The sequence below is a fragment of the Cololabis saira genome, chromosome 9 (assembly GCF_033807715.1).
Source record: "Cololabis saira isolate AMF1-May2022 chromosome 9, fColSai1.1, whole genome shotgun sequence".
In the NCBI taxonomy this organism is placed as follows: Eukaryota; Metazoa; Chordata; class Actinopteri; order Beloniformes; family Belonidae; genus Cololabis; species Cololabis saira.
Window position 1 is genome coordinate 16,282,586 of NC_084595.1, and position 142,179 is coordinate 16,424,764.

Sequence of the window (142,179 nt, forward strand, 5' to 3'; positions counted from 1 at the left end):
CTAAAAGCAATATCATTTAATCATTGTTTCAGTAGGACAGGACTGAAGCGGGAGTAAACAGTAACGCCTTTGTGTGCTCATCGGACCGGGCGTGAGTGTAAACAGTGGCGTTATAATGCAAAACAAGGGAGCACAATAGGGGTGAGTGGGGTCACACCCTGGGACAGACACCAGCGTCAGGGGGGGGTTGTCGCTGTGTTTACATACACCTCCATCCCACTGCACATATCACTCCTTACCCACAGTTCACTGGGGGGTTTATGTGGGCTGGAGGCTTCCTGTAGCTATCCGGGCCAGCCGTCCTGGTTCTGGTTCCTCTGGATTCAGCTTTGGTTTCCATTCTAATGGGGGAGAAATGGCGCCGCGGCACTACTCAAGCGTGTGATGCGGCCCAGACTAGAGCCACGAAGGAAACCCAAACTGGCGTGCAGTGAAGCAGGAATTCCAGTGAACATCGGTTGTTGGGTTTTCAGTAGAAACTAGGGGTGGAACGGTTCATGAAAATAATCCGAACCGTTCGGTACAACTGCTTCGGTTCGGAGCGTGTGTGTGCCGTTCGGTTCATATGCATGCGCAACTTTATCAGTTTTTCATAATGGAAGTAATGGAGTGTAGCAGCAGGGACACTCCTGCGGGTGGCGGAATGCAGTTGTAGCGGTTGCTTGTCTCAGCCGGCAATAATCACACGAAGAAGAAGTTTAGCAGCTCAGTTGTGGAGATGGCTAGTGGCGGCGTTAAAAGAGAAATAGAAGATGCACCGGCAGCACAATATCGCTCTGCAGTGTGGAGGCACTTTGGGTTTGGGGTGACATACGAGGCCGGCAAGAAAGTTGTGGACAAAAGTACCACCGTGTGCAAGCATTGTTCGACTCGCGTTATTTACGCTGCCGGCAACACGTCCAACATGTTGACTCACATGAAGAGACATCACCCCACAAAAGAACATGAAAATATGAGCAAAGCAGTGTTGAATAGTGCAGTGTATGTTAGTGTTGGTGTATGCTGCACTTAAATTTCAAGTGGCAAACTGATTATTTTATTTTAGATGGCACAGTGACACTTTAAGTTTTTATAAGAAATCCAGCGTTATTTATTTGTATTTCAAACACTGCAGTGCACTTTCATTTCAAGTGGAAAAATGATTATTTATTTTGTTATTTTAGATGGCGCAGTGATAAGTTTTTATAAGAAATCCAGCATTATTTCTTTGTATTTCAAACACTGTACTTTTATTTTTAAGACTGAAGAAAACTCATCTTTCAATTAAAAATTTCAGAGTTGAAATATGTTGACATTGTTTTTGTGTTGATTTTAAACAAAGGAAACTAAACCGAACCGAACCGAAAACCGTGACCACAAAACCGTGATGTGAACCGAACCGTGGATTTTGTGTGGGCCGGGGTAGCTCCTGGGAACTGTACGAGTCATTGTATACAGCCCAATCACAACCCTCTGCGATTAGGTCAGTACCTTCTGCACCTGCGGAAACCGGTGTGAGTGGGACAGGTAGTATCGCGAGGATGTCCTTTACCCACCGTTACTGTTCTGTCCTTTGTCTTTTGTATGTTTCTGCTTTCATTTTGCATTCATGACATTTGAAAACGCCCCAGCTCACTCTGCACCTGACCCGTATGGACCCATGAGCTGGTGAGCTCATGCGATGGTGGATTGGGTGCAGGCCCAGTAACGAGACCCTCACCATCGAGCCCCGCCTCCAGGCCTGGTCCCAGTGGGGGGGCCTGGTGGCCCAAGTCCAGGGAAGGGTAAAGGGGGAACAATGTTTTCTCTCAATATAGGTTTTTTTTTAGCCACACTTTGCCTGGCTCTTGTCCGAGGACCCGTTTGCCTCAGGTGGGCCTACCAAGGGGCATGGAGGCCTGGACAGCTGAGCTCCTAGGATCATTGAAACCATGAGAAGGACTCGTATGAAGGGATCTGATCCTGCCCCAAGTAGATGAGTTATGTACCTTGCGGTCTTGTTCACGAGGGATTGAAGGATGAAGCAGGCGATTGAAAGGTGGATCAATGAGAATCAGTCTGCATCCCTGTGGACGCTGCATCCGTCTGTTGTGGTGAAGAAGGAGCTGAGACAAAAAGCAATGTTGTCAATTTACCAGTGAATCTATATTCCTACCCTCACCTAAGTAGTGGCCAAAAGAATGAGCTCACAGGTACAAGTGGGCAAAATGAGTTTCCTCAGAATCCTCCAGGAGGAGCTCAGAGTAGACAGAGCCACTGCTCCTCTCCATCCACAGGGGTTCACTCAGGACGCCTCCTGGCTCCTCCCTGGTGAGGTTTTCAGGCCATGTCCCACTGGGAGGAGATCCTGGACACACCGGAGGGACCATGTTTTTCTACCGGCCTTGGAATGCCATGGGATCCCCACAGAGGAGCTTAATGAAGTTACCATGGAGAGGGCTGCCTGGGTTACCCTGCTGAGGCTGCTGCCCCCCCCTGATCCGACTCCTGATAAGCGATAGAAAATGAATAGATATTTGAAAATCTATTATTTCTTCTTACATTTCGCTGTGCATTAACCATTCCCACCTTCACATCTCCCCCGAATGCCTTCGCACCCTTCCAAAGCTGTGCTGCCGACATGCTGCAGTATTACTGCATCTTCATGCTGGACCATAGCACTGCGCTGCTGACAACCCATTCAGCTGTTTGATATATCTGGCAGCAGTTGGCTCCATATCGGAGCGTGTGTACATGCATCTACGACTGAGCTGGCAGGTCCAGTGATAAAGTGGCCACCACTTTGCATTTACAAACGATAAAGATGAACGTAATACTACCAGCGGTGTCACAGAAGCGCCCAGTACCCATCAACCCAACAGGTGCCGCAGTGCACCTCTGTAACGGTCTTGGAGTCTCTGCAAGCGTTTTCTCTGCACAGGTGAGGCTTGCTTTGTTGGTGCAGCGCTGGTGCCGCTCTTTTCTTTGTGTGATGGACAACATTTGCCGCGCTCGCCGATGAACCACAACAACAACTGCAATGGCAGCACTGTAACATTCAGGAGAGCAAGGTTGTGCAGTTGTGCAGCGTGCACATACAGTTGTCTGTTAAATGAGCCAATCCAGTTACTGACGCATAAGACTACTGCAAACCAGCATTTCATCGGGCTGACTGTTGCCAGCTACAATAATGTGTCTGTTCAAACAGGCATTTTAAAGAACAAGGCATGCTGAGACAGATGAACACCAGCATGGCCAGTGTGGTCCATGCTGAGACAGATCTCGTTGGCTTCAGCATGATGCAACTTCAGTCTGCTGCAACTCTGAGGCAAGAAGGAAATTGTCAAGCCACGAAAATGATGCAACCTGCCTTAATCTTGCACTCATCATAACCCATCTCTTTAGTCACGACTTCCTCTTCCTTTAGAAGTGTCAGAGAAAGACATGAGTGTTAAAAAGCACAACGAACCGCAGAAAGTATGTTGTAAAACGTTTAGTCTCACACTGACTCTGTTGTCTGACGACAGACCGCCCTGCAGAAGCGTGTGTTGTTCTGCCATCTGCTGGACAGAAGAACACATTACAACCCCTTTTTTTGTTGCATGTTTTTTACTGGGAAAATATACTATTTGTTCCTTTATATTTTATCTTTAATTCAATTTTCTCCACAAAATGTACAGTGATAAAAGCTAATGAATCCATATAGCTTATTTCTTTCTGAGTGTAGGGAGCTGAAAAACATTCAACAAGCTGCTCCTGTGGCTCACCGCTGCTTTAATATTAGTTTGGTGGCAAGAAATGGCAAGAATATTAGTTTTTTAATAAAATGCATGATCTGATATAGGACGATTAGATACTTCTGCATCCTTCTGCAGGTGTTTTTCTCCTAAAAGTGAGATGGTATGCACCCACTTACGTACACTGCAAAACTGATTAAACACAGAGCTTTATGTTCATCATATGTACTTATCTATTTGTAACGGTAATTAAAAGATTGCTGACCGACTGTGCCGTCCTGGTGGTTGGAGCTCAGTTAGGCCTCATTCTAGCCCGTCCATGACTCTTCAACCTTCTATAACGCTTACATCCTGTTAGATTTGTATACCTTTACTGTGTGGTTCAGCTCAATGTTGACCCAAAATGTCCTAATAGGGACTGTTTACAAAACATTTCTAACTTTATATTATATTTTGATCTATTTTATATCTATTTAGATTATCTAAGTGCATATCTCATAATAATAAATGTAAGAGAAATCTACAATAAATGTTTTAGAAAGTTAAAAGAATGTGGTTTTTCATATAAAATGATATAAAAAGATAAAAGTCATAATGATTAGAATACATTATTGTATTTTATAGCGTAAATGTCAAATTTGACCAGAAACAGTCCCAGTGTACAAAGAATTGCAGCACCTGAATGAAAGTGTGAACATTTAAAATAATTTAGGCTTCTAGAGAAAAGGTCAAAGGAAAACATTTGAGTCTAAAGGAATGTTGTTTATGGTTGTTTTACTGCTCCCACATCCCAAAATCTGACCCTGACAGCAGTAAAGGGTTAACTAACACATAAGTTCAGCCAAGCTGCTGACGGGTGAAGCTGCTGACGGGAGAAGCTGCTGACCACGCCGTCTCAACATTCTCCCTCCGCAGCAGCACATATATTATACAGCAACGAGAAGCTAATGATGCAACTGACGCTTACGGCCCGGGACTTCCTGATTCAGCATCACAGAGATACAGATTTCAGTTTAAAGTGCTGTTGATAAAGCTCACATCAGAAATGCACACAGCACCCATCAACAGGAAGGGGTTCAGTTTTAATCAGGGTCTGTGATGCCAACAGGAATCTTTAAAGGGTTTCAGTTTCTGAAAACTTTGGAGACAAATGCAGCATTTTTTTCTGTGCTCACGTGCAAATAAACAGACAGAAAACATATTAGGAATCAAATCATGAGCCGATTCAGTGAGTCCTTCTAGCCCCCCCTCTGGTTAAACTGGTCTTTGACAGGACAGTTCCTGTCAGTCTTGTTCCAGCAAGTTACATCTGTTTTAAGATCTTTCTTTTCTTAATTAACATGGTTTTACACTAAGTTGTTGCCCTGAGCTGCTCATCAGAACAACGCCCCCTGGGAACCTCCCTCGTAACAGCTACTTTCCTCAGGCCGGAGACCCAGAAGCTGACCCAGAACCAATCAAAGAATGATTTCATAGAAGTGAATATGAAAAACTGGACTTTGCTGAGCAGTTCTGCTGAAATCTGAACTCTTTTGTTTTTATAAACAGAAAAAACACCCTCAGTTACTTAAGCACCTGCAAAGCACCTGGTCTTTCGGAGCAGAGGCTTACAAATCACAGCTGAAATAAATGAGTGTTCTTATGTACATTAAGCTGACAGATCTCAGGTTTTCTTCAAGAATCTGAATTTCTTACTGTATTTCACCTATAAACCAACAAAAAAAGATACTTTAAAGGTCTGACTCACACGTGACATTAATAAAAACGATCCACTGCAGTGGTTTCAGTCCTTGGTGATATGAATTAAATCCTTCATTTAAAAAAAAGGTTTGATTTTCAAAGACAACTAGTTTTGGTGACTACTCAACAGTTCTTTAAGTAAACACCACTCTGAGTTCTCCTCCAGCATGAACCCGACATGGATGCTCCAGTGCGTGACCGTTTGTGTGTACACACCAATTACTGAAAGATCAGCAGGAAAAATACGTCTCGCAGACATGAAAGAGGCCCAGAATGAAGAATAATGTTCTCTCAGCTGTGGTGAACCACATCTCTCTCTCTCTCTGACCGATTCTGCAGTCATCCCCTCACCCCAACCACCGTCTTTCCATCTCCACTACCACCCGACCACTGGATGGCACATGTGGCCAAACTGTAGTACTATGTCAGCATGTTATCTCACGCAAATTCCTTCTTTCAGACCAGCATGACTGATGTGCAAGACGGCTTTTCATTTGGGGATTTGGATGTTTGGGATCTGGCTCTCTGACGCATTGTTTTCCCCCTCCGAGTAGGAATCTGTTGCAGTCAAAGGCAGAACCAGAGCGATGGAGTAGAAAGCTTGGGATGTGAGAGAGAGGGGGAAAAGAGCAAGGAGGGATGGTGGAGATGCTGGTTTCAGAGGAGACACAGTGACTGAAAGTTGGGAGTTTGTGATGTGTAATGTTACGATAATGTTTGCAGTTCTGTCACTTGCTGATTAGAGGACTTGCATATTTTTTTGTCCACAAAATACGAGAGAAAAACAGAGCAGATTTCAAATGAACGAGTAGCTTTTTCTGAGCCATTACTACAGGGGAAGAAGAAATGAACCCATAGTTAACCCATCAGAGGAATTCAGCTCTGCAGGCCCATTCATCTCCAGAGCTTCACTGCTAAGCCTGAGAAATCTTGGTGTGAAAGAAATGTCATTACAAGATCACTCCAAGCAGCTGATGAGGAACTATTTTTACCAACTGTGGAATATTTCCAAAATGAGAGCAGTTGTTTCTAAAGATCTTGAGCTAATTATTCATGTACTTGTGTCGTCTCATTTGGACGACTGCAACAGTTTGTTTTCTTGCTTGAACAAGAAAGAACCGTCTCGTCTTCAGCAAGTCCAAAATTCTGCAGCAAGGCTGCTGACTTGCTCTAGTGGGCTCACATTACACCAATCCTAAAATCTCTTCACTGGCTCCCGGTCCCTTTTCGTTTTTTAACTTTTAATATCTGAAATTTAGAGCTCTGCACAGTCGGGGCTACCTCCTATATTAGGGACCTATTATGCCCTACACATCTCGGAGGCTGAGGTCTTGCTCATGGTTCCTCGTACCCATTTTAAGACGGAAGGAGATCGCTCTTTCCAGGTCGTCTCAGCGAGGCTCTGGAACGATCTCCTACTGTCTCTACATTTGCTGGACTTCGCTGGACAACGCTTTTAAGAGCAAACTTAAATATAATAAATATAGTAATAATGCACATATATATGCCTTAGGTTTTTACCGGCATGGTAATATGTGTGCAGACAGACAAGGAAAAAAAAAGGTATTTATTGCATCGTCCTGTTTTTATTGTATTTTACATTTATTGTATTGTGTTTATTCTTTTGTGAAGCACCTTGTGACATTCTCCTGTCTGTGAAAGGTGCTGTAGAGATCATTTTTACTTACTTACCTACTCACCTACTTACTGACTTTGCTGTTGATGCATTAGCTCGGGCCCTAAAGTGACATGCGTCTATCTGACCAACCTTAATAATCAATATAGTTCAATATAAGTCGTCCTTCCTCTTCTTCCTGTCCAGGGTCGCAGGGGTCTATTCAGTGGCAGGGGTGTGGCTGCGGTCCATCCTAGCTTTCCTCACGTGAATGGCAGCAGTGCTCCTTGGGCAGGTCACCAGTCCTTCACACGTGTGGATGAATAACCATAAATGCTCACACTCACCCCTCAGATCAATTTAGACTCATCAAGCTGCCTAAAAGCCGTGTTTTTGGCATGAAACTGGAGAATCTGGAGAAGACCCATGCAAGGATGGAGACAGTCAACTCCAATGTGGAGTCAAAACAGGAACCCATTCTGTCCGATTCGAGGTTCCATGAATTTCACAAAAAGATGCATATTTTCTTCCCTCAAAGATCGAATTTATAAGCAAATATCTATCGATATCGTTCTTTATCATATTTTAATTTTTCAAACCCTTTCGATGAAAATGTAAAAAAAACATGTAACAACTGTTTTTGACCAAGGATTTAACTGAAACTGGGGTGGCTGATTTCACTTACCTGTCATCTGAACTCCAGCCTAAATACTGTTATATTTCTCATCATTTTCTCCAGAAATGTTTGCATTTCTCCCGTTCTCATTCAGGTGTGTATTCCCTGTAGTACCTCTGTTTTGAACGAGTTGAGCTTTTGCTTGCGATTAACACTAACCTGAACATATCTGTTGCCTATAAAGGTTTTGTTTACATTCCCCCGGCATGAATTCAACTTTAAAAAGAGGGGATGCTTTTACTTCATATCTTTTCCAGGTATTTTCTTATCACCTGCTAATAGGATCGAGGGAATGGGCACCCCCAGAAGAAGTTTCCTCTGCAGCTGTGTTTTGTCCTTCCTCACCACAGATTCCTAAACGGCCTCTGCAAACCCTTCAAATCATAAAGCTTCCCTCTTTCAGTTCCTTCCCAACATGGATTTTGCTGAGCAGATGAAGACAGAGTGGCAAGATCCTCCGACAAGAGCAGCGCTGCAGAAAGCACACAACAAACAAAACCTGGACAGATATAAACACTATCAACACACTGAAACCAGCTTGACTAAATGTCAGGTCTTTGGCAGGACTTTTTTCCTTCTTTTATTAATTTGCTAATGACAGAAACATGGTTGAACATACCCTCCCACCTCCATCTTTATGAGTAAACCTGGACAGAATCAGACAGGGGGAGGAGCTGCTGTGTTTGTATGTATGACGTCTTTGCCTCATTTGAATATGTGGTTCTTCAGTGGACGTCCTCCTCCCGTGTGTTGGTTCTGAACGTCTACAGACCACCTCAGTACCACAAACCTCCATTGATGATGTTGCTGGACTGATGTCTGTCATCTGTGTTGATGGTGATTGTGTTGTTGGGGATCTTAACATCCAGGTTGACGACCCTCAGGACATCCAGGCAAAGGAACTGTGATCTTGATCATTTTGGACTGACTCAACATGTGATGGAAAAAACACCCAACAAAGGACATTGTCCCAACTCAATAACGTCCAAACGTCTGAACATCTGTGAGGTTATGGGGACAGATGTTAGTCTGTCCGAACAGTCTGATGTTTTCCTTGAGTTTTATTAACGTCAGCAGAAGCTTCCAGGCAGAAACAGTACGTAGGTAAACGACGATCACTGCTAAAAAGAAACCTCTGCGGAGAAACGCTGCACAGGTCAGAGTTGAACAAAGGGCCGAAAATCTGAACGCGGGTGCTGGAAAACTATTAGAATCACTATGACGTCTATAAAGAGAGACGGAGCAGATATGATACGGAGCTGAGGGATGCAAGACCATCATTTCTCTGATATCTTTTCCAAAAACAACAATTATTCACTTTGTTCACTACTATTGACAGGATAACAACCCCCCTGAGTCAGTGGACCCTGAACTTCTATCCAACCCTGCCTGCAATGAGTTTACCTCAAAATTCAGAAAATCAAGATTTATAAATCAACTTTGACTTGTCTCGTAGATGAAACGTCCTATAAAAATAAACGTAACCTTTTTCCAGTTATGTTCTCTTCAAAATATCGCACATGTTGTCCTCCATTGTTGCTAAATGTTCTTCTTTTCTTTACTTTTATACTGAGCATCGTTTCCTTTTAAGTTTTCTACTTTCTCCCGGATGCGGTTTTGAAATAAATCTTTTCTGAAACATAGACTGTTTGCTAAGGTAAATATTCTACCTATCCCTAATTCTATACCGTTTAAATCCCCTTATTTCTTTGCTCTACGTGGGGTACTGATGGAAACCTTGGTCAGTTAGATGATTTTGATCATTAAGTTCCTTAAAACATTTAATTTCCTTCGTCGATAACAGCTCCCGATGCATCCTCGGGCCTGATTCCCACGATCTGAACCAGTGTTTTGTTTGGAGGGACGTCCAGGTCTTAGCATCCCCTTCCAAGACCTCGGAGGGATGATTCAGATTGTTTCTTAGTTTTATGTCAGACCAAATATTAAGAAAAACCCTGAACCGTGGACTGATGTCGTCCTTGAAGACGTGTTCTTAATCTAATATTACCCATGATCCCTTGAAAGTCCCGTCAGCTGTTAGACGGTGATGGGTTACTCGGGATTACCAGCGTTTTTATCTCAGGCCTCCCTCGCCAAACCCAAACCCTCCTTTTCTCCCCACCTCCACTCTCAAACGGAGAATCAAGCTCCACCTTCCAACCTCATATTTCAGTTTTGAGAACACAGAGTAATAAACGACTTTGAGCATTTTCCAACATCGACATCTTATTGCAATTTTCCCATCATGCCATCATCAAGTAAGCCATTGTACTTTTATTGTTTTGGATTATTCTTTTATGTTCTTTCCATTTTTTGACAACAAATATGGATTAATTATTTTAGTACCCCCCCCCCCCCCCCCCCCTCCCACCTCAGGATCAGGTTTATAGCATTCTTTCTGCTTTTCCATTTCGGTGTGTGTGTGTGTGTAGATTCCATCCATCCAGTCCTTTCAGAACATGTTGACGCCTGCGTGAGTGTATCAACATCACCCCACCCCCCCACACGTCTCAGAGCAGATTATGAGCGTTGGGGCCGACTGAAGTGACTTTGAATTCTCCAAAGCCCCTAACCCCTGGGAACATACCTGTTCTTGCAAGCCTCAAAATGTGCAGGTGCCTCATTTCAAAAGACTGCAGCCCCCCCCCCCCCCCTCTCTTTTTTTACTCCATAACTCCTTATTTTCTCCCTCCTGCTCACGGCTGCAACTTTACCCCGCGACTGAACCACAAGCCCATTGAAATACCTCCTCGAGTCTAGTCTGCACTTCAAAGCCGACTTTCACCCTCCAGCCGAATCCCGGGGGGCGGGGGGGGGGTCCGGCCAGTTGCAGGCCAACCCCCTGAATAGTTAAGACTTCAAAGTCTGTGGTGTTCAGATATGAGCTTGTTGGAAGTCGGAGAACACATCTAAAACTGCAGGAAACTGATGCTACTGTAGAGCCGCTGTGAAGACGCGAACACCGGCGCTCTGCTACTTCCTGCCACAGTTAGAAAGCACATGAGGTCACTGGGTGATGTTGCAGGTCATATCTGTGTGATGGACTGGTGACTCGTCCAGTATGAACCCGCCACCCTCAACTCTCACGGACATCTCACCTGACCGCGAGGGAAGTAAACACCACGGTCGCGATGAGAATGTGACCTGAGAACAGCGATTTACCCCACCCACTTTACTGACGATGCGTCAGTGCATTGGAGACTTAGTTTTAAGATGTTTAAGTATCCCAGAATGCAACAGCAGCAGTAGTAGGGGTTTCTCCTTGCAGTACTACTGATGTTGTCACGTGTCCGAGCAAGAATGCTTGTTGTTCTGACTTCAGAACTGGGGTTTGATTTATCAGCCTCTTTCAAACTTTCCTTCAAATGCTTCCAGACAGAGATGTGTGCAGGCGAGCAGGGAGAAGGACTGCCAACGAGTCCCACGAGTCCAGATTTAACGTGCTTGATAGTCAGAAACAGCCCCGGTGGTGCAACACGCAGGTTCTAGAGATGAGAACTGGATCAGTTGGAGTTCAGGAGGAAGGAAATTAGAGGGCATCGCTTCTTAAATAGACCTTCAGAACACATACAAAGTTAAACTGACCACGGTACGTCTCCAGGGACCCTGTCCTCACTATTACTTAGGAGATGTTTGAGGCTCAAGAGAGGCTTAAAATAGTTGTTTATTCTGACGTCGTTGCTCGCCTAAGCACATCTACTGCCCTAACACAACGTTTCAGGTAACTTTAGTCTCCTAACAAAAATTACACTCATCACCACTTAGACCTCGGGTGGATTTAACTCGGGTGGAAATATTATCTTAACTCCGAGAGATTAGTGTTGTTTTTATTTCTCTTGTTTGTGTCCTGGTTGTCAGCGATGTCCTGTTCCTCACCTTGTGCTTTCATCTTTAAAGCAAACATCTAGTAACCAAATCAATCATTCATAATAGCGCAGTCTGTAAATCTGTCCATAAGGTCCCTATAAAGGTCCGATTTATGGTTTTTGTGAAGTTTTAAAGGTTCAAAATGTACTCACAATTGTCATTTTAAGCGGTGCAATAAAAGCAGGCATACCACTACTTTCATAATTGTTTTTTCAAAGCGACTCTTGATTCAGTCAGGCAGGATTTGCACAGGCAGCTTGTTCCTCTGAGCACCGAGCTGATAGAAACCCGCCCGTGCATCTGCCCTCGAGGTCAGCTTCGAACCTGAAATGGAACATCCTCCAACTGTTTGGCAGAAACGGCAGATTGGTTTGGGACAGTAACCAATAACAGCAGGGGGGGGGGAGTAGAAGATTCATTTAACGGACCCAGAAAGTCCTGTGGCGCTCGGTCAACCTGAACATGGATCCCAGCTGCAGTGTGGGATTATTCTTCTACGTCTGTTGGAGCTGAATAAAACACGGCGGTGAACATGTCATGTGTTTAAAAACAGTCAGCGTTTTCTCGTCCAATCACGGACGACGAAAACTTGGCGGTTGTCTCGTTTGTTGTTGGGCCGGACGCACTGCATTCGCTTCAATTTAAAGATATTTTATGGAAAAGAATTGTCCGGTCAGACAGCAAGCCTGCACAACGCCTGCAGCAACTAACTGTTGAAACATAATCTCAAGCAGTTTAAAAGTCTTAATGTTTAGTTTTTTTTCTAATACATTAAGTTTAAAGATTAGGTTTAGGACCCTGGAGCAGGAAAGGCCATGGATTCATCTTCACATCCTCATTAGTAATGTTTGTAGAGTCATGGTTATGAAAGGAATCTTTAATCACCCCGCCCCTCCACGCTGGAACCCCCCTCATCAGTCCCCTCAACATATAATTCACTGCAGATCATGTCATGAGAGCTTCCCACTGTGGTTTGAGCAGTGACATCATCGCACACATGCGACATGCCCCGTACAGGCTGAAGTCAGCATCCATCTGCAGACTGTGTTATCGTGGGTAGAGACTCCCCCACAGTCCGGCGGCCGCGGGGCCCCTTAATTGCTTTATGTAATAACATGCTGAAGTGATGCGTTCTTCTGTGGGCCCCCCCTCCCCTCCTACTCATCGTTTCCTCTCTTCATTAAAACATAACGTCAGCAATGTGCCAACAAATTCACCGAGGCTGCTAGCTGCTGGCTGAGGAGGGTTCAAATGCTCCCGTTGGGTATTTTTAGTAGCCGTGATCTTCTGTTTGCTTTATATTTGTTTATTTAGTCTGCTAAATGTTTGTTGTTGTTGTTTTTACCTTAATTATACAACAGGTGTTGAGTGCAAGCAAGTAACTGTACCTCCCCACCCCCCAAGGTAGAGCCACACTCTCATATGTGCAGAGTATTAAATTACATTGTCTTGCCGAAATAAGCTTGATCTTATATTTAGATGGGCTAGATAAAAAAAAAAAAAAAGAACTTTACATTTACATTGAACATGTATTTGTGAGATGGGCAGCAGAGCTCATCCAGTCCCTGCCAATCAAAGTGGTATGTGTTATGTGTAGCCAGGTATGGGTTGCTCCACACCTACAGCTGTAGGTGTGTGTGTTAAGGCTGCTGTCTTCTCCCCCTCTCCTTCCTCTTGGTTCCTTCCTCCACAGGCTGGCAGTCAGTTAGCAATCAGGAGGTTGGGGATAAAGCGGAGGAGGAGGAGGAAGTCCTCCCTCTCTCACTCTGGGGGCAGCAGTAGCAGAGGAAGGTTTGTTTTGTTTCCCTTTTTGGGGAACAGGTAACCCTTATTTTTCCTCTGTCCATAATGGCAGGGTTTTCTTATTTTAGTTTGAGTTGGAGATTGCCGGTAGTCCTGTTTTGTCGGTTTGTTTTAGGTTACAGGTTTACCTGGGTTTTCTTTTTTTTATTTCTTATTTAGTGGGAAAAGTTCATGGTTCAACGGCCCATCGCGCCGCTGGCCCTCTGCTTACCCCTCTTTTGTTCTTTTTGGCTGGGATCTGCATCTCCTTTTTGGTTCATTATTTTTGGGTTAACCTTTTTCCTTTATCCATACATTTTTACCCCAGCAAATTAAAAACAACGAATTGATTACATTTGTTTTTCACCCTTGAAATCTTTGTGTGGCGTCCTAAATATGCTGTGGTCTCATTGAGCCTAATTGTTTACTTTTATGAGGCTGTAACAGTTTGATACCCCTTTTCCACCAAACCGGTTCCAGAGCTGGTGCTGGTTCACAACTCGTTCAACTTGCGAACCAGCTGAGAACCAGTTTGCTTTTCCACAGCTCAGGTGCTAAGGGGAGCCATGTCATTACGTCGGTGCAAACGTCAGTTACGTCACACCTTTTGCGTTGGGGTGAAAGTTGAAGCAACAAGAACGTATTGGCTCTAATAGGACTTGGTCAGCGTAGCACCTGCGTGGACACATCTCTAAAAGACAGGTTGTCTCCTCCTCAGACCACTGCTGCTTTGCTGCATTCATATTAATTCCTTGCTTATTTGAAAATGTCGCCGTCTCCCAGTCTTGCTATTGCCATTGGTCTTAATAACTCCTCCGCCTACGTAGTGGTTCTTTCCTCTAGCCCAGCAAAGAGTTGGTGCTACCTTGGAACCAGGTTTTCTGGCCCGCAGCCAGTTCTTTGTCCGTGGAAACAGAAAACCCGGACCGAACTCGGCACTGGCCTAGAAACAGCCCTGGAACCGCTTTGGTGGAAAAAGCAATCTCTCTCATTCTCTCTCTCATTCTCTCTCTCACTCACTCCTTGCATTTTGGCAAAGATGTGTTATCTGAAATCTTATTCTGTTGGATTCCACTATGATTTGTGTAGTGCTACACACTTTGTTTTCCATCTTCATTTTGGCGTAAAGAGTGTATGTTGGGGTTAAAGGGCAAGGTTTTTCTCCTCTCCAATGAAGTTTACGTTTACTTCCTCATTCCTTTAGTCCTATGAGGGGAGCGGTCCCATACCTAGCTTCACATTGGACCCCCAATTTGCTAAATCCACCACTGGGCCTGAGAAGAACACGTCCTTGCCCCGTCACCACTCGGGTACCGTAGGCCTTCTACAGGTTTGGAGTCGGGGTCTGCAGGATGAGCCAGTGTCCGGTCTCATTGGGCTGAGGCCTCCGTGACCGCCCCTCGCCATCAGGCCCATTGGAACTGGTGTCAGCAAAGTGTGCACGGGAACCTGAACATGTGGTGGAACGTTATGTAACGTTAGGTAATCTCAATGCAGAGAGATATGGAGATAAATAAGATTCTGCAGCCGGTGGTGATCCCACATCTCCACAGACAGTCGCCCCCACAGAGCAGGTTTAACAGAGACCCCCTGAAGAATCTGGATGGAGACCTGCCAGTAGTCCTGACCTCAACCCCACTTGTGGGGTCAGCTTGGGCGAGCTGTTCGTGCCAGAGAGACCAACACAACCGCGCTGGCTGGATGAAGGATGGGATCCATCAACACCGCGGTGTGTGACCAGGCTGGTGCGGCTTCGTTTGGTTCATCCACACGAGGCTACTGAGGTTCCTGTTTATTAAATGGATCATTAAGATGGATAATTGTTGTTCAATCATTCAATCCACCAAACAGGAGTCAATGACAAAATAAGTTGTGTGTGTGTGTGTGTATGTATGTATGTATATATATATATATATGTATATGTATGTATTTTTTGTTAAGAAAAAAAAGATTGACCTGCCAGTGAAGTCTGATCTAACACACAGAAGTGCGTTCGTCAGCTTTCTCTTGGTCCAAACAACCAGACAGCTGAGTCCTGTCAGGCCCAGATCGAGGCGGCGTGCTGAGACACCGGAGCGCAGAGAGAAGATTCACAGCTGCTGCTGACTGAATTCTGGCCGTGCCTCGGGAGAAACGCAAGAAAATTAGGTTTATTTTTCTCTTTCAGTTCTGTAACAGCTTTGATATTGGCGTTAAGTGGAAATCACGCTGAGTGTAGCCAAAAAGATGCAAGTGTGGTCGCAATGTTCAAAAGCAGGCATGCACTGAAAACTGGCACCAGACAGCAGATGGCAGAGTTGCAGTGAAAGAGGACTGTGTTCTGTGGTGAGCATCCGGATCACTCGGCGTCCTGATCCCTCCTGTGGTCCGTAATGAGCTGATAATGTAAATGTAATTCAGATTTGTCGCCCAGCCCGGAGGCGTTGCGCCTCCAAAACTCCCATCAGTTATGTGTTTATCCATCTGGAGTCATGTTCCTGCAGTTCATGAGTGTGTGTGGGAGGCTGAGAGTCACACAAGAGTGTCACAAGGCATCTGTGGGACATGTGGTGTGGATCACGATTCATAAAACCAAGTGACGTCTGATGCGATCTGTAAATTATGCTCCTTTTTTTTTTTTTTTTTTTTTGGAGTCCAAACACATGGTGACCATCGGGTTCTTGCTGAGGTGGCGGCGTTCTTGACCTAAGACGCTCTGACAGTTGGTTTCCATGATCCCACGTCCACACAGCCGAGAGCAGGATGAGATGTCTCCTCGGCTTTGCTGTCCTCCGTTTTGGTTGTTTGTTTTAGGTTTTAGGCTTTTAATCACCACGCAGAGCTTGATTTGGGGAGTTTTGTCCCCCAGAGGCCGAAAGGAAAAAGAAAAACAAATAAAATCAGAGCCCTCAAGAGTGGATTCAATCAACTGCATGCAGTATTGATCCATAATATTCAAAAAAGGCCGTCCTTGTGGTTAAAATAAAAGAATGCACTTTAATCCCGAAGCCTGAATACAAACAATGCATTTGCAGTATCATCATCCCCTGAACGGTACCATAAGCTCCTTTCATTATTGGTTCAGTTGCACAAGCGTGTTATAAATAGGCCTGAAAAGATGCATGTTTATCTATTCTTCCAGCGGTCCGACGAGGCAACACAGGGCTTACTTTCAGAGGCACAACGACGTCTCACACGCTGTAGGAGAGGCAGAAGACTCTCTGCAGGAACTGGTCCGCAAAGACGTCTACAATGGAGCCGTTACGACCGGCCGTGGGCCACAGCGGGCGTTTGTTTACAGAACAGCGAGATACGTGAAGATAGACTGATCTCTGTGCGTAAATGCACGATGGAACCTTCTTGCAGCTTTTGCATCAAGGCGCTGCATCCACTTTCTGCAGAAAGTGATTATGTGAAATGACATTAAACAATTAGAGGTTTGTGCAACGCCTCAAATGATCTGCTGGTAGGTTGTTAGGCTTGCCTTGATAAGGGAAGCGGCTTTGAAGCTCAAAGGCAACAGTTAATGGGATGTTCATTTGTGTAAATACTTTAGGTTTCTCGTCAGCACAAGTGAGCTGCTGTCAGTTCAGGAGAAGTGAAAAGGTCCACGACACAAGCAAAACCTCCATTCAAGTATCTCAGAGAAGACAAAGTGGGTCTTTTGTTTTGCTTCTTTCAATCATCAACTCAATCTATTGAGGTCTTAAATAAATATTTTGATCCAAATACCAAAGACAGGGAACAAAGTCTCCCTTCACAAGCATTGCTGGAGGCATTTAAAGATAAATAAAATCACATATCTTCATCTATAGTTAGCCGTTTAAATCCTGCCTTAAACCTTCACCGCATGTGTTGTGATTCAGAAAGGCATTATTGCTAATTTTAACATTTCTAAAGTCAGAATTTCTTTTTTTTATTTCTAACCGTTGGGGTTTATAAAGTCACTCCTTCTGGGGGTTTTTTTCCTGCAAATGTGTGAGTTTAATTGTTAATTGTTCTTTTTCGTTTGGTGACTTAGAGTTTACAGTCACAGATTGTGAGTTTTCTTTCGTAAATTTGCAAGTTTATAAAGTCAGATTTTCTGGTTATCTATATATTTTTTTTCCATTTAAAAAGGTTATAGTCACAATGTCAGAGTTTTTCCCCACAATTTGCATGAATTTACAGGTCTATAACACATTCAGAGATTTTTTTCCTGCATATCTATGATTTTAGTTCGACACATCTGCTTAAATCTATACTAAATTTCACTTTGTAATTGACATTCAGCTTCACAAACCTCACCAGTGTAGTAGAGTCCTTTGCCAGAGATCATCTGAAACAATTCAAACTCCTCCATTGGACGGTAGATTTCAAAAACTGGTGCTTTCTTGCCAACCCTCCTAATTTGAGGGACTCAAATATTTCACTATCCTCTCTCAGTTCTTTCCTCTCCAGATTTTCTGAACCACTTCACCATTTTCATCGGGGCAGCTGAACGACTGCACCAGCCGTGGAAAGGCTGCAGTTCGTCATCTGACCACTGGGGTGGCAGATTCCAAAAGCGAGTTAATCTCCACCGACCTTCTTGTTGAAATGTCCAACTTTGTAGCAGAACTAAGAATATTAATGGCCTGATACAACCAACAGTTCTGATCTCTATCGCTAGTTTTGACGGGGGGCGAGAAGTAGCAAAGCAACAAGTTTAGATAAATATATACATAATATACATCTATAAGAGTGTGCTACCAATATTTACCCTGTTGGCCTTCACATACTCACCCAACGTGTGTTCTCACATACATGAAAGCAGCATCCTGGAAAGAAAGTGCGACTCGACTCAACAGTTTGATAACTTTCTACATATTCATGTCCCTTTAATAAAAGTGCACGGTACGCACAAATGCTTTTAACGGTTTTACCACGGACATATGCCGTAATCTGACGTACACAAGCGGTCTCTTTTTTTTTTTGTTTATGCTTTCCCCAGAAGGGACTGGAATCAGCAGTATATTGACTTCTGAGCTGTGAAAAAGGCTCTAACGGAGCAAAGCCACTCGTATCTTAATGAGACTAGGGCCACGTTTACACATAGGGTATTTACAAAAATGGATATTTCCCCCTCTACGTTTTGAAAAATACCATAATTTACATGAACCCGCATGAATACGCTGTTAAGGTGCTATGAGCATGCCAAACCTACAGTGTAATGAGAAGCATAATCCTGGGAAAAAAACATCAACAAATGACACATGACCAAACAAATTGTGAACACAGGTCGCACACATGACGCTGGTGACGTTTCTGTCGCATAATGTTACGTTCTGAAGCCTAAATGTCCGTTTCCCTCTGTTTACAAGCAAACGTGAAAACTGAGTTTTTGCAAATCTCCACTTTGTCCGGAGTTTTCAGGAATGATCGTTTTTGGTGACTTTGAGCTTCGTTTTCGTGTAAACGAACGACCAAAACACATGAAAACACCACCGTTTTTGCTACGTGTAAACGGGGCCTGGAGCTCCTCCAGCAACCCCCCCCAGGGGAAGTCTGCTGGGACCTGGAGTCCCTCGGCCCCAGAGCCTTGCCCAGACATCCACGGGTCCTTCATTTCTGCCCTGCAGAAGTTGTTTTGGATGTGATTTCAGTAGCAACTCTGTGTTTTGACAGATTTGCTGAAAATGAATAAAGGCTGGATTATGGTCCTGTGTTAAATCGACGCCGAGCGTGCGCCGCAAGTTGCGCCGCAATGAGCACCCCACGGCGCACGCCACGCCTGACGCGCACCTCCCAAAAATTGTAACTACGCGTCGAGAGGTCGCAGACCCAACGCAGACCGAGAGCGCTCTTTTCTTCGTGTGTGTGTGATTTTTTTTCGTTTTGGTTTTTTGCACAATAGTTTTCCTTATCTCTTTGATTCACTGTGACTGGAAAAGTCGGATAAACCATTCAGGAAAAGAACGCACCCCCCTAGCGCTCGCAGGTTGGATTGCACCGCGGCGAAACGGAGTGACGCGACGGCGTCACGGCAGCGCCGTGTGCTCTGCGTTGGTGTAACGCAGAACCATAATCCAGGCTTAAAACATAACATATTATTTCAGCATAATTTAAATCAGTCAAGTTGAGATGGTGGGATTGACATGAGGTGTTCAGGGTCTGCTCATCCCGCCCACTTTCAACAGGGTGCAGCAGGACGAAACAAAAGCTTCAAGCACTGCTCAGAGAGCTGAGGGGGACCTCGCGGGGGGTTTGGGGGGGTGTTTGAGTCTTATAGAGTCAATGGTTCAAGTACAAAACACTCTGAATGTGAAGACATGGATTCATTATAACGAATATAAAATAACTATGATTTTGTGTTGGAATCATTGTTTATTATCTTCTTACCAGATAAATCCTCCCCTCATTTAGAAATTGTGAGTATTAAACAGAGCAGCCCCCCCCCCCAGTGGTGTCAATTCAGTGGAAGCTAAGGTATGGCAAGGTTACGAGTCACATTAACTAGAGTATCAATCAACACGCCCAACAAATATTCATCACAGAAGTCTGCTATGTAGCTTATCTGTGTGGTTAAGAAAATTGGAATTTTTTCAAATGCAGTCTCCCTCACTGCAAAAACTCAAAATCTTACAAGGAATATTTGTCTTATTTCTAGTTAAAATGTCTCATTTTTAGTCAAAAAATCTCATTACACTTAAAACAAGATTAATCACCAGAAAAATAACTTGTTATTTGACAATTTTCACCTGATTCAAGTAAATTTTCACTTGAAATAAGTAGAAAAATCTGCCAGTGGGACAAGATTTATCTTCTTATTACAAGCAAAAAAATGTTGTTCCACTGGCAGATTTTTCCACTTATTTTAAGTGAAAATCTACTTGAAATAGGTGAAAATGGTTGTTTTTTGAGTCTTGTCTTAAATGTAATGTAGTGAGATTTTTTTTTACTAAAAATTAGACATTTTAACTAGAAACCTAAGACAAATATTCTTGTTAAGATTTTGAGTTTTTGAAGTGTGTAATAACTAGTGAAATCGATCATGTTGTTCTGATTTGCATTTGTAGTTATTCTATATGTATTAAGTAATAGAATAATCAATACAAATAGACACAGAGTAATTCCATAAATGTATTTAAAAAAACAAACATTTACATTTCCCCCTGAAGCCAAAGTGTGGCGGCTGCCATACCTTGCCATACCCAATTGGTATTGACGCCCCCCCCCCAAAAAAAACCGGCCCTGTCTGAGCCAGTAGGTGAGCAAACATGAACGCGATTGAACAAATTAGCCCGGGTAAATCATGAAGAGTCCTGAAGAGGGTACTGTTTGTTTTAAGGTGGTATGGCGACTAAGCAAACCTGGTTGAAGCCCATGCGGGAGTCGGGGCGTCGAGACGCGGGCGCGGACGCGCGGCGGAAACTTCATCGTCCAGCTCAAGAAACTCAATTAACTCGGAAGTTCGAGCGTAATTTGGAAGTTTTTCCCCCAAAAACAAGAGCGCAGCATTTCAGCGCGCACGGGAGTCCCGCGGTGCCTCCTTAACTGAGTGCTGGCACTTCAGAGAGGGGAGTGCAAAGGAGAGGGTCAGAAAGAGTAGTGGGTGGGGATAGAACCCTTTTGGGAGAGGAAGAAAAGAAAACTAGAAAAAAAAAGAAAAAATCACGTGTTTGGAGATCAAAGGAGACCCGCTTTGTAGAGGAGGAGGAGGAGGAGGAGGGTGAGAAAGAGAGAGAGGGAACAGAGAGAGAGAGAGAGGGATCGAGGGAGGGTTTGAGCCAGTGTAATTGACAAGACTCGCAGTGGTGAAATAAACACGCTTCGGTCCAGGCTCCGCGCTCATTGCACAACCCTGACTCCGTCTGAGGAGACCCGCTCCGGCCCCCCCTCCTCCCCTCCCTCGCCTCCCTCGCCCGCTCGCTTCCATCAATCCGTGAGAAATTATGCCCCGATCGGAGCACGTCCAGCCGGCAAGATGATGGTTTCCCCGCGGGGAGGCTGGGACGGCGCGCCCGCCTCGGTGGTCTCGGCCATCCTGCTGGCGGCCGCGTCTCTCGGGGCCGTGTGCGCCAAGGATACCGCCTTCGTGGAGGTGGTGCTGTTCGAGTCCAGTCCCAACGGAGATTACACCACCTACACCACCGGCTTGCAGGGGCGCTTCTCCAAGGCTGGAGCCACGATCAGCGCGGAGGGGGAGATCGTTCAAGTACGTGCAAAGTGTCTTTTTTTTTTTCTCCCCCGGGTCGCGGGTTGCGGGTCCCCGGTCCCGGAGCCGGAGCCGCCGCCTCCGGCGGCTCCGGGACCGGGGACCGGGGACCCGCGACCCGCGCTGGAATTTCTCCACGTTGCGCTCCTTAAAACTTTGTCCTTTTTCCTTTTTTTCCGTGCGTGTGAGCGAGCGAGAAAGCGAGCGAGAGAGGATGGTACTAAGGCTTGCAAGCGTATGCGGTCACAAGATGGCTCCTATCTTGTGGAATTCATTCACAAGGAAAACATGCTCTTGCAAGTCGTCTGTCTGCAGCGCAGCCCGTGCGCAACTTTCCACGCTGTTGCGCAGAAATGCGCGCTTTTGCACTTGGAACTGCTTTCCTGCATGTATATAAGGTTACCCACCCACCCCTCTCCCCCAGCCTCCCAAAACTTGGTAAACTTTTACTGAGCATGCTTGCAAGTATTTCGCAACAGAGCCACAGGGTTGTTATTTATTTATTTTATTTATTTATTTATCTATTTTTACTCTGTGTTTATCCAGTTTCGGGGAAGAGTTTCAGATATATGATCCCTAATAAGTTGATTCACAAAGGCATGTTTTGGAGATGTTGCACGCCTGCAGCAGACGCAGGGTTTCAGGTCCACATGTTGCTGTTTTACAGCTTTAAACATCAGAAATAAGCTGATTAAAGCCAAATACCCCCGTCCCATCCTTTCCTCAGCCCCCAGCGTGTCAAGTGCATGTGGCTGCAGCTGCCCATGCTTGGATCAATCACCCAGCCCTGAGTCAAAATGTGCAATGTATAATATATGAAGCTTTGCTTCGGTGCCAAGTGTTTATTTTGAAGTTTTATTGGCTAAATCTTTGCTAATCTGCTTGGCGGGGCAGTGGAGAGTTTGTTCTAGTCATGTGCCAATACTTTTAATGATGTCTTTCCCGACCTTTTAACATGTCCTTCCAGGGCCCTGGGATGCAGAGCTATTTTCTTTTTCTTTCATTCATTTTTTTTGTGACTTCAAGCTACTTGTGTAATTCAATTTTTTCATGGCATCTATTCAGGCTTTGAAGTTTGATCTATTTATTTGGAGTCATCTGTGAACCCTAAAGTGCATCTAATGAAATTAATACGGGCAAAGGTTGGCTCTTGGTCAGGGCGGCACATCCGAGGCCTTGTGACATTTCACTTTGAAGTAGTTTAGTTTAAATATTTCATCATAAGCATATGACATCTAAACTTTAACAGCATTAAGGGGCGATGGCGGAGATGCTGTTATTATTTGACCTATAAGCCCCGGAGATGGAAGAGTTGAAGGTGGATGCACATCTGAGGGTCACGGTGCACAGGAGCCTCCCTCCTGATGGTGCACGATTTTAAATGTTACACATCATTTGCACGTTTCTCTCTCAGCTAAGTTTTTCTGATACCTAAAGAAGTACGAGCACCTCCGACCGTCCACCACCGGCCTCGCTGCAGCATCTTCTCACCGGCATGTCTGCTACTTCGCTGTCCTGCAAACAAAGATTCTTAAAACAAAGATGATATGTGGTCACCAAAGGTGGGGGGGCGGTACTCTAATTGAACCCCGCCGTGGTCATTTGGCGCCACTCGGAAACCGCGCAGCTATGTCGTACCTCAGCTTTACATTGAAAAGCCACATCTATTTAGGTCTGCTTTCTGTACAAACATAGCTTCTGACCACTCAGAGGCGGCTCGTGTTTGGGCCGGGCCGTAATGAGGGACGGCTCGTCCAGCGCGGAGCCGGTTCTGAGATGTCCTTCTCCACATAGTCTCCCTAAGAAAGCTAGACCTGACACAGAGGGCTAGGTCTGGGTATCCCTGCTGGGTGTTGCGCCAGAGTTGGGTTTAATACAAGTATTAGAGGTTTTGAGCCTCTGTGACTGTTGCGCTCGTGCACGTTTTCAACCCTGACGTGCACGTTGAGGGAATATGGAGCCGGCCTGAGGTTTGTGGAGCCCTGCAGTCCTCTTCGTGCTGTTTGATCAGAGCCCTGAAGGGTTCGCCTCGTGTGTGTTTAGTAAGTGGCCAGACCTCAGCAGGTATGGGTTCAAATGCAGGGGAAAGGGAGGGGTGGGGGTGTGGGCTTGGCACCATTCCTGAGTAAAGACTCGACCACCATCGCCACTTTGTGTGCTCCCACTTCGCCTTTTTCTAATTCCCTGAAGTTCACACTGCTCCAGTCCGGCCTGAAGAGTGCAGACAGCGGCGCTCGGCGCCGGGGCCAAGAGTAATACATTTAGTTAGTCTACCTCTTGCTCTCTTGTAGAGGGGGGTGGGGGGGGGTGTGAGCATGGGGAAACGGATCAGGCTGCAGCGCCAAACTTCAGGCTTCTGAAGTCGGTCCCCTGATTGGATGCAGCTGAACTCAAAGTGATGGAGGTGGAGGAAGTAAGTCGCTTTGGATAAAGGCGTCTGCTAAATGACAGTAGTAGTAGTAGGAAGTCCTCCTACCTGGACCCGTGACCTGCTGTGTGGACCGACAGGAGAAGCCAGCTCCTTACTCGCAGCCTTTTGGCCAAACTCTTTCCAACCAATGAAAACGCCCCGGCCTAATGAAAGAGAATCAAATTGCTTTCAGTGTCATCATGAGGTGGAGAAAATCCAGTTTTTGAGTCTCATGAGTTTGGAATCAGTTTAATTTAATCTCTCACACACCTCTGGAGCTTTAAGAGTGTTTTCCCGATAGCAGCAGCTGTTCATGCCTGACTTTCCGCAAAGATGGCACAACAACGTTTCTCTGTAAAACATGCCTGCTCTGCTCTGGCCTGGCCAAGGCAGCAGATGCAGGCCGAGTACCGATGACTGCTCGGTGCACTGGTGCACGTTTGTCTTCCACGTCATGGAAGGCGCTGGATCCTTATTTCGAACGGGCTCGATGCGAGGAGATGCGGCATCTGTCACTCATCATCTCCGTCATCGTCCCTCAAATGCCACAAGTCATCCCTCCTGCAGGCGGGATGAGCTGCAGAGCTCTGCGCAGGTTCACATCTGCCTCTGATTTCCAGCGGGCCTGTTGCTGTCGGCATGTGAGCGGGGGGGCGAGGCAGGGACGGGGACGAAGCAGGGACGAGACAGGGACAGGGTAGGGGCGAGACGGGGGTGAGGTAGGGACGAGACAGGGGCGGAGACGGGGCAGGGACAGGGTAGGGGCGAAACGGGGACGAGGTAGGGGTGAGGCATGGACGAGGACGAGGCAGGGATGTGGCGGGAGCGGGTTAGGGACGGGGCAGGGGTGGAGCATGGGGGAGGCCGGGACGAGGCAAGGACGGGGCAGGGATGGGGGTGGGACGGGGCGGGGAAGAGTCGGGGGCAAGGCAGGGACGGGGACGAGGCTGGGACGGGTCAGGGGCACGAGGAGCATCAGATGGAAGTCATAGTGTCGTCGGCCGGAACCGGGGGGGAATAAAGCGTCTTTAGCCTGCTTCCTGTCAGAGGGAGACGCAGAGCATCCTCGAGACCAGCATCACAAAGAGGACGCTGAGGTTTCCCCAACACCCACCTAGGAATGTCTGGTCCGTGCCTGTGAAGTGCAGGGAGACGTTGTGGTGTGGACGCCCCCCCTCCCCGAGTGGATGTGCGGGGGGAAAGTGGTGGTTTCCAGCTAAGACAATAATGTGCTTAAATACTGGAGCTCCTACCTTGCAGTTGGCAGAAGTTGTGTCGCGCTGCATTTAGACTATAATGAGAGCTTTAGTGGTCGAAGGCATCCAGCGCACTTTCTCACCGCAGCCTGGAAACCCCAAGAGGCCATAATGGGCCGGTCCAGACGGTAGGTGCCAGGGACCGGGCCCCTCCCTGCGCCGGAGCAACAGTAGCAGTATACAAACGCTGGTTTAAAAAGGTTAGAAGCTGCTCCCTGCTTTTTTTCCCCCTTTATTGGCTTGGCGGTGGCAGTTGTATTTTAAGTGCTATCGTCTCTCCGACCGCCACCCTGCTCCCCTTTCATGTCCCAGCCAAAGTCATTTCAGGCTGCGTTTCTCCATCTTTTTTGGAGTAAAACAGACTAAACTGTTTTTCCTCTTTCTGTTGCCCAACAACACCCCCCACCCTGCACACAAGCCCCCCCATCCCCACCACCACTTTCACTGTGCTTTTTTTGATGCAGCCCAAATATGTGACGCATCCCAGAGTGTGAAAGTCGGCGTGCACAAACCTCGGTTGTGATTGTCATGGTCTGAGTATGTTGGGTTGTTGTCGTCCTACTCATGATCCGAGGGGGGGGTCAGCTGGAGCCTAACCCAGCTCTCATCGGGTGATGGTCCGGGTTACATCCTGGAGAAGACCCTGGGCTATCGCAGCGCCACATCGTTTAGAAGGAGATGCATGTTTTCTGGAGCGCGGGAGGAAGCTGGAGGATCGAGGCACCAGGAGGACAACTCCACAACGAAGGATACCTGCTGGTATCTAGACCCTAGTCGGGACTTTTGAGGCAAATACTTTTCTTGTGCCACCCCTGCCCATGTCGGGGCTGCAGTGCTGGCCGGTGCACAGGTTCCCCTCTCCGGGTCGCTGCATCACACTCAGGAACCTTTGTTTTAACCTTCTAAAGTGATAAAGAAACCAGATAAATGAAGCAGCCACCACCTTCGCCTGGTGCTTTGCACCACTTTTACTAAAACCTCCCAATCAGCCTCTTTGGATTCGCTGCCTTTTGCAGTTTCTTTCCTGATAATCGGAAGCGTACTTTAATCAGGGGCGCCGCTAGGGATTTTGGGCCCCGTGAAGAGAATCTTCACAGGGCCCCCAACACAGCGGTGACATTTTTTGATGCTATTTTACTTACAATCATGCATTTTAATGGTATTTTTGTCTCATTACTATTTGTGAAAGAACATGTACAGTCGTGGAAGAACTGACAGACCCGGTTGGACTGACCAAAACTAATTAATTAATTAAGTTATTGTTACCAGGACATTGAAAATAAAACACTTGTGATTAATGTTGGTTAATAACTTAGTGACAGTATTTTTTCTGTCTTATCATTTCATGGTCATTAGGGGCCTCTCTGGGCCCCCTCAATCATGGGTCTCCTTCACCTCCTTTTTTGGCGCTCCAGACTGTAACGATAGCAGAGGCTGCAGGCTGTCGCTCTGCTATCTTCAGTTTGAGCTTCTTTGTCTCTGCCAGCTCGAAGCATAGGACATTTTCAGCAGTGTGAGGTTGTTTTAAATATCTGATTAAGCTTTTCATCCCGAGGCTTGTTTGTTTGACCTGAAACGCTTTCTTTTCATTCTGATCTCAGTACCAGTGAACGCATCGTCATGATGCTTTCACGGTGCTCTGTTACTCTGGTGCTCTGTTCTCGCTGTACTTCGATGGGTCTCCTGTACTCGTCTCCTTCAACTTCACACCAGCGCCACTGCAACAAAGTGCAGACTTCCAGTGCTGGCCGAGCTTGGATGCTCCGCACCGTCCTCCCGCCCCGGCCACCCCCAGGGGAACCCCGATTCCCGCCGCCACTCCCTCGATCCCCTATCGGTCCACGTGTCTAAGTTTGTGTACATAACCGTCCTGTGTCTGTCATGTGTGTGAGGCGTCAGATGAGGAAATGTTTACTCAGATTTGCCCTGAGGTTATGAATCCCCCCCCCCCTTTCTTTTCTGATGGCTGTTGGGAATTGCACCATAAGAGATCAGCAGCCTCATCCTTCTTCTCCCTGACCGTCTTCACCCGAGTCACTTTGAAGCTCTTAGAACAAACATCTCTGACAAGTCAAAGATGGGGGGTAAAAGAGCCCTTTGGTGGGTTTTTCAGTGTGTGAATAGCCGCTGGTGTGTCTGGCTGCATTTGATGAAATGGTGCTGAAAGGCCCAGTCCATCCACACGTCCCACATTTTTATGCACTGACACATAGGTCCTGCAAAACAAAGGCTAAGGGGTCGAGGGTTATGAAACGACAATGCTCCCAGTAGCTCATCCAGGCATAGGCATCCTTTGTTGTTGATCAGGAATGTGCTGACTAACTGTGGAGGGCCACAACGCCAGCCTCCCCTTTTGTTGTACTTTTTTTTTTTTTTCCTTTTCTCTTTTTTTTTTTTTTAACCAGAAGACTAGCAAGGTAGCTGCGCGTAGAGTTGATTTCACTCGAGCTTTAGAAGTCTGCGGTTCTCTTCCCCCTTCTCCGCCGCTCTGTAATCTGGCATCTTTCCTCCTGTCAGCCCCTTGCGCGACTGGCGTTTGTTTTCATCAAAGACGAGCTCTTATCAAAGATCTTCCTCGATCGCTCCAAGTTCAAGAACACTGGGTTCAAAGTTCCGTCTTTTGTGCACATCATTACATAATGATCAGCCGTATGTATCTAAAAGAACACAAAAAACAATGTTGCTGTTGATGCAGGAAGATCCTACCCTCTCCAGATTTAGTGCACATGATCGTCCTCGGCCCCAGGATATGAATGTCAAAAATCCTGGACTTTTTTTTTGTTTCCTTTCATGGATCCCGACGGCGAGGATCCTTTTTTTTTTTTATTTTTTATTTTATGGGGGTTTCAGACCGGGATAAATTGATTTCCGGTGCAGGCTCCTAAGCACTACGCTTCCTGCCAAACTGGGGCCAAACTGCTCTTACCTGCTTCTGGAGCCTCCATTTGTGCACGCAGGACGGAGTAGTAAGGACGATCCCAGCTGTGGCACAATGGGGCCAGAGTTATGGTGAATTATCTCTGCTTGGTCAGATGAGAATAAGCTGGATGGTCTCTGCATGCACCTCTTTTCTCTCCTTGTTTTTGTTTGTTTCTTCCTTCCAGAGTTGAGGCACACAGTGTCATTGCATTTTGATTCCTCCTGCTCCTGCTGGAGATGTGCCCCAGTACCAGGGGTGTGCTGAGCGTACTGGGTAGACAGGCTTTTCTGGCTTCTGTGTCTAAGAATATCTTTGCTAAATGTATTTGTTTATGTATTTGTTTTGATGCATCTGAGCTGCTGTACTTGCAGCCAAGCAAACCCGTCCCGTCCCCACCTCTGCAGCTGGAAGTTAAATCTTTTCCTGCAAGTTCAGTTTCTGCAAATACTCGTATGCCCTCCGTAGGGCTTTGATAGATCCTCCACAGTTCCACCTCTTCTTCCCCCCCGATCCCTGTCGGCAGCCCCGGCCGCGCCGCCACTCTCTCCGGCCCCTGGACCCTGAACGGGGAGGGGCCTGGGGGGCCGGGCGAATAGCTGCCGGGAGGCATGCTGCGGGTGTAAAGCACATGAATGTGCCGCCTGAGCAGATAGGATCAGGCGAGGCGGGGAGGCATGGGAGGCCACGGCGCTCGCTGCAACTTTCCGCGTGCTCACATCAAAGGCAGAGCTGAAGGGGGTGGCGGAGGATGGGGGAGGGAGCTCGGAGGCCGGGCCAAACTCTTCAAAGGACTCTATGACTAATGCCGGCCCTTATACGCGGCGCTGCAAAGCTGAGCGATGATGTAATTGCAGGCCTCGGAGCTAAACCCGCTCCCATAAAAATAAAGGTGGAGGTGTTCCCTCGCTCAAGCGTGATGAGAAAAATACCTCGAGTGTTAAATCAAAGTCGGAGAGGTAAAAAGCTTGCAGGCCAAGGTGTGAATCCACGATGCTACTATAACTATACGCCGTGACTTTTTTAATGCAGAAGCTGCAGAAGGATTTACTCCGACTGCTGTCGCTGGTTTGATCCGCTCGGCGTTCCCAAAGTACACAACAGGTGGAGTCGACTGTGCTCTCTGTAAAGTTTATACAGACCACGTGGTATTATCTGTGTGTGTCTGTGGCAGTGTGTGTCCATGTACTCCCCTCGTAATGTGTGCCAAACCAAGCATGGCCACAGATCCTTTCAAAATGCCCACATGATCATCAGCCTGATAACTCATTGACAGCTCCCGTGACGGCGGAGGCTCTGCAGAGCTGTTGAAGCACACAGCAGTAACTCACCCGCTGATTTACTGTGTCAACGGCTGTTTGTGCGCCTCTGAAGTCCCTTTCCTCGCCTTTGTTTGGTGATTAGACAGCGTTTTTGTGATGCACTTTTATTTAAGCTAAAGCTGAAGCGGCTCTTTTAGCTCTGCGTCCCGTTGGTGTCGGTTCGGAGGTTGCAGCACGAAGCCCGGTTGTTGGAGACCAGAGAAACCGATCTACATGTTTCACTGTATACAGAAAAAAAAAACAAGGTTCTTACCAAAGCACACCAAAAGGTTATGACAAACACCCGAATTAAAACACCAATTTCTACAAATGGCCTTAAATTCAGAAGCCAGCCAAACGTTTTATTCTGACCTGATGTGCAGAAGCTTTCTCAAACCGAGACCTATTCATGGTATTAGAACAAGCCAAATATTTGAGGGGTTTAATGTACTTTTTCAACGTAAACGTGGCCTGTATTTCAGTTTGCAGGCGTGTTGCACCTTTTTGAGTTAAATGAGATCTGCAACTGAAATGAATGTTGAAGAGGTGATAAAAGAATTGCCTCTGGTGTTTCGTTTAGGGTCATTAGCTACCTTTTTTACAACGATAACAAAACTTGCTGATGGAGGGCTCCTTTCCAAAAGCCTGTATGCTGATGGCTAACACAGACATCCGAGGATTGTGGGTAGAAGAAACAGATGCTGTAGAAGTTTTTGACAGTTGATCAGAATGGATCAGATCGAATCTATGTCCTAAATTAATACGGTGCTCAGTTTATCCGGTTGAACCGGACACTGCTCCTGTAACCGTTCTTTCCCACCTTTCCGAACTCACCTGGTTGCTCCTGAAAAGGTCAAGACAGTCACTGCCCACTGGCTGCATCCATCCTCGCGGCCCATCTGTTCTCTCTGCATGTGGCTGTCAACGTTTTGTATTTTAGCGTTAGACTCCCAAGTTTCTACATTGGGGAAAAATCATTACATTTTCACGTTTTATGTATTAAAACATCATTGTTTTTAGTTCAGGAACAGATTATTTAGATACCTGGATATTTGCTCCTCAACCTTTTATCGCAGTACTGACAAGTGGAAGCAGACAGTTCTGGCCATGAACACAGTAAGACTTCAGCCTTTTGACTGTTAAGAGGAAGACAAAGACGCTGAGGAGCTCGGCTGTGAGGCAACACTTCAAACTGAGTGTTGATGAGACAAAGCAAGCTGCAAAGTAGCTGACAGCAGTCGAACAACTGCATGACAAATCCCCTTGGTCCGTCATCTGTTCATTAAAATTTAAGTGCAACAGTGTAAATGAGCAGCTAGCTGGTAGCACGGTCATGCTCGGGCTCCGCCTCCTATCCACCCACATCCAAACCTCTGCTGTTTGCCAAAAGGGGAAAAAAACAGCATTTCCTTTTTAAAGTTCTGAAAATGATAAAGTAAGCATTGTTATTTTTGGTGGCTCTGGTCAGTTTGTCCAAACACACTTGGCTCCAGACCGAGAAGTTGTCCTTGGACGTGTCAGGGAAGTTTCTGGGTTCTTTGAGTGAAAGGAGAGATGGAGTGGGCGAGGACAGGAATGACAGAAAAAGACTGGGACGTTTCAGCCTGTATCCCACAGGCATGTGACACAGCCGAGCTGTCACCTCAGGGTGACGTGCATCCAAGTAAACATCTCGGGGAATGTGGCTCTGAGATTTGGATCCTGGTCGCGCCGTACGATACGAAGCATTGTGTTCTTTCTTTGACTGGATGCAGGAGAGTCTGACGTTAAAAAGAAGCTGCAAAAAAGGACTTTTGTGTGATGGTTTTTCATGTTGTTTCACCTTCAGAAAGTGTTTTCTTCACAGCCGGTTTCTATGGTTACATCACCCCAGGATACTTTACACTGGTCTTCTGCCTATCTCTGTTTGAGATTCTTTCAAACAAACCTCTACTATTTAATGTTACCTGGGATGTTTGTTTTTATTTCTAATATCACTGGTTGTATTTCAGATTTGCTTTATTCAGTTTTGGGACACTTGTGGCACAAAAGGAACAAAACAAATCCACCAACTGTCAATTCTAGAAATCCAAAAGTCATGATGCGGTGTTCCAGTTTGGTGGAGGTTTTCCCTTACTGTCCCATTGTTGACGTATTTACCGCGATTTATATGAGGAAAAACAAATCTTAAGCAGATGCATTGATTTAGTTATCTTTGCATCTTTATGTGAAGCTGTTTCATCATCCCTGCAGGAAGCACATTAACTGCTGTGGCTGCTGTAGTGGCTGCTGTGTCGTCTTAGCGGGCCGGATTGTAACTGCTCATCTGGCAGGTTGCCTTTGTCTTATCATTTTTTAATTTAAGGTGAGGTCTTAGGTCTGTTGTTTTCTGTTTAGCAGTGAAAACGAACGCAAGCATCGACTGGTTGTTTGCAGAAGGTCTACCTAATGATGTGATATCAAGGTATCTGAATATTTGGGTCCAGCCCTCAATGGATGCCAATTACACAAAACATAATCTGTGAAATTCTAGCGAATAAGCAAATCTATTCAATTCAGCTTCATTTACAAACAAAAAATCCAGATATTTATGCTTATATTTAAGTTGACATGAGGTTAGAAAAATGGCTGAAATCGTAGGTTTAAAAAAGTATCTTTTGGGACAGTTTGTCGACATTGGTCGGTAAATCAGCTCCACTCACGGGAACGCACATTCGGACAAAGAAAGGAGTTCAGTTTAATGGCCACAGCTCGACTAAACTGGGCATGTAAACGTACTGACTTTCCTTTCTTTGCCCGTCGTAAACCTGTAATCTGGTTCGGGAGTGATACATTACTAGTAATGATGATATCAGGTAAAGAGTCTGAGAAAAAAAATGTAAAGCATCATCCTGATGTGTCAATGAAGACAACTTTGCAGGATATTAATCAGCAGCCCGGCACGTTTAGGGGGATCTCTTCAAACTGCAGTAACATCTTTCCATCTGTCACACTTGGTACTTCCCAACTGTTAGAAAAATTAGTTGTGAGTTTGTGTATTCTCAATTTATGGTAAAAATACTCTACAGTTTCCCTTTTGGCAAAAAGTTTCATTCAGTTTCACAACGGAGAGGCTTCAGTGAAATGTTTTGAGGGATTTCTGGACTGCAGCTCTTGAGCGCTGACGCACGTGGAGACGCCGCGCTCGTGTAGCTACGACCTATCCTCTGTCATCTCAGCGCCATCTGCAAAGCCAAGAGTGAAATCTCAAAGGATATTGTGCAATTTCAGAAATTCTTTATCCAGTTAGCGCTAATCAAAACCCTACTGTGAAACTGAAAATGTCGTACTTCCTACCAGATGAATCAGTCCATTGGTCGTAATGCCTTTGAGTAGAAATCTGGATCGGATCTGCTGAGGAAAGCTTTTATGTGAATTCTCTCTTATGTTTTTTTTTTTGTTTTTATGGCATTATGACCAAATGATAAACATTTGGATCGTGTTGTGTTAAGTCATCTGGTCTGTTCCCACCCTTTCTACGTGTCGATGATTAGATTTCGCACCGACCGGCCCCCGAGCCCCCGGGCCCCAGCTTTCTCTGTAGTTCAGTCAGCTTTTCTGCAGCTTTGCTTCAAGCTGAGCTCAAGGACAGAGGATTCTGGTGAGGTACTGATGCATACATTCATTATAATTATTGTTTTGCAGGAGCTGGAGTTTGCATCGCCCCGGCAACGAGAAAGCTTCAGAATTTAAATTAGAGTGTGCAGAGTTGTGGAGAGTCTGTTTTTAGTTTTTGCATCCAGAAAAGATTTTTTTTTTTGTTTCACCCCATCTTGATTGATCTTGGCTGTTTATGAATTAAAAGCTTGCGCTGTGCATTAATTCTTAGGAGTTGAGGCACCATATGATCACGATGACCTCAAAGTATACTGGTTCAGAGACCTTGAAACTTATAGCACCTTCACGTATAATCTTAATAATTAAGCCCAAAAACGGTGAATATGAACTCAAACTTTCTTTTCCTTCTTTTTTTTAAGTTGTTACTCTTCTTTTTTTTCTCCCCTCCTGTCTCTGTTCAGCATGCGAATGGAAGGGGGAGGGTGTATAAATGTGAGACCACACATGCTGTGTCAATGTTTGCTGGAATAATTAGAGACAATGTGGGCCAATAACGGGAGGAGTGCAGTAACCTGAACTCACTTTGTTCTGCCCCGACAGCGACACAAAAGCCATTCACAGATGCACAGATTCGCAGGCTCGGAACAGGAACGACAGCACTTTTCGCCGGGGCGGCACGAAATGGATCGGCAGGGAAAAATGCGCTGGTTTCTACGGGAGATCCTCTCAAAGTGACACTGATGTCACTCTGAAGGCCTGTTTAGCACGGCCTGTACATCCTCGCCACCAACCCATTCCAAAAACAAAAAAAACCCAGCTCTATATCCTCTGTCACCCTCTCCAGTCACCCAACACATGTCCCCGGCTTAGAAGACCCTCTTTAACTAGAGGATATCCGGCCGCTTGGTATGTGGATTCCTGACACGACTGCTGGAGCTGGAATCAGAGGTGACTTTCAGCGCAGCCAGACAACTGTTGGATTAACAGGACGCTTCGCTCTCTGAATCTGCACCAACAGCAGGCCGCCTGGTGCGCTGCGTAAACCTGAGACAAATGAGCGTTTTCAAGCACATTCATGCAATGTGCTACAGGTATACCAGGACTACCTGTAGCCTGCATAACTTAACACTTAACCTAAATGAAGAGCTTGGTTTTAAAATATCTCAAGGAAAAAGAAAGGGATTTTATACTTCAGGATCAGAAAAAAACCTCTTAAATACCTAAAACATGGCCAGTAATACGATATTTATTCCTAAAGATGTCCAGACTGCCAAGGGGTTGATCCAGATCTTGCCTAAGCTGTGGGTGTTTCCTAGCTTTAGGGACGCGACCCACTGCTGTGCTAACACCCTGAAGTGGACCAACTGGTTCGTCCCACCGGTGTCCATCTTGAAAGGGGACACCGCTATGGGATGCATACATCTCCTGGAGGTCACTGGTGTCATTGTGGCACCTGTCCTCTCCACTCATGGCCCTTGTCAGCGGCTCAGATTATTTATATTCACTGTTTTCTGTTTTTCTCAAAGCAATGGTCCAGAAACGGCAGATTATGGAAGTAATTGTGGTTTTTAATATTATTTAAGGGATGTCTTGCATTAAATGGGAATGTGTTCAGTCTCTCTTGGACTGTGCTGCAGAAAACTTGCACCCCTTAAAGAAAACAAGGCTGTGTGGGCATGGGGCCATGGATTTATGGATGCAGCTACTTTTTGTTGGTTTTTCCTCAAACTGCGTGCGTTTCAGTTTCCTTTGCTGGAGCATCCTTATCTCTGACTTCTACTCACCAACTTTCATTATACCTACAGTGTGCTCCTGTGATCGTTTTCAGAATCCATCTTTACCCTCAGGCCATTCCCTTTTCCCACCCTTTGCTCTCTGTTTTTCTACCCCTCCCTCCTCTCGTTCTCTAGCTATCTCCTGCTCTTTCCATTTCAGTTGGCAGTGTGTTCCTCATTGCAGCTTGTGTTTCCTCTTATCTGCAGTTCTTTTATCAGTGGCCACCACACATGCCCAAGAGAGTGGGGGTGGGATGTGGGGGGGGCAGCAGACTGGAGGGGCTGATGCTATCAGCAGGTGGAGATTTCAGCATGAGAGTTCGGGGGGCCCAGTGTGGCTGAAGGAAAGCCAGGCCGGAAAGGGTCTGACACGAGAGCCTGCGGTGTCACTCCTAAACAGGCGCAGCGAGCTCTTCTTAGTCCCGTACGCCTGCGTTTCATGACATTTGCATAAGGGTATAGTAATATTGATCCGTTAGGGTTGGCTGTTTACAGTTTTTGTTCAAGGAACGGACCCACTATTCTTTATTCCAGCTCCTAAAGCCGATACTGATTCCAATATTCAATAATACCATAATCATTATTGTTATTGTTGTTCCTGTTTTGATATGTGAGGTTACTGATATCCTGAGTTTGGGCCCCGGACTGATTGGACTGATCCTATCTCTCACTTGTATGTGATCAAAACGCACATTAAAGTCACGGAACATCAAAGTGCATATTGTTAAATATAAATATGAATTTAATCCTGAAACAAGACTCCGGTGCTATCATTTGGGAATCTACAGAACCAGTAAAGGTTTCCACTGTGAGGGTACCTGTCTTTAGATGAGATTCTTGTCCCACAACATGGACAGATCCTTGGACTCGGAGGGGAGGAAAGCGGGGTTGACGGGTCAACTAAAGCATCGTCTCTGAAAAGGCAAAACCGATATCACTGGAGGAGATCTGGATGCTTGGGATGCTTTGGATGGCTGCTGTACACTTTTGGCTTTGTCTTTGTGGGGATGAATAGAGGCCTCTGTGGTAGCGATGACAGGTTCCTCTGGGCTGGGCCCTTGCTGACTGCAGACTAGGTGCTGGGGGTCTGAAGGCTTCGGCGATCCCATAGGGGCAGACGCCCGACAGGAGATGCTGGTCGTCATGGTTCTCCCCACAAAAGACGCTGTGTTCTCCGCCAAGACCGGCACTTGTTATTGTGACATGGTGGCTACACTTGTACACCCAGGTTAGTTTGGAGCGAAGGGCCCGCAGCAGCCGACCGTGTTCTCACCTGTGTTTGGATGTTTCACCCTCGTTAGGTACTTGGATTCGTAATATTACTTGATGCTGGTTTGACACCAAGTTGGCGGTGAAGTAATTCTTATGAAATGCCTTTTTAGTTCTCCCCTGTTTCGCAGGGATCACCAATATGGATCATCCTGTTCTGCTTATTGATTTGGCATCTTTTCTTTTGTTTGTTTGTTTGTTTCTTTTAATGCCAGCTGCCCTCCCTGACACAGCGCGCCCCCCCCCATTTTTCTGGGCTCGAGAGCAGCACTAAAAGTGGCCGGGGCAATGTGGGGTTCAGTGTTTAGCCCAGGGACAGTTTGGCATGCGTGGGGGCTGGGGATTGATCCAGCAACCTTCCGTTTGGAGGGCAACCGATTATACCAATGACACCGGTCCTGCTGAAATGAGCATTGATCTGAGAATCAACATGTACACGTTGGTCTTTGCTAGTCGCATCCTTCGGGAGCAGCACAACCACTGCTCCTTAATCCCTCTCCTGCACCAGGTTTTGTCCCTTCATTGATCAACAGCAGTTCTCTGATAGCTAATGTTTTTTTGATGCAGCACTCAACAACTTGCTTCATATTTGGATTCAAAAAGAGAAATAAAAATCCAAAGATTTTCTTTGGAATCGAATTAGAAGTAGCCACAGAATTTAATTGATTAGTACTTTGTATTCATTTGGTTTGAGCTTGTTTACCTTTGCAGCTCATCAACGTTTAGATCCGCTATTAGTTTAAAGCTGAGGTACACGTTTGCTGCCTTTAGGTGTCTTTTGCCCTCACGTTTAAGTAGACGGGGCGTTTCAGGGGAAAAGGACCTGCCGTGGCTGCAGCGCAGGAGGTTTTTTTTATTCTTATTTTTTTTTTAACAAGTCTTCAGTTTTCCTTTTACATGCAACACTGCATCATTCAGATGGCAGAGACGAACGTGAAGCAAACGCGCTGCTCTGACTGCTCATGTTTTAGGATGCAAGCAGCACACACATGGAGGTCCTAATGGCTGTGGTCTAATTATGTTATAAGCTGTAAACGGTCCAAGAAGGACATGGAGGTTCCATATGTGACTCATGAAGAGTGAGAGGTTTCTCAAACTCTTCAACTGTCCCCATCGCCCATCTTGAAGATTCACAGCAACACTTTGATCTAAATGCTGTCCTCCCAGCTGGGAAGCCATGGGGATGCAAGCAGCCCTTATGTTCTCCCGTTTCAAGTCACACATTCTTTCCTAAGGACCCAGAGGTCTTGACCCATAGCTGCAATGGAATTTCATATGCAAAAATAGGCCAGACTTGCCAGTATGTTTTTGAAAGTCCATACAACCTATTTTAGCATCCATTATGCTTGGATCTACAAAATTAGGTGTAATCCCGAGGTGTAACAATGAGACACTTGTTAATTTAGACGAACAAATCCTTCCTGCTCCTTCGTCTTTATCTGCCATTTTTATATTTTCATCCGGCATGGATGGATGGATGGATACTTTACTGATCCCAAAGGAAATAGGAATTCACACAACTAGTAGCTTATAAACACAAAACATCAAGCAAGAAAAAAATTAAGTACGGACACAAGAAGGAATAGAAATAGTATATGCAGTCCATCCATCCATCCTAGACCCTTTTCCGTGGTTGGGCCGCGGCCCGGAGTCTTCCCTCCCAGGCAGGCGAGACGGTGGTTACCATGCGGGCCAACACAGAAAGATGACAATGCCAAAGATATAGCTATGGTATGAGTTCAAAGGGAAGTGAAATTGGCATAAAACAGTACAAAACTAGACTAAAAAGAAAGATTTAATATGCGTGGCTACGGGGCTAATGTAGCCAGCGCCAAAAGTCTTGGACTTAGTTTGCATGGAGTCATTCTGAGAAGTCAATTGGTGCTTTTAGATGAGGCGCCGTTATTATCCCCGGATGAAGAACGTGTGTTTAATGCGCGCTTGCAGGATAAATGTTAGGTTAGTGTTGTTGCCTCTCTGGGGTCTGAAGCCGGGTTAATCGGAGGGAAGATGATTCAGGAGGCGTTATCGAGTGGTACTACGTAACATGACAGCCTGGCATCTGTCAGTTGGGCTGGATGATGCAGGAGATGGAGCAGATGAATCAACCAATTCCTCCTATGACCCGCCACCCTGCGTCACTTACATTTACATCAGTCCTGATCCATGTTTTAGTGCACTCTCCGAGGCGAGTTATTGGCAGGGCCAGCTTGACACGACCCCCAATGTCAGTTAATATAAAAACGACAGGCGACACACTCGATGCGAGTGTTAAACACAGGATATCTGCCAATGTAAATCAGAATCATCTTTATTGGCCAAGTTTGAACATGCCAGACAGGGAATTTGACTCCGGTTATTTCACTCACTGTACCCAGATTTAAATAGTTGCAAACAGAAAATACACAAATGCCTCTTATTAACATAAGACAAACAGGGGCAGCACTCGTCTCTTCTTCCCGTCTCTTTTCTGTTCTGAAAAGCTGAAAGATCCTGGAGATGAGGAACTTTCTTAGTCTCCATCAGTAGTGATGTAGAACGACGGCATTCTATCGCACAACCGTCTCCCCTACCACAAGAACTCCCCGAGCAGATGGTGCCAGTGTTTGTCTAAGATGGACTGCGTTCTTTTGAGTTCTTGCACCTCGTACCTCGGTTTCAACTTTTGCAAACAACAGTTTATACATTTTCCTATAATAATGAAAATAAAAAATATGTAAAAATAAGAATAAAAAATAAAATACTGCTTAATTCTATTACCAAGTCCTCCAATAAGAAAAATATTCTCAAATTAAACAAAATATAAAACCCATGTTCTCAACAACTCGCAGATCCACAGTTATAGAAACACCAACAGCGTTAGTTATAGCTTCAGCCTGATCTGAATTACTGGCAAAAGCCTGTTTAGATGCCATAGGTTGCTGCGTGGACACACACAGTGCTGGTTTCTTTTTACTTGCAGCAGCGATATTCACATTTGCGAGATTTCAAAGGCGTTATGAGGCTTGGCGTGTTGTCTTTGTCTGTTGTTGTTTTTCACCGGGAAACCGAAGTGTTCCCGAACAGGAGCCCTTAAAGATAAAGGAGGGTCTTCAAACTCTGCCTTCTTGTTTGCATTAACCATGATGCTAGCAGGTGGGAGCCCAGTGCCGACTACAAACTTCCAGTCCGCCACTTAAGATGTCCATGTGGGAACTCGGATTTAAAGTTGCTCTGCACATAAAACATCCTGTACACTAGCTACTGTTAAACATTGTATTCGGATCGGTACACAGTTGCACCGTACCGATGGCCCTGTTCCAAAACGGTTCAGTATGAATGCCTGTACCGTAACACCCCTTACTTCCTAATGTTGCCTCCCCACTACTACACATGAGATGACATGTAGCAACTAGAGCAGGGGTGCTCAATACGTCGATCGCGATCTACCAGTCGATCGCAAAGGTATTATTGGTAGATCGCGTGACATTAAAAAAATTGACGTCAACCTATCATCCATCCCGTCTTTTGATTGATATACAGGGCAGCCAATCAGATGACATCTGAATTTTGTCTGAGGTCATAGGTCGCTGCGCATGAGCAAACAACTGCGCTAAGTGCTAACTAACTAACAAGCGAGTTACATCCAGTTTTCAGCCTTTGGTTTTTTCTAGGGCTGAAATGATTCCTCGAATAATTCGATTACAAAAAATGATAGAGGAATTTTCTCTGCCTCGAGGAATCTTTTAATTTCTTTTTTTTTTTCGTTAAATTTCACCAGCTCAAATCCTCGTATTACGCCCGGACTACATTTAATGCGACACAACGCGTTGACGCTGCGCCGTACATCCATGCGCTGCGCACGTTAAAGGGGGAAGAAAGAGGCGGCGGATATGTTTGTTTTGTAACATGCCGTGCTCAGGCAGTCTGCAATGGCTCAGACGGGAGACACATGTAGTTCAGTGCTTAACTTTTATTTTTAATCCACGCTATATTCTTCTGGTCCGTTCTCCTATGTTCCCCCTCTAAAGCCAAAATTATTGTTCCGCGTTAAATCGACGCAGAGTCTACGCCGCTCTCCGGCGAGGGCGGAGAGCGCCGGTCCGGCTGGCGTTGCCACGGCTACGCCGTAGCCTACGGCGTAGGGTACGCAGCGACGCGCACCATTCTGCGTTGTTGTAACGCAGAACCATAAATCAGCCTTTACCCGGTACATAAACCTCTGTTCCCGCTACAGTTTTAACTAAAAGAAAAGGCAGAAAATGTCAGGAAAATAAAAACGTAATAAAGCTAACTGGGTAGTTTTCAATTTTACGTCCGTAGTCATTCATGGATAAAACAAGCAGCACTGGTGTCTAATGTGCTCCAATACAGCAGGGCTCATCATTTTATTTTGAACACTGCCAAAACTCTAACTTAAAACTTAACTAGAACTTCAAATTTGCTTGACACAAATGAAAGTTCAATTGAAACACGTGGGAAAAACACCTAACCTTTTAAGTTATGTCTGATATCAGGTGTAATGGCATTTTTAGGTTAGAAATAAGAACATTTCTTGGTAAGATCCTTAGTTTTTTGAGTGAACATAGTTAATTGTGTTGTGTTGTGCAATATTGGCTCATGCAATATAAAGAATCCCCAATATATTTATAAATAAATATATGTTTTGCATTTTTTGTAGTAGGTGATAGATCATTTTGACTTGATCATTTTATAAGTAGCTCTCATGCTGGAAAAAGTGTGAGCACCCCTGAACTAGAGGGTGGTAAAACATCAGAAGGTCGAAGTTGGTAAAGTTGTTCCTTCTTTCCAATAAAATCAAAAAAACGCTGCTGTCCTGGATTCCGGGGGCAGATGAACCTCTTTCACAGATACATGGATGTGTTGAGCTCATTGGCTTCAGTTGTAATAAAAACAAAGTAGAGTCCAAAGAGGTGGTCGAGTTAGGGGGGAAAAAGAGGTCTGACCGCTGAGTGAAGGAACAGTCCTCTCAACTGTGAAACGTCCCGATCTTTAGATGTTGGCTATTACCTATTCAAAGCCCCCTGTGAACATTGCTGAGAGGAAAAGCTTTTGGTTTGATGTTTAACTCCTGAGCGGTGGTTTTCCCTAAGGTCTGCTAACTCCCAACCCTCAACTCTTCCCCCTCCAAACTCTCTTTCCCCCCTCTCTCTTTCGGGCTTCGTCAGCTTGAACCACTGGTAGCGCGACCAGTGAGATGGGCTAGAACAATACTGTGTTTGTGCACCGTTCTGCACTTGGCCTGCTGCTAAACAAATGTTCAGAGGAATTCTGGTGGCTGGCCTTGCCCCTGGGCCCAGGCTGATCCCACAGTGACTTCATAAATACTCTCCAGAGTGATCAAAAGAACAAATCGCCCTTTATATACTAGCTATATGGTAATGGAATTATTTCCACACCAATTAAAACTTTCTTTTCCCTCCCTCTCACCCTATTGCAGATTATTTAGTTTGCTCCTGCTGGAGAAGGACAAACGTTCTGTTGCCTTGAGCACATGCATGCATTTTTGGGAAGATGCAGACTGTGCAAGGGGTGAAGTGATAAAAGGACTGTGGTCTAATTTAGTTTGTTTTTCTTTGCCCGTAATTACCATTAATGTCATGTTGCTGTTGACAGAGTGGGTTACATGTTTCCAGTCACAGATTAGCTCTTGAATAAATATTAAATGAAAAATGTGGAGAAAGTGTTCTTGGGTAAGATACTAAACCCTAAAACATTGCTCCACAATGTATCCTCACTTGCAAGGTGGTTTGAGTACGTGCCTGCTAAATGCACGGAAGGCATTATTTTTAATACATTTGTGATGGAAGTCACTTCGCAAATTCCTTTGAAGCCCTGAAAATCAATAATTACTCAAGTGACAGAATCTGAAGTGTTTCCTATTCCATCGTGGGATGTATGAAATCCTCAGACTTTGTCCCCAGGCAGTGTGTAGACTTGGATGATATAGATCCACACCCAGACCTCCTGTTTATGTGGCTCAAAGGTGACTAGTAAGACATACGATCCAAGAGCCTTAACGAGAAGATTTAGAGTAAAGAAGAAGAAAATAACCCTGTGTGTTTGAGAGGAATTTATTCAGGGCTTGTGTAATATCCCACCTGCTGAGAGCATACCAAGAATGAAATCAGATTTCCTGCTGGTGTTTCTTTTTCCCCTGAGAAATTGGTGGATGCCTCATCAGTAGTAGAGGCGAGCTATGACTCATCTACGACCCGCTGGCTTGCTGTTGCATTACTTCAGCTTTCATGTCTGCTGTGCTGTCTTTTAACAAACTGGGCCAGTTTATAACTAGCATCTGGACCGTCAGAAAGAGGGACCCGTACTTTTCAGTTTGATGTGTGTGGTACCAGGATAAAAGTGTCTGATATATCAGTGTACATGATTGCTGGGTTTGCACTAGCAGGGGTTTCAAGCAGGTTTTGTGAAGTTGGATTTTCTGATGCACGTCCACATTACCTGGAACGCCCCTGCAAAATAGGCCTTCAGGAACCTTGTGGGTTCCTCCGCGAGTTTGATTCTTTTGATCTAAATTACTACTGCTGTGGCGTATGCTAAGAAAGAGCAGACAAAAATGCAGGAAACATCACTCTCCCTGTCTACTTGTTTCTTCTTATCCCTCTTCTTTTTCTGCAGTCTTCTTTTTAGTCTCCTTTTATGCTGTTGGCTTCTTTAAAACAGCAAAAAAGATACAATACTGCCACAACGTGGTCTGCAATGTCATTTGCTTGGTCAACGGTTCTTCTGTGGCACCCAAAGACTGTATATAGCAATGGATGGAGCATTTGGTCAAGTGACCCATTGGTTTCTGAAGACCGATTTTGAAGCCTGTTTTCATTCATACAGAGCGCAGCCATGTTGGCTCAGCAAGCTGACGGAAACATGCCCAATGCATGTCAATCAGTTAGCTTTGCTCTGTTTCAGCCGAACCCCGCTTGAAATATTTGCAGAGCTGCCGTCAGACTTTTACCGCCGGATACAATTTTTTTTTTGGGGTTCGCACAAACGAATAGTTGCTTCGCGAAGGGCGGTAACATAACGATAATGAATAAGGAAGTGATAACAAGTGGGGATTGGCTGAGCTGACTGCCAATCAGTCATATTAGTACATTTATTGCTTATGATGTGGTATAACAACCATGAATGTCATGGATGTGAAATGAAACGATTGAGAACTAAACGTTTTTTTAACCAACTGCAAGGAACAGCAACGAATCTTAGTTCTGCGTGAGCCTCAACCTGGAAGTTAGATGGTTGGCACCTGGTGGAGCTAAAGTGTAATGGAAATAACGACCGTTGGGGGGGCTGAGGATCGGGGGTCGACCCCAGAACTCCCGCTAGCGGTGATGATAGCCAAGCAATTATTTCAGTATAAATTAAAACACTTCTACAAAATGAAAATGAAATTGCACAGCAGGGCGTACCTCTTTTCATTTCACACCTGGACTCCTTAGTGCTGCAAAAATATTAGCAATCCCGCCGCGACTATAGCAGTATTATTCGTGCTTGTTGTTTTTACCATTGCCAACTATTGTCCACACAGCTGATTATGTTGAATCGATGATGCTCCAAGGCTGTTCGGCCCCCGATTTCCAGCTCCAACTTCAAATGTTGCCACATAGCGAAGGTCTTTCATGCATGTTGCTTTTCTTTTAACGGAGAAGGTGAACTGAAATTTTATTGCAGGTGACTGCTGTGGCAGCCAATGCATGAGAGTCAATGCCTGCTTGAGACTGGGCAAAGGATGAATACCCAGATATCCAAATATGTGGTTTTGGCCCTAGATCATAACCAAATGAGTAAAATTAAAACAAAGAAGCAGATCTGGTTGACTTGTGGCAGCAGAAGCCTTATCTGTATGTATCCCCCAGCACATACCATGATGGCACCAAGAAGGAAGTAACATGGAAGGAATTAGGGGAGGAATTGTAGATCCCGGGTGAGTAGAAGACCACCGAAGATAACACCCCACACATACTGTATTTTCTTATTCACCTGCAGACACCTGCCGCTGTTCTTTCCACCAGTTTGACCAGGCCTCATGTTGGCACCTTTCTTTCTCTTTTTTTCTTTCTTTCTTCCTTTCTTTCCTTCCACCCGCCGATGAAACTTGCATTGAAGCAGCCTCAAGGCCGCCACCGCCCCTCCCCGACCCTTCTCTTTCGCTTTACTGCTCATCTGCACAATAGCCCCGCTCGGCAGAGGTCCAAAAAACACTGTTTGTCCGATGGCCACTGCGGCCCCACCCCCCATTTATTGGTGTGTGCGGAGGCACGGTGAGTGAGGGTGGAGGTTGTTTGTGTACATACCAGATTGTTCTAGCTCCCAGAAGGTGGTTGCGGCTGGATCGCTATGGGAACCTAACTTGTGGGGAATAAAGGCTTGAGGTGTATGTCCACTTTGTCAACGATTGTAAAAGTGAGGCGTAATAGATTTTATTGATGTTGACCTGCAGGTGATATTTTTTTTGTTTGTTTAAATGTAAAACAAATTCTGGAAGTCAAATGATCGGCGCTGAAAACTGAACTTTTTAGCTCACTTAAAGTGAAAGATGAGTCTTGTTTACAAAAATTAAGTTGGCTGCACCGAAACGAGCCATTTTCATAATAAACCATCCATTTGGATTAAAATGGGGTTTTACCGAAGGGAAATGCAACCAGTTGCACCTCATTGGGCCACCATTCAGGTGCTCCAGGTAACACAGTCGTGCTTCATCTCGAGCTCGTGCTCGCACACCGAGCTTCTCCAAGTTGAGTCCAGCTGCTCTTTGAGGTTGCGGCCATCCCTTTCACTGGCGTGCCACGCCGCCGCCGCCGCCGCCGCCGCCGCCCTCCAAGTGGACTGAAAGCGCACCTCTATGGGGCCCGGCCCACAGCCAGATAGTGATGTGGACATTACTGGAGGGATGGGTTCCCCTCTCCTGGGCAACCAGGCCCCTTTGAGCCCTTACCCCTCGCTGTTTGCCCCGCCACTCTTCCCTCCTCTGCCTACACTTCTTCTTCTTTTTCTCCCCCTCGCTGTGGAACAGAAAGAAAGCTTGCTGTTTTGTGCGCACAGCTTGGTTATTCTGCTGGTGGCCAGCTTCCTACGGTGCACCAAAGCTCCCGTTTACTTCTTCTCCCTCCCTCTCCTCGACCTCTTCCGGGGAACGAACCAGTGTTTGATCACCACAGGGGAGAAAGAGAGAGATCAGCAGCGCCTTTGACGTTCCCGCTAGCTTTTGACAGTCTGGCCGGTCAGTTTGCTCAGCACCAGCAAGTGGCCTCTTTTGATTTTGAATTTCTTCTTTTTTTATATTCTTCTTTCATTTTTTTTTTTTGGGGGGGGGGGGGGGCGCCGCCGCCATTGTGAAACCTTTTTGATTAGACTGTGTGGGTCGAGCTTAGCAGGACTGCGGCATCATTACTTATTTCACACTTCCCCCTCCAGTCTGCTCTTCTCGGCCCTGCAAGGCATTTTCGATGAAACTTGCGTGATTTCAGGCACGACCACTTTTACATGCCGTGGCTACGAAGCAGACGCCGTGAAGGCCTTGAAGGAACAGGTCCCTTTTTGATTCTTGCTTTATTTATGCTAGACATGCTCGGCCACAATTAACCAACCACAACCACTCTGAATGTCAATTTAGGTAATTTTCGACCCTCACAATAGCCCCGGACTTGGAGCCGTGAAGCAGAAAAAAGCTGATGTAATGGGTTTAAGAAAATCTCCGAGGGGAGTCAAACCTCACCCGAAAGCCACCCCCCATCCCCACCACCACTGTGTCTGTCCAGAATCCCACCTCTCATGGTCGAAACCCAGAGCTGCGTGCCTTGCTTTGATGCACGGAAAGTGCACGTCTGAAAGAGCACAAAGGGATCGTTTTGTTTTTTTGGACGGCAGAAAAAGTTTTACGACGGCGATTTCGGAAACGGAGGATTCACTCATGTTGTGTTTGGGATGGGGGAAGGGAAGCAGAAGATGAAGCTGGAGGGACGAGGGAGAGAAGTAAAGGAGGAGGGGAAGGAGGGAGGGAGGGAGGGAGGGAGGGAGGGGTGGGTGAAGAAAAGAAATCCCAGCCTTGGCGTACACAGTGCAAAGCACAAAAGAAACCTGTTACGCCTCCAGATTCCTTCTTAGTGGAGTATCAAAGACATGCTTTGGTTTAGAAAAGGAGACTAAGGTAAGATAGGACTGAGTGAGCCAGTGAACCCAGCTCCGGCTCGGTTGGGTGCTGCGAGTTAATCTCTCAGATGGGATTTTTTCGCCCCCCCCCCCCTCCTTCTTCTTCTCCACCTCCTCCCTCTCCTCGGGGATATCAGTATTGCTGTGTAGCTCTGAATAGAGGGACTTGTCTAACCCGATCACTGGTCAGAGTGAGCACGGGGAGAGGCAGAAAATACATGCGGGGACGACTGCTGCTTTCAAGTTCAGAGGTGGGATGGATCTACCCACTGATCCATCCCGGTGCCCTCGGCACGGCTCTCGCTTCGCAGCTCCCCGTGTTCTCAAGGCTCCTCTCATGTGCCCGAAATGAAGACTTTAGATGAAATATTATTAAATAGAAATGTCTCTTCTTTTTTTTGTTTATGTAACAGCATGAGTTTGTTTTACAGCAAAGATTAATTGACTTTGAAGTCGACGTAAAGCCTGGAAAGGGTTGCTCTCCTCCTCCTTGGCACATCATCAAAGTGAGATCCGTATAGGGACAGAAACCTACGATCCCTGTTATTAGCCAATTAATTTAAGATGTCACTAACTCAGTATTTTGTTGCCACTGAAAACGCATTTGTGATATGGAAATGTTCCTGTGTTATTCATCCTATAGGCCTCAAACCTTAAACGCTTTGAATTGAATATTTGGGATGTGAAAACAAGAATGTCTGTTTCTTTTGAGGTAGCAAGACGAATTATTTAGTGCTCACCTCAAGGGGAAGGTGAAGTGAGCGCTTATTTGGTTGCAATCAGCACTTTTGTCACTAGATTTAACTGGAAGTTCTTATCGATCCACAATTATACTTCAGTTTTTAAAATCCGGGACCACCTGTCCTCTGAGGTTTAAGGCTGAAAGCTCCACTTTGATATCACTGCACTGCTGCAGTGTGTAGCTCAGAGGGGCCCCCTAGAGGCGTGGAGGCTCAGGTGCTTTTACCACATTGTCTGTGATTGACTCTTGTTTGGTTTCTGGCTCGGTTACTGTCTTGTTTTCTTTTCCTTCTCTTCCTTCGTTCATTACTGTCTTGTGTCCTGGTTGCTTCTGCAGCACCGTGAGACGGCTTCATCTCATAGCTGTTGCTGATGATGGTTTTTGGTAACTGACTAGGGCTGGGCAAAGATATCGATAGGGCAATATATTGAGGTACTTTGCCGGCCGATTATATATCGATATTTTATCTTTTTCAAATAATAAACCCTGTTCCAGATGGGTTGTAAATCCAGTCCGACTTTATTGTATACATGGGCTTAAATAATATTGTTAATGTTGATTTTATATTGTGTAAATAATATGAAAAATATATGCCAATATGTTGTAACTTTAGCTTGTATAGTTACAATAAAACAGCATGGATCATTTGAACGACATTGTACTGAAGTGCAAACACCGGGTTACGTGCAACTCGGATTTTAAGATGTATAATGACTTTTACAATTTTCATCCAACTTTGTATAACATCGCAATATATCGAAAGATTTGGATATCACAATATTTTATCATATCGTGATGTGTATCCTGAGGTCCGTGGCAATACCCGCCCCTGGAACTGACTTGGTCCCAAACGTCCTGTTTCTTTCCAGTTGGTTTAGAAGGTTCACATCACGAGATTTAGATGATTCCTAAAAGTGAATAAATATTCCTTCAAATTTATTTGAAACTTATATTTCAACATGAAAAAAAATACTCTGTGTCTCTAAAAGCTCTTCGGTTTGACAGGTTCTTAAATAAATCACTGTGTGCACCAATTAAGTATCTGTCTAAACTGTACCTTCATCATGTGAACTAATCGCATCCGTAGATCTGCAATGAAATGATAATAATTGTCAGTTGAGAGAGTTTCTGTTTTTAGGAACAGAAAACTGCCTATTTATTGTGTAAAAAGTCCTTTTTTTTTAATCTATTTTTGCATTTCCCGTAACGCTCAGAGATGGCGCCAGCTTTATTTAGTCACGTTTTCTTTTCATTCTGGAATATGGTTACCTTCTCGGAGGGCCTTGAGCTTCTGGCTCGCGCTCTCCTCCTGTTTCCTCCTCCTCTCGGCTGTCGTGAAAGGTGATCACGCAGCCATTCACAGAAACAAGAGCGGCACAAGAAAGACGGGAGAACGGAACAAAAAGCAAACGCAAGCGAGCCAAGAAATGACTTGGGAAGCTGTCAAAGACTGATTCTATTTGAGCCAGTTTTGACGAGGAAAGCCCCCCCCCCCCCACTCTGCCCCGAGTCCTCCCTGTTTTCTTTAAAGATTAGAGCATTTTGAAACAAAATCGTGAAGTTAATTACCGGTGACACTTAAAGGCTTCCACATGGGCTTTAATACCTCCCCGGCTCCTCACCTCCTTCCTCCTAGCACAGCGTGACCTTAGCCGTCCGACCCGGAAGTGATGCAGGTGAGCACTTCCTCTGGTTTGGTTGGAGCCCCCGGTAAGTGTTTCCTAAAGAAAACAAGTCAAAGGCGGCTGAAATCTGAAACCGGCACTTGTGTTGCCTTCTGCTCCACCTTGCCTCCCTCCCTCCCACAACCCTGTGTCCACAAGAGGAGAGGAGGAGGCGGAGGGTTGGGGCTGGTGGGGGATGGGGGGGGGGGGGGTACACATTCATTTAAGTGTGTGAACATGTGTATGTACAGTAAGTCAAGAACACATTCCTCCCAGCTCTTGCTGGCAGGAAGCTGCAATCCTCAGCAAACACGTTGTGCGGTGCACGCCAGCACCCAGGTTGGCTAGGCCGGGCCGGGCCCTGACGGACGAGGGCATGCCCGGCCAAAACGGCTTGTTTATGCAGTTGTCGTGGGGAAGGTCATTCACTACATTAAGTGTCTGTGAGGACAAAATGAACCTGACCTTTTGCAGAAAGCCCCGTCTGTCTCTCCTTTGAGAGTGTCAGGATTACAACAGTCATCTCCCACGGAAGCTCTCTCTCGCTCTCTCTCTCACACACACACACACACACACACACACACACACACACACACACACACACACACACACACACACACACACACACACACACACATTAACACACACGCCCCATGAGCCCTCACTCTGATTTCAATTCCGGCTCTCCTCTTTGATACGCCGGGGCTGGTGTGCATGGTTGGCAGCTGGTCATCTTGAAGTGTTTCCATCCCTCTCAGTAATATCTGGGAGCAGGGTTTAGGTGCAGCATTTGATTGGGTGCCAGCACGCCAGATCATTACAGGCCACCTGCACATGCGCTCCAAGTCCAGTTGGGATTAAAGGTTGGACTCGAGAATGAAACTTTTACACGGAGACTGCTGAAGTCAGAACTTCCTACTTACTCTTGCAGCCGGAGTCGTTCCCCATTCAGGAGATATGATGATTTAACTCGCAGTAAAGAGGGGAAAGAAGATCAAATTGAAATATTTTGAATTAAACTTTGCATAAATTTGTTGTACACATATTAAGCCTATTTTCTTTACATAAAGAAAATTGCTGCGGTGTTGTGCTTCGTTGCCTGGAAACAACTGAGCCGATGGCATCACATGTAATGTCACTCAGGTGAATTCTCTCAGTAGACGACGATGACAGAAACTCTGTGTTAAGAGATCAACATCTGGGTGTAGAGGCGCCCCTTCACGGTAGAATGATGGATAAAACATCTGCGGTCCCTCCTGCCCCAGTCGTCTGCCCAGATGTACGTAGATTCACACCCACCAAGGCTTAAGCCTGACATAAGCAACACCTTCACGATATTCGGTTGTACTTGATTACATTCAGGATGACCCCTGACTGAGGGCTGGTTTGGGCTTCCTCCATGTGCTCCTGCCTCCATCTACAATCCCAAAACATGCAGGTTTCACCCCACCTCTAGCCTGATGACAGATGGGTTTGGCTCCACCCACTGTAGGACCCTGAAGAGGATTGGAGATTAAAGAAATGAACAAATGAATGACACTAGCACCCTACAAATGGATGATTCAGGCTCCTGTGTAGCAACAAGCCTCCCTATAGGACAAGCGCCGCTGGAATATACGACTATCAGAGATGTGAAATGATGCAACTGGACTCGAGGAAGTTTCACCTTTTTATCCTGAGAAAACCGACTTCAGGAAGCTTTAAACTCATTTAGCAACTTCACCTGACAAATGAATCAATCCAGATTCATACCCAGATTAAAAATTATCAATGGAAACGGGAGCATGTCATTGTAAGGCGTGGCGGTCGGTCCGACGCTGAAGCAGAGGTCAGGCCTGATAAAGTTGTATGAAACAACCCAACAACTTAGAAACTATTGGGGCTTTTATGCAACTCATCAATTAACCGATGCAGACCTCCAGCTCGACCATGTGGATGTGCCGAATGAAGCAGTTGCTCCAAGCTTTCAGGAAGGCGCTGGCTCATGGTCGTCCTTTTAGGAGGGATGAGGGAGGGGTGGAGGAGAGGAAGGGGCGGTATGGGCCTATGGCCTAATCCCATTCCAGCGGGCCGAGCAACAGCAGCTTGCACCGCATTCCTCAGCTTTGGGGGCTTTCGAGGTGGAAGGAGGGGGGAGCAGCATTCCTCCGTGGCAGGGGCCATCAAAGACGCCGCGCAGCATCAAAGGCCGCTCAGAGCGTAGGTGTTGATTACTGCGATCCTCCCCTCGGTCCACTTTTAGCAACCTCAACCCCTCAGCCCTCCGACACTTGCGCCAGGTATGCGCGCCCGGCCTCCCGGCCGTGCTCCGGCGGCATTAATCACAGCTCATTATGAAGTGACATTGACTTTTGTTTGAAAGGATGAGCGGGTCATGCGACTGACGTTGGAGCGGCGCTGACGCTGGACCCAGGCCGAACCTTTAAAACGCCTGATTTAGCACTTCAACAGCGACTGAAAACCTGCAGTCCTGAATTATTAATCGGTCGTACAAAGATGCAGATGCTCCGTCTTTGTCATTTCTCTTTGACGTGAAGCGAGCGTGGCGGAGTTGTTGTGGATTATTTGCAACGTAAAGATGCCTCATAGTTGTGTGGGGGGGGGGTGATGAAGCATGAGCCTGCAGTTCGAGCCCCGTTTCCTGCTGCTTGTGTCTCTGTTGGTTGTGTTAATTAATTCCCGGTGGCACCTTGATGCTGACTGGCACGAGTGCGCATGCTGTTAGTACTTCATCTTTGTGATGCTGCAGCGTGTTCGGAGGCCGATGCAGTTGTTTCCACTCCCACCCACCCCAAAAAAAACAACAAAAAACCGGTGGCACCCAGCCCAGCGTTGACCCCTGAACTCTGTCGGCCCGTCCTTTGTTCCTGCCACTCTGGGTTTTAAGGACTGGAGAGCGGAAAGTGACACCAGAGAAACGTTTTTGTTTTGTTTTGGAGTGCGCGTCCGTGCACACAACACGCGCCATTGACAGTTTCAGGATGCACTCGCAGAGAGTTAATAGAGTCACAAGCTCGGCGTCCTGCTCTGTGTTAAAGCTGTCAGCCCCGGTGACTTGTTCTGCATGTCAGGACATTTACATGGTATAAGGTGTCCCCCGCTCACACCCGGACTGCCACACTGGTTTGCTCTGCTGCTGCTAAGAAGATGGCGTGGAGGTGATTTTCAGGGAAGGTTAAGGAGGGGGCAGGGAGGAAGAGGCGTCTGGGAGAGCGATGATGACGAGCCAGGTTTGCTTGCTTAGGGGATACCCTGGACTGCATTTCTGTGACGACGGCCAGTTAAAGTGGCGCTCCGAGACATTTACACCCGTCTTTGTTTCGCACACCGACCTTCAGTTGGTCTGTTTTTCTCCAAACTAAAAGTTGGATGCCCAGCTGGCTTTGGTGATTGTTCCTTTCAGTCCCAGGGGAGGGGACAAAAGAGAGGAAGTCTTCATTATTTGAGAAGTGAAGCAGAGGGATCCCTGATAGTGTTACCGGAGGAGTGGAGCGCCGGCCCCACCTGTAGGGCCCTCCCAGCTGCTGCTCTGTAACCGGATCCAGCTTCCTCTCTCCTCAAGGCTACCAGCCCTCTTTGAAGTTATTTCCAGTGCTGGGAAAAAGGGCCAGAGAGCCATCAAGAAAGTGAGCTTCGGCAGTTTGCACGTATACGCCCCGTATAAAAAGCTCACATTCCAATTTATGAAACTGTTTCTGGGGATTTTTGTGGTCTGAACCTCTGTTGGACGATGAAGCTCCCAAATGAACGGTTTTGTTTCGCGACCTCCTGCTATTCTGTGATATGAAAGGAATTAGTTTACAATGTCAATGACGCTGTAGAAGCTCCTACCAAGGTCTCGCCAGCATTCACAGCCAAACCGGCCCCAGAAGCTGAACCTCCCAAGGCCCAAGAGCGTCTTTGCTGGCTGCACATCCTTCTGTTCATTTATTTGCTCCGGGGTCACCTGTTGGATTAACGCTCACTTCTTCTGATGCCTTTAATACATTATGTTCGGAGAATTTGAGCTCATGAGCAAAGTTTGACTCAGAGGGCCCGGAGGAAGAACGAGAACTTGAAGAATCATTCCTTGAGAACAGAAAAGGAAAAATGAATCCTTCACTTGACCTTGCTGATTGCAAAGGTACAGAAATGCCAATGTTTGTGAGTGCTTGTGTGCAGCCATCACCAGGACTGGCCGGCTTTTGTCCTTGTATTTAAGTAAAAGTACATTTCTGGCTTTTTCCTTTTTTTAATTTCAATTATGATGCCAGTCTTACTCACAAGACCCCCTCGAGCACAAAACTGGTCGTAACACCATTTTATGGACTCTGGAACTGCTGTAGACGATGAATATTTCAAGCTTCCAAGTATTATAAATGTTTTAAGTTATGTTTATTGACTGATGATAAACATTTATCAACTGCAATTCCCGTAAAATATACTCTGTTTGCTCCTTTGCTATTTCTGAGCTACACGTAGGAACTAAACGAAAGGAAACTTGGCACTGGGAGCTACAGCGCTGCCACCGTAGCCCACGGTCGGTTGGTTGGGGTAATTACAGAACGATGCAAATGATAACGCAGGAATATATGCAAGTCACACAATAACGTCAAGTCCAGCAACAATGAATCTTCCACATGCTACACGCCGTGCACCTCTCGTCCTGCAGGATCTGGGCTGCGTGGCCCTGCAGGGGTATGGTTGCATTAGCTGAACGTTATCAATGATAAACCGGCGACTGCAGCAGCGTCAGACTGCCTGTGCTTACTACCGTCTTACTATAGTCTTGCTGTCCCACGATGACTTATCCTGTGAACCAACAGAACCACATGCACACCCAAACACCCATGACGCGACATCCCTTTCAGACAGATGGTGGGAGACATGGCGGTCAGGCCTGGCTCATGACCTGGTCGCTTCCCTGGCGTGATAAATCCTTCACGATGTGTTGAGTCTGGAACAAAGCGGCGTGTTTAGCGTGTTGGGACTGTGACGGTGATGTGAAGTACCGTCAGATGGTCTGGGATGGGTACTGCTCGCTAGGTTTAAAGTTTTATAGACCTAATGACGGATGGTATCATCACAGATGCGAGTGATTATTAGCTACGGTATAGATCTTGCGGCCAGTGGGATCATATCCTCTAATATCCATCTTCAGCGGGGTGATTGGGTTTGCTGGTGAGAGAGAGAAACCACCGGGTTACCCACCAGGTTATCCACCGGGTTACCCAGGTTCTTCTTCTTCTTCTTCTTTCAGATGTTGTGTGCATATGAAATAAGAACCAGCTTTGCTTCAGAAAGATATTAAAGAAGCGAACGTTGGGGTTAATCGCTCAGGGAGCTCAACAAAGACCATCTTGTGAAAAATTTCAGCAGCTGGCGTGAACTTAAGTCAACAAAACAGCTTTGATGGTGGAGACGAGGGCTCGACCTCGGTGCGTCTCACATGCCGCAGAGTCCTGGAAGTCAGTTTCCAGTCCAATACTGTTCAGAAATGGCGTCCAAGCCCACCGTTGCATCTTTTTTTTTTAGATTATTTTATTTTCAGCATTTTTTCAAGGTATATACATGAACACACAAACACAAAACTTCAAAACCCTCCCCAACCTGCCCCCCCCCAAAAAAAAAAAAAAAAAGAGAGAGAGAAAACATAAATAACAAATAAATGAGGTTGAGAGGCAAGATAGACAACAGTAAGCGCTGACAGCAAAAAAGCTTATAAATCTACAACCCGTCCATCATAGAGGGTGACAATGTGTCCATACTGTATATGCCAAATAGGGTTGCCACATCTCTGTAAACGTTTGATAGTCTTTCCTTGAGTGTATATGTAACCCACCGTTGCATCTTGTATAGATCAGATAAACTCGAGTAGAGTAATTCACCAAATTCCCACGTCCAGGTTGATAAGGCTTTCCTAAACGCACGAGTGGAACTTCAATTTGAAACTTCAGCTTCATCACAACCAAAGCAACCTTTGGCTGTGAGGGTTTTTCATGCACTAATAACAACGCTAAGACGCTTCGATTGAAGAGGCGCGGGGGGGTTGTCGGTTTTTATGTGAACCAATACGGCTTCTGTTGATTAAGTGCAAGATAAAGCAGATCTTTGAGGGAGGTACAGTACAAACACTCACAGTGCAGCACTATGAGTGTTTGTACTGTACGGGCGGGGGGGGGGGTGGGGGCGCTTTGGAGATCTCGTTGGGAAAGGGGGGGGGGTATGTATCCAGGGCCAGCAATGATTTCAGGGGAGCAAGGACAAGGGGGTGTGGCAGGAGGAGGGGAGGGAGATGGGGGGGCAGTAGAAGTGGTTGTTGTGTGATCAAAGGCTCAGCGAATTGTGTCACAGGCAGGCGGAGAAGAATTGCTTTGCATGGTGTGACTTGCATTTTGATTTCCTTTGAGAGCCGGGTCTGGGGGGAGTCGGGGTGGGGGGGTGGTTGTGGATTCACGGGTGGTGATAGGGAGAGGCTTTAGTGGTTCTGCAATCATCAGGGCACTTTATTGACCATAAAGGCCTTTTTTTGTCATTTTATCTGCTACTTCAAAATCTCACAGTTCCCGTCGGCTCCCTGGAAACACGTAGTACTTAAATTTAGGTTTATAGAATATATTTAAAGAAATGCTGTGCTGATGTATTGATAAAAAAAAAAAAAGAGAAAGGAAAGTCAACTCCAACTCAGCAACAACATGCTGCAGAGGCTGTTTTGGACCGTAAAGCATCAGACATCAACAACTACTTTCTCCACAGGTGGTTTTCCAGAAGGGGGTGTGAAGCCCACTGGGGGAGTGGCTAGCTTTGAGTGACAGGTGGCGTCCAAATCCCTGCCAGGAATTCATTGAGAGTGTGGTCTGTGTAACGGGATATTCATGTGAAAGGCGGCCTCTCCCAGGGGCCGGGCCGGCGGGGGCTGGCGGGGGCCGGCCGGAGCCGCCTCCTCATGGCACTTAGGGGGCGCCAGATGCCCTCCACCCAGAACTCTGGGCGCAGCGTGGAACCACCGGGTGTTTCCGTCTGGGCGGGTTGAGCCTGATTTGGGGCCTGTAGCGGGGAACGCTAGCCGTTGGAGCACAAGAGGGAACAGTCTGTTGTCTTGTGTGCGAGGGCACGTTTGCATATGCGCTCATCTCCCTGCAGCGCGTGATCAGAAGTGTTGACCTACTTCACCAGATCACCAACTCTCATCCACACTGGGCGCCTTTTTATGCTCCCCATCCATCAACGCCTACGCCAGCCTCTGACAGAGCAGAAAGATCCCCGCGGTGGACATAATGGCCGCAACGGCCAGCCTCTAAAATAACACCGCGGTCAACAACAACAACACTGTCCCATTTGGAGCGCGGGAGCTCGTGCACAATGGCCTTGTGTTTGTGTCGGGACCCAGGGGCGCAGGCGGGGCTCCCCACCGCCATCCAAGCTGTTAGGAAAGCCGGAGAGAGAGGTCACAATCACACAGCGAGCGGCGCTGCACTTCCTGGACCTCGTTTAGGCCCACAGAGACCCAGAGGCTTTCAGAGGCTGAAACACTGCTCTTCCGATCCTCCCACACAGGCTTTCCATCTTCTGCGGCCTTCATGGAGCGTCTCTCGTGGGCATCTGTGATGGGATGAGATGTGTGCAGGTTGAGTAGAAACCAGACGAAGTTGTGCTCTGTCTTTCGGTTCTGGCTTCCTTTGATGCTTTGAAGGCCTCCTTCTCTCTTAACGTATATTGAGAAGAAGCTGCTCTGAGTAAAGTCGGTATGAACTTGTGAAATGGTTAGACCATCAAGCTGCATCCTGTGGATTTGCGTAAAAGGCCCTTTCAGAGGGAGAAGCCCTGATTTGGGATGCCCGACTCTGTTATTCTTTGCTCTATTACAGCCAGTAGTCGAGTTGTAAAAAAAAAACAGGGGGGATGGTGGATTTTATCATATGGGGACAGATAATTTGTGCTGATTACAAATAATATAATATATTACAAATAATAGCACTGACCAAAACACCTTCAGAAATACTGCAGGAATGACATAGCAGCAGTTAAATGCAGCCTTCTGTAAGCTTTAAATATCCACTGGGCTTACATCAAAAACATCAAAACACAAAAATAAAAAACTGTTTTCTGAACTTATCAATATGACTCTGTCCTTCACAGGATAAGTAAAATGGATCACTGCAAAAACTGAAAATCTTAACAAGAATATTTGTCTTATTTCTAGTTAAAAGGTATAATTTTAGTAAAAAAATCTCATTGCACTTAAAACAAGACTCATCACTGGAAAAAACAACAATTTTCACCTGTTTCAAGTAGATTTTCACTTAAAATAAGTAGAAAAATCTCTCAGTGGAACAAGATTTTATTGCTCTTAATAAGAAGATAAATCTTGTCCCACTGGCAGATTTTTCCTACTTATTTCAAGTGGAAATTTACTTGAAACAGGTGAAAATTGTCAAATCAGTTATTTTTCTGGTGATGACTCTAAATGTTGAAATAGCAGTAAAACCACATTCATTGATGAAATGACATTAGGGATGGAAAGGAGGGATGACAGTTTTACAGGGGGGATGATTTGGACCGTTTTTATTTCAGGGGGGATGCCATCCCCCCTCATCCCCCCTCAACTCCAGTACTGATTACAGCACCGATCCATTTATTTCAAAGGCTTGTAATTGAGCGTTGGAACTTAATCTTTCATGTTTCATCAGACTCACTTCAGCCTCTGCGTGGGAGGTCTCCAGGGGATTATTTATGGATGATATATTTTTCTTAATCTTAATAGATGCAATCTGCAGAATTTGTATTCTTGCAGGTGCATCGGCGGCATCCCCTAACCCTCGATTATTTTAACTTTAATGCCCTAAAAGCATGTGCTGTTATTAGATTCCCCCTGTCAGAGCTGATGCATCTTCATCAGATTTCACCCTTGAGGCGGAAAGAAAAGATGCTACCTGCTGGAGCTCACAACACACGCCGCCTACATTCCTTCCCCCTGACTCCTCCAAAGGCCACCTGATCTGCATTTGACCCCCTCAGCCGCTAAGCTCCAGCAGAAAACCGCTTCAGGTCGGGGGCGTGACCCCCCTCAACCATGTGGCGCTGCAGTTATTAGGCGCTTTCTGACGATCCATTCAGCCGGCCTGCTGCATGGCTAACCTGCAGCCAACGTGATGAAGTGGGGATCAAAGGTGAGGGGTCAGCAGCGCTGATTGGGGTGCTGTGGTCATTGGGCTAATAGGATAAGTGGCCTGCAGGTCACTTGGGCCCGTTTCTAATGCTAATACAGACGCTTGTCTTTGCACCGTTGCCAGGGTGTGGGATTGATCCGGGATTTGGGGACTCCACACGGTTACAGTTTTAATCCAGACTTGTTTGAGCAGATCAGCGCTTCGTCCCGGCTCACCGGCACAGTTGCTTCTCCTGCTTCCTGATATTCTTTCTGCTTTATTCTTTAGTCTTTCTGCTTTGTGTTTCTCTTTGTCTGCTCTGCTATCTCCCATCCTGCCTCGCAGACACCTTCAGCACATCCGCCAGATCTGCGATCAGATCTGTGATCAAATCTCTGATTAGTTGTTTGTCTTGCTGAAGAAATTCAAAGCCTTTTCCTTTCATCCCCATTTCACGCCAACACTTCACGCTCAGCTGTCTTCCTCGCCATCTTCCCACAGTTAAGACAACTCATAACACGAGAACGCGTTCCGATAAATGCGTTCGTTAGTTTGAAAGGCCGCCCTGCCTCTCTCTAGTTGACGATCCGAGGACTGAGACAGCGTTTGTCATGTCTGCAACCCTTTTTTTCTCCCTTTAATCCTCTTCTAAGCCATCTTCTAGGCGCTGGCTCTGCAGAAATGTTTGGCAGGGAAGCGGCCCAATTTAATGGCATTAAGTGTAATAAGAGGACATCTGAGGAAAGCCTGTTCGGCTGTGTCAAGTGTCCTTCGGTGTGAGACATCATCGTCCAGCTTCTAACCAGATGAGACAAGACAGCATGACAGAAATGGCATCAACTTTTTTCACTCGGAGCAGGCGGGAGATTCAGTAAAAATCCACATCATCAGCAGATCCTTGAAGTCGCACTAATCTTACGTTCACTGAGCAGCTCCGGCTCTCCGAGGGCTCAGGTCGGGTCCTCTGTTAATACATATTTTATCCGCTTCAGCTGTTTTGTTTCAGGACGTGGACGAAGAAGGTGGCAAGTCGTTCATAAAATGCCAGAGTTAGTTTATTTTCTCAGAAGCTACGGGTTGTGAGCTCGGGGGAGAGGAGCTCAGTTCCCGGCAGGTGAAAAACCTCCTACTTACCACCTCACTGAAGTGCAAAGTCAAAGCTGTCAGACATGAGGCATCATGTCTGGGGAGCTGACGTACGAACACTAGAGGGTACGTGACTATGCTTCCCACAGTCGCACACCTTTGGAGATTAAGGGAGCCATATTAGACCCCCCACCCCAAAAAACACAGTTTAGTGTAGTTTTAACAAAACCTCTGAGATTACATTTATTATTTAGTGACTATTATTGTTCTTTTTTATGTTGTTGATTTATTGTTCTGCTGTTTTTATTTATTTATTTATTTATTTATTTATTTATTTATTGTGCTTATGTTTGAAATAAAATAACAAATCAATCAATGACCTCAAGTTTTATTGATTTTATTTTTGAACATGTAAAAAAAACAACACTTCATGAGAAGTTTAAGAAAACAAAACAAAAAAAAAACAAAGAATTTCATCCTTTAAAACTTATCTTAATTTACATGTGCCAAAAAAGGAGTAGGAAGAAGTGTAAACTTATTTAGTCCTACATTCACTGATCATTTAACCTGTATTTATAAATATTCACACACTGTACTCATACTGCTAAATAACATTATTATTATTATTATTATTATTATTATTATTGTTATTATTGTTATTATTATTATTATTATTATTATTATTATTATTATTATTATTGTTATTATTGTTATATAAGTTAGGTGGATATAAGCATGAGGAGGCTGGTTAGCTGTCCTTTAATGCTGGCCTGCCATTCTTCTCCTTTTTTTTTTTTTGATGCAAAGATTTGTTCTGGTTCCTCTGGTTCTTCTGGTTCAGGTGGCACCACCAACAGGTGCCAAATTACCTGCCTCTGGATGCCATTTGATAGGCGTGCCACCAATCAGCGACGCGGTTATATAGGCAAACCTGCAACCAGACTAGTTTTAAGAAAAGAAAAATGTGAACGATGGCTGTACGCCGACTGGGACATGCCCACCGCGTTTCAATCAAAGTCAGCTTTGGCTAGCGGCTCCTTTAGCCGGTATCTGAAGAGCTGCCAGCAGAGTATCCCCTTTCACGTGTCCACTCAGGGGAGATTGACTTGCTGTGGCAGCCAGCCTCTAGTGGTCGGCAGAGGAACTGCAGAAGGTCTTACTGTAGTTCCTGACGCGAGGCAGGCGTTAAATGGTTGGCGCGGGGCATGAGTACCAAACATGCAGACTTGAACCATGAAGCAAAGGGACAGGGCTCCGGTATCTCGGATTTCTTGGGTTGGTCAAGTATGGAAAAAGTTTGTGTTTATTTAAGAACAGAGGGACAACAAACCAGGACAGTGCAATAACTTGTGTGTGCAATATTTTCAAAACATTTATTTCTTCTCTATTCATATAATTCTATTTATTGCATCTTTTTATTTTTTATATGGGTGTTTGATTTTTTGGGTGTTTTATCTGTATATGACAGTGCTGAGTGAGTGAGATGGAGATGTCAATTTCCCAGAGGGAACCTCCCCCCTGAATCTGAATCTGAAATATAAAAGATGTCCTTTTGAAGAAAGTCTCTGCTCCTTTTTTAACCATCAGCTGTGTCCTCTTTGCAGATGCACCCGTTGGGACTATGTAATAATAATGACGAAGAGGACCTGTACGAGTACGGCTGGGTGGGAGTGGTGAAGCTGGAACAGCCGGAGCTGGATCCCAGCTGCCTCACCGTCCTGGGAAAGGTAAGGAACCTGTCGGCTAATTTGCCGGGACACGCCACATTTGACGAATGCAAAGCTCTGGAAACCCGGTGTAGATTATGCTGTTCTGACTTCACCAGAATCGTATGTGGGCCTGCGAGACGACATGCATTTGGGGTACCCTCTAGGATTTGCTGAGTCATGCATACTTTCTTTGTTTTGACACGCCGCCGCTGGGATTTAAGACACCTGAATGAGATTAGCTGCATTAAAGGAGGCTTTACTTTTGGTATTAATGCTAGTTTGAGATGATGTGCTTAAACGATTGCATATTGGAGCCTCGTCTGGCCACTTTCAGTGTGAAGATCTGGCCCCAGCTCCCCAGATGTGGGTTATCCGGGGTGGATCTCTTGATTTTCGGTCTCGGCCGAGGCCTAATCCCCGTCTGAGAAGCTGCCTGCCAGAGTTATAATCTACAGTCAGGTTTCATATCATGGGACACGAATGTCTGTGAAGTCACACTGCTCGTATTTGCCTATGAAATTCTTTGAAGATGTCGTGGGCGTAGATGCTATCAGGTGTTTCGCTTGTCCGCTCCGCTGCGATTGGTTTACGGGAAAAAAGCTCTATTTTTTGGGTGTGTTCTTAATTAAACCCTTTAAAGAAGTTATCTGTGATCTCCTGCAGTCGTGGGTAATCCTTTGTTTTATTTTCTTGCTAGCTTGCCATTGTCGGGAGAATGAAGCCCCCCCTCGGAGTCTCGGAGTGATATTTTATCATGCTTTAATTAAGTGTTCCTCCTACTGGAATGCACCGACATTCCCCCGAGGATGAGGGCCGGCTGCAGACTCAGTTATGATGAGCATTACCGGTCACGGAGAGAGAGCAGCCGTTCATGATTAAAGACGGTCCCTGTTGCTGTACACACATGCTAATGCGCTCTTTGTGATGTTCCCTGCTTCCTCGCCGATTCTTAAGGTTTGACCCAGAAACCGATATAATGTCCGGCACAAATCCTCCTCAGCTGTGAGGGACGGATTAACTTCTCTGGAAATGCTCTTTGATGCGGTCGCTTGCCGTTTTACCAGAGTGAGCTACGAGAAGCAGATTTTCTGCCCGATTCTGAGCCTGACGTGCGCTGCATTTCCACCACGGGACTCTTTTCCTTTGACTAGGTTCTCTCTGAGTATTTTCCAGCGTTTTATTTCTGCCTTTCTGTCTCAGTCAGATCACACGGCGGCAGGTTGAATCACCACAACATCTTTTAAGTTGTACCGCAGGGATGGTTGTTACCGTCCATAAACACGGGTCCAGACTCACTTCAGCATTCGCATGGCGGGTTGCGGCGAGTGTGAAAGGATGAGTACTGCAAAAGGCCAGCATCAAGTCCACTAATTTGTTTCACGTTGGTTCTAGGGGACAAATAAAAACACAGACGACTAGGGATGTCCCGATCCGATCACGTGATCGGAAATCGGGCCCGATCACATTGTTTCAGACTTGATCGAAATCGGAGTTGCATCCCAATCAGGGATCGTATATGTATTTTATTCCCATTATTTTGATCAGTGCATCAAACAGATGATGGAATTATTTTTTATTTTTATTTTTTTTTTATATTTTTATCCCGGTTTTTTCCCCATTTTATCACCCAGTGCTCCTTGTTGTTGTGTTAAATGTCTTTAAACCGTCTTTAAATGGTTTATCAACAAGCAACTGATCCACGTAATTTTGCGCGACAGCGCTGCTAATGTGAAAACCGCTATGGGTCAGGTGGGGTGCGGAGTGTGGGCTGTGTCATGCAAAGTGAGTTGTTTGTGGTGATCTGCGTATGCGCACAGCAGTGTTACAGTGGAGGTAAATTAATAACAGTTAATTTACAACGGTGACTGAAAACCGAACGAAACGTAGGCTATGTGTCATCTTCTTCAACGCAGCGTGATGGACACCCTGCTACCGAGAGGAAGATCGTAGGTCACTTAAAACATAAACATTTTATTCTTTAAGCCATAAAAAGAAAGTAAGAAGTAAGAGTATAGTCTAATCAGGTCCACTATTATTAGTTGATTGTTCAAGCCACCTCAAAGAGAACTGCTCTGTTTAAGTACTAAATGATAAAATAAGAATAAAATAAAAATAGGGGACAACCTGGATCTGTTTATTTTGCATTTGATCATCTTTTGATGTGTTACGAAAGTATCGGATCGGGACTCTGTATCAGCAGATACTCAAAATCAAATGACTGGGAATCAGATCGGGCCAAAAAAATCTACCGACGACCTGTAAAAAGTAAAGTTTTTCCATTAATAAGGCAAAGTACACCTGGACTGCTTAAGCCTGATTTAAGGTTCTGCGTTAAACCAACGCAGAGCACACGCCGTTGCCGTGACGCCGTCGTGAATCCTTCGGACTTCTCCGTCACTCCATTTTGCCGCGGTGCAATACCCCCCGAGAGCGCTAGTTGATACTTTTGATACTTAATCTGTCTCATCTGTACCTTAAGCTGCATCCATATGCATCAAATTCAATTTCAAAATGCCACATTAAACCAAATTCTCTCCATTAATGTGGTACGAGGCGTTGGCGCTTAGATTTGGGCTCTGAAGAGATTTCCATCCACGCTTCACCCAAACCGGCGCTTCATGTATGGGTGAAGACTTACAGTAAATGTTTGCCTTTATAAGTACAGTAGCATCGTTATTACTGGACCTTGTTAGGAACTTGGATCTGCTAAATGTACGCCGACACGTTTACTGATAATTTAAGAGGTTAGCTACCGTGGTGCTGGGTTACTGTGGTGCTGGGTTACTGTGATGCTGTCACATCTGTTATCATTCAGAGAGAGAAAGGTAGCCATCCCACGCGCTCAGGTATGTGTTGTTGTCTTCCTGTCTCGGGACTCTACTCACCTCCAGTTTCCACTGGATCCAAAATGTTCCACTTTGTTTCATTTTGAAATATTGTGGACACCCGTTGAAGCCTTAACAAATGAAACTACGCCGGCATGCTTGTAGCCCATGGACGGTGTAGGACGATGGAACACACCAACCACATGTCAATCAGACGGTGCTGCGAGAAATGTATTGTTTGATATAAACTCTCCTCCTCCTGTAAATATGTTTAATTCTACTTTTAAAGTCGTTTTAACGTGCTGGTCAGTGGAGACCGACTCGCTTTTGCTGCTCTAGTGGTCAGTCGAGGAACTGCAACGGATCTTAGTTCCGCGTGAGCCTCAATGCAGAAGTGATTTAGCTTCAGACTCCCATCTGCAAAAGACCCAGGGCTGATATCATCTTTTTGCCCCTTTTTTTTAAAAATAATAAAAAAGTTATTAAGATCTGAGTTTTGTGTTTAATCTGCTTGTATTAGTAGAAGTATCTGATTTTCTCTTGACAATGTGCTGCAAAAACAGCCTCCAGATAATATTCCAGTTATCTTATTTTAAGCAAAAAGAATATTTGCCAATGGGGTATGAAACATTTTCTGGACTAAAATTCTTAAACATCTAAAATAGTCATTTCTAGTGATGCACCGATTGTTCGGTAACCGAAATTGTTCGGCCGAAAATGGCAAAAAAGCACTTTCAGTGTTCGGTGGAATAAGTGGGGAAAAAAAACGAACAATTAATAACGGCGTTGTAAAATAAGGAAATAGACTGTCCGCTCCGTCCCGTAACGTTGCGCACTACATAAATCGTTGGCCAACCAAAAACTAACCCCATAAGAATTTTACCTAATAGACTGGCCGCTCCCGTAATAAATCGTTGGCCAACCAAAAACTAACCCCATAAGAATTTTACCTTACATTCACCAGGAGGTGGAACCAAAACAACATAATGCTGGGAAATTAAAAAAATTTCATTTTTTTATGTTCAATAAATATTTTCTACCTTGTAATTTTGTAAAAGATTTTTTTCTTTGAAAAGCATGCCTAAATCAAATTTATTTGATTTATGCAATGGTGAAAGAAATTGGCAAAATAAATGAAAAACTGCGGAAGAACCATGTTCGGTATTGTTCGGTATTCAGTGTTTATTATTATTTTCGGTTTCGGTTTCGGCCACAAATTTTCATTTCGGTGCATCACTAGTCATTTCTTAAAACGAGGATTTTTACTTTGCCACTTAAAAAAAAAAAAAAAAAAAATCATTTCTAACAGAGATTGAAAGGTGCATCTTGTGAGGTGCGACCCCACAACCAGTACCAGGATCCCTTTTCCATATCAAAGATGGCGAGCTAAGTTGTCTGTAAGATGACCTGCTCTGTGACGGGCCTGAATCGGATCAGATGTAATAGACGTGTGACCCTGGAAAGCCCAGGCACAGGAAAAGCCCAAGTGTTAGAAAGCCACATCTTATGCTCAGTCAGACTACTAACTAGTCCTGGGTCCGATGCCTGGGTGGGAGACGCTGCCGTGAGGACGGCACGGCTTGGAGCCGGCCGACCAAACCTCTCGACTGCTCTGTTCCTCCTGTGTTTATTCAGGCAGGACTATAATTGGAAAAGGGAAAGCCCATTGTTGCATCTTGACGAACCCCCCGCCCCCCCGGCCCAAACATAGCCGGGTGCTTCGCGCTGGCTGGCACAGCCGCCTCGGCCTTTGCCAGGCCAGACAGAACCGTGTTTACCCCCTGCCAGCCGGCCGGCCAGCCAGACCGCTGTGGCCAGCCCCAGCCCGGATACTATGCCCTCCACCACACTCCTCCCCCCGCCTGGTCTGCTCTTATACTCCGCAGCCCGCCCCCCCCAAAGCTCCAGTGGCCCCTGACTGAACCCAGAGCCCGCTCCACTTTGCTGCCACTTTGCCACCAACAGTGTTGGGGGCTTGTCTGGTCAATTTAGATTCCATTCAATTACAGAATCCCGGCATACGCACAAAACAGAATTGTATTTGGGGGGCGGGGGGCTGTTTACTTTAATCAACGTCCAATCAAATCTAGAGTGTCTGGGAACGCGGGGCTCCCAGCTGTGCTTCAGATATGATCGAGACGTAGCGATGAGCACTTCCTCCTTTGTTTGGAGCCTTCTCTTCTCCTCCGGTCGGCTGATGGATGCAGATCAAAACCCCCGACTACTTTGATCACTCTCTCTCTCTCACAGAAACATTGACAAACTTCACTGTTTTGCTGCTTGGGATGTTAATGTTTCATCCCACGAACAAGCCCCCCCCCCTTCCCAGTTTCATGTTTCAAGAAATTATAGAGCGGGTTTTGTTCCTGAATGCCGTTACAATCTGCTTTGGCTCGTGTTCATTTATTCACCTGAGCCCTCAGACAGAGATTTGCCTCGACACGTAAGATATCAGCAGTGGCGGAAGACGAGGAGTCGAGGTCGCTCGCAGCAGACCTCCAATAATGTCATGTATATATGTACACAGTTTTTTCCTGCTCTTCCTGTGTGGTTCCTGTGAGAGCTGCAGGAGTGCTGGACCTCTGACCTCAGTGTGCCACAGCGGTGGCTCTGCCCCCGGGCGGCGGGAGAGCCACCGCCGAATCTCTTCCATTGTAGTTGTTTTTGTGATGTTCGGTTTGGTCAAAAAAGGGAAAGAAAAGCTGAATTCCCTCCTTTTTATTCCTCTCCTATACATCAAATCGTTGCCGGTGCCGTGGCTCCACCTCGACGGCGGCTTATCAGCTCTGCTCTCCGAGAGGTGTTTGTAAATGTTGTAAATCATGGTCTCGCCTCTGCGCCAATGTATCCGTTGTCAAGTCGAACTATTTATTGCAGTCAATAACATATTCTTAGTTGTCATTTCCTCCCTGGAGCTCGACTTTCTCAGAACTGGCGTCTCTCCTTTCCGGGCCCGCTCTCCTCGCACACATGCCCTGCGATCTTTGGCAGCTTCTCTGGAACATGAAATCGTGGCGCTGGCGTTCACCGGTGGTCCGGACTGGTCAGGTTCTCTGACGCCGCGCCGGCCAGATATCTCTTCTTTCAAGGATGACGGGTGGGGGCTTAACATGCCAGCCCCCGCCTTTCATCCTGCCGCGGCTCTCGTGACATCAGTGCCCCCCCGCCCGCCCCACCGGGCAGCCAGCAGAGAAGGGCAGAGGGGGTGAGGAGATAAGGAAACGACAAGGACCAGTCTTGTTTGGATGCATTTGTGCCGTGCAATCTTTCCTTTTTTTCCGTACACACCACAAGAAGCAAAAATGCGAGCCGTCCTCCCACACAGCCGTGCAGATCGTGTGAAGCGAGCCTCTTGGCTGGTACGGCATGTAAAACTCCCTGGTATGTGATTGTTGTGTGGCCCGGCGCTGCCCTCGGCCAGCTCGTCTCGGAACCACCATCAGCTCCGCTTTAAACTCCGGCCAAAGACAACAGCACAGCTGGTCCGAGTCCGGCCACGGCAGAGCTCGGCACAAAAATGTCAAGGCCCTTTTTATTGACACATCCTCCCAGAAATAAAGCTGGCTACTTTTAACGTTTTTGCCCCGAGGTGCACAACCATAAAAAGTGCATCCTGTGTGGGAAGCGCCGACTCGGACGCACGGAAAACACGGTCCAGGAGTCGCGGTTGCCAGGGAACGATGTAAGCGAGTAGGGGAGCGTGTCTTTTTCTGCCGCGGCCTTCGAACTGGCTCCGTGGGACCGCCGGCCGGAGCAAACAGCTGCTGCTTCTTACTGCAAAGTGGCTTTTGGATTTAAGCTGCGTCTGGCATCCCGGCCGCTCGTGTATGTGTGTGTGTGTCAGTCTGTGTGTGTGTGTGAGGGGGGGGGAGGGAGGGCCATATTAAAAAGAGAGACAGATGAGTGTGATATTACTGGCGACTGGCTCGCAGCCTGTGGGCAGGTTCGGCGTCCTACACACTCAGGTGTGTGTTAGAGGTCGTCCCGGGGCCACGTTGATGCCAGTGAGGTGTCAGGCCGCGGGGCTCGTTGTAAAGGAGCGTCCACGCTGGACTGCTAGGCCTGCATTTGAACTTGTTTTCCAGGCCGCTTGCAGAACAGCACGCTGCTCACCGTGGACAGGAACACCGTCTGGTCGGTGGGAGTATTTAGCATTTCAATGCAGATGGCTGATTGACTCACCGTCCCCGTCTCCTCACCCTCTTCTCACCTCGTTTCCGTCCGTCGCAGGAAGAAAGCTGAAGTGAAGACGAGGGTTATAGCAAAAACGCCTTTTCAAAACCGTTCTGAAAAAGCCACGATTGCTATCGATTTCCAACAGACACTTTTTTGTTTGTTCGATACGGAACAAAAACGAAGATTGATTCATGGCTCTGACTTTTTAACCGAACGCCGTAAAGATGCACGATATCGACGAGACAATTTCCCCCGGGTTGTGTTCAGGAGGAGAAGGGCTCCTTTCCTTTCAATCGAGTGCTGAAGACTCAAAATCGATATCTTTAAAAAAGAAAAAGGAAAGAAAAGTAAGTAACACACGACAGCAAAAAGTAGAGTGAAGTTTTTAGTAGTGACAAACTGAAGAGTCCGCTCCTTTTACTCCCGCTTTCTCGTGCTGAAACATAAATCAGCTGGGTGTAGTGGATCTTCCTAATAAGCAAATATAGACTCAGACAAACAGTAACAACTTCTATCATCATGCCATTAATTGTTCAACAAGATATAATATCAAAAAGGGAGAAATAAAATATATTGTGGGCAATACTAAGTACCCCCCTTACTGCTTCCATAGGATCCGTCGATGAATCGAGCTTCACCAGGTGTTTAGACCTAGATAAAAGCAGATGTTTGGCAAGTTTTCTGGTCTGGTATGTGGGCACAGTGCCAAAAAGGGAAAGACATTAGCAGCGGTCTCAGAGGAGCGATTGTTGCTGCACATCAGCCTGGAAAGAGTTTTTGAAACCATCTTGGAAGTCAAGTGTTCATCGGTGGAAACATTACTCGTAAGTGGGAAGCATTGAAGGCTCTGGAGTGGAGTGGAGTGGAGTGGAGTGGAGGGGGCATCCCTGCAAATTTACCCCAGGATTCAGAGAAAAAACAAAACCCTCAAGAGCCACATCTCAAACCCTGAAGGCTTCATGTTTAGTGTTAAAGTCCATGATGGCACTAGCAGAAAAAGTTGGGGCAAGTTTAGTTTGAAGGGCCTGAAAACCTTTTTGCATGACTTGAGTTTCACAAAACTGCTCCTGAGCCATCCCCAGGACTCCTGGATCGATATTCCATCGACTGATGGGGCCAAAGGGAAGTGGACGTTGATGCCCGGTGCTGTGTTTGGTGAGGCACTTCAGCAGAAACACCTCATAGCCACTGTCAGGCTGGAGGCTTTGGGCTCGTCCTGCGGGACCCGGGCGTCTTGCAGTCATCGTGGGCCCAACGTCCGTCATCGTATGCGTACCAGAGATTTCTAGAGGTTCAGAGATTGATGATTTTAAAACACAACTCCAAATCTAGAACGAAAATGTCTGGAAAAAAGATTTAGGGTTTTGGAAAGCTCTCGAGCCCAAACCTCAGCCCAACCGAACTGCTGGAGGTAGAACTACAAGCTAGTGCATCATGGGGGAATGTTTCAGTGTTGCCCACATGGTTTTTGTTCCCCCTTTAACTTGCTTTTAACGTTCTCTACCTGTCCAGTAGGGATGGGCGGTATGGACTAAAAAATGTATCACGATTATTTCTGGCATTTATCCCGATAACGATAAAAATTATGATTAAAAAAATACCAATTAAACTCCATCTTTTTAACTATAAATCTATCTCGCTCTCAGATCCGCCATGTTTGTTACACAAAAACATCATCAACGGGAATTTATCCTTTTTCTTTCTTTCTTTCTTTCTTTCTTTCTTTCTTTCTTTCTTTCTTTCTTTCTTTCTTTCTTTCTTTCTTTCTTTCTTTCTTTCTTTCTTTCTTTCTTTCTTTCTTTCTTTCTTTCTTTCTTTCTTTCTTTCTTTCTTTCTTTCTTTCTTTCTTTCTTTCTTTCTTTCTTTCTTTCTTTCTTTCTTTCTTTCTTTCTTTCTTTCTTTCTTTCTTTCTTTCTTTCTGGCTCATTTCCTTCCTTCCTTCCTTCTTTCCTCCATTCCTCTTTTCTCCCTTCCTTCCTTCTTTCCTTGTTTTCTTCCTTCCTTCCTTCCTTCCTTCCTTCCTTCCTTCCTTCCTTCCTTCCTTCCTTCCTTCCTTCCTTCCTTCCTTCCTTCCTTCCTTCCTTCCTTCCTTCCTTCCTTCCTTCCTTCCTTCCTTCCTTCCTTCCTTCCTTCCTTCCTTCCTTCCTTCCTTCCTTCCTTCCTTCCTTCCTGTACGTTGTGCGTGGATTTAACACAGAACCATAAATCATCTTTACACAAAAACGTCATCAACAGGAATTTATCGTTTTTACCGCAAGATGACAAATTGTTATCGTGAGGAATTTTTTTGACGGTTTATTGTGAACGGTAAAATATCACCCATTCCTACTGTCCAGCAGGTGCGTTAGCAGCCATGAATACGGGTACGAGACCATATCGGTGCGTCTGTAGCAGGAAATCTACCTCATGAGAACCGTTTCCAGCTTGAGGTCACTACTAATCCGTATCATACACATGCACGGCCTTCACGACGGATGAAACACGTCTTGGTCCTTGGAACCAAACGGCTGAATTTAAGTCTGAAATAAACGCAGCCACTTGCGAGACCTGGGCATGCTAGCGCTTTAGCTCTCACCACCTGCGCCTTGCTCCCAGCAGACGGCACAAACACTTTCAAACGCTGCGGCGCAGAGGGAGGGATGGAAAGAGAAACTCCAAAGGAGAGGAGGAGCAGCAGGAAGAAAAGAGGAAAAAAAAGTGAGAAGAAAAGCTTGTGAGGCACGAAGCACTCGGGGGGCCCGCCTCTCGGCTCTCTTTTCATGTTTATGTATGGCTCAACTTGCTGATATTATCTCGGCCGCTCTTCCTGGTGGGGTGTCGGGAGAGGTTTCCACCACGACCATGTGCCTCACCTCCTAAATCACTGCTCCGCCGTGTTTCACGGCAGTTGGAGGCACCCAGGATCCCACTGTGCTTGTTTCCATGGTCACTGGGAAGCGCTTTGTGTCATGTGGCTCAAAGTAAGCTGTCCCTGGGCCGAATTACCCAGCTTTCAATAGGAGGCCAAATGACCATTATTAGACTTCACAGCTCGGGCCTCTATTTAAAGAGAGAAGAAAGGAGCCCCGGGGACTTGAGATGAGAGAGAGATCGAGAGAGAGAAAGTAGAAGTCGAGCGCAGAAAACCGAGAAAGAGGGAAAAGAAGAGCGCGGAGGAAACGATGGGAAGAAGAGGAAAGTTCATGTAGCCCCTCTGAAGAGTTGTCTTCTTCCCCCTTTACATTGATTCCTGATTCAAATGAGATCTGGATTTCATGGCAGTCAATAACAGGCCTCAGATAAACGTCTCCTGTCCGCCAAACGCCAACACAAAAGATCAAAAGTTAATCTCAGATGAAACGGCCACCACCAACGGAGCCCTATCTTTTCTTTCTGCGTCTCACCTTGCACCTCCTCCCGGCCGAGCGAGTCGGTGTTTCTGCGTCTCGGACCCACGGCCTGGCACCGGAGCTAATCTGATGCTTTTCCGTGCCATACACAGATCCCTGAATGGAGGGTGAACACGGCATCCTGCTCTGGTGGCTCCAGCTTTCTTTTAAGCTCTGCCAGGGAGGCAAGGTTGGGCCGCTGCACGAAGAGAGGAAGAACAAAGATGTGTGTGTGGGTGTCTGAGGGCGACATTGTAGCTGGTCGTACTCGCAGTGAGGTAATGGAAGAGGGGAAACTGAAACGTGCGATGAAGAATGGAAATGCACCTGCCGAAATTGAGAACTTGATTTGTCGAGGATCAATAAACTTGGGAGAAGGAAGTCCGTAGTTACATGCTAATTTGGGCCCAAACAAAAGCAAAAGTCTTAGCAAGAAGTCATGGGAGTTCCAGTGGGTTCGACCCTTATCACGCAGTCAGAAACGTCCACCTCTAGAATGAAATAATGCTGCTACAAAAAAATGCTGCCCTCTGTGACATCACAGAGAGCCAGTGTTTGAAAAAAACCTCTCTGTTACATCTTCCTAGGGCTGGGCGATATGGACCAAAAGTCATATCTCGATATTTTCTAGCTAAATGGCGATACTCGATATATATCTCGATATTTTTTCTGTGCCTTAATTGGGGTTTCCCCCAAAGCATTATAGCATAGCATCTCTGTTAGCATTTCTGTTAGCATCTCTGTTAGCATCTCTGTTAGCTTCATTTTTTTCTGAGGCAAACCCTTAAAAAAACAGTCAGTTTTGATACAAAGCCTCGTGCCAAATGTCACACAGGTTCCTTTATTAACAGAGGTCTGCACAATATCAAAATGTATAAAACGAATGAAATAAAAATAAACTGCCTGCAGTAAATAGAATAAAAATGCTTCTTGAATAAAATAAAACAAATATCCCTTTCCTGCATAACAATTAAATTAAAATACACTGTGCAATTAATACAATGTAGACAGTAACAGGCAGACTTTTCCACTGAGGTTGACAGTTGTGCAAATAACAAAACATTTGTGCAAATCTCAAATAAAACATTCAAGTCAATTTGTCACAAAATAAGCTATATCAAAATCATTTAAAAAAAAATTTTTTTTTTTTTTTAAATCGATATAAACGATATTGTCTCGTACCATATCGTGTTTGAAAATATATCGATATATATTAAAATCTCGATGTATCGCCCAGCCCTACATCTTCCCATCCCCCGACGACCAAATCTCCACAAATGTTACCATCAACGCATTGTTGTTGTTTGCATTTCCCCGTTACAACTTCTAAATCTTCCAGCCAGGAGGATGGAGAGATTGTTACGATGTCAATAGAAATGATTGTTGCTCAACATTTATCAGCTCCAGGTTACTCGAGATAAGCCGTGTTTGCTCGGCTGCTTTGTCTGAGCTATGTGTTGCATGTGAGCGGCAGAACACATCTGCAAGTTCAACCTTATCATCTGACAAAGGCAGGTTTTTATTATCTGTGTTGTGCAGTCATAACCGATATAACTCGATCCATTCGTCCTGGAGCTCCACCGACCAGTCTGGCACCGATAGCAGCTTTGGACCAGTTTTCAATATCCATCCATGCGCTTAACGGAGCCAAATCTTCTGCCGGCAGCAGTGGAGATGCATTATGGGTTATACAACAGGGTTTGACACGCAATAACAGTGGATTAAAAAGAGATGTGCCTTGTTATGCTGGTCCTCATCTTGAACTGATGGAGACCATTAGTTGAGAAACCGTTCATGTGAAGCGGTTCTTCGTTTTCCACCGATGACGGCAGCTTCTCTTTCAAGCAGGCAGCGACACGGCCTCCTCATGCAACTTCAAGGCAGAGAGAGATTAGAGAAAGTCTCAGGACTTCAGGCACATCAAGAGAAAGGGTGAAGTGGCGTATTAGTGGATTCCTGTCTGAGTTCGGATTATAGCGTGTGTTCATCCAGAGAGACTGGAACCACAAATGCTGCGAAATGTTGCAGTTTAGAGGAAAATCTTCAATTTCATTGAATTCTTAATGACAGTGACTTTGTTGTTGTGGTTTTTCAGAGTAATATCAACATGCCTTTCAATTGTTTTCCCTCGACGAAAACTGCTGATGGGACGAGAGCTTGTGGTCGTGTTTGTCGGTCCTCTGTTTTGTCTTTTCAATGACACGGACGTCTTCTTGCTTTACTCGGCACACCCGGCTGACTGGTGACGGCTGTTAGTGCGCAATTTCACAACGAAACAGGCTCGGATACTCGACAACGGTGTCTCTCGCACTCGTTTCCCTTCCTGGATATGGAGACACTTCCCCGTTGCCCTCATTTCACAAAGCGCTGCTGTATTTGCTCAGAGCACTGACGCCAGCCTGTAACATTTCGCCAATGACTCTTCGATTTGTCGTTGACGCCGCTGACGCCAAGAAACCGCGATGACATCGAGCCCCGTCTGACAGCCCTTTTTCCACAGTCCTTTCACTTTTATTCTTCATGTTCCCTCACAATCCTGTTTTTTATTACTATGCCGTTGGTACCAGTTCTTAAGGAATAGATTTTACAAAACGCAGCGTTGGGGTTCGCGTCGGCCGGTAAACGATTTCAGTATTTATGGGTTTTGGCTACAGTGATCTCGCGTAGATGTTATGTTGTCAAACTGTGACACCACTACATGATTTTTTTCTGTATTAAAAAGTAATCTTTAAAACATGAAATGGCCATTTCCTCAGAATAACACAAAGCTACATTAACCATTAAAAACACGCTGCAGGTATTACTTCCGAATGGAGTGACGTCGAGTGTTTGCAAACTGAAATGTGTGGCAGCGCGCCGTCCATCAAAAGTTGGTCTGTTTTTAACTTTTAAGGCTTCAACGCGAGCGTCGGCCAATAAAACCGCTGCTGTGCAGCTCGTGCTAGCCGATGACATCACACATGCAGGCGGGGCTGTTCTTAAAACACGGCTTACTTGTGTAGCGATCGGGAAGAAATCTGATTGGTTATAATCTGCCGTCAGATGCCCCCCCCTTTGGGTTTGTTCACATCTTAGCTTGTTTGTGAGTTCTGCTCCTTTCACACCTAATCATGCAAGAACATCCTCGCGGCTTATTGGTCACATGATTCTTCCCCAGAACTAAAAGATGTAAATACAGTAAGAGGCTCCTGTAGTTTTAGTAATATTTGATGTTGCTCGCAGTGATCGGTACCGTTAAACTGCTTCAGTTGGAAAATGAGGAAAATGTTTTCGCACTCAAGTCGCCGAAGACCCAAGAACATAGCGTTAATTAATCACACAGAACTGTAAACTACGTGATTTAGCTGCGTTATTTGATCAATTCTTGCCTTCTGGTCTTGTTCTGGTTTGGTTTGGTTCGGCTTCTCACCAGGAGGACCGCACCAGCTGAGTCGCATCAAGACCACCTTGGACGGCCTCAGCGCTGAAATGTGCCGTACAAAACAACTCACCTCGCCTCTTATGGGGGATCTGGGTCCGATTGTTGTGGTTTTCAATTCAATTGAATTTTCTTTATAAAGCATCTATTACAACAGAAGCTAGGCAATTTCCAGAGACCAGAACATGACCCCCGAGCAATTATTACATAAACACTAGCGGGTAAAAACTCCCCTAGTGGGAGAAAAACCCATACACCATTACTGTGTTCAGATCACACGAAGCGACCCGCTGCACGCCAGGAAGTGAACCTGGATTTGTTTTAAATGCCTGAAAACAAAGAAACAAAAGTCAAAAGGAAAGACACAAAATATTTGATGTTTTATATGTAGTGGACTTTTATCTAATTCATATTTTGCTCCTTGAAAAGAAGATAAAATTGCTCAACAAAAGGAAGAATAAAGGTGTGGCTATAACTTGAGCAGCAAACATCTTGGTTCAGATGCCAGGTGAAGAAAACGCACCTCCAGAGTTGTATTCTTGTCCCTCGCCGGAAACCTTGTTTGTATCCCGGCGAATCCCAGAGGACCAGGGACCAGAACCGGTAAGAAAACAACATGGGAGGGACGGAGAGGAAGAACAGAGGAAATTTAATTAGCAGTTGTCCACTCCTCCAGGCCCGGTGTTTGGTCTGGGCAGGACAGAGCCGTGGGCAGCGGGAGGAAAGACGACCAAGAGGCCTCTTGATTAGCGGCGGTGCATCTGTGTTCATGTTGACTCCGCGGGACTTCAAACGCCGCAGAGACAGGAAATGCTGCCCGCGGTTGCGCGACAGGCAAAACAAACGTGTATTTAGAGAGCGACAAACCACTTTGCGTTGCACAAGAGGCTGGAGTCCAGTGATTGGGCTTCAGCCATCACTTGTTACTCGCCCAGTCTCCGTACCACACGCGAGAAAAACCAGCATCCTGCTGCGTCACGTTACCCAAAGCGCTGGAGGGGAGAGACTAAACCCAAACATGGTCCGGCATTTCATAACGTTTCCTCAGAAATCCTCCCCCTCGGTGGCGAGATGTTAGAAGTGTTCACATTATTCATTTATATGACATGAACAGCTTGTTTGACACAATCTAACTATCAGCAGCAGTCCTGTTTGCAGATCTGAACTATGCAGGACTAAAACTAACATTAAAAATAAAAGCAGGAATGTATATATTTAGTATTTCCTTTTCCTTATATGTGCATTCCTTGTTTTTACACTCCCTCGTCTCCTCTTTTTACTTTACCTGACGCATTTCTGCCTCATTATGCAAATAAGGAGGGCTGCTCTCTACTATTGGTCGGTAAACAGGAAGAAGCCTTCCCGTTTATTGACCAATAGTAGAAGAGCTACACCAAGAAGGGTAGAAAAGGCTGGAAAAACTAAATATATACATTTCTGCTTTTATGTTAAATGATGTCACTTTTGGTCCTGCATAGTGAAAAGCATTTAAAGGCGTGAATCAAACTTTTTCATGTTTCTCTGTTATATATTTATTGTGAATTATCTCTGCATTGTTTTTGTCTTCAAGAAAAGTTCTCAGATTAAAACAGGAAGTGGGAAGAACACATCTAACGGCAAAACCTTATTTGTTTTCTACAGCTGTTGTAGTTTTGGGTACAAATATCATTTTAAAATCTTAACACGGTAAAAGGACCATCCCAACTTACGACGATTCAGCCGTACTGCAAACTTAATACTTCTAATGATAATTTCACTGTTTAAAAAAAAAATATAATAATAATTTGATCGTACGTGCTTCTGGTTGGGCCGAGGTGCAGCTATGGCTGTTGCTCCACATCTGGGAGGCAGGAACCAAACATCTGGGAGGCTCTGACAGGAGTGGCAGCAGTAAAGTAATGTTGTTGAAACCACACACACGAGCAACAGGCGTCATCATTTTAGCTCTGACAATCATAGCAGGTGGTAAATTGGGCCCAAAATGAGGCTTCATATTGTCCGGGGGGTAGTTGTTCTTCACAGCTGAGGCCGCCACTGACCATGAATCATGTGGTTAGTCGGTGATCGTCTCCACCATCCCTTCCTCAAGCCTCAGTGCTGAAAAGCGACGGCTGTTCATCACGGCTCACGATGGCCGACGCAGCCTAAAACCGGCGATGTGACCAAACCCTCACGGCTTTTTGTGACCAGATCTGAAGCTAGTGGGGTCTAACGATTCATAGACGGTTGGAGCTAGTGGGCGACCGATAATCGGCCGTGGCCGATTATCGAATTCGATATTCATAATTTTATTAATAATCGGTATCGGCCCCCCCCCAAAAAAAAAAATCGAAAATAAATAATTTCGATTTTTTTTTTTTTTTTTTTTAAGAAAATCGGCTGCATAAAGTGCATATCTTATCAATGTTCAACATGCTCAAACTTAAGTAAACTTAAGTAAATATTTGCACTTAAAAAAACAACCTGTGTAGCCATTTTCACAACCTGTACTGTTTGGTTGTTTGTCATGTGTACTAGTTAGCTTACTGTTACTACCGCCAAGTAGGCACTTGCTGTGGTTTGGGTCTGGGAATGGGGAGTATTGTGCCTGACTGTTCTAAAATTGAGGCTGTTATTCTTCTTAATTTGTTATTTTTTATAGGCAGCTTTTTTATTTTATGTAAAGAGAAAATTCACTTAATGTTATTTTTAATAACTGAAATGCTGCTTGTTTTGTTTGATGTTCCATAATTTGCACTTTTGATGTGTGAGCCATGCGAAGTGAATATTGCTGTCCTTCCTAGTTAAAGCAATAAATTGCTCACCATTCATTTAAATGAATTCTTGTATTGAAATTTGTTTTCTCCCAAAAAGGTAAAAAAGGGTAATAATCGTATCGGCTGATATCGGCTATCGATCTTTTTGATTTCCCCCTAATCGGTGATCGAAATAATCGAAAAAAAGGCTGGTCGGTCGGACACTAGTTGGAGCCTCAGCGTTTTATTGGAGACTCTCCCGGCGGCCAGCGCTGAAGTTTACATGCGTTGTTATGAGGAGGAGAGGAGACCCACCAGTAAACCTTCTCTACCTCCCTCGATTCTTTAATGGGCTTGGCTCGGTGCCAAGTTACACTGGCAGGCCTGACACACACACACACACACACACACACACACACACACACACACACACACACACACACATTGTGATAGCACAGTTCACTTGTGTAATTGAGGTTATGCAATGGGGGGTGACTGGTCGCCCCACATTGTGCACTGATGCAGACGGAGAAATAATGAGGTGGGGTCAAGGTGTTTGTGGCTCGGATGAAGCGGAGAAATGAACAGTTAGGAAGGAAAACAAGGAAGGCAGATGTTAAACAAGTGGACGGTGAGATCTTAGTCCTCCACGTCAGCATCTCTAAGGAGAAGCCCGGGCGTCGCCGCCCCCTCGGGGTCGCCGTCACCCATCTCTACGGCTGATTCAACAGGCTTTTCACAACAACCTACTGTAGAAGATCGTCTCAATGTCCAACGCATCCCGGTCCGGAGGAAATGGATTCCAGGAGGATGGTTTGGGGATATCCCTCAGGACTCCTGTGTTACATGAAATGCATCCAAGTATAAAGGATCAATCATTTGCAAAACAAAAGCGACAATTCTCAAATTGCGACAAAGTTTTTGTGAATCGGCCTAATTCTTGTGAAAGTATCGTCCCACAAGACTTCCTGTGCTGCCCTTCCATAGAGTTTATAAATGTTACCTATTGATACTTCCTTTTTACGAGCGCGGCTCTTGTGTGAAAGCTCGTCCTGTGAGACGAAGGAGAAGCCGATCTGAATGCTTTTCACTATGCAGGAGTCAGGACCAAAAAGACGGACTGAAACATCTTTCTCTTTCGAACTAATTGTTGTGGAAAAGAAGAGGAGGGGATCGTTCCAGTGGTCATGTGACTGACTACGTTGCATCCTATGCTGCCACCGGCCCTCAAATGCAAAAAGAATAAATAAATGTCCATAACGTCTTTGCGCCTAACTGGATCGTGGACATGTCTGAAAACTCTCCTCGTGACGGCGTTAGAAGGTTTTTACCATATTTGGCCGTTTTTGAGTTATAGCTGTTTCGATTTGGAGGTTTTTCTGGTGGAAACGTGACTACGGAGACACCGGCAGATCCCCCAGCTTGTAGGGCTTGAAGGCTTGTAGTCTTGTAGGGATTGTGGGGCTTGTAGTCTTGTAGGTTTGTGGGGTTTGTAAGTTTGTAGGTTTGTGGGGCTCAACTTCCACAACTCCTTTTCATACATGTAAATGACCAGAGCTGGGTAGAGTAGCCAAACATTGTACTCAAGTAAAAGTACTGTTACTTCAGAATAATATGACTCAAGTAGAAGTAAAAAGTAGTCATCGTAATAATTACTTGAGTAAAAGTAAAAAAGTACTTGGTGAAAAAACTACTCAAGTACTAAGTAACTGAGTAACGTCTGATTTATTTTTTTTAACACAACCATTCAAACAGACAAAAGTACAAAATAATCATCTTCAGGCAAATGAAATCAATTAAAAAAAAATTAATAAAAAGTAGCTTAAATTAAAATAATCTTAAAGTAAATTCAAGTACTTTAATAAATAAAATAATAACAGAATAAAAAAATAAATTAAGCACAAGTAGCACAAAATGTCAAGCCTTTGTACTTTTCTTTTTTAACCAGGCAGAACTAGAACAAACATGAACTCATAGAAACTCTGTGTAAATGTGACAAAACATCCAAAAACAAACATTTTTCACTAAGAATCACTCAGTGATGTCATGAGATTGACGCGTACGGATAAAAGGGATAAAAGAAAAGTAACAGCTCAACGTAGCCTAATGTAGCGGAGTAAGAGTAACAGTTTCTCCTTCACAAATCTACTCAAGTAAAAGTGTAAAGTATAGTGATTCAAAACTACTCCTAAAAGTACAACATTTTTCCAAAACTTACTCAAGTAAATGTAACTCGTTACTACCCAACTCTGTAAATGACTGATATGCAAATGAGCTGTTCAGAGGAATTTCATAGTCTATTATTGTCCAAAGCCCCCCCCCCCCCCCCCCCCCCCCCAGTGCTTTTTACCTGCAGTCACTAGTTGCAGGGAGAACGGTTAAAGCATCTACTGCACCTGACGCTCCGCTGCCGTCCTGATCGTCCCGTCCAGCTGCTCAACACGATGCTGTATATGCACGAGCTTCAGACATTATTCTATGATTGACAGCATGTTGTTGACATAAGGCCGTGTATTTCTGGAGCCGACAACAACCGTGCTGTTACATTTGTGTTGTTAAACTTGGGACTTGGGCGGTTAGCTGTCTCGGAGTCCGTGTGGACACGTGCACTGCTGTTGTGTTTAGATCTGCGTCTGCACTGTATCTCACCGTCGACCTTGCTGGGTCTTTCTGATCACATGCACGTCTGAGTGATGGATGAGGGACAGACGTGGGTTTGACCATTCTTTTACGAGGGGAACAATGTGCTTCCTCTTTTAGATTTAAGGCTCACTAGAAAGTATGCAATACACGTGTGTGTGCGTGTGTGCGTGTGTGTGTGTGTGTGTGTGTGTGTGTGTGTGTGTGTGTGTGTGTGTGTGTGTGTGTGTGTGTGTGTGTGTGTGTGTGTGTGTGTGTGTGTGTGTGTGTGTGTGTGTGTGTGTGTGTGTGTGTGTGTGTGTGTGTGTGTGTGTGTGTGTGTGTGTGTGTGTGTGTGTGTGTGTGTGTGTGTGTGTGCAATCAGGGAAGCCGCAACAGCTACACTTGAAGAAAAAAGCAGAAAAAAAGGCTGATGAAGCAGTTGAAAACAGTCAGATGTCTAACAGTTAGAGGCCAAACCTCTGCCTAAGAATCGCCATCGGACAGGAACGTGGCCTTGAACGGCTGCTAAAAGGAGGCGAATAAATACTGCAGCCTTGTGAGCATCTGATTTGTGGAGACGCTTCATCTGCTGATTTTGTTTAGTGTCCGACCGATCAGCCTTTTTTTCGATTATTTCGATCACCGATTAGGGGGAAATCAAAAAGATCGATAGCCGATATCAGCCGATACGATTATTACCCTTTTTTACCTTTTTGGGAGAAAACAAATTTCAATACAAGAATTCATTTAAATGAATGGTGAGCAATTTATTGCTTTAACTAGGAAGGACAGCTATATTCACTTCGCACGGCTCACACATCAAAAGTGCAAATTATGGAACATCAAACAAAACAAGCAGCATTTCAGTTATTAAAAATAACATTAAGTGAATTTTCTCTTTACATAAATAAAAAAGCTGCCTATAAAAAATAACAAATTAAGAGGAATAACAGCCTCAATTTTAGAACAGTCAGGCACAATACTCCCAATTCCCAGACCCAAACCACAGCAAGTGCCTACTTGGAGGTAGTAACAGTAAGCTAACTAGTACACATGGCAAACAACCAAACAGTACAGGTTGTGAAAATGGCTACACAGGTTGTTTTTTTAAGTGCAAATATTTACTTAAGTTTACTTAAGTTTGAGCATGTTGAACATTCTTAATACAAAAAGAAAATGCAGTATTTCAGTAAATTTCTTAATTTTTCTTTAAAAAAAAAAAAAAAAAAAAAATCGAAATGATTTATTTTCGATTTTTTTTGGGGGGGGGGGCCGATACCGATTATTAATAAAATTATGAATATCGAATTCGATAATCGGCCGTGGCCCACTAGCTCTCAGACCCTGCAGTCCTCGCTCAGCATTCGCGTCTTGACCTCTCCTCTTATTTGCATGTTTAATATCGATGGCGCTCGCTGAGTTCCTCCAGTGATGCTCTCCCATCTGTTTATGTAGTGTAAACAACGTAAACTGTGGGTTTATATAAAGGAAGACAGCTGAAGTGGTTTTTGGAGGAGGCTCGGCGGTCCTGGTCCCCCGCTGGTGTCATGACACGCCAGTGGACTTTTATGTGTTTTATTTTTATTATTATTATTATTATTATTGAAGTACAGCTTCAGAAATGGTGCCAGGGACTTTTTTTAAATGCCACCGTGGCGGCCCAAGAGCATAAATATTAAAGGGGGGAAAGAGTTTACAAGGTTGGCAAAAGCAATGGTGTGTTCAAATGTAGAAGAAACAAACGGTCCTGAGTGTGGTTTCACTCATCCCCACCTCCCTTTCTCATCAACAAGTGTCCACGTTTTATGACCCGGAGTGGAGGGAGCTACATCTAAGGAGCAAGGGATTTGGGGAAAGCAGTGGATTAGCATGCTTAAAGGGGACATATGTAGTATTCACTGTATATTCTTAGTGGCTAGTGCAAAGCTGTAATAGTGATTTAAAATAAATAAATAAAGCATACTCCACTGAAGAGAGGGATGGAGTTGAGACGAGCTGCAAAAATATGTTGAAAAGTGCAGCTTTTGTGATATTTGATCTCATGAATAATTTTCATCAGTCAGTTCAGTTTTGTATCACACCTTTACCTCCACGTGTCGCTGCTCAGCTTGTCAAGCCCACATGTATTTTTATGGTTTCATTTTTGCTTCTTCCCTTCTTCCACCCCTCCCATGTGCTAGCTTTAAAAAAAGGCATGATATGTCTTTTTTTTTTTTTTTGTACAGAGAGAGTTTTATGAGTTCCCAAAGTGCCTTCGTAAACACTTGCAGAAAGCCGCTTGGTCTGTGAGAACAGACTCTTGTCAGGACGGCAGAGGCAGCAGATCCAGCAGAACAAGTGTCAAACCTGTTGATTAAATGACGCGCCGCCGACGCAATTATGCCCAAATGAAAAAGCGTGTCATGACAGATCGACGGGTTGTCAGCGAGGTGTTAACATCAAACAGGAGGAGATGATGGAGATGCTGCCTAATGCTGCCTGTGAACAGGGTTAATGACCTAATCCTGTTGAAATGAAAACCCCTGGAAACTAAGATGCAGCACGTATAGCCGAGAGTGAAAAGGAGTAAAAGGCCGTGTCCTCGCTGCAAAGCCACGTGGAACAGTTGGACTTTATTTTAGCTGAATGTAAATAATGCCCCGGCGCACATGCCAGCTCTGATAGGGGCTGAGGACGGAGGGGGGAGTGACCACATATAAGAAAATCCATGTGAGAGAAGTATGCCTTTATCTTTTAATAAACCGTGAAGCCAGGAGGCAACATGAAATTACAGCATAATGGCAGTGGAGTCTTCTGAAGACTTAATTGCCTTAATTATAGCAGTACAGAGAGAGGGAAAGGAAAGCATGAAGAGGAGGAGGAGGAGGAGGAGGAGGAGAGAAAAGGGGGGAGGAAAGCAGAGCAAAAGAAAGCAGCAATGTGGAAGAGGTGCTCGTGCACGCGCCGCGTCCTGCAGGTGCAGCAGCGCGCTGATTGGTGTCTGCGAGGCTTTACGTGCATATTTATAGTTACACATGCATCGTTTTTGGGAGCATGTGAAATATGAGAACGCTCCGCGCATGCAAATGATGGATTGAGTGCTATGCTGAGAAAAGACTCTTTCCAGACGAGTGAAAATGTCTTTCCCTCAGATCTTACAAGCTGGAAAGCTTACTTAGGGATGCTAAACATAGCTTTCATTTTCCTCCGTGTCTAGACTGAGTTCTCAGTAGTTTCTGCTGCGGTTTGCGTTCGCTCGGGGAAGATTGTTCCCTAATTCTCATGCTCCAGAGAGCCAGCGGGAAGTTTGTTTAGCCAGCAGTATTGTGAAGTACCTGCAACACCCCCCCCCCCCCAACACACACACACACACACACACACCAACCCTCTGGCACACAGTTCAGGTTGAGAGTTCAGCTGATTTTTAACCATGGATGAATGATCAAGCGCTCAGACTAAGGACAGGGATCATGTTTAGGCTTGGAGGGAAAAAAAACAACAAGAAAATAAACTTGTTTTTGAAGGATTTTGAGATGATAGCTGTCCCTTTTTCCTGTTACCTATTACTTTTAATCTTCCCCAGAAATGTGTGACTCTTCTTTATTGTTCAGGCGACTGCTGTACAAAGTTCATAATTTACAAAGTCCTACTTACAAACTGTTATTTGTGCTTTTGAAACTGAGAAAGGACATTGATTTTTACCTCTTTCTTTTTCCATCATTAACTAGTCTAGAGCACAAGATGGGAACAAATGATCTGTACGTTGGTAATCAGGTAATTGATTACCTGTCTTGCTACTACTTGCCACTTACAATGACACAAAAAGAGCCTTTTCAGTCCTAAGTGCGACAGGTCCAACTGTGGACGTGGAGGCTGAGTAGCTAACATGACATTGTTTGGTGTCTTGCTCAGTAACTCACTTTCTCCTCTGTTATTACCTTCTTGAGCCTCGTGTGTCTGCTGAAGCTCTGGGTTTCATTGTTGCTGATGTGTGCTATTGTTTATTCTTGAATTGCCTTGAGGTGACATCTGTCGTGATTTGGTGCTTTGTAAATGAAGCTGAATTGAATTCATATAGTTGCAGTCGCAGTTATCGCAAACGATGGCCAGGGAGTCCAAAGTCATCCAAGATTCCTTAAAATGAAATATAAACTGATACATTTCATTTCATTTATTCCATTCATGGTATATCTTCTTAACAATGTTGTACAAAATTCCAAGAAATACACATTATCACCATGAAAGAAAAGGAGCAGGAAGAAGAAAACTTATGATACCTGCCCCTCTCTGTTAATACAATTACGTTGACTTACTGAACACCAATCTATCTATCACATATTTATAACAAGAAAACAAACAAAAATACCACTCTTCTATCTATTTTTTTTCTCTTTCTCCTTCTTCTTTTTTGTAGGCACTTATCTTTTCTTTTTTAAACATTTTCTTAAGCTGATACAAACTTGTGCAACTTTTCAGTTCCTTGCTTTGTCTATGCCATAATTTTACACCTGTAACAGAAATACACATTTGTTTTATGTTTAGCCTTGCAAAAGTATGTTTGAAATCAAATTTAAGTCTGTTATCCTCATCCTCCAATCTGAACAAATTTTGTAACTGTTCTGGTAATGATCTTTTTTTTGCTTTAAACATTATTTTTAAAGTTTGAAGTTCAACTATATCCACTATTTTCAATAAACCTGCCGAAATAAATAATCTGTTTGATGGTTCTCTGAAGCCTACCCTGTGAATGACTCTCATTGCTCTTTTCTGTAGCACAAACAGAGGAGAGATGTTACTTACATAGGTATTACCCCACACTTCCACACAATAATTTAGATATGGCAAAATAAATGTACAATACAGAGTTCTTAGTGTGTTAGTATTCAAAATAAACTTAACCTTATTCAAAATATATATACTCTTCGCCACCTTGGCTTTTACATATGCTATATGGTTTTTCCATGTCAGCTTGTCGTCTAAAATAATACCCAAAAACCTAAACACAGACACTCTCTCAATGCTCTCTCCTGCAAATGAAAGTGCAATTTCGTCCTGGATGTACATAAAGCATGACATCACACCGCACCACGTTTTAATTCATGTGGTGGGAAAAGTACTCATAGTGCTTTTTATAAAACTAAAATAAAAACATTCTTGTGACATTTCCAGACCACAGTCATAAGAGTCCATTTCTGGCCAAAAGTACTCAAGTCTCACCTGGAATCTTGTAATGAATATAAATGGTTAGAAATTACGAGTATGTCAGTATGAAAGCGTGTTGTAGTGTAATTCTTAAATGCAGTACTAGGTGGTAAATCTTGATTTCCTCCAGTCCACTAGGGGCAGTAGAGCATTTATTTTTCTGTTTGTAAACAATGATGACGTAGACCGTAAGCCTCCGGTGCTATCGGGCTCGGTGCTCGGAACCACTGTGTTTTTAAAAGTTAAAGCAGCACTATGTAACTTTTCCACCTTAATATCATATTTCCAGAGTCATTGTGATGGTACATTCAACTTACAAAAGGTTTAATGACACCTCTGTCATGGTCTGAGGGGTCTGGTAGGAACTCTTCCACACTACTGGTAAAGCACTACCGATTTTGTCCAAAGGAGCCGCCAAACTCAACAAAAGCTGAAAGTTACGTTGTGCTGCTTTAAGTGATTTATTTATTTTATTTTTTTCAGGACTACAAGTTATTAGACTACTATAAATATTTTCTCCCATGGCAGCAACAACTTGGCGTGTTAGAGTTCGTGTAATCCTACCAATCGTTAAGTAGCTGTAGTTCATCGTTTTGAACACCAGGGGGGCTCGTTCTGTGTTTCATATGGAGAACAAGCGACAACGTGGCGCTTTTGTCGCCCAGTTTTGTTTTTTACATGACATTCAACGTAGCCAACCACACAGGTAGGCATTTCTCCATAAATATGATGCATTCATCCTTTCAAAGTAAGCATCATTCTTTTGTACTTTCCCCTTAGTAGAGACTGATATAGCAGAGTCGCAGAGCGTCGCATTCCACGTGTGGTTTTGGCTGGGATCGAACCTGCGACCTCCCGGTTTGGGCACCCAACATTCCTCCCATGAAATGGAAGAAAAACACAAAAGTCTTCATCTCATTTTTTTTTTTTTTTTTTCTCTCATCTCATCTTTAACAATTACCAACTGGTGTGGGTTCTCAAAAATTATATTATATTATATTCCTCCTTTTTTGAAAGATTGGAAAAAGAGGCCTTATGCAGGACCTCTTTTCTAACTTTATCAATGTTTTACCAACATATATCCTTTCATTGGTGTCTGAGGTGGTAGGTTTCTTTTTTTTTTGGATCAGATTTCAGGAGGGATGTGTCAGTTTGCCTGCGGATGTGCTTTTTTTTGTTATCAGGCAAGTCCCTGCACTGCAGCGCAGGCCTGCCCGGGTGGAGATTCTTCAGGAGGGAGATCTCTTTCTTTTCAAAGCGTCTTACCAAGAGCTATTAATTATTAACTGGGAGAGCTAACATCAAAGGAGCAGACTTAAACAGGGGGGGCCGGAGCCTGGCTGCGTGGAGCTGAGAGAAAAACTGGGTGAGAGGGAAAAGCCGGGCTGAGATTTCTCTCTGCTTGCTTTTTGAACTTCCCAAGTACAAAAGTGCGTGTTCGGGGAGGAGGACGGAAAGAGCAGTGTCGGTGCGAGAAACCTGAAATGTTAATGTTACAGCGTTTGAGAAGGCTTTCATTCACTGCAGGGGAAGATGGAATCAGTTTACAGGGTTAATTAGTCTTTAATGAGCCCTGAAAGCCAAATTTATAGACATCTTGTCTATGTATTAAACTAGTGGGGGGAATCTAATTGAGAAATAGCTCATAAACTCCAGAGTCATGATGCCTTTACATTCTGCTGTTCGCTGAATTACTCTTCCAAATTGAATTCGATAGGGTGCGATGCATAACGGCCCATTTCATCAAAGGGATGTTGTTGGTCTCGTTCCCTTTTCCTCCTGCTGTAACTTGTCCAAGAAGCAGTCGTCTCACCACAGGTTCCTTTGGGAAGTGAAGGACACCGTGGCCGGTCTGAGCATGCATCTCCTGTTACTGCACCGCAAAATCAAATATTTATCGTACATTTTGTCTGAATATTGACCGCTATTGATTCATAAGAGTGCACATACAGTACCTCCTTTCCTGTCCCTGGCTACTTTACTGCTAAAAACAACAGAATTCTGGTAAAAGATTTCCAGGTTCGCTTTTAAAACTTCACCTCCCAGTTCTTGGACAGTCAAGTTTAATTATTAACCTCTTTCAAAAGGGTTATAAAACTTGCAAGACATTGGAAAATATAATACAAGCACTCTGCAGAAAGAAAAAAACTGAGATAATGGCACAACTTTGGAGTCCATTCTGCATGTATCAGTTGATGCCAGAGTTCAGGAAATCGGCTCGTGGAACAGCATTTAAGCTGCAGAAAACAAGGTGTTTTTTTTATATAATGACTTTAGATTTATGCTCCACAAACTCACACAACCAACGGAGGGAATAGTAACGGATGGCCAAGTTGCATCTCTTAAAGAATTTGCCTTTTTAAACTATGGATTTTCGGACTTTGAGGTTGTCTGTCCAACTTCTGAGAGTTAATAAAACAGTTGTAAAACACAATATACCAATTTGGATTCTTGGACGTGACTTTCTCTTCTTCTCTGCATACTTGGCTGGCAGAAACATTCACGGATAGACAGCATGTGGAGTGATAGCCAAATTTAACAGGTGGAAAAGTCAAATCCATCTGGAGATTTCAAATGACACTCACGTCCTGTGTGTTTGTGAAAGACGATGTGGCTGGAAGCCGGACGGATCTTCTGATTATTTATTTTTTTGCAATCTCAAAACAGTAATCCAATTTTGCTTTTGTAGCTGTTGAAGTGTTCAGAACATACAAAAGACAGGACCAGACAAAACAGCAACAACTACAACAACAACAAGCTGGGAATAGCCACACAGGAACCCAAACAAATCAGTTCTGGGTGAATATGACAGGTACATTATGCAACCTAGAGTGCAACACTGTGGAAGCTACACAAGGGGAAGAAAAGATGGATAAATAAAAGTAATTAATACTGGTTTTTATACAAATGTTCTCATCAGTATAGCTGAAACTTTTACATTAATATAATCAAGAAAATGGTTTCCATGTTCTTTGGAAGGCATTAGATTTGGAGTACAGAAGACAAGTGAGAAGGTCCAGAGGTTTGTATTCCATTATTGTCCTGTTTCATCCCGACACTGAGGGTGCACAAAAAGTCAGGACTTATATAGTCTTTTCTGATATACATCAGTAACACGATCATTTGAAAGACCCAGAAGAAGGGAAACCGGGTGGAGTTCCAGCTTTTTGTTCAGCACCTTCTGTATTTCCAACAAGATATAATTTCAATATTTCTGTATTTTTACACAGGACCAATAATAGTGAGTAAGATCACCAATTTCTGTCTTACATTTAAGACAAACTGGAGAGACATCTTTTCTATATTCGGAGAGACGGTTGGGGGCAACATGTGCTCTGTGCAGAATCTTTAATTGCATCGCTCTTGTGCTGTTACAGACAGTTATTTGTTTTGCATTATCCCAGATGTCGTCCCACATCTCCTCCCTTATCTCAACACCCGGGGTCTTTCTTTTTTAATTGACACGTGCATCACACCCCAAACAGTCTTTTGTTTACGGTTACCCTCATTTAGACCCGTGCAGTCAGCAGATCTGTGATGCAAATAGTAGTAAAACAATACATTTTAATATAATGAATTGACCCCAGAGATCTCAACGTTGTGGCGTCGGCCAGGTCTGAACATAACTCCAGCTTTCCAGCGAGGTTTCACATCAAACGAGCTGACTCGAGCCTTGTTGTGATGCCACGGTTGTATTCGACACGGAGCGCAGCTGCAAGTTGAACTTGAAACGTTTTAATTGTGTTAAAGCGCAGAAAAGTTGGCCGCGTCCTAACAGATGGTGCAGCTGGATCTCCAGCGCTGATGCAGCCTCCCTCCGTCCTGGCCTGCAGGCCGGCGCGGGGACACCGTCCAGCAGCAGTCACAGCCATGTACATTGTGTCTTTGATCCCCCCCCGCCCTCTCCTTCCCTCCAGTTATGAAGAGTGCTGGCAGGAACCCAAGGGCACTTGATAATACCAGGATATGATCCCAGCCGCTCTCTTAGATCATGCGGTGCAGACATCAAAACCTCTAAATGGGGCAGTGAGACTTCAAGCAGGGTGAGAATGGCTTGTTGGTGAAGGCAGGGGTGGAGATAAAGAAACTTTTTTTCTGTTTTTTTTTTCCCAGACGAGGGGGAAGCCAATTTGGATTCTGCGAGGAGATACTTTGGGTTCTGCAGATGCAAGCATTTCCTTTATCTCTCGCCTGTAGCAGAAAACTCTTCAAAAGGCCTCCTCGCTGTGACTTTCGCGACTCAGATGAAAGAAGCTCACTTTTCCTTTTTCTTCCTTTTTTTTTTTTTTTTTTTTTTTTAAACAGCTGTAAATCCTTAATAAGTTTATTCAACTTGTCTGAATGCATGACACAGTGGAATGTGAATTGAATTGCGCCTCTCAGCTCCTGACACACGGATGAAACCGTCTCGGTTCCCGTCACACTTCTGGACCTAAATGTGATGCAGATGCACAGGCCATGACATCATGGGGGGCTTTAGAGGGGCGGACAGCGCGGCCACATGTGTATCCCAGCAAATGTAATCACCAGCTTGTTTACGCCCCCCCCCCCCTGTTTTTGTTTTCTGGCGTTTGCCTGAAGGTTACTCTCAGGGAGAGAACTCCCTCTAGTGGCCGTGAGCTGAAGTTCAGGGGGATGCTGTATTCCCTGGATAGTTTTTTTTATTTTTCTGTGTTGCTGCTGAGTTTTCATTACTGTGTTCTGTGTTGGCAGGCGAAGAGAGCGGTGCAGCGGGGAGCCACAGCCGTCATCTTTGATGTGTCTGAGAATCCGGATGCTATTGATCAGGTTTGTAGGCACCTTTGCTTTTACACGCTATACGATCTGTCTCAGTCAGTCCGTGACAGATGCCGAGCCTTTCGTCCCTGGATGAGGCTCTGCAGCATGCCCCGGCCTTCTGACTGGCTCTGTGTGCTGCTTGTACGTACAATGATCTTTCTATCTTTAGTTCTGTTCAAAAGCACGCAGATCATTCAACCATTTCGGCCCTTTCAGCTCCCCAACTTTGGGCACTCTGCGAGGACCGAAAACGGATATCTCGGTTCAGCTTTCACTGGACCTCGACCCAACTCTGTTGAGCTCATAATTGCGCAGGTAGTGCTCATTACCTCACCTCCTGAGAGGACATTTGAGAGAGCGGGAGTAGGCTACAGTATGAAAAGTCATCCTTCGTCACACACACACACATCTACACACTCTCCTTCCTCCGTTCTTGAGGGGAATAAAGCTGCGATGAACGCCTTTGTCGCAAGAATTCTCCTGTGGTATTCATCTTCGCCACCCCAGGCCTGGACTTGCAGGGTTTTCTTTTCTCCACCCCCCCTCTTCATCTCTCCGTGCCTCCTCTTCTGTGCTGCCGGGTCGTAAAGTGCGTAGCAGGGAGATAAAAGGGATTGCGCTGAGACCACATGAAAGGCAGCGCTTGGCGGCTGTGTTAAATTCCCCTGAGAGGCTTTTCCAGTAAGAGCGGCCCGATCGGCAGAGACGGCAGCCGCGGGGGCCGAGGGGCCAAAATTAGTTTAACGTTTAATAAAGTTAATGTACTTGACCTGTATTCTCCCTAAACTTCTGCTGGAGTCTGAGGCCAAGTGGGGCTCGGGGTTCGCTTCAGGAGGAGTGATGCAATCTGTGTTTTTGGCGGTGGCTCCTGTAGCCGGGCTCCTGAGTCATTTGTTGAAGCTCGCCCGAGCCGAGGCCAAGAGATCAAAAGTTTTTTTTTTTTTTGTTGAAAGTAGAACTTGCAGCATTTCTCTGGGGAACATGACAGCAGCACAAGAAATAGCAACTTGAATATCCCCGGCATTTCCCTTGGGCTTTTCAAATTACAGATTCCAAGCGGCAGACGAGGGAAGAACAGAGAGGCAGCGACGCGCCGGAGTGTGTGAACGGACTGAAAAGCCCAGAACATGGTGTTCAGTAGCCGTCTCCTGTTCTGTCTTGGACCACACTTTCCGTATGTTGCGCTTCTATAGGTCAGTGTTCCCAGCCGGGAGGAGGAGGAGGAGAAAAAAGCAGTTTATACCTCCTTTTTTTTTTTTTTTTTTGTGCTCACAGTTCACGTAGGGGTGGTGGCGCCTAAATGTTTGCTTAATCCTCTGTAATGAACCGTCTCACACACCTCGCTCCGTCTCAGGCGCTTCACGCACGTCTGATGTTAAAGGCCGAGCTCGACGTCGCCGGAGCAGGGAGTTCAGATCGGGGGCAACACGCCCACTTCTTCTGCCGTTACAACCTTTTTAACAGGAAGGGATGGCACATGTGTTTCTGTCTCACTCGGAGGAATGGCTGGCAGATTCTTAGCACCCCCTTGTTTATAGAGCCCAGATCAACTCCACCCGTAATTGAGCGTTCAAATGTTGCATGCAAATGAGTTAAAAACTCGGAGCGCTAGAATTTAAATGTAGGGTAAGTGAGTTTAACCTCCCCCTAATAAAAGCCAACATTTCTCCAGCCAATCAGCTGCAAGGGGTGGGGTTTGTGCTCATGAAGTGGGAGGAGAGACTTCAGACTGGTCTAATCTGAGCTACTTTTTTAGCTTTCGTGGTTCAAGTTTCACCTGCGATGTCTGAGCTGCTGATGTTGATCATGAAGCTTCTGCAGAAGAACGGTTATTTATGCTGTTCATCCATCCATCATCCATCCATCCATCCATCCATCCATCCATCCAAAATCCATCCATCCATCCATCCATCCATCCATCCAAAATCCATCCATCCATCCATCCATCCAAAATCCATCCATCCATCCATCCATCCATCCAAAATCCATCCATCCATCCATCCATCCAAAATCCATCCATCCATCCAAAATCCATCCATCCATCCATCCATCCATCCATCCCGCCCCTCTCAGCTGGTTCCTTGTAAAGAGTCCCAACACGCGCCCCCTCCCCCCCCCCCGGTTCGTGACCACGCGTGCTGATCTGAACGTGTTGTAGCAGCTAGTACTTCACATGTAGTGACTCTAACCTGCCGTGTGTCTCCCCCCCAGCTCAACCAGTTGGCCGAGGACCCCCTGAAGCGGCCGGTGGTCTACGTGAAGGGCAACGACGCCGTCAAGCTGATGAACATCGTCAACAAGCAGAAAGTGGCCCGCGCCCGGATACAACACCGCCCCCCCCGGGTAAGCTCCGGCGCCAGAGCCCCATGCCTTCGCGTGGCCCGTCGGGTCGGAAGCCCGCCCAATGTGGGTTGGGAGGAAGAACGGTGAACGCGAGGCTTTCACGGTGGGAAACCCGCCCGGGCCTCTCTCCGGCGCTCCTCGCTGCCCCGAGGCCCGGGTCTTCCTCACAGCACCGTCAGATTTAATATCGTCCCGTCAAAGAGCTGCTTGTCTGCTCCTACATTTGATAAGAGACCCGCACACTTGAGGTCCAAGGACTTGACAGAGTGAAATCCCCGGAGAGAGGATGGTCTGATAGGAGAGAAGAATGAAATGATGGCGGGAAGTTTCTGTTTGAGGTGTAGCTTATTATTCTGCACCCCCGCCTCTCAAACGCAGTCTCAGAGAAGTTTAAACGTAAAGATACGTTCAATTCAGATTGTTTAAGTTACTTTTCTCACAACAGCGGCACAAAAGTGCAGAAATTAACCCATTAAATTCAGTCATATTCGTTGTAATTCACTAAATGGTGAATGAACGAGCTGATGAGGTGATATTTACCGTAGAGGGGGGGCATGCCCCAGTGCATCATGGGTCAGCTGAGCCGGCACTAACTGTGATTTTTACTGTAAAGAGAAAGGAGGAGAAGGCCGTCCGGGGGCTGGTTCTACGAGGGACGGTTTTACCTCCGGACCCTCGTGGAACCAGAACTTAGTCCTGAGGTCCTTACGGGGACTGTAGGGGTTCACTAACGAACCAGCCGTTAATTAGCTTTGTTTCCGTCTATACGCCAGCTCTCTTGACAAAGTGGGACCTCTCTGGAGAGCTGAGGGTGTTTTCACCCGTGGTCCTTTTTAAGGGAACTTGTTGTGTCGGCTGAAAAGTGGGCCGGTGTTCTGCCAATTTCTGCTACCTGCAGAGAAATGCTACTTTGTGGTTCTGCACATGCGCACAGTCGAAGTTTGATTGCCACACCAATCATTTCTTGCACGATGTAAAATTGATAATATGGGATGTTGAGTATTTGATCCTTCAAAATACACTTACCCATGACATGAATTGCATTACACTTTGTGAACATTATGCGATAAAGAGAAAAAAAACCCAATTCTATTGCTTTATTTGATATTCATTCAGTCATTGGCCTTTATTTAACCCGGCAGGTCATTAAGAACTAGGGATGGGCGGTATGGACTAAAAAATGTATCACGATAATTTTTGGCATTTATCCCGATAACGATAAAAATGACGATAAAAGAAAATAACAATTCAACTCCACCTTTTCAACTATAAATCTATCTCGCTCTCAGATCCGCCATGTTTGTTACACAAAAACGTCATCAACGGGAATTTATCCTTTCTTTCTTTCTTTCTTTCTTTCTTTCTTTCTTTCTTTCTTTCTTTCTTTCTTTCTTTCTTTCTTTCTTTCTTTCTTTCTTTCTTTCTTTCTTTCTTTCTTTCTTTCTTTCTTTCTTTCTTTCTTTCTTTCTTTCTTTCTTTCTTTCTTTCTTTCTTTCTTTCTTTCTTCTCCTCTTCTTCTTTCAGGCTCATTTCCTTCCTTCCTTCCTTCCTTCTTCCCTTCCTCTTTTCTCCATTCCTTCCTTCCTTCCTTCCTTCCTTCCTTCCTTCCTTCCTTCCTTCCTTCCTTCACGTACGTTGTGCGTGGATTTAACACAGAACCATAAATCAGCTTTACACAAAAACATCATCAACGGGAATTTATCGTTTTTACCACGAAATGATAAATTCTTATCGTGAGGAATTTTTTTGACGGTATATCGTGAACGGTAAAATATCGCCCATTCCTATTAAGAACACATTCTTATTTACAATGACGGCCTGGCAAGCAACAAGGACCACTTTGGGGGAAAAGGAAGTGGTTTAGGGAGCAAAACAGAGTAAAATTGTAGCTCTGCAAAGGTAGAAAAACATTAGGTAGCATTTTTTGGCAAAGCAGCAAAAAATGGCAGAACACCAGCAAAGGAAGGACCTCGGTTCTGTTGTTGTGAGTTGGTGAATGCCACATGTTCTCCTACTGGGCCTGGGTCTCCACAGGTCTGAGACCAGCTCTGCAGACGGGCTCGGCTCGCTCCGGGACCAATGGAGAGTTTGATGGAGAGAGGCCCTGAAGGTTTAGTTCTGCTCGGGGTTTAAATGAAGCCAGCGAAGAGACTGTTTGGAGGAAAATTATGTTTTCCTGTTGGTCCTCGTTAAAACTGCGGCGGGATGCTTCTCCGAGCGTTCGCCACATTTCAGTCCTTCCTGCATAAACAAGTTTCCAGCTTCACTTTGAGGCCGAAGGTTCTTGATTTAGGCTGTTTTATGAAGGTGACAGAAGGCCATCCCAGAAGTTACACAGATTAAAGAGCAGAACTATAATTTAATCTCCGAAAAGTGAGTGAATAAAAGGAGTTACACGTGGATGTGTTTTCTTCCGCAGCAGCCCACAGAGTATTTCGACATGGGCATCTTCCTGGCTTTCTTTGTCGTGGTGTCGCTGGTTTGCCTCATCCTGCTCATCAAGATCAAACTCAAGCAACGGAGAAGCCAGGTCGGTGTCTGGACACACACACTCATCCCTGGGGGGCGGGGGGGAGTGTTGGAAATGAAGTTGCTTTCCTCAATGAAAATTATGACTAAATATCGTCGTCAACGAACCTTTATCACCTGAGGAAAATGAGACGAGACGCAACGAAAATGCTGGTCATGTGACGACAACGGTAACTAAATATATAATGCAATATCATAGACGAATAAAAACGAGACTAAAATGTAGATTATAAAATAAAAACTAATTTTCATTTTAGTTGACCAAAATGAGATGAAATGTTGTAACAAAGATCCTTAATATCCATGTTTTAAGTAGTTTCCTCTGGTTTAGTTCTGCTGCTGGGTGATGTCACGTCCTCAATCCCAGTCGCTGCAGCGGGGAATCAGATCTAGAAGATGCAGCTGCAGGTTAGAGGCTGATGCCGTTAACGCAGAGCTCTAGGTTCACGTCAATTAAAAACAAAGTTAAATAGAGAAAGGGACCGATGGCCGGCCACGCGGGGATCTTCTCTGGGGCTGGGAGAAGAAGAAGAGACCATCTTTGGATACACTTTCCTACATAGACGTGGAAAAGAGAACCCAATGTGTCGTCGAAAAAGAAAAAGACGGGGAGAAATGTGGAAAAATAAATATGTGGTAAATTTAAATTAGAGTCTTCTGTATCTGGAATGAATGTATTCTTGAGTCTATAAGGTAACAATAATATAATAATATGATAACCTTGTTTGAATTGTAAAATGGGTTTGGCTAAATACAATCTTTGACTAAAACGAGACTAAAATGGTCCTGGACAATTCTGACTAAAATAAGACTAAAATGCTCAGACTTTTAGTCGGCTGAAACTTGACACAACTAAAAGGAGAATGAACGTGACTAAAACTAATAAAAACTAAAATGATAGCTTGGCCCAAAGACTAGACTAAAACAAAAATTGAAACAGGCTGCCAGAAACAAGCCCTAAGTCCCGCAGAGCTTCTTAGTTAAAAGCTGCCTGTCTGACGTGCCGGTGCTAGACTTGTAGTGTGTGGGGCGGTATGTGTTTGTGTTATTTGTTGTCTTGATGTGTTTTGTTACTGTGTTGGTTTTTTGTATATGGATGTATTTGTGTGGGTGGGGAGAGGTTGTGGGTGGGGGGTGGTAAGATGGAGAAAATAGCACTGGATATGATGCAAACTATCAGGAAGTGTACCGTAGAATATTTAAGTTTTGTATGTTCAATGAACTGAATTTGTGAGTTTGTATTTTATTTTTATGACATGTACCATGCATCCTGTACATTCTTATATATAAGAATATATATTATATATAAAAAGATGTGTGGCAACTGCACTACTGCTATTTCTACACTACTGGAGGATTGACTCCAGTGCTTTTAAGGATTGACACGACTACTAACTAGTCCCAAAGTCCTCTAACAGAATAACCAGCCTCCAACACCCCCCTCCTAGTAAATGTTACTGATTTAAATTGGACTCAATTTGGAGATGAAACCTGAATTTAAAATATTAAATCAATAACGATATGCAAATATTATTCATATATTTATTCAAACAAGGCCGTTATAAACACATAACTGTAATTAAATACAGACACACATACAGATGCACCAAAACATTAAATCAAATAGTTTACAAAACTGTACATTAACAAGAGGAAGAACTGCTGATCACCAGATCACCTTGGTGTGGCAACGGCATCTCAGTTATCCCAGACCGAGTCCTGGCGAGACCCAGACCACAAAAAAGTGCTTTTGAGACCAAGACCGGTCTGGAGAACTCCGCGTCTAGCCGGCGGCCCCTCTGACCGCTGCCCCGCCTCTTCTCGCCCTCCGCAGAGCTCCATGAACAGGATGGCCATCCAAGCGCTGGAGAAGATGGAGACGAGGAAGTTCAAGGCCAAAGGGAAGAGCCAGCGGGAGAGCAGCTGCGGCGCCTCGGACTCTCTGAGCAGCAGCTCCACCTCCGACTGCGCCATCTGCCTGGAGCGCTACATCGACGGAGAGGTAGGCGGACACGCCACACTCGAACCTTTCGGGTTCACACAAACGCTCTGACGGGGCTTCACTGTGAGCGCACGTGGCTCACGTGCGCGTCAAACCTGGTGACTCCGGGTCTGTGGTCACCAAAGCGCAGCGTCTCCGTGGTTCAGACATGAAACACAATGGCATGGAAGTCCCCTGATGTGCTCGGGGACCGCAGGCCCGCGGTCTGCCGCGGCGGTCTTTCCGCCGCTGTGTCAGATGTTTGCTGAGCCTTTCAGAGCACCTGGAAGATAAGGGGCACCCAGAGCACGCTGGGTGGTGATTACGCTTCCTGTTTTCCTGGCGTGGCCGTCTTTAATCCGCAACAGCGTCACCGGCAAAACACGCTGCCCCATCTTTGAGGATTTACTGTAACTGCGTGTCTCATCCTCGTTCATGGATGCTGCGGGGACCGAGCGCCCTGGTGTGTGTTTTCTCAGTTTGTGGCTGTGTGTCTGTTTGGTAAAGAGGGGAAGAACACACACACACACACACACACACACACACACACACACACACAAAAAGCACGGCGCCACAGAGGAAGTGGCGATATAAAAGGCTGAATGGCATCAAAGCGATTTTTGAGCAGTGAACCGAGCAACAAAAGCTTCAGTGGGAAAGAGCCTGAAGATGAGTCACGTTAAGCCACAGAGCAACAGAGTATTTGTGTCGCTGAAGGACTTCCCGCTTGAAAACATCGCATCAGCGCTCCGGCTTTTGTGTTTTTCAAATTCCTTATTTCAAATTCTCCGTCTGGATGCAGAATCTTTCCTTCTTGTTACGTCAGTCTTCAGGTGTGAGCTTGTTGTTTTGCTCCAGGAAATGAGAAATAAGACGCATTGAGACACAGGAGTCTTGTGGCACTTTTCCACTAGTACCTACTCGGCTCGCCTCCACTCGGTTTGGTGATTTTCCACTAGGGGGCTAACGTGCCGAGTAGATACTTTTTCTGTAACTACTCTGCCGAGGTTCTAAGCGGCTGAGTCGGGCTGTATCTGACGTCATCACACTACAGGCCACTGATTGGTCGAGGGGGTTGGGAGTCAGTCGTCTGAGTCAGGATGTGACATCAGCGAAAGAGCGACTCTGGCGGCGGCTTCTTGTTCATTTTATTCGATCAGCAATGGCAGCACAAAAGTCTGTTTCATGATCCAACTCTGAGGTGCAGATGTTCATAAACCTGGTGCTGAGGAGAGAATTAAAAAGGGATCTAGACGGGCGATAAGGAACGACCAGATCTACCAGGAGCTCTGTCACTTCATAGCTGCTCGCGGCTTCCAGCTGATTATTTAGCAGCGCTGAGACAAACAAAAAAAATTAAAAAGCGTTGCCGCTTGAAGCTTCTCTCACTCTCATTTTTAACTTGATATTGAACACAAGCCACAGACCCAGCAGCACATATATCATCTCCTCCATGTTGTACATCTTTAGTATTGTTGTCTTCTTCGTTTAGATCACACAATCAAATACGTCACAGCAGCTTCACTCTAACCCGCCTACTTTTGCTCCAGGTGTTGAATTGTTATGGAAAAGAAACCAGGCCAAGTGGAGCTGAGATGAGATGATTAGAGCCGAGTAGGTGCTAGTGGAAAAGTGCCATAACCCAACATCCACTTTACAGAAGAGGTCAGAATAGAGGGTGAAGCTGAGCGAGCTGGATGAGGAATCCGAGTAGGTACTAGTGGAAAAGTGCCATTAATGTCACCGTGGTGTCTGGAGTTTTGAGCTGGAATGAGCTCCGGACTTGACTTTGCTGCCCCCTTGTGGACATCTGTCGCACCTACGCGTGAAATGAGGAGCCTTGTTGCAGTGTTTATTTAAATGACGACTTATTATTTAAAGTCGGTTTGATGAACCTGATCATATTTATTGATACCTGTAGCTTTTACATTCATGAAAATAATGAGCTATCGATGTGTTTTCCCCACCAGGAGCTGCGGGTGATCCCTTGTGCTCACAGATTTCACAAGAAGTGCGTGGACCCCTGGCTGCTGCAGCATCACACCTGCCCCCACTGCAGACACAACATCATCGGTACGTAGCAGCTAGGGCTGGGTATCGATTCAAATGTCAAGAATCGATTCGATTTCGATTCTTAATATTCAGAATCGATTATCGCGATTCGATCCGATTCGATATTGATTTGGCTTAGTGTTATTTAAAATGTTTTTTGAGCTGTTGCCTGAATTATATGACTGTAAAATAACTAGTGAAATAATAATTTCACAATAATTATTGTGAAATAACTAAGATATAAATAACTCAAACAGGCCTTTCAATATCCATTTAAAGTGCAAAAAAGAAAGAAATTGCAACAGTTCATGCAGTAAACAAATCATTTTAGCTTATCTAATTTATTCTGTCACCACACACACATATTGCCATGAAGCACCTGGCATTTTTCAGAAGTGTCATGACAAACTGTGTCCGACTACTGGGATTAAAGTTCACCTGGCGAAAAATGATGGGAAAAAAAAAAAAAAAAAAAAAAAAATCGATCTTTAGACATAAGAATCGATTTTTAGGAATTAATATGAGAATCGATTTAGAATCGGAAAATCGATTTTGTCAACACAGGCCTAGAACGTTATTTTTTAAGAAAGCCTATCCCTGATGTCCTGGTCTTTTAGAACGTCCTTGTGCTTTTTTTTTTTTGCTAATTTAGCTTTTTTTTATTTTATTTTATTTTTTTTTTATTTTTATTTCTCTTTTCTTTTTATTTTCTATTTTTCTTTTTTTTTTTTTTTCTAATCTTTATTGTAAGCGCTTTGAGACTTGTTCGTCAGGTGAAAATGCGCTCTATAAATACAATTTATTATTATTATTATTATTAGAAGCAGCAAAGATGTTTGAATTCATTTTTAATTTTGTTTTGATGCAGAGCAAAAGAAAGGAAACCCGGGCCCGGCGTGCATGGACCCTGCTGCGGCGGTGCACAGCCGGCAGCGGGTGGTGCTCCCCGTCCACTACCCCGGCCGGGTGCACCGGGCCGGCCAGGTGACGGCGTACCCGACCAGGACCAGCATGGATCCCCACGGCAACCCCATCACGGTTCTCACCGTGGACCAGCACCCGGACCCTCCGGGTCTGTACCCGCCGCAGTCGGCGTCGGCGTTCCTGCGGACTTACCACCCCACCCTGCACCTGGAGCACTCGCTCAGCCCCCACCACTGCGGGCTGGAGCACCGTGGACCCCCCCCCTACCCGGCGCAGCCGCACCACGCCGCCTTCAAGCGACCCAAGTTCCACGGGCGCAGCTTCTCGCGGGCGGCCTGCTTCTCCCAGTACGAGACCATGTACCAGCACTACTACTTCCAGGGGCTGTCCTTCCCCCAGCAGGCCGAGGGCGGCCCGGGGCTGGCCGGGGGGGGGCTCCACAAGGGCCACCACAGCCGGGCCTTCCAGCCGGGACTGATCTACCCGGCGGTGGTGAACATGGCGCCGGCGGCGGCGGCGGCGTCCAGGGCGGCGGAGAGCGGCAGCGCCTCGGGCCTGAGCTGCTACCACGGCCACCGCTCGGTGTGCAGCGGCTACCTGGCCGACGGCCCCGGCAGCGACAGCAGCAGCAGCTCGTCGGGCCCCTGCCACTGCTCGTCCAGCGACTCCATGCTGGACTGCACGGAGGTGAGCAACCAGGGCGTGTACGGCAGCTGCTCCACCTTCCGCAGCTCGCTGAGCAGCGACTACGACCCCTACGTGTACCGGAGCCGGAGCCCCTGCCGGGGGGAGGCGGGGGCCCCCGCGGAGGACTCGTCCCTCGCCTGCATGCAGCTCCCGGCGGGGGTGTCGGGGTACAACTCGGGGGACCACCTCTCCAGCTGCAGCCTGGAGCCCAACTACAGCAGTCGCTCGTCACTGGAACCCAGGGAGAACAGCAACACCAGCACTACCTCAGCCGGGGGCCCCGGGGCCCCCGAGGCCGCCGCCACCGCCGGCAGGGCCAAGGGCGGGCACGAGGAGGCGGGGGAACTCGGGGCCACGGCCTGCAGCTGCTGCTTCGAGGTGGTGGACCTGGACCAAGGCGAGCCTGCGGCCTCGGGGCGCTGCCGCAGGGGCGGGGACTTTCACAGCCCCGCCCCCAAGAACTACTTTGCCCCCGAGCACTTGTGTCCCGCCTCCGAGCAGGTGAGCTATGAAGGCCTCCCCTGCTGCTTCTACAAGGAGATGAAGGTCCACCGGGCCGCGGCGGCAGCAGCGGCGGCGGCGGCGGCGGGGCACTACGGCGAGGACTACGCCGTCAACGTGCAGTACGCGCACCCGGACTCGGAAGTCTGCTCGCCACAGGCCTGCTGCGAACTCAGCCAGAGGATACCCATAATCCCCGAGGACACGGACTGCGAGGCGGGTTCGGGGGCCGAGGCCCGGAGCAGCCTGTTACCCGTCGCCGCGGCGGCGGACGCAGGGCTGCGGACAGAGGAGCGCCGCGAGGCTCAGGACCGCTTTTTCCCCTCAGGACACTTCCGAGGTCAGGCTCACGAGGACGAGACCAGGGCCTTGGCCCCCCCCCAGCTCTCTGCCAGTCCCTCCGCACTGGGCAGCAGTACTTAAACGTGGCGAGGAAGCCCCGGGCCAATGAGTCCAAACACGCGGTACCGTATCAGTAAAGTCAATCGATGAAACCCTCAGTTGCCTTGTTCTAACTTTGCTCTCCGAGCACCGAATGTTTTCATCCTCGATTGTGTGGATTTCTACTGAAACGGCCTCTTCGTTCTAGATAAACAATGTGTCGTGTTCATTCCTGTGGCCGCAGACGTCTCAACACTCGGAGACAAAGTGATTCTATAAATGTGGATGGAGGTTGTTTGGCGCAGACTAGAATCAGGCTGGTTTTGGGTTTTGGCATCTATTTGAAGACCGTCTGCTGTTATGAAAAAGTAATGTCAGTCCTTTTTGTATTTTTTTTTTTTAAATTCTTTTTCTTTTTCCAGATTTCATCAACAAAATCTAGACGTTTTAATTTTTCAAGCTCTAGTGATTTGAGATTTTTCCTGACAAAAGTCCACTTTTCATTCTCAGACATCTGCTTGTATACATTTTGTAAATGTGCGCACATGAACACTGTCTCTAAAACTTCCACCACCAACGAAAATAGGTTCTATGGACGTAGCTATACCAAAACGACAACTTCTCACACACACACACACACACACACACGCTCTCACACACACACACACACACACACGCACACGCACACGCACACGCACACGCACACGCACACACACACACGTTAAGAGCAGGGAAATGGGTCTTTCTAGTCGTCTGTGACCCACACGTTTCTCTAAGGAGAAAAAAAGAAGCTATAAACAAACACAAATGCATGGAAATGTGAATGCAAAGCTGACACTGGTTACCTGTAAATATACAGAATTTGCTTGATGCGTTGCATTTCTGTCCGTTGTGGCCTACCTGCACGAGACGAGCAGCACGAGAGCCTTAACCCGAGAAACACGCCGGCGTCCCGCACAGATTCTGGTCCGACTGCAGGGTGCAGCACGCGTCTCGGATCAGCTGACGGCGCTCGACCTCTCTTTTGAGGGCGGGAAAAAAGAAAGAAAAAACTTGTAAAAATAGTTGTTTTTTTTGTGCCGCCACGTACCAAGATTCCTCTATGAGGCATGCTCTTAGAAATATCTAGAAAAGGTTCTAGTGAGATCAAAAAAGGCCAAAGGAAAGTTTCTGGGAAAGCTCACATTTCATTAAGGTTCCTGATTGTACTGTGACTTCTTTTTTTTAACGTTTATTTTGGTTAAATGATGCAGTTAAACATGACACAGCGTATCAGTCTGAATCATAATGTGCCATAAAACACACTTGCAATATCAGTGCTCGTCATTCATGCCTCTGTTTGTCCTGCAGACTGTTTATTTTTTGTTTTTTTACTGTTTCTATGAAATATACACGTTCTCTACGCAGAGGAAAACCTGAAATAATCCTATTTATAAGTTAACCCAGTGCTGTAATCAAGTGAGAATCTAATCTTGCCTTTTGCATAAATGTACCTACTGCAAATATAACGTTTTTGGGGTACTTGAGTCACTATTTAATTCTTTGTTGTTTCTAGCACTTAAGAAGATAAAATATGTATTGCAAAAATAATATTTTTTAATTTTTTTTTTTTTTTTAAAGAATATAATTATTTTCTGTCATTACCATACAAATGTTTAAAAAAAAGAAAGAAAAAGAGGCTAGAAATCAATCTGTGTATATTCTGTACCTGTATAGCAAAACACATTTCATAAATGGAACTATGTTCTCTGAATATTTATTTACTAATATATTTATCTTTAAGCCATGTCTTATGTTCGGAGTGTATGAGCGTTTGAGTTGTATTGTTTTTTTTTCTGAGAAAAATCACTAACATGAGACTTTGTATATACATGGTAATTGCACACAAGACGATTAAATCTTCTCTGACCAAAAAACTGATTTTAAAAATTTAGCACCATACAGTTTTGTAATTAAAGTGTACAAAGATCTGTAAAATATACAGTTTTATTCAAGTAAGTCACCTTGTGTTGTGTTTCATTTTTTTGCATTTGAAAATAATCCACACAAATGGGTTTTTGCAGGTTTTTATTTTATCCAAAATGTCTATTACAGCTTATTTATCGACAGATACAGGGAGGATGGTTTTGGGGTGGACAGATGTGGAGTCGTCCAGATGTGGAGTGCAGCGTCGTGTCAGATATCACAGTCTTTGGTCCCGGCTCATCCTCCCAGAGAAACCCGGAGCCGGTCTGGTTCAGGGTTGGGTTCTGCAGGACTCCTCACAGCTTGAAGCCCGAGTGCAGCGCCACCACCCCTCCGGTCAGGTTGTGGTACTGAACGCAGTAGAATCCCGCGTCCTCGATCATGTCTCTGAAGTCCTCCTGCAGAGACGGAGCAGAGGTGTGAGGAAGGAGCTGCTGATCGCGGATGTTTGAGGACAGTTAGGGCGATGATAACTCTTTAAATTCCAGTTTGAATACATGCTGCACTTGCTTCATATGAAGATTGGGCGGTAAGCAGTGCTTAATTTGTACATGAAGAGGTCCCGGAACATCGAGGGGGTACCGGGGGGGGGGGTTCCGGGGGGGGGACCGCCCCCCCCCCCGAATTTTTTTGAGCATAATGCATTTAAATGCATCAATCTGGTGCACTTTGGAAAGCTAGAATAACAATAATAGGGTGTCTGCTGCCTTAACTTACCTTGGAAACATATCCTCTCCGGAGCTTCTCTACCCGGCTAAACTAATAACTGAATAATTAATAACTAATATTCTCCGCTCCTCTGTTTGTGTGTGAGCACAGCGCGTGCACAGCCTTCACCGCTGATTGGCTGTTTCCCGTGCCTGTCTCTGTGTGTAACCAATCAGATGGTGCTGTGGGCGGGACATTGCTGGACACAGTGCAGTGACGGCAGGCAGAGAGATGCGGCTGCATCAGCCCCAAAATAACGCCGTTTTAAATTGTACAAACACAATATTGGTATCGTTGGAAAGGGAAAAATGTCCTCTTAATTTTGGGGGGGCTGAGATCAAATTTGGGGGGGCTTCAGCCCGTTTTTTTATTTGTAGTGAGAACACAATCAACAGCAACCGACACAAATCCATTGATGTGTATGTGACATTGATTGTGCTGCAGCTGGCTGCCCTCATCGCCGCTTGCTGATTCGTTTTGAAGAATCATGCAACTCTTCCTTCTTTTTGAAAAAGACAGTAAATTCAACTGTCTTTTTGACATGTTTGCGTTGCTCGCTGCTTGCTCCCCAGATCCAAATTTCCAAAGTTTTTTTGGTCGGGGGCGTGGTTTGCTGGCCCATCTTTTCATAGCATCAACAAATCTCCGACTCTTTCAAATGACGTTAAATCTTTATAAACAACATGAAATGCTTGGGATTTGTTCTGTAAATGAATTTATGCATATTATTATTTTTTATACATTAAAAAAAATTTTTTTTATATTATTATTGTTTTATAGCCTATATATACGAGAGGTGCCGGATCTGCCCAAATAAGTCCCGGAACGCAGGGAGGCCAAAATCGAGAGGTGCCGGATCTTGTTCCGGCAGGATCCGGCACAAATTAACCCCTGGCGGTAAGTCATGAGCAGTAATGTTGATTTGGTTGCAGTAGTATTTGTCATGTAGTGTGAGATTTTTAATTTAGCTCTAAATGGGAAAGAATGCACTTTGCCATCCTGTCCAGGACGGGATCGATCCAGCAACCTTCAGGTTGGAGGACAACCAGCTCCTTGCCCGAGGACTTACAGTGCGAATGCCCTATTGTATCTGTAGGAATTTTTTCTTTCTTTCTTCTGACGAAAGGAGGGCCTTTTTGCCCCCCTAAACGTGCCCCAAAAGCAGTGGTGGACAGTAACGGAGTAAATTTACTTGAGTACTGTACTTAAGTACATATCCAGAGGATTTGTACTTTACTTGAGTATTAGATTTCTTTGGTACTTATTACTCTTACTTGAATACATTTCCAAGACAAAAATTTTTACTTTTACTCGAGTACATTTCTAGGAAGGCTGAAAAGTACTCGTTACTTTCAGTTCTGCTCTTTTTTCTTCTTCCCTAAAATCCTATTGGACACAAGCTGTTTTTGTCAAAGGAGGAGACCTATCACAGTGCACGCTCTCCACTGGGATGTACGTAAAGCGGAAATACGTCAAGCCTCCTCAAAACGATACCCCCAAAGTAGTCTGCGCAAAGCAGAGATGTAGTTTTTTGTAAAGCAGTGGTCTTTCAGGGGGATCCAGACTTAGTTGGATGGTGCAGGTTGATTTGGTTTCAGTTCATGATTGTTAATAAACTCTGCATCATCTGCTGTCCTCTTATGATCCCATTCATTTGATTTGTTTTTGGTGTTTCTGCAGGTTTTATATTACATTGTGGTTCTAAAAGCAACACATCAGTGCAGCTGGTTTCAAAGAGTTAATTCTCAGAAACAAGAGTTAAAAGATCCTTAAATTAATTTAGAAAAAAATATAGTAATTTATTGATGTGGAAAATAAGAAATGTACTCTTACTCTTACTTAAAGTAAATTTAAAAGCAAGTACTTTTCTACTCTTACTCAAGTAATATTTTGACTGAGCTACTTTTACTTGTAACGGAGTAAATTTTGACCAGTAGTATTTATACTTTTACTCAAGTACTGGGGTCGAGTACTCTGTCCATCTCTGCCCAAAAGTCACCAAATTTTGCACGCAAGCCAGGTCTGACGATAAATTTGATATTTCATGGTTTGCATTAATGGGCGTGGCCTAACGGCTCGACAGCGCCCCCTAGAATACTTTTCTCTGCCATAACTTTTGAATGGTTTGACATAGAGTCGTGGGTGGCGTCATGGGACTCGGTATTGAGTCCTTGACAATAATTGGTGAAAATTAGCCCCGCCCCTTCTTCTGATTGGTTGTCCCTATTTTCTGCTATAACTTTTGAATGGTTTGACATAGAGAGTCGTGGGTGGGGTCATTTCTGATATGCTTATGGGGGGCGGTGGCCATGAGTGCGAGGGCCCGTTCATCGCTGCTTGCAGCTTTAATTATCTCTTGATATTTTATTTTGTACAGTCAATCAGTCAATCCTTTATGTTGTCCACCGTCACTGTGTGTAATGCTGCCGCTACACTACAATTTCCCAGCTTGGCATAAATCAAGTATATCTATCTATCTTAAGATTTAAGAGGAGAATCCCGTCCTCAGTAGGAGATAAGTTGCTTAACTTTGGCAGAACAAGCACGGATGTCATTAGCGAGTCATCAGTCGGTTCAGGTGAGTTGCAATCAGCCTGCTGGTCGCAGCTGGGCCACTTCAGGTACTTCAGCGCACGCATGTGCCAAAGCATCAGCGTTGCTGTTGCCACCGCGGAGGGCAAAGACCTGCGAGTCCACCGAGCAGAGGTGACCTGCCACTCCTTGGGACTCTCTCTAAAACCCCTTTTCCACCAAACCGGTACGCCACTGCGTTTGCATGACGCAACAACAAGTCTTGCTGTTGCCGTTGGTCTTAATAACTCCGCCCCCTCCGCTAACGTAAGCGGTTCTTTCCTCTAGCCCAGCAAAGAGTTGCTGCAACCTTGGAACTGGTTCCTCTGACCTGGAGCCAGTTCTTTGTCAGTGGAAACAGAAAGCCCGGTTCCAAACTCGGCACCGGCCCAGAACCAGCCCTGGAATCGCTTTGGTGGAAAAGGGCTTTGATAGTACCCTGCGTTGAAGGAATGGTATTGAGACTGTACTGATTTCGTCTGCACAAAGCTTGAGACTGCTGGTCAGGCTTGGCTAACTCCGTCGGGTCCCACATATACAGGACTGTCTCAGAAAACTAGAATATTGTGATAAAGTCCTTTATTTTCTGTAATGCAAAAATGTCATACATTCTGGATTCATTACAAATCAACTGAAATATTGCAAGCCTTTTATTATTTTAATATTGCTGATTATGGCTTACAGCTTAAGAAAACTAACATATCCCATCTCAAAAAATTAGAATATTCTGGGAATCTTAATCTTAAACTGTAAACCATAATCAGCAAATTAAAATAATAAAAGGCTTGCAATATTTCAGTTGATTTGTAATGAATCCAGAATGTAAGTTTTTTTTTTTTTAAATTGCATTACAGAACATAAAGAACTTTATCACAATATTCTAATTTTCTGAGACAGTCCTGTACTACAGGGGAGTGGAAATACTTTATGAACTACCACTAAACCTGTGATGTCCCGTGGTACAACTGTTTGCCACATCCTCTGTTAACTTTGGTCTGTGGAACCGTCAGTCCGCAGTCAACAAAACAGAGTTCATCAGTTCATTGTTACATCTCTGAGCCCTGACCGAGTCCTGGATCTGCCCAGAACACACAGCTACACCAGCTGCTCTATCCGTAGATGCAGAATTCACTCAAGCACATCGCTCTGCTGGACGAGGAGGTGGTACAGGCTTTCTAAAGTTCCCAAAGTGGATTTTCACATCCATCTGTCCCGTTGCCAACTGCTCATCACTCAAATATCACACACTTAAGATCACTCTCTGCAGACCCCTCACACCCAGGACAATGGCGATGCACTTCTCGGCGTGACACCAGACAGGCGGACACCGGCCCGGTTTAACTGCTCGTCTGGGACACTTGCAACTAATTGTACTGGAAAGTCAACGTTGTACCAGTTCAAAGATTACAGTATTTGCAGTTTTTACACGGAACCGACATTTAATATCCTTTAAGTTGAAGTGAAAACAGAAACACAACCGCTGGTAGCAAAACGCCCGAACATCTGTCTGAAAGCAAGGCCCGACATGCCTCTGGACAACACGGTTAAAACAAGAAAACTACCTACGAGCTAAACAACACATCTGAATTAGGAATCGCCAGTGAATAATATCCCGAGAGCAGCGACGAGGGGAAAAGAAAGAAGAAGAGAGGAAGAAATGCATCTCACCTGGTTGGGGAACTTGCGGATGCTCTCCACCAAATACTGATAGGACTTCCAGTCTCCGGCAATCACCTCTCCCAGAACTGGGATCACCTGGAAGCTGTAAGCGTCGTAAAGGCTGCAAAGCAAAAGACGAAAAGAAGAAGAGTTTTAAAAGTTGATCAACAAGGTTTTTGTTTCTTTTTTGCTGAAACTGAAGTTCATGTCTATCTGAGATACAACACACACCCTTCATCCTCCTCCATCACAGCGTATTCATGAATACTGCAATAATCCCTGATGCAAAAGTGAAACTGGAAATAAAATATCAAGACAACTTATTGATGTTTTAATGATTACCTAATGAGTTTGGTGATCAAAACAACAATAAATTAAGCCGTCGCAGGCTTTACAGCGACAGATCAGATTAAGATCCATGACGTTGTATTATTTCATACCCGTCTGTTGCGGGAGCTGGACCAAACACATCTGTAGAAAATAAAAGCTGGTGTTCTGATCCTGTTCGGCTCCAGATTCTCACCTGGCAAGTAGCGGGTTGGTCACTTTGCTGAACTCTAAGCACATGAACCTGCCGCCCGGTTTCAGGACCCGCCGAGCTTCCTGCAGCGCCTAAGGGAGGGAATGCATACAGTCACCGGTTACACGTCACAGAGAGAGAGAGGACAGACAAAAACACTCTTCAGTTGTGAACTTGCTTTGCCAGATTTCACATTAATGAAAAGTAAGAACGTTTGGACTTTGGGAACAAGCCCCCCCAAAAGATTTAATAAATCAGATCGTTGAAGCAAGAAATAGAGGAAAAAACTGCACCGATTTAATCAGGAATGACTGTAAATGGACGGACAGGGAATTTGTCAAAAACATATCAACTGTGAGGAGCCATGACACAAATGTTAAAACGAGTTCTGCACACAGCAAATAGTGCTGTAACACAGGTGGAAGTGTTTATGAACATAATGATGGGAGCAGATGATCACGTTGTGTGAAACCCAACGTGATAAACCCTCTCAAATCCACCAGGATCCAACCTCTGCTCTGATTAAAGTGCAGCTCTCATTTCACATCAAAACTTTGGGATAACTGTCTCACAAAACATCCTTTACTCTGATTTGGTCATAAAAACACAGATTTCTCAAACGTCTTTCTAGTTCAACTGGGGGATTTTGGTGGAAATAGAACAGACTTGAGTCGGCGCAGAATCCTATCAGATTAGACCAACTTCTCTCAGGGAAGGAGAGAGAGAGAACAACATACAATTGGATAAAATTCAAGAAAAATAATCATTTCCAGGAAATAAAAATGTTTATTTAAAAAATATATACGTGGAGAATAAATTGTGGAAAAGTCTTCGGCAGCTCCGACTTGTTTCATCAAAATGTAAAATGCTTTTCCAATCTCTTTGTAAAGATGTAAACATAAAACACACATACTGGGGGACTTCCGGTCGGAACACCATCAGGATGGCCGCATAGTGTGAGGGCTCCCGGTTGAACCAGAGAAATTAGAGAAATATCCCCATGCAAACCAACTAAATCATCCCTTGAAACGTGTACAAAAGGGAGGGGGAATATTATATCCCCACTTGGAGCAGTAAACGTCGTCTGAAGGCAGGTGAGGGAGAAAGACGGAACGCAGCAGCAATTAGCTAACGGATTCAAGCTAACCAAGAACGTGGTCGGGCGGAGAAATGGCTGACTTGGAATCAATTCTGCAAGAAATAAGAGGGTTTCGCCAAGAAAACAAAGAACAATTGGAGACAATAAGAGAAGAAATTGTAAAGGTGAATACCAGGTTGGATGAGGTGGAAAGCCGAATTGAGAAAGCCGAAGAAAGGATCCAGAACACAGAAGAAGTTGTCACAGCGATGCTGACGCTGCATACCAAACTGGAGGACAAGTTGCTGGATTTGGAAAGTCGCTCCAGACGTGAGAACATAAGGATCTATGGGGTCCCGGAGGGATCCGAGAAGGATTCGGCCACGATGGCCGTGTTTGTGGATAAACTACTCCGTGAAGGTCTCGAACTACCTGCCGACACCGACCTGCAGATCGAGAGGGCGCACCGGTCCCTGGGACCGCAGCCGCCGGCGGGCGCGCCGCCCCGCTCCATAGTGATAAAGTTTCTAAGCTTTAAAACAAAGGACTCATTACTCCGCAAGGCTTGGCAGAGGAAGGGGTTTGACTGGCAAGAAAGTCATATAAACTTGGATCACGATTATCCACCTTTAATACTCAAGAGACGAAGGGATTACACAGAGATCCGCAGAGTGTTGAAAGAAAAAAAGGTTCAATTCCAGACCCTCTTCCCGGCCAGGCTGCGCGTGAGACACGACGATGGAACCAGAACCTACGAGACGGTGGAAGAAGCTGCAAAGGATCTAGTGAGGAGAGGATACTCCGTGACAGCCACCACAACCCCGGAGACGCTGATGGAGCGGGTGCAGAGTCTGACCTGGAGCAGAGCGGAGCGGAGATCAAAGAAAGGCGCAGCGGAGCAGGAGCAGAGTTACAAGGAGAAGCTGCGGGCCTTCAGGAGAACAGCACCGTCCTCCGGGACCTAAGGATTAACCCACGGCCTGAAGATGACGGATTAACGTTGGTGAGATCTCTTGGAATATATTGCGACTGTACCAAGTGGTGGATTTTCACCATTGAATAGACTGGTTCTCACGGGGCCAACCTATTTTTTTTTTTTTTCTTTTTTTTCTCTCCGACGTGCGACGGATGCGGACAAGGGCCTCTTCCTCCGGACTGAGGAGGGAGACTTTCCCTTCGGAGCCTCCTCGGGGGGCCCAACAGGGTCAGGTTAACAGACCCCTACATAGGGAGTCACATGGACAAGTTCAGTTCAGTTTGTTGTTTTTTAATATGTTAATTGTTCATCCCCTGCCGGTTCTCGCAGGGAGAGGGAAGCGCACCAGGTTTATGGGAGGGAGGGAGGGGGACATTACATAGATGCAAAATAGGTCTTTAAAAATAACATCATTTAATATAAATGGAGTACTCAATCCAGTCAAAAGGGGAAAGATCTTATCAAAACTGAAGAAAGATAAAATCCAAGTAGCTCTCTTGCAGGAGACGCACCTCGACGACTCCGAACATGCTAAATTGAATAAATCAGGATTTAAACATGTTTACTTTTCTTCTCATGGGTCGGGGAGGCGGAGAGGGGTGGCGACTCTGATATCCAATACTGTAAATTATGAACACATATCAGAGCATAAGGATAAAGAGGGTAGATTTGTCATGGTTACAGGGAGAATAGATGGTGTTTTGATAAGTCTTTTTAATGTGTATGTGCCACCAGGAAGCGACTGGTCATTTTATAAGCATGTGGTGGATTTGATGACAACAAAAAGTCAAGGAATCTTAATATGTGGGGGAGACTTTAACATCCGATTGAATCCAAAAATAGACTCATCAAACGGGAAATCTGACGCAAAAAATATTAGCAAAAGATTCAATATTTGGATGCGTGAAGTGGGGATTGTGGACGTGTGGAGAGAGATAAATCCGACGAGCCGTGACTACTCACACTACTCATACGCACACAATGTTTACTCACGCATCGACTACCTGTTTATGCTTAAAGGAGATCTTTTTAGGGTGGACAATTGTGAAATAGGACCCACTACTATCTCAGATCATGGCCCTGTTACTATGAGAATACATTTGAATAATACTAAGAGATCCACTCTCTGGAGACTGAACTCAAACATTTTGAATAAATTAAAGATAAAGATAGATTGTCTATTAAAGATAAACTAAAAACCGAAATTAATCTGTATTTGGAAAATAATGATAATGGAGAGGTGACCCCGTCCATTCTCTGGGATGCATTAAAAGCGGTGCTGCGGGGCAAAATAATAGCCATCTCCTCATACGAGAAGAGAATTAGAGAACAAAAACTCAAAACATTAGAAGAAGACTTGAAGAGACTACAGAAAGAACATGCAAAATCTCTCAAAGACGATGACAAATGTGAGATAAATAAGTTCAAAAAAGAAATCGATGAAATAAATACGCAGGAAATTCAAAAAAAGCTTCTTTTTACGAAACAACGATACTATGAGACGGGTGGGAAATCACTGAAACTGTTATCATATAGGTTAAGAAAACAGCAGGCGGACAGAACTATACATAAACTAAGAAACTCAGAAACGAATGAAATAGAAACAAATCCAGAGAGAATACAACAATGTTTCCAAATCTATTATAAATCATTATATTCACAACCGCAGAAGGGCAATGACAGTCAGATCGATGCCTTACTGACCCAGATAAAGCTTCCAAAGATCACAGATGAACAAAATGAAAAATTAATATCAAAAATAACAAAAGAAGAAATCCAGTCGGCAATTAGTAGAATGAAAGGGGGGAAGTCTCCGGGGACAGATGGCTTTCCCACGGAATGGTATAAAACAATGCAGGATCAATTAATTCCAATATTATTACAAACATTCAATTGGGTGTTGGAAAATAAAAATGCCCCTCCGTCGTGGAGGGAGGCAATGATCTCGGTCATACCTAAGGAAGGGAAAGACAAATTAGATTGTGGGAATTACCGTCCTGTAAGTCTCCTAAACAACGACTATAAATTATTCACCTCCATACTGTCTAAGCGAATAGAATTGATATTACCAGAATTAATACATAATGACCAAACCGGCTTTGTCAGACAAAGACAGACACAAGATAACATCAGGAAGACACTGCATGTTATGAGACAAATCGCACAACAAGGACAGGAGACAATGTTATTGAGTTTGGACGCTCAAAAGGCTTTTGACTCAGTCATTTGGTCATTTCTCTATAAGGTACTTGCAAAATTTGGCTTCCATACAACTATAATTGACACTCTTGCAGAACTTTATAACAAACCAACAGCTAGAATTAAACTCAATGGAAACCTAACCAGTACATTCATTCTGGAGAGAGGAACAAGACAAGGGTGTTGTATGTCGCCGCTCCTCTTCGCCTTATTTATAGAACCCATGAGTCAATTAATTAGGCAGAGGACCGATATAAAGGGAGTAACAATGACATCTGGAGAGCAAAAACTGGCCCTATTTGCTGATGATCTGTTAATAAGCATAACACAGCCCACTCAGACGCTCCCAAAACTGATGAAATTGCTAGAGGAATATGGTTTGGTTTCGGGTTATAAAATTAACATCAAAAAGACCCAAGTATTGACGTTTAACTATGATCCCCCAGCCTCAATTAAAACCAAATATAATTGGAAATGGGACACTGAGTCCATTAAATACTTGGGTGTTTTGTTACCTAGAGATTTAACAAGATTATATAGCATCAACTACGACATACTTAATTCAAAAATTAAAACAGATTTACAAAGATGGAATGTTATTCCCTTTTTAAGTTTAAGCTCCCGGATAGAATCAATCAGGATGAACATTCTACCAAGGATGTTGTACCTTTTTCAGTGTCTGCCAGTTAAAATACCAGCTAAGCAGTTTCTAGAATGGGACAGACTAATAGCGAGATATCTGTGGCAAGGAAAAAGGGCCAGAATCAAATTTAAAACACTGCAATTAAGAAAAGAAAAGGGGGGAATGGGTCTTCCCTGCTTGCAGGATTACTATCATGCAGCCCAACTTAGACCTTTAATCTGTCTTTGCTCACCAACATATACGGCAGCCTGGAAGGAAATAGAAGGAACGATGATAAGGGGAATCCCAATAACAGCTTTACTAAGTGACTACAAACTCCAAAGAGAGCTGGACATTCCAGAAGACTCTTTGACAAGCACCATCCTCATGTCCTGGAAGGAAATAGTTCAAATTTCCAGAGCACAAAACACATCTAAAATAATGAGGTGGTGTGCCTATGATACAGACTTTGCGCCAAATAAAACTGACAGTAGATTTAAAACATGGATTACAAAAGACCTAACTACCTATTATTCATTTGTCCATAAGGGGGCATTTCAAAGTTTTGAAACCCTTCAAAAGGATCATGGTCTGGGAAGAGAGGATTTCTTTAGATACCTACAAGTGAGACACTACTTTGACAAAAACATCAAAGAGGGGTTAGGAATCGATGAATCAGGGTTCATGGGGGTCTTTTTATCATTAATTAAGTCTGAATCAAGTAATAAAATTATCTCCAAATTATATAAGACCATACAACTTTCCAAACAAGATGATACAGATTATATAAAAAGCAAATGGGAAAAGGAAATAGGGGTAATAATCACACAGGAAAGCTGGGAAAGAATATGCCAACTACAATGGATCTCAACTGGGTCAAATACTTGGAGGGAGTTCTGTTGGAAAAGTATTACCAGATTTTTTATCACACCCATTCAAAAACGATATCAGGGCAGCGGGGATGCCTGTTGGAGACTATGTGGGTCTCAGGGAGCTAACCACTTCCATATTTTTTGGGACTGCCAAGTTATAAGACCTTTTTGGAAGGAGATACAGATGCATGTGGAGAATATTTTTAATGTAACCATGCCTTTGAATTGTGAAACGTTATTTTTGGGAGACATAAGGTTCGAAACGTGGAATGGAAAAGACAAAAAACTGCTGACTATACTGTTGGCAGCCAGTAAGAAATGTCTTACAAGGAAATGGTTGAAAGTAGAACCCCCCACTATCGACGACTGGATTGGGATCATCTACGAGATCTATGTTATGGAGAAGATCTCTTCCTCCCTCAAGGTTGAGAAAGAAAACTTTTATAAGATCTGGTCCAAATGGACTGAGTATGTGAAACCAATCACATCCGATTTCATGTGAACTATTTTTTTATGTGATGTAATGACTGTAAACATGGGTGCGCTCCCTGGTTTTTATTTTTTATTTTCTTTATTTTTTATTTTTTATTTTTCTGTTAGTGTTTTCAATTACTGTTCATAAAAAATGTCGGGACAGTAGTAGGGACAGAATCATTTAAGTTTAAAGATTGAATGCATAAATGTGTAAGTTGGAATACTGCTGTTCTAAATAAAAAGAGAATTTCAAAAAAAAAAACACACATACTGTTAGAGGTAAATCAACCAATTTGAGAGATTATTGTCCATCTCTCAAAAATCGGCATTAGCCTCCAAAAAACCCACATTGTTCAAGTTAAAACAAACATCCACAAAATAAAGCCTCCCAATGTTCAGAACAAATTGATTTAAAGTTAAGGGCACAGACTTAACCCTTTCAGGGAGACTGTCCCTGGAAAAGTTTAGTCATCATTTTTCATGTTATTTATCTTCTCAAGTTCTCATTCTTTCATTTCAATATCCATTTACTTCTTTTATTGCTCAGAGATTTCCTTTGTTGGTATCCTGTCTTTCCAGAGAGTTTGGACACACACAGACCCATGATTGGGCTAAACCTTTGCCCAGTGGTGTGCGTGTGCATTACCTGATCAATGTGAGTGACGTTCCGAATGCCGAAGGCGATGGTGTAAACATCAAACTGGTCATCGTCAAAGGGCAGCTCCTCTGCATCCCCCACCACCCACGACAGTCCTGCAGCACAAGATCAGACGCCTCCTCTGTGTCGCTTGGAGCACTTTGTCCTTGCAGATCAACACCACTACCTGTTTTGTCTGAATCCCTAGAATGTGCCTGTTACATTAGATAGTTAAATGCATCCCAACTGATGCTCATTGAAACGTTTTAAAGGCTCACGCCTGCCTGAATGTTCTCGAAGGAAAGTGGAGCTCACCGGCGGTGACACCCGCGCCGTCGGCTCTCTGCTTGCCCACCTTCAGCATCTCCTTGTTGATGTCACAGACCACCGCCCTGGACTCGTGGGGCGTGTCCTCGGCGGGGTAGCTCTCTGAAATATCCTGCCACGACGGCGTCTGGCTGGACCGAGCCGCCCGCCGCTTCTGCCTCTGCTGCTGTGAACGAACGTAGTCCAGGAAACGGAAAGCAATATCACCTGCAGAGGAGGAGCATCACAGTACAGATCCAGATGTGATGACTAGGGGTGGGCAAAAATATCGATATGGCAATATATCGCGATACTTTTCCAGCCGATTCAATATCGATATACAAAATTTGAATATCGATTTTTTTTTTTTTATCCCCGATTTTTTTCCCATTATATCACCCAGTGCTCCTACCTAAGTGACAGTCCTGGGCATTGCCACTCTCTACCAACCCTGGGAGGGCCCTGCACTGAGCTCAGGTTTTATTTCTTTTTATAATTTATTTTTTATATAACACAATTGCCTGTCCTTAAAAAATTAAAAATAATGGACAGAGGTTTATTTATTTATGGATTTATATCTATACTGACTGATCACTGTGCCTGTCCTTGGTTTTAGTACCCATCTTTCTTGTGTTTATTATCATTTGCCACATAATTAAAGCAACCTCATACAAAATTTAATGTTAATTTCATATGATGTAAATAATATGAAAAACATATACAAATAAGTTGTAACTTTAGCTTGTATAGTTATAATAAAACATTGTTTTGACTCAGTTTGTCCCATGAATTGTCACTATAATCTGATGAACATGCAACTCAGATTTTAAGATCCATCACTATCATCTGATGTACATATATACAACTTGGATTTTAAGATGCAAAAAAAAATTTAAAAATGCATTTTTAAATTTTTCGGTGAACTATGTAGAATATAATAATCGGATTATCGCATAATCGGGATATCGCAATGTGTATCGTATCGTGGCTCAAGTATCGTGATGCGTATCGTATCGTGAGGTCCTTCCCAATACCCACCCCTAGTGATGACAGCGCAATGTTTAGTGCGATTAAAAGGTGCACACATCTGCTTTACCTGTTCCACCGGCCACATCCAGGAGCCGGGCACCCGGCTGGGGGTGCATGACGTGCAGCAGCATGTCCTTCCACAGTCGATGGATCCCCAGGCTCATGGTGTCATTCATGACGTCGTACTTCTGCGCCACATTCTCAAACACCTTATAGACTGAAAGAGAGATGTTTACAGATGTATGCAGAATCCATAGTTGATGTGTTTGTCCAGTCCTTAAACAATGCTAACTGGGAGAAAGCACTCCAGCAGATAGTTGTAAATGTGGGGGCACCTGGTGTGGATAGATCCCCAAGATATCATTCCTCACCTCAGCATCAAGCCAGGGATTTATTTATTTATTATATTTATTTATGATCATGATTATGTTTTAATGTCTAGGGGGGGGGGGGGGGTATGTGTGCTGTGTGGATATTAAACTGAGGATGTGTGTGAAAATGACCAGATGTGTGTTTTTAACCATGAGTGTGTGAGTTTTTCTATGTTAAATGTTGATTTTATTATGTAAAAGCACTGTGTGTTATTATTGTATGAAAAGTGCTATATAAATAAAGTTTGATTTGATCTGAAGTACCGGTAAGCTTACATAGGAAAATGAGACCAATGGTGCAGTATGACACTTTAATTCGGCTTTCATAGAAGTAGACTTGTAGTCAAGACCAGCTAAACTGAGACCAAGACCAGTTCAGCTCAACACCGAGAACAGAAACCTAGTTATTTCCTGATCCTGCGTGAGTTGTAGAACATCAGCACCATCCTGGTTCAGCTAGTTTCCATATGAGGTTGTATTCAATTGCAGCACAATAACACAGAGAAGTGGATGATGATGTTGAACTCACTATAAATGTTTTCATCCATCAGCTGAGATCAGATATGTGTGGCGACTGCACTACCGCTATTTCTACATTATTGGAGGATTGACTCGAGTGCTTTTAAGGATTGACATGACTACTAACTAGTCCCAAAGTCCTCTAGCAGAATAACCAGCCTCCAACACCCCCCTCCACCTCAGAAAAGTAATGAATAGTAAATTTGACTGATTTAAATTGGACTTAATTTGGAGATGAAACATGCATTTTAAATATTAAAAGATACACAGAATTATCAACTTTAAATTGCATTATTTCCCATTATAGTAGCCAGATTACACCGTATATCAACATCACTGAAATGGCATGGACCTAATGCTTAATCAATCATAAGGATATGCAAGAGCCAATGATGCCATATTTTTAGTCAAATAAGGCCGTTATAAAAACAATACTGTAATTAAATACAGACACATGCAGATGCACCAAAACATTACATCAAATGCAAAATACTATACCATACTATATAACTATCCTTGGTGTCAGGGAATAAATGCTATCTTTAGTGAAACTGATCTACAACATATTTTTACAAATGGTCAGCGGTGTAATATTCAGTATGTGAAGCGTATGTTATTCTCTGAGTATAAAGAAAAATGGGCCAATGACATCTGGCATAAACCGAAACTTAGAACTTACCGGTTGATGAAGAATATTTATTGTCCTGAACCTTATGCGACTTTACCCCTGGATAGATCAAAAAGATCATTATGTGCTCAATTGCGAACTGGGATTCTCCCTCTGGCTATAGAAACAGGTAACTCTGTTCCTGAAGAGGAAAGATTATGTAGTGTTTGTGATTTAAATGTTGTTGAGGATGAACTTCATTTTTTGTTTTATTGTCCATTATATGATGAAGCCAGGAAGTTTTTATTTCAGAAAATGCAAGATTGTAAACCTGAGTTGTTTTGGACTGAGGATGATGCTAAATTGGAATGTTTTTTTTTTTAAAGAGGTTTTCTCTATAGCAACTTTTATAAAGAGAGCATGGAAACAGAGAAAGGACAAATTATATGAAAATTGAGAAAGTATCTGATCTGTATAAGTGGAATTTATAATTTTGTGCTTTTGTTTGTACACGGCTGATGTTTGTTTGCTGGCGTAGTGTATCTGTGTCTTGTAAACCCTTATAGGCTGGGCACCTTAGAGGTGTATGACACATAAATAAACAATTAATTAATTCATTCATTCATTCATTCATTCACACAAATAGTTTACAGAACTGTACATTAACAAGAGGAAGAACTGGTGATCACAAGATTCTGTCACCTTGGTTTGCAATGACATCTCAATGATCCGAGTCCTGGTGAGACCCAGAGACCCGAGACAAGACCAAGACCACAGAAAAGTGGTCTGGAGACCTACAAGTCTACATACAACCAGGCATGCAAACGTATGGCGACGACACTCCCACCTGATTATAACCAAACATTAAAAAATCACCTACAACGAGTTTAAACGCGTACAAAATATAGCACACTTAAGCCGAAATGTGCACCAGAGTCACGAGAAACTAAGTGCGTGTCATAATCCGTCATTTGAGTTGTGTTGACGGCGGAGAAGCTGTGAACTCTTTAAATTGCAGGTTTTTCCAACGCAGTTCGCTGCGGCTGCCACTCACCTCTCTGCGCCTTCTCCGACTCGGGCACCGTCTCGAAGCCGAAGTGTGCGCTTCTCTCTCCGCCTGTATCACTGAAACAACGGCAGCACGAGGTTCTCCAGCAGCAGTCCGGTCGACACGACCGTCCGGCGGGGTTGGAGGTTATATTTCTGCGGGAAACACTGGTTAGTCGCCGGAGAAGGATTCTCATGGACGCTGACATGTTGGCTGCTTGTACAACAAATGTGACAGGAAGTGTTCTTCTTCACGTCCCAATAAACGCAAACACCGACTTTGCTGCCCTCCAGTGGCCATGTCAAGACCTGCACCAATAACATCCATCCATGCATTTCCTATAAACGGTCTGGTTTTCGTGATATTATATAAATAATGAAATAGATCACATACATTTTCTCATTATTACAAAAAATATATAAATAAGAAATAAAAGTCTTCGTTAAATAAAAGTCCCCTTTTATCACCAATGGTGATTGTCGTATCCCAAAGTATAAGACCTCTTTTGGTGAGTCTGTCTTTTCTGTGAAGGGTGCAAAACTCTTGAATTCATTACCGACTAATTTAAAATTGGAAACGCGTGGCAATATTTTCAACAGAGGACTCAAACTATGGCTCAAATCTAAACAACAGTGCCTACATGAATAGGTCAGGTCTGGTTCTGCTCTTGAATGTTGTCTTTGCTTTATATCTTATGTCATCCTCTAATTTTATTGTATATTTTATTGTCTGTACTTTTTTAAAAGCCTCCTGTGGACAAGTGTTGCAAATTAGCATGTATGCTAAAACACTCAAACAGTGCATTTGGTTTGTCCTATGTAATTGTGATGTCCATACCAAATAAAGAAATAATAATAATTAAGTAAATGCAAGTTGTCCTTAAAACTAAATATACAAAAAAAAAAAAAAAACACATTGTACAATATCAGCTTACATGTTTACCATCCATTTTTCTATACCTGCTTTATCCTTTGCAGGGTCACGGGGGTCTGCTGGAGCCTATCCAGCCAATTTCAGGGGAAGAGGCAGGGGTTACACCCTGGACAGATCACCAGTCCATCACAGAGCCACATAGATATACAGAAAACCAGACACACTCACACTCAAACTCACACCTACAGGGAATTTACAAGTTAATCTACTATGCATGTTTTTGGACTATGGAAGCTGGAGTACCCGGAGGGAACCCACGCAAGCACGGGGAGAACATGCAAACTCCTCACAGAAAGACCCCCGGCAGGCCAGGGAGTTGAACCGGGCTGTGAGGCAACAGTGCTAACCACTAAGCCACCGTGCCGCCCACATGTTTACAAATAAGAGAATAATATATACATTTTTTATTTCTTTCTATTTATCATTATCAAAGAAATTAGCAAAGAAATAGTGGTTAAGGACACACAAACAGTGATTTCCAAGTGAAAAAAATAAAACAATAAAAAATTGTTACATTTTGTCAAACTTAGAAACTGATATTTCCAACTAAATATTTTCCCCAAAATATAAAAATTGATTTAGATTAAAGATATTTGTTCAATTGTTACATGCCATTGCATTTGTGAGACGCTTTTATCCAAAGTGACTCACAAGAGAGGAAAAGACTCAGTAAACATGATAAACTGCAGAGTAATTGCATTTAAGGCAACACTCAGGTGTGGTAACTTAGCGGGGTAACACATGTTCTGACAGGTGGTACTTCTGTGGCAAGGCCGTGAGGACGCTCATCTTTGAAGGAATGCCCACTGAGATGGGATCGTGACCAAGAGATGGCCATGTTAAGGGGAACGTGTATGAAGGCAGTGGCCTCGCAGGAGTTAGAGGGATGTCCGGGTGAAAATGGGATTTTATAAAGGACTGGCTGTGACCTCCTTTTTGTTGCCATGGTGATGGAGAAATGAACAAAAATGGACAGATATGGTCAGACGGGAGTCTCCATGGACTACGATGTTTGCAGATGACGTTGTGATCTGTGGTGAAAGTCGAGAGCAGGCGGACGAAAACCCGGAAAGGTGGAGCGATGCAACGGTCAGAAGATGACTGAAGGTCAGTCACATTGAGATTTAAGACTTGTTCATTTGTGAAATAGGTGAAGAAGATGTGAGAGGTGGAATACTCAAGCTCAACTGCCCAGGGCGGGGTGTGGAAGAGAGGTGAAGAAGAGAGTGTAGAAATGGTGCAGCGGGTGGAGAAGAGTACCTGGTGGTACGTGTGACAGAAGAGCAGTGAGAGGTTAACAAGACCAGCACTTCTCTCCGAATCTCTGAGACAGCAGCACCGTCCAAGACACAGGACGCAGAGTTGGAGGTGACAGATGAAGACCTTGAGAACTTCTTTGGGAGTGACAAGGATGACGATGTGGTTTGGTGTGGCCACATCAGAAAAACAGCCACGGTTAGACGTCTTGGAATGAAGAGATTGAGATGGTTTGGATGTAACGAGCAAGGACAGTGAACGTATCCACGGAAGGATGCTGGCCATGAAACCACCAGGACCAGATGCGAAGACCAGAGGGATGTTTGGGCGGTGATTGGTGTGACGGAGGAAGATACAGGAGACAGGGGAAGGTGGGAAATAGTGATCTGCTCGAGGACCCCTGAAGGGAAAAGATTCTTATTTTAAAATGCCTCAGTTCATTATTTTACAGCCAACATTTTGCTGTTCTTAAAAACAAAAATAAAAAGAGACCTGTAGTTGATGATATCTACCATTAATTCCGGTAACTTCAACGAAGACAGATTATTCACTCGATATCAACACCATCTGGGAGGCATAGCTTCAAGACCAAAATGTAAACACGAAGGAAATGAAAATACTTTAAAATGACAAAAACTCTCTTGCACAAGCGGTTGCTAAACTGAGTTTGGTTTTCTTGAGATCCCGTCCCTGTCACGGGTTGGTGAGGACACAAACACAGCACAGGCAGATGGGACTCACTCGGTAACAACCTTTATTATTCACTGCAGTCTTCAACAGTTTATGTGGTGGCAGGATGAAAAGTCCTGGCTCACAGTGATCTTCTGCAAGATCAGAGGAGTGAGGCTGGTTTCGCTGAACGAAGGCAAAGCAGACGGGTCCAGACGGGTCCTGTGGTGGGCAGGTGTGTGACCAGGAGGGAATAGGCGAAGCTCGTGGTCGAAGACTGAGGCTGAGGTCACGTCCAGGGCAGAGACGAGGCAAGCAGGTCGGGGAAACCGCTGGAGAGTCAGGCATGACCCGAGAACAATCCGGGCCTGAAGCAGAGTCGGAAGCAGGCTTGCATGCAGCCGGGGGGCGTCACAGGTGAGGAGAGGTGGCCCGATGAGGAGGCGTGGCTAACAGGTAGAGCAGAGTTTGCTTCATACTCAGCAACACCTGAGTTAATTTATCACCTTAATTATATAACCTTTGACCTTCACAAAAATGGAGAGTGCCACCACCCCCCTAAGTGGTAGGAGGCTAACCCAAAACAAAACATATCCAAACATAAATCATCAACCCAACACAAATGGCTCTTACAGTTTGTATCAAACACTCATCACTGAGATTAAAGACCAAATAGATTAAAGGATCATAAAGTCTGGTTTATCCCGTGAATAAAACGGAGGAGCGACGTGAGGCCTAAATCTCTTCACTGTGTAAACCGTGACGTAAACGCTGATTGTTTAGGTAGTGAGGTCTACATGAACAGTTCCAGCAGCGTAAACGCAGCAGAAAGGTACTGGATAGGCCGCCGACGGACACCCACAAGGCACTGCTGCAACAAGGTTGAAGATGATTGTGAAGCACAAGGTAAGCTGGTAGACGGCCTGAGAAACCAGGGGAGGGTAGACCCCCCCAGACCCCCCCCCCCCCAACAGCACTTCTCTCTCAATGCACCTCTCTTCAATAGAAAGGGACGTTATTGTCCTCCCTTCCTCTCACTTTCTCGTACCTGCGGTAATCAGACCCCGTCTGCCATTGTCCTGTTGTTACCTTCATTACTGGTCAAGCCGGGTTCAGAGGGATCCACTTACCCTCGACTCTGGGAAGGTCGACCACGACGTGCAGGACGGGGCGTTCTCACAAAGAGGGAACAGACTCGGGGGGCTAACGTTACAGTCGCTGTTCAAACCTGTACCTGAAAGAACCCACTCAAAGGTTTTCCTGACGACGGGGGGGATAAAAGATCACCAGGGGAACTGTTTGGAATAGGCTAAAGTCGGATTTTCAGAGATGGACTGGCATTAATTTGACATTACTTGGTAAAATTAACTGTATAAAAATGAATTTTCTACCTAGATTTTTTTTACCTTTTCCAGTGTCTTCCAATTTGTTTGCCAAAGTCATTTTTTCAGTCTATTGATAGGTTTATTACATCATTTATATGGGCTGATAAAACTCCCAGAATACAGAAAACATTTCTTCAAAAATATCACTCTGATGGAGGCTTGGGATTGCCAAATTTACAAATATATTATTGGGTGGCTAATTGCCAGAAAATATTATAGCTTAGCCTACTGGTATCAGTCATCAGACACTGTCTGGTGTGAAGCTGAAAAGATCACCAGAGGATACTTTAAAAGTCCTTCCACCATTAGAGGGCGCAAGATGATCGCTAAGACCTCCTCCGAGTCAGAATGTGGAAATTAACATTAAAAAAAGACTAATTTTATCTTTTAATAAGTGGAGTTCACGTGCAGATCCGGGAGGTTTCATGTGTGGCAGCAACAACATCTGTGAACATGCGCACAAGTGTTTTGGTTTGAACTGCTCCGGTCGGTAAGATGATCGGACCTGCAGGTAATTTCATTTTCAGAGCTTTCCAGACATTTTCTTTCTTTTTTTTTTCTAGGAACCTGCAACAGTTGCATTTCCACAAGCGTGTTTTTAAGCACATGCAAGGGTTTTGCAGCATTTCTTTCTTTCTTCTGCACACCACAAAGGGGGTGGGGGTACAGGCAGGGATTAGAGATGAAAGAAACACCTTTCATGAATTAAGAAGGCCTCGCTGCAAACATCCCGAGTGTTCCAGCTAATTGCACGTCCTCCCGTGTTTGTTTTCTTTTCTGCTCTAAATGCTGTTCCAGTTGTAAAGCTGGACTCCTGCTGTTCCCGCGCAACTGTGCACGTTGCATACTTGACCTCATCCCAGAGGGAAGCCAATGGGTTACACATGGTCCCCCCCTCCCACCACCACCCCAGCCCCTTTCCAAAGATCCTCCCTCTCATGTGTGCGTGTGCACGTGTGTGTGCATTTCCAGCCAATCTGGGAGTCATTGCACGTTTCTGATAAGAATGTCTCCTCTTTGAGTTCCAGCATGCAACACTGAGGCCTACGTCTGTCAGAGGGAAGCAGCTCCTAGGCTGGGATTATTATTATCATTATTATTATTATTATTATTATTATTATTATTATTAACACACAAGGCACAAACCAAAGGAGAGATAATTGAATGAGCCTGATCTGGTTCTGGTCGTCCATCTCCCTCACAGGCCTTGCTGGGATGAGGAAATAACCACGCACACGTAGGAAACATGCATACAGTGTTTATTTAGCGACCAGGACACATTAAATACAACTACAAAGATACTTCACTGATACAAAAGATAGATTATGTCCCTTTCACGTACAAAACAACAATAACTTACTGTATAAATTAAATTCTCACTTTTTTTTTGTTGCTATTTACATCCACAGAGAACAGTTTTGCCCCCCCCCCCCGGGGAATCCACGATCATCTGGGAGAAGAGCGCTCCCGCGCGCTCCCGACTGGAGGAAAATGGGAGCATGCATGATGCAACAGGCTCCCCAGAAAAGCGCGCCCCTGTCAGATTTGCTCAGCTTGTGTTGGATTTGAACGCACATTAACCCCCCCCATCCATGCATGGCCCGCTCTGAGCAGCGCGGAGCCAGAGGCCGCACGGCCGAGCAGACGGGCTGAATATTGCACTTCTACAAAGTTTTGATCGGGAAACAAAGATTAGTTTTTGGTTGTTTGTTTCTAAAAGGGGGGGGGGGGTCCTAAATGGTCCCGGGTTCCTGGAGACCACCCGTCTCTCTGTTCCAAGTGCTCAGGTTGCTGATGAGTAAGTTTGTTTCCACGGAAACTGGAGGCCAAACCAAAATAAGTACTGTTTTATTTCTTAAGTAGAAGCAAAATTAAGTGCATTTAAGTTTCTTTCTTTATCCTGCCAGTGAGAAAACATTTGGAGTGATCCGTTTCTGCGAGCTGAGGAGCATTCGATGGCACCGGGCTGATGGCACCGGGCTGATGGCACCGTGCTTGTGGATCCTGACCTTTCACAAGCAGCTGAAATGTCACCACTGCCGAAGCAAACACGCCGGCAGCTCGTGGGAAGTGCTTTTGGCTAAATTCCCGTCTTGGTATATTGTTTTCACTCAAACTTTTGGCCTGAAATCTGCATGACAAGTAAAAACTTGAGTGTCTACAGTCTCTTCAGACACTCTGCTGCCGTCGTAGAGGAGGGAAAGTGCATTCCACCTTTGGGCAAAATCGTTGCGAAAGTTTAGAAAAAGCACTTAGATTTGGTTTCCCAGGCATGTTGCGCAGACACAAAATCAGAAAAATAAGACAAAAAGGAATCATAAATACCATCATTTCCACACAAAACTACATAATGTACAACAATATTCACCCCTTCTCCCGTAATGTCAACAACGTGTTCACTGCATGTCCAAGACATAAGAAAAACAACAACTTTTAAAGCCTCGTCCATCAGGTAAGAAAAAAGAAAAAAAGCTGTCAGTGGAGCATAAAATGCTTCTTTTTTTTGTTTTGTTTTCCCTTTTACAATTTTTTACACATCAGATGTAGAAATCCTGTTTTGCGCCATATCTGCGCCGGTTCAGACATTTGCGCGTAGCCTGACGTTATAAAAGAAGCGGACGAGAGGAGTCTGAGGCGAGGGAGAGGAGATCCCTAAGGCACTTGAACGCCATCAAACCGGAGTGAATCCCACCCACCACCGAGCAGAGAGAGCCCTCAGATCTCCCAAAGCCTCGTTAAGCGGCAGTTTGTCTGCAGAGCCCCCCCCCCAACCCCCCACCCCCCCACCCCTGCTCTGACTGAGCGAGGCAACTTCTTCTCTCTCCACCTTAATGTTTGAATGCCGAGTGGGCGAGCGAGCTCTCCTCTTCTCTGATCTTTTCATTATCCAGCGAGTGACTCATCCCCCAAAGTGCTGCCGTATCTACGTTCGGCATGACGGCTCCACGTCCTGCCCCCCCTCCCCCCTCCGTCCTCAGAAAGCACATAAAGCACATATATATAAAAATAAAATAAAAAGAGAAATCATGACTTTGGATACAAAGTTTTAAAGTCTTTGGGCGGGAGCAGTTCTGGACTCTGACTGCAACCGTTCGTCCCACGTGAGGCAGTAGAAGGTTAAAGGTTACAACATGCGTGTGAGTTCTCCATCGTCTCCTTGGTACCGATGGAGACGCCGCTGCTGCCGTCAGCGGTGAGGATGCAGGAGTGACGGCGGCGGCTGATGGAAAAGGCCTCCTGCATGTTAGAAGCATCCCTGTTTAATGTTGCAGTTAATCCTCCGTCCAGTCTTTGGTGCCCCCCCCCCCCTCGCTGCGGGCCCTGGCGGTCCTGTCTGACCCGCCTCTGGTGCCGAGCAGGACGGCAGGGCAGGGCAGGGCTGCATCGGGCCCGAGGGCCGTTTAGCTGCAGTCTCTCAGTCAGTGGTTGGCTTGGTAGCGTGGCGCCGCGCGGAGGTTTGGAGGCCTGAGGCCTCGGCATCTGACGGCCCTGGAGCAGGGTGGATGTAGGTGGAGTTTGCGTTGGGCTTGCGGCTGAGCGGAGCAGGGCGCTAGTTGCCCACCAGGGGGCTGAGGTCTCCGTGGTGGTTCTTTAGCTTCTTTTTGAAGAGGGAGATGGTGGAGGGTCGGTACAGGATGATCCAGGGCTCGGAGGACGCCGTGCTCTGGCTGCAGCTGTCGGAGCCGCTGATGGTCGGGATGCTCGGGGACCTGGGAGGGGGGGGGGGGGGGCAACATGGAACAAGTTAGGCAGATGAAATGATCCTAATGTGGTAATAATTACACCTAATGCAGCACAGGGACATTTTTCTCTTGTTGAGACATCAGTTTCAGATTCTTCTGAAGGACGGTTTGATCATTTTTAGCGAGTGTTGTCAAGCGCTTGCAGCCTCCCGTCCCTCCTCTCAGCAAAAACAAGACTTCAGTCACGTCAGACTCCCAACCCGGTCATGTGTTGTGACAACGGCTCTCTGCTTCACAGCAGCGAAGACACTCAGGAAATTAATGGCAGAAGGGACAACAAAGAGAGCAACCGAGCAAGACGCTGAACCGTCTTAGAGACGCAGCCTCGGAGCTTAAATATTATTTTTATGTCATATATTAATTCTATGTAAATCTGTCCAAACGTCATCGTTTCAGATGTCGCCGCCCGAACAACAAACCGGTCTCTCCAGTCTCTCAGTACAGTAAACACGGCAACGGGCCGTGTTTCTGTCTCCAATGACACTGATCCGATCTTAGCGAGGTCCAACAAGCTGTCAATCAAGAGGCCACACCCACAATTATACGTACATCTTTGGCTTTGTGTCATTTTAGAGGGAATTCACCCCCCGAACAGCAGGATTTTCATGAAATCTAGCTTTGAAGATGAAAAGAGTTTTTAAAAAAAGTAATTTTTAACTTTTTGTTTTTAAAACCAGGCTGAAAAGATGTTTCTTTCTGCTGCCAGTAGGGATGGGCGGTATGGACTAAAAAATGTATCACGATAATTTCTGGCATTCATCCCGATAACGATAAAAATGACGATAAAGAAAATACCAATTCAACTCCACCTTTGTAACTATAAATCTATCACCACATTCAGTCTTTGGAGCCCCGAAAACACTGCTCTAAAAGAATACTAAATGCTACTAAACTAAACCAATTAAATTGAATTAATAAAAACCAATTAAACAAATCCACCTGTACTGCAAAACTGGAATGACTCAAGCTCCTCCCTCTCAGATCCGCCTTTCGCCATGTTTGTTACATAAAAACGTCATCATATGGGAATTTATACTTCTTTCTTTCTTTCTTTCTTTCTTTCTTTCTTTCTTTCTTTCTTTCTTTCTTTCTTTCTTTCTTTCTTTCTTTCTTTCTTTCTTTCTTTCTTTCTTTCTTTCTTTCTTTCTTTCTTTCTTTCTTTCTTTCTTTCTTTCTTTCTTTCTTTCTTTCTTTCTTTCTTTCTTTCTTTCTTTCTTTCTTTCTTTCTTTCTTCCTTCCTTCCTTCCTTCCTTCCTTCCTTCCTTCCTTCCTTCCTTCACGCAAACGTATATTGTGCGTTGATTTAACGCAGAACCATAAATCAGTTTTACACAAAAACGTCATCAACGGGAATTTATAGTTTTTACCGCAAGATGACAAATTCTTACCGTGGGGAATTCTTTTGACGATATATCATGAACGGTAAAATATCGCCCATTCCTAGCTGCCAGACGTTGCCCTTCGGTGCAACCATTAAACCTCATATTGATGAGAGAGCCGGGCGAAGACAAACAGCTTGCAGGTTCAGGTCTGGGCTCCGTGCTGCCTGACCCGTGATGTGAAAATGATGTCCTTCGCCCCCTGAACCCCTCCCTCGTGAGTCACATGAATCCTGCCATTGCACTTGTGAAACGCCACAGTGGCACCAGGGAAGAATAGAAACCATTACGGCGCTAAATGGGTGGAGTTATTTGTCACCTTGCTGTGAGGCGACGAGCCGTTCAGCTCGTCCTGCACGGTTCACGGGTCTCTGAGTGTTTTCTCTCAACAGTTTGGCATCTCAGCGAGCACGGCTGAACGGTCCGTGCAGTTTGCTCTGCAGGAAACTACTTGGCCATCGCACTGCACCCAATATTAAGATGAAAAGGGAAGGGGTCCTGTCAATGTCTTATTCTCCCCCCGCCAGTATCGCCAGTCTGACCCGAGTCATACATAAAAAATCTGTCCCAGTAATTGCAGGTAAGGTCTAACGTTTGACGCACACACTTCCAAACTAGTGTTGTTTTTGTCAGCCTGTTTCAATTTTAGTTTTAGTCTAATCTTTGGGTCATGCTATCATTTTAGTTTTTATTAGTTTTAGTCACGTTCATTCTCCTTTTAGTCGTGTCAAGTTTCAGTCGACTTAAAGTCTGAGCATTTTAGTCCTATTTTTGTCAGAATTGTCCAGGACCATTTTAGTCTAGTTTTAGTTAAAGATTGTATTTAGCCAAACCCATTTTACAATTCAAACCAGGTTATCTTATTATTATATTATTGTTACCTTATAGACTCAAGAATACATTCATTCCAGATACAGAAGATTCTAATTTGAGTTTACAACATATTTATTTTTCCGCATTTCTCCACATCCTTTTCTTTTTCAACGACACATTCGTTTTCTTTTCCACGTATATTTAGTGTATCCAAAGATGTTCTCTTCTTCTTCTTCTCCCAGCCCCAGAGAAGATCCCTGTGTGGCCGGCCATCAATCTCTTTCTCCACTTAACTTTTTAATTGACGTGAACCTAGAACTCTGCGTTAACGGCATCAGCCTCTAATCTGCAGCTGCATCTTCTGGATCTGGATCCAGAATCTGGATTTTATTTTTTTTTCTATTCTTCTTTTTTTCTAATCTTTATTGTAAGCGCTTTGAGACTTGTTCTTCAGGTGAAAATGCGCTCTATAAATACAATTTATTATTATTATTATTATCTGATTCCCCGCGGGCCACGACTGGGATTGAGGACGTGGTGTCACCCAGCAGCAGAACTAAACCAGATCTTTGTTAGAACATTTCGTCTCGTTTTGGTCAACGAAAATGAAGACACATTTTAGCAGTTTTAATTTAGTAATCTACATTTTAGTCTCGTTTTTATTCGTCTACGATACTGCATTACATTTTTAATTATCGTTATCGTCACATGACTATTATTTTCGTTGCGTCTTGTCTTGTTTTCCTCAGGTGATAAAGGTTCGCTGACGACGATATTTAGTCATAATTTTCGTTGATGAAAGCAGCTTTACTGCAAACTCCTTGTACTCACTTGACGGTGATGTGCAGCAGCAGCTTGGCCACCATGGCTATGACGGTCAGTATGAGGAGGGCGGCGAGGGCGTAGATGGTCCACACTGCGGAGAGGCAACAAGACGTCAGACATCCCGTCACCACGGTGGAAACACACCGAAGCAGACTGAAGGGATTAGTGAGCAGAGAGCCGGCGAAGCCCCGCTGGGACACCTGTCTGCAGCACTCAGCCAGTGGAAGTGTGGGGACACGTTATCGGAGCACATCTGTTCAGTCTAGAGACACGTGGGACGAACATTAGCAGGAAATAGCAAAGCACAGCACGTGTCAGTCCACCCTGGAAACTCGGAGGAATTTGCTGTTTGTGATCAGCAGAGGGGAGGGGGTGTGAGAGTCATGCAGCATAACTTCCAAGAATGATGATTCACGTTGGGCTTTGAGAAGCATCTCGGCAGAACGAGAGGATTTGAATCATTTCAGAGGAATCAGGTCATGCTACGGGGGAGTCGGAGCAGAGAAACCTCCCTCAGCCCCCCAGCAGATGTGCAGGCAGGTGCGGTGCAAGCAAGGAATTATGGGTGTTAACATACTAGCCCTGTGGCCGGTGGTCCCGCCGCGTCCAGCCCACTGACCTGGCATGTTGTGCTCCGGTTTACCGGGGCTGGACGTGATCACGTAGAGGATCTGGGACGAGCGTCCGTTGGATGTGCTGTTGGACCTCGCCGTGACGCCGCTGGCCAGCTGTGGCCCCGCCGTACTGGAGACGTCGTCCCCGTCGTCCCGGTCCTCGCTGTCGGCCTCTGCCGTCCTGGCGTCGTGGCCTCGAAGCGCTGCAGGAATGACACGACTCGTCAATCTCTAGTACAGGGGTCGGCAACCCAAAATGTTGAAAGAGCCATATTGGACCAAAAACACAAAAAACAAATATGTCTGGAGCCGCAAAAAATGAAAAGTCTTGTATAAGCCTTAGAATGAAGGCAAAACATGCTGCATGTATCTATATTAGTTATAATATAATATATTTTTCATTATGCACTTCGAGATAAAAGTCGAAATATCGAGAAAAAAGTCGAAATGTCGAGAAAAACATCGAAATGTCAAGATTAATGTTGAAGTACAATCTTGAGAAAAAGGTCGAAATGTTGAGAAAAAACTCGAAATGTCTAGAAAAAAGTCAAAATACAGAGGAAAAAAGTCGAAATGTTGAGAAAAAAGTCAAAATGTCAAAATGTCGAGGAAAAAGTCAAAATTTCGAGAAAAAAGCCGAAATGTCGAAATTAAAAAGGAAAGGAAAAAATAAGAATAAAGCAAAAAAGGAAAAAAAAAAAAAAAAAAAAGGAAAAAAAAAGGTCAAACATTTTTGAAAAAGCTCCAGGAGCAACTAGGGCGGCACTAGGGCTCTAGAGCCGCAGATCGACAATTAAAGGAGCATTTATAGATTCATCTGAACATTTGGTTTCACCTTCTCAGGAAATCACTGCAAATAAAAGGAGGAATATTTCCTAAAAAACGAATCATTCCAACTTTATAAGCAAATGTAGATCATCATTTTTGTTGTAAACATCATATCTTGCAATTAGAATAAAAACAAGAAGTAGAACTACATTTTTGTCCAGTTATGTGGGGAGATGCTGCAGCCGAGCTGATCCACAAACAAGCGTACGACAAGCTGGTTTCAACATCCACCAGAGGATTACACCTCCTCCTCTGGGGATGGTGAAGTCCTGCTGGACTCTAGCCCTGTTCTTCCCCTCTGGGTCGGTTCGCAGCCGTGTGACACGGCGTTGAGGAGAGTCTGGGACGATGGTCCTCAGCTTGACGACAGAATCCTCTACCTGGAGCTTCAGTGAGCGGAGCGGAGGAGTTTGGGTACCGTTGGGGTCTTGAAGGAAGGATGGAGGTGGGGCTTTAACAGGCATCTGCAGCAACAGTGAGCCACACGGCGAGGCTCTCTGGTGCATCACTGTTTTTGCCTTAACTGTCACAAGCTGTGTGGAGTGACGGAGAGAAGGGAATTGTTGGAGGAATGAGTTTCCTCCACAAGACTGCTGGATTCTTCGTTCGAGATCGGATGAGAAGCTCAGCCGTTCACCCAGAATAGGAAGTGGTTCGGGCATGATGTGAACCCCCGGACACCTCCCCCTAAGGCCCCGGGGGAAACCTAGAACACTGTGAAAAGATTGTGCGTCTACGTGGCGGTGGGAGCACCTTGGTGCTTCCTGGGAAGAACTGGAGGAAGTTGAGGAGACGTTAGCGGACGTTAATAGAAGGATGGGCAATCATTACTAATCATTAATCATTAGGGATGTCCCGATCCGATCATGTGATCGGAAATCGGGCACGATCACGTTGTTTCAGGCTTGATCGAAATCGGAGGTCACGTAAAGCTGCAGCTTTTTAGGGACAACCTGGAACTGTTTGTTTTGCATTTGATCATCTTTTTAACGTGTTACGAAAGTATCGGATCAGGACTCGGTATCAGCAGATACTCAAAATCAAATGACTCGGAATCAGATCGGGCCAAAAAAACCTGATAGGGACATCCTTATTAACCATTCACAAGTTGGATCAAGCTAATCTTTTCTTATTTTCACTTCTCCTAATTAAGAATAATGTAACCTGATGATCAGCATGAGATCTGACAATCTATATCTTTCGGTTTTACCAATAAATGTACACACTGAGAATTTCTTCTCCTCCGAGCGTTGTTGTGCAACCGTGCATCCTTCCTGTGACACCAGACGAGCTGTCTAGCAGTGGCAAATTTCAAATGAATAGGCAGGGAACGGCGGGAATCTCTGTAAAATCAGTCTGCAGCGACTTATTTAAATAGCCCCCTCACTGAAGTTTACACGTCTGAAGAGAAACCACCATAAAAACATACACAGTCAGTTTTAAAGATCACCGTGTCCAGGCCTTTCAAGCACTCATTAACACATTATACCTCATTAATAAATACTGAGTCACTTTATGATGTTTGTACTAGTGAATGGCGCTGATAAATATTTTTTCTTTAATATTTTCATGTTACTGTCCAGACACTATCCTCTCTTACCCAGCTGAAGAAGAAACCAGCTGCTGGTTTCGTTATTCAAACAAATCTATTATTCATCTTGTCCATCTTGAAATCCATAAAACATCTCTCCCCCTCACCAGTAACATCAGCCTTTTCATCGTCTGAGTGATATTATCAATAATTACTTACTTTCAACCACTTTGACCAATTTTAATCTGAACAAGATGTTCCTGAAGTTCTACTGCGGAAATACGATCTCCCTTACGACCTGAAAGTTTCCACGGACATTATTTGTTTCAGCCCTCGGTGATGTGAGAGGCGAGGGGATCATCTCTGCCTGTAATCAAGCAGATCACTCATCTGCCCTTTCACTGATTAGTCCTCACCGCAGGATACCAGCGGTAGGATGCACTAGGGGCGGGAAAAAATATCCATATGCAATATATCGCGATACTTTGCCAGCTGATTCAACATTCAATTTTTTTATTTTCTTCAAATAATAAATCATGTTTCAGATGGGTTGTAAATCCAGTATGACTTTATTGTATACATGGGCTTAAATAATATTGTTTATGTTAATTTCCTATTATGTAAATAATATAAAAAACATGTGCAAATATGTTGTAACTTCAGCTTGTAGCAATAAAACGGCATGGGTCATTTGAATAACATTGTTTTGACTCAGTTTTTCCCATAAATTATCACCATAATCTGATGTATGTGTATGATGCAAAATGCCTTTTACAGTTTTCAGTGAACTATGTATAACGTCACAATATAGAGCAAAATTTGGATATCGCAATATCAAGTAATGAGTATCGTATCGTGAGGTCCGCGGCAACAACCCCCCCAGGACGAACCACGCCGAACCTGTCATTGAAAACCAAACACAGCACAGTCTCGAGGGAAAATGTAATCCTAACAGCATTTGTTTGAAAACAGACTGACAGAAAGTGCCGCCAGCATATGGTGGTGAGTTTTTTTTTTTACTTCTGCTACATACAAGATTTAAAAAGTGTTTTCAAATAAAGTTTGTTGCTTTAAGCAGCTTACAGCTCCAGATGTGCAGGTTTACTCATAAAACAACGAGTTTGGGAGTATTTCAGCCCACTTATGTGTCTCCAGAGGAAAGAGAGAAGTTTTTTTTTTATTACATCATGTACTTAAGAATCCTGTTGTAATGTACAGTAAATGAGCGTTGCTCCACTCTTTCCTCTCACACTTTAATTTGCACAGAGCTTTGCTGAACAGCTTCATCGTCACTTGGCTGCGACTAATTATCTGCAAATGAGTTCATAAGCTTTATTGCCCTGAAACATGTCTTACTAAGGATTTTATTGCTTATAATAAGTCTATTATATATAATTAGAGCTATATATGCCCATTATAAGTCCCTTTCAGTTGCATGTAATAATTAAAAAAAATAAAAATATATATAATACAGTATATCTCTGATTCCCCTGAACATATTTCCAACACATCTTGAGGCTAAAAATAAAGCCGGACATTGTCTGAGTTAGAAGAGTCTCCATCAGATCAACAAATGTTTAACAAATGTTTAAAATCTGTGAATTTAAGCCGTTATATGGATGGTGGAGTTCAAGGTTTAAAAAAACATTTCTATAGTTTGGAGTGCACATGAGCTGCGAACATCCACCAACCATTTTCTACACCTGCTTAATCCTGCAAGGCGGGGGGGGGGCACCTGAACAGGTCGCCAGTCCATCGCAGGGCCAGCTGAGAACGCGTCTGCACAGATTAAAGGGGGCTGCAGCAAATGCAGCTTGATGTGAAACTGAAGAGGGGTCCAGACCGGAAAGCTGGATAATTGTCATCTGATGTGGTCTGTGATGTCACAGTTGCCCAAAAACATGAACAGCTAGAAGAATGGCATATTTTCTTAATTAGGAACACCTTGATAAGGTAACAAGACTGCATTATGCGGGTGTCTTGCATTATTTGAGCTCAAAAGTTGCATTTCCTCAACAGCTTTGTGTAAACACCCGGAACTACGTCCAAACGCTGTCGGATCCCAGCCCGCTCCACCATGCCATGAACGGTGGCTGGAAGTTAAAGCAGCGTGGGATACTTCCTCCACTTTTACACATAATCGCTCAATCTGACTGCCATGTTCCTAGCACATCCCACATGTTCCTCATTTGCTGTCAACCCCAGTCATGGCTGAAACGCGCCGCCATCCCCATCTGAGAGCGTTTAGTCCGCGCCCGCCACCACGGAGATGCTGATGTATTCAGACTCACCGGCGTTTGGCCATCGCCGTCGAGTTTCTTGCTGTTATTGCAGGAGGTGACCTTTTCTCGTGTTACGTCTCAGGTTCCAGCTTGAGGCCTCACCCAAAACAAGAACCACAGGTCCGATGATTCTGACCTTCTGGTATTGTTTTTATTGTAATGCCAGCGAGCTGGAACGACGAGGCAGGAATACAAATGGAGGTGCAGAAGGGGGAGCAGGGAACCTGTCACCTTGCATGGCTGCTGATTTTTGATTTGATTTCTTTTATTTCGAACATAAGCACGAATGAATAAAAATGAAAATAAAACAGCAAAACAATGAATCAATAAAATAAAAAAAGAACAATAATAAATAAAAAAATAATAAATGTACCATCATAAACAAAGTAGACGAGAATTAATAAATATAAAAGCAAATAGGTTCTGCTCGAAAAAGGAAGTGGAAACCCAAAAACTTGTAAACCCAATACTATTTTTTCCGGCTGGACATTTGTTATTAAATATTAAAGAAAAAGAAAAACTTGACAGTTAAAGGTTGCACAAATAATAGTAAGAATTTTGTAAATATAAATCGTGGCATACCCGAGTATGAATCACCTGAGTCCCTGTATTCATCTGTGAACTTGAATGTCAGCAGCGTGCGCCTTGCTCATCCTCCCATTAATTCAAAAGGTATTAAATCTTGTTCGGCGCATTCAGAGTTTTAAAAGGAAAACGTAGCATGTCAACATGGTTTTTCTTTTTGACATCAGTCTGAGATGATATGGTGTGCAGGGATTTCGGTTTTGCAGCTATAAATCTTCCAGGGAGAGGAATCAGAAAATCAGCGATGCCACTATTTTGCATGTCGGTGGGATGGAAACGTGCTGAGCAGTAGAGCGGGGTGGGGGGGCGCAGGGTCTGGAGGAGCAGGGTGGCCTGCTGCAGCTTGATAACACAGCCAGGTCCTTGCAGAAGACAGCACTGTCTAGATATGTAATATCACCTGCAGCTGTGAGACATCGACGAGCAAATGAGAAGAGAAAAGAGCCGCCAGCAGCGTGACGACCGGCTCAGCAGAGCTAACGAGCGCTGATACGCTAAACCAAGGTTGTTATGCAAAACTCCACAGAGCCAGCGCGCCCCCCGATCATGCAAATGTGGTTCTCGGTGAGTCTGGAGGGTGTGGTACCGGCTAAGACCGTCTGCTAGAGCCGGCACCTGATGGCCCCTGGGACAAATCGTAGGCTCACCTTGGTAGAGAAGTGCAAATCCCTGGGCCTGGTTGGTGCGGTCGGAGTAGAAGTAGAGTATGACGAAGTCGCCCGTGACGTTCACCAGCTCCCGCGGGGGGCTGCGCCAGTTGAAGCGGGCCAGCACTTGGTTTGTGTAGCCGTCCAGCAGCTCCACCATGTCGGTCTGATCCGAGATGTCAAAGAAGGTGAAGTTGAAGAGGATGGCAGAGGCCCCAGGAACCTGAATGGTCCAGTAGCACACGCGACCGGCGCTGTATTTGTCCGGGAAGTCAGGCGAGTAAATCACTCCGGACGGAGAGCTGTAGTTCCCACCGCACGCGCCCACCCGGGCTGAAAGAAAGAGCATCAGAAACCTGGTCAGAGAGAGTTGCTTTTAAGTGTTAGAACAGATTCTGCTGCCTGATTAATCAGCGGGTTACTTGTCGCCCTTGAGGACCCATCATAAGATTTCACAGACGCAGGATTGGTATTGATCTCACCTGACTGAATCAAAGTGTTACGATGGTGCTGAGCCACACCGAGAGCAGGTCTTGTGCTAGTATTGTCATATGTTGTTGTATTTATATATATCTTACTTACTAAAGGCTTTCGAGAGGATCGTTCAATTGAATAAATGTAAAAAAAAAACACAAAAGACAGTTCAAGATTGAATAAAGCTACTGTATGTAGTAATACCACTTCTGACTACACAGACGCAGTGTTTCACAAGACAGTTAATGCAGTAACAGCCTGGCCAGATGTCCTCATTATATTTTTCATTTGCTAAAAACAATGAGTGAGCTTCCTTTGGATTCAACTTTCAGGGGGCAGAGGAGACACACGAGAAACCGTCACTAGATGCCATTGGATGGGCAGTGAGAGATACATCCAACCAGTCAGAGAAACATCCAACCAGCCAGAGAAACATCCAACCAGTCAGGGAAACATCCAACCAGTCGGAGAAACATCCAACCAGCCAGAGAAACATCCAACCAGTCAGAGAAACATCCAACCAGTCAGGGAAACATCCAACCAGTCGGAGAAACATCCAACTAGTCAAACATCCAACCAGTCAGAGAAACATCCAACCAGTCAAACGTCCAACCAGTCAAACATCCAACCAGTCAAACGTCCAACTAGTCAAACATCCAACCAGTCAGAGAAACATCCAACCAGTCAAACATCCAACCAGTCAGAGAAACATCCAACCAGTCAAACGTCCAACCAGTCAAACGTCCAACCAGTCAAACATCCAACTAGTCAAACATCCAACCAGCCAGAGAAACATCCAACTAGTCAAACATCCAATCAGTCAGAGAAACATCCAACCAGTCAAACATCCAACCAGTCAGAGAAACATCCAACCAGTCAAACGTCCAACCAGTCAAACATCCAACCAGTCAGAGAAACATCCAACCAGTCAGATAAACGTCCAACCAGTCAAACATCCAACCAGTCAGAGAACCATCCAACCAGTCAAACGTCCAACCAGTCAAACATCCAATCAGTCAGATAAACATCCAACCAGTCAGTCAAACATCCAACCAGTCAGAGAAACATCAAACCAGTCAAACGTCCAACCAGTCAAACATCCAACCAGTCAGTCAAACATCCAACCAGTCAGAGAAACATCAAACCAGTCAAACGTCCAACCAGTCAAACATCCAACCAGTCAGAGAACCATCCAACCAGTCAAACGTCCAACCAGTCAAACATCCAACCAGTCAGAGAAACATCAAACCAGTCAGATAAACATCCAACCAGTCAAACATCCAACCAGTCAGAGAAACATCCAACTAGTCAAACATCCAACCAGTCAGAGAAACATCCAACCAGTCCGTCAAACATCCAACCAGTCAAATATCCAACCCGTCAAACATCCAACCAGTCAAACATCCAACCAGTCAGTCAATTATCCAACCAGTCAGACAAACATCCAACCAGACAGAGAAACATCCAACCAGTCAATTATCCAACCAGTCAGACATCCCACCCTGCAATGGGTTCAATACTAGTACCAGTGAAAGATCATTGTTGGCCAGGTTACCGTAGGTTACCGTGGGTTACCGTAGGTTACCGTTGGAACGACGTTCTACACAAAAAGTTAAATTCTTTGAAGTTACATCATTATTTAGAGCACATTTGTGTAAAAACATTTCTCACACATGGATGAAATGTCTTCACATGGATTGATGCCCCATTTCCAGGCAACACCTGAGCGAATGCTTAAATAAGTAAATTAAATGTTCTCTTTCGTCCCCACACTTGCTCCTCATCACAGTGAGTTTAGAGGAGCGGCTGTAGACTTTCAGCCAGAAGTCAAAACCCAGATCCCAGCTGGTGCTCAGTGAAACATGCTAACAGCAGCGTGCAGGGCTGCAGGTCTAATCCAGCCTGACTGAACTTTACACAGATGAAGGTTCACGTTTTAAGGGTTTTAAACTCAAGTCAAGCCGGGACGGTTATCACCCATCGTCTTCACTGCACATTTTAAAGCTCTGAGTTGTGTCGCAGACCCTTCAACGTGGGAATAATTTTACAATTTCACTATGGGAATATTTGTTTGTGATAACCAGTGAGCAGCCAACGTTAATGGTGACCGTCCTCTCAGAGAGAGATAGTCGACTCGGACATAAAGCTGCAATAGTCGGGCGCTCACTGTCGAAGACGATGACCCAGCCGTCTCCTCCGCACGGCTGCGTGTGGTCGCCGAAGCACGCGTGGTTGCAGTCCATGCTGGGCGACTCGCCCCGGTCCAGCAGGTCCACCTCGTTGCCGCAGAAACAGGCGTATCCCGACTCCATGCCGGCGAGCTGCAAGACACGAAAGAGGGGGGGTCATACACGCAGAAGTGTCAAAAGTATTCACATTCATTACTCAGGTAGAAGTATAGATACTAGAGTTTAAAAATACTCCTGTAGAAGTTGAAGTATCAACTCAAGTTTTTTACTCAAGTAAAAGTATAAAAGTACTGGTTTCAAAACTACTTAAAGTATAAAAGTAAAAGTAATGTAAGGGGGGAAAAAGCCATTAAGGACAAAAGCCATTGAAAATGAATGCATCTTAGTATAATGCAAATATATTAAAGAACCATATATGTGTACTATTGAGCATTAACATGTGTTTCAGAGAGCAGAAGATATGATGACTAGTTGCCTATAAGTATTGTAATGGTGCAAAAAGTCAAACTTCAGAGGCATGTTATCATTTATCCTAACCTTTATTGGAATGTACATCCAAGTTTAGTTGCAGGAATCTGAGGGCAACGGATGTAAGAACAAAACTGGACAAGAACATCTGTGCCACAACCAAATTCACTCGGACGGCACAATTTAACTGGATAGTTTTTTTTTTAAGGCCGAAATGAAATAGAGTAACGAGGCTGTTTTTAAAATGTAAGGAGTAAAAAGTACAGATAATTGCGTGAAAATGTAAGGAGTAAAAGTAAAAAGTCGTTTGAAAAATAATTACTCCAGTGAAGTATAGATAACCAAAATTTCTACTTAAGTAAGGTAACGAAGTATTTGTACTTCGCTACTTGACACCTCTGCGTACACGTTATATCAAAACAAACGTCACCATGTGCCTGTTTGAGGAGGGAGGAAGGGCTTCGGGGTTTGATTTAGTCTCTCTGTTGATTAAAAGCAGCGTTGGAGGGGGAAAGCAGAAACACGGGCCCGAAACTAAACAACACACCGCCAGCCTCAGGAAGCTTTGTTTACGTGTAGTAAACAGTTAACTTCTAACTTCTAATTCCTCCCATCGCTAAATTGTTTGCTTTTTCCTCCTCATGATTGGTACAAGTACAACATTTTTGGTGCCTGAAGGCCTGAAGCCTCCCTCTAAACTTGCAGCTGCGCACAAACGCTGGAGGAAAAAACCCCAGACGATGTGACACGTCTTTCAAAGATTTTAATACGCTTCTCCTTAAAGTGTTGGAGGAGGAAAGTGAAGCAGCATAAACTTCCACATGTCTTGACCTCGCTGACACGGCACGCCCGGTCTCAAAGGAGCGATTGTCTTTCATTCAAAGGGACACCCTTGTTCGTTTCTCGGTCCCTGAATGAGTTCGGGGAACAAGTGGCGGCGCATCATGTCCCGCTCTGCGTCATCTGTCAGGGAATAGGAATTCATGCAGCCTCCGCTCCCAGAATCCCGTCCTCGTTGCAACGCTCTAACAAAACCACGCCTCCTGTCCGAGTCATCAAGCTCATGCACGGCGGAGCGCCGGCACTTCCCACGTGCATCAAGGACAGCGGTGGTTGGAGGGCAGGCAGGTGACTCTTCCGCAGCATCTGGACAGCCATGAGAGGGGCGGGGGGGGCTGTCGCTTGAGCTGCTGAGACAGAAAATGAACACCTGGCGATGTTTGGCGGCGGCAGGGATGAGAGGCACGCATCGCGGAGGAGCTGCCCGGCGGGCTAATAACCGCTCATTTCCAGCCGCCAGCCCTGATCACAGTGATGATTTGTCATCTGCTGGTTTCAAAAGTTTGATGGCTGAATAAAGAGGCCATTGTGGTAAAAACTGTCACGAAAGGCCCATAAATTTGGATGATTTACTTAAGAAATTGCAACAGATGGTTGATTCCTTATTTAGATCTAATATACCAACTTTACTCAATGTTTTTCATCCAATAAGTGGAAACGAAGCATCAGGGCCAAGGCTGGACCGCTGTTCTGTCTCTCTCTTTCTTTTTATTGGTTTTATGTCCCGAGTTACGGCTTTTATATTTGGCTGACACATTCCTCATTTCAGATCACGTCTCACCTTGTATCTCTGCTTCCTGCAGAAGCTGATGCAGTTCTGGATCGTGAGCTTGGTGGAGGTCTCGCTGGCCCCGGAGAGAGTGGGCGGGTCGCCGCTGTCTTTGAAGCAGCCCAGGTTGCCCGGCACTGGAAACGACAAGGGGAGGACGGAGAGACACATCAGCTACACACAATCATCTCCGTCTTTTTCATCCTGACTCACAGCGTAGCTTTTCTCATATATATTGGAGCCAAAGAAATCACATGTTATATCACGACTCCATCGTGATTTTGTACAGAACATAGTATCCAGCATGCAAGTGAAAGCCCAAAGTTACAGTAAGTCTACTTCACATAATAATGATTTAACCTGAAGATCTTGTGAGAACTATATCATCATGTAATGAAGAAAAGTCTCGCTGGTTTCTGTAGATATGCAGCGCTGTTGTTAACTACTGGGGTCACTTGAGTTCAAGTGTACCTCCTGAACCAGCGCTACGTAAAAAAGGCTGGAACGACTAATGCTGCTAATTTTCTTTTTTTTTTTTTTTTTTTTATCCAGGAGCTGTTTAATATCCAAGAAAACAAATATGAGAAATGCCGGTTCGTTCAAAAACCAAAAGGCAAGAACAAAGTCAAAAGAACATTGTACTTCAGTAAATGGTGTAAAACTATAGAATTGTTGCGAAAAGGACTTAAGAATGTGTAGTTCGATCTATACATTTAAAAAAATGTTTAAAATTAAGACTATCAACGGGTATAAAAATA

At 44.8% G+C, this 142,179-nt stretch overlaps 3 protein-coding genes across 5 annotated transcripts in view; 1 reads left to right on the plus strand and 2 right to left on the minus strand.

The window, feature by feature from the left end:
• Positions 1 to 20,901: 20,901 nt before the first annotated feature.
• Positions 20,902 to 102,643, plus strand: znrf3 (zinc and ring finger 3). 2 transcript variants are annotated; one of them, XM_061730557.1, is made up of 8 exons: positions 20,902 to 21,530; positions 60,423 to 60,545; positions 89,566 to 89,640; positions 91,843 to 91,974; positions 94,397 to 94,504; positions 96,338 to 96,505; positions 98,455 to 98,557; positions 99,405 to 102,643. In XM_061730557.1, the coding sequence occupies exons 1-8, from the start codon at positions 21,300 to 21,302 to the stop codon at positions 101,069 to 101,071; spliced, it is 2,607 nt and encodes an 868-aa protein (XP_061586541.1). In that variant the 5' UTR covers positions 20,902 to 21,299; the 3' UTR covers positions 101,072 to 102,643. The 2 variants fall into 2 exon arrangements, with proteins under 2 accessions (XP_061586541.1, XP_061586540.1); XM_061730556.1 differs by having other exon boundaries at positions 20,903 to 21,530; positions 94,394 to 94,504.
• A 443-nt stretch (positions 102,644 to 103,086) lies between these two features.
• coq5 (coenzyme Q5, methyltransferase) lies at positions 103,087 to 119,413 on the minus strand. Its single transcript, XM_061729877.1, has 7 exons — positions 119,197 to 119,413; positions 116,713 to 116,862; positions 115,626 to 115,844; positions 115,320 to 115,426; positions 108,456 to 108,544; positions 107,942 to 108,053; positions 103,087 to 103,392 (listed from the first exon to the last, which is right to left on the minus strand). The coding sequence occupies exons 1-7, from the start codon at positions 119,396 to 119,398 to the stop codon at positions 103,291 to 103,293; spliced, it is 981 nt and encodes a 326-aa protein (XP_061585861.1). The 5' UTR covers positions 119,399 to 119,413; the 3' UTR covers positions 103,087 to 103,290.
• Positions 119,414 to 126,217: 6,804 nt separating this feature from the next.
• kremen1 (kringle containing transmembrane protein 1) overlaps positions 126,218 to 142,179 on the minus strand; it is a 79,817-nt gene continuing 63,855 nt past the window's right edge. Inside the window, exons 4-9 of one of the 2 annotated variants that reach the window (XM_061730560.1) lie at positions 141,434 to 141,558; positions 139,323 to 139,476; positions 136,682 to 137,014; positions 130,814 to 131,011; positions 130,201 to 130,285; positions 126,218 to 127,144 (exon numbers count right to left, since the gene is read on the minus strand). In XM_061730560.1, coding sequence (XP_061586544.1) covers positions 126,985 to 127,144; positions 130,201 to 130,285; positions 130,814 to 131,011; positions 136,682 to 137,014; positions 139,323 to 139,476; positions 141,434 to 141,558 — 1,055 coding nt within the window. In that variant the 3' untranslated portion in view covers positions 126,218 to 126,984. Of the gene's footprint in view, positions 127,145 to 130,200; positions 130,286 to 130,771; positions 131,012 to 136,681; positions 137,015 to 139,322; positions 139,477 to 141,433; positions 141,559 to 142,179 lie in introns of both variants that reach the window. The other variant, XM_061730558.1, reaches the window with a different exon arrangement.

Coding starts and splice junctions, on each gene's coding strand:
- coq5 (XM_061729877.1), bottom strand. CDS start 119,398: ATGTCAGCGTCCATGAGAATCCTTCTCCGGCGACTAACCAGTGTTTCC. Junction 115,427..115,625: donor CGGCGCGGGTGTCACCGCCG/GTGAGCTCCACT, acceptor CTTGTGCTGCAG/GACTGTCGTGGGTGGTGGGG. Junction 108,545..115,319: donor ACGTCACTCACATTGATCAG/GTAATGCACACG, acceptor TCCCTCCCTTAG/GCGCTGCAGGAAGCTCGGCG.
- znrf3 (XM_061730556.1), top strand. CDS start 21,300: ATGATGGTTTCCCCGCGGGGAGGCTGGGACGGCGCGCCCGCCTCGGTG. Junction 21,531..60,422: donor CGGAGGGGGAGATCGTTCAA/GTACGTGCAAAG, acceptor TCCTCTTTGCAG/ATGCACCCGTTGGGACTATG. Junction 96,506..98,454: donor AGCGCTACATCGACGGAGAG/GTAGGCGGACAC, acceptor TTTCCCCACCAG/GAGCTGCGGGTGATCCCTTG.